Source organism: Ranitomeya imitator, chromosome 7, assembly GCF_032444005.1.
Source record: "Ranitomeya imitator isolate aRanImi1 chromosome 7, aRanImi1.pri, whole genome shotgun sequence".
Classification (NCBI taxonomy): domain Eukaryota; kingdom Metazoa; phylum Chordata; class Amphibia; order Anura; family Dendrobatidae; genus Ranitomeya; species Ranitomeya imitator.
This window is the reverse complement of record NC_091288.1, coordinates 24,907,489-25,051,667: the sequence shown is the minus strand read 5'-3', so window position 1 is coordinate 25,051,667 and position 144,179 is coordinate 24,907,489.

Sequence of the window (144,179 nt, the reverse complement as noted above, 5' to 3'; positions counted from 1 at the left end):
ATTGGCTCCAGTTTGAATCTTTTCTTTGGTCACTGGATGCCCTCCTGCCTTCCGACAGAGTATCCGTCACCCAGTGGCTGCCTAACAGTGAACATAAGCTGTCATTTAGGTCTTTTTAAAACTTTATCCAGTGCTGCCCATCTTCTGCTGCCACTGATCGTTCCCTGGAAGCTGCAGTAACCACACAGACTCACCTATGTAAGGAGACTTATTTTTTAGACAATGCTTCATGGAAAAAAATGCAAATGAGCTTGTACCAGCCAAACCAGACACTCACCTGTAGACAACACAGTTTCAGGGTTTTTGCTACTCATCAGTACAGATTAAAATTCTGGTTGGCTGAGTAAGTTGCCTCAATTTAGCCAGGGAGGATACCCGCTCTTTGAAGATGCCTAACTATGTATGGAGATAATAAGAGATAGTAACCCCTGAAAGGCAACTACACATCCCATTCAGCCATGCAGTACCCACCTCTGTGCTAATGAATGGCACAAATCTTCAAACAATACTGTTTACTGATGGGACTCTGTTTTGGCTAGTAGGGGGTTACTTTGCAGGTTTCTTTTTCTTATAGAGCATTGCCTATAAAATAAAAAACTTTGTAATATAAATTATCAGACAATTCAGCTTCTTTCTCCTCCTCACTACATCAAAGGGGGAGAAGCAGTTGCGTAACAAGAGTTTGATGGGCCTCGGTGCAAGATTTGGACCGGCATCCCTCATCCTGATGTATATGTCCCACATCCTGATATACATGTCCCACATCCTGGTCCCATCAAGGTATATATCTCCCATCCTGGTATATATGTCCCTTATCCTGGGACCCATCCAGGTATATATATCCCCCATCCTGGTGTATATGTCCATTATTCTGGGCCCCATTCTGATATATGTACCATCCTGGGCCCTATTCTGATATATCCCCATCCTGGTATATATCCCCTGTTCTGCCTCTGTTCTTTATTGTATAAAGAAAAAATATACAATTACACTCACTTCCCATCCGCTCCTTCACCTCGCGGCGCCCCCTTCTGAAGCTGGTAGATGACAGGAGAGCATGACATTACTGCCATGCGCCCCCAGTCACGTGCATGCCAACGTCAGCTGCTGGCCTCTGATTGTCAGGCACCGTGTATTGTCACGCATGGACCTGATGGGCCGTAATACACTTCAGCTGAATTTGTGTCCGAGGATTTGAACCCAGGACCCCAGCACTGTGAAGCAACAGTGATATAACCACTGAGCCACCGTGCTGTCTATATTCTCCTGTGTACTATTGTGTTATGAAATAAAAGCTAAAATGACTCTTACTCTTTTACCTATAGATGAGTAAATCAATCTGTGGAGGATTGAATTTGAGCCAATTTACTCTTAAATGTGTAGTTTTGCACCAATTTAAACACTTCGACATTTGATTTGCAGTTAGCAAACAAAAATGTGCACAGTTTGTACTGCAGAGTTGTGTTCCATCTCCAGTATCACAGGCAAGTCTCTCTTTCTCCTGTAGAGTGTAAGCTCTTATGATCAGTGGTGTCCCCTTTTTCTCCTGTAGAGTGTAATATGGTCAGCGCAGGGTCCTCTCTCTCCTCTGTAGAGTGTAAGCTCTTATGGTCAGTGGGATCGTCTCTCTCTTCTGTAGAGTGTAACCTCTTATGGTCAGCAAGATCGTCGCTCTCTCTCTACTGCAGACTGTAAGCTCTTACAGACAGTGAGGTCCCCTCTTACTTTCTCTCTCCTGTAGAGTGTAAGCTCTTATGGTCAGGGGTGTCCTCTCTCTCCTCTGTATAGTGTAAGCTCTTATGGTCAGCATAGTTCTGTCTCTCCCTCCTGTGGAGTGTTCTTATGATCAGCGAGATCCTCTCTCTCTACTGTAGTTTGTAATTTCTTATGCTCAGCGGCATTCTCTCTCTGTCCGGTAGAGTGTAAGCTCTTATGGTCAGTAAGATCGTCTCTCTCTCTCTCTACTGCAGACTGTAAGGTCTTACAGACAGTGAGGTCCCCTCTTACTTTCTCTCTCCTGTAGAGTGTAAGCTCTTTTGGTCAGTGGGGTCCTCTCTCTCCTGTAGATTGTAAGCTCGTATGGTCAGCAGGGTCCTCTCTCTATCCTGTAGAGTGTAAGTTCTTATGGTCAGTGGGGTCCTCCCTCTCCTGTAGAGTGTAAGCTCTTATGGTCAGTGGGGTCCTCTCTCTCTCCTGTAGAGTGTAAGCTCTTATGGTCAGTGGGGTCCTCTCTCTCTCCTGTAGAGTGTAAGCTCTAATGGTCAGCAGGGTCCTCTCTCTCCTGTAGAGTGTAAGCTCTTATGGTCAGTGGGGTCCTCTCTCTCTCCTGTAGAGTGTAAGCTCTTATGGTCAGTGGGGTCCTCTCTCTCTCCTGTAGAGTGTAAGTTCTTATGGTCAGTGGGGTCCTCCCTCTCCTGTAGAGTGTAAGCTCTTATGGTCAGTGGGGTCCTCTCTCTCTCCTGTAGAGTGTAAGCTCTTATGGTCAGTGGGGTCCTCTTTCTCTCCTGTAGAGTGTAAGCTCTTATGGTCAGTGGGGTCCTCTCTCTCTCCTGTAGAGTGTAAGCTCTTATGGTCAGTGGGGTCCTCTCTCTCCTGTAGAGTGTAAGCTCTTATGGTCAGTGGGGTCCTCTCTCTCCTGTAGAGTGTAAGCTCTTATGGTCAGTGGGGTCCTCCCTCTCCTGTAGAGTGTAAGCTCTTATGGTCAGTGGGATCCTCTCTCTCCTGTAGAGTGTAAGCTCTTATGGTCAGTGGGGTCCTCCCTCTCCTGTAGAGTGTAAGCTCTTATGGTCAGTGGGATCCTCTCTCTCCTGTAGAGTGTAAGCTCTTATGGTCAGTGGGGTCCTCCCTCTCCTGTAGAGTGTAAGCTCTTATGGTCAGTGGGGTCCTCTCTCTCTCCTGTAGAGTGTTAGTTCTTATGGTCAGTGGGGTCCTCTCTCTCTCTCCTGTAGAGTGTAAGCTCTTATGGTCAGTGGGGTCCTCTCTCTCTCCTGTAGAGTGTAAGCTCTTATGATCAGTTGGGTCCTCTCTCTCTCCTGTAGAGTGTAAGCGCTTACGGGCAGGGGTGTCCTCTCTCTCTTCAATAGAGTGTAATCTCTTATGGTTGTCAGGATCTTCTCTCTGTCCTGTAGAGTGTAAGCTCTTACGGACAGTGGGGTCACCTCTCACTCGCTTTCTACTGTAGAGTGTAAGCTCTTATGGTCAGGGGTGTCCTCTCTCTCTCCTGTAGAGTGTAAGTTCTTATGGTCAGTGGGGTCCTCCCTCTCCTGTAGAGTGTAAGCTCTTATGGTCAGTGGGGTCCTCTCTCTCTCTCCTGTAGAGTTTAAGCTCTTATGGTCAGTGGGGTCCTCTCTCTCTCCTGTAGAGTGTAAGCTCTTATGGTCAGTGGGGTCCTCTCTCTCCTGTAGAGTGTAAGCTCTTATGGTCAGTGGGGTCCTCTCTCTCTCCTGTAGAGTGTAAGCTCTTATGGTCAGTGGGGTCCTCTCTCTCTCCTGTAGAGTGTAAGCTCTTATGGTCAGTGGGGTCCTCTCTCTCCTGTAGAGTGTAAGCTCTTATGGTCAGTGGGGTCCTCTCTCTCTCCTGTAGAGTGTAAGCTCTTACGGGCAGGGGTGTCCTCTCTCTCTTCAATAGAGTGTAATCTCTTATGGTTGTCAGGATCTTCTCTCTGTCCTGTAGAGTGTAAGCTCTTACGGACAGTGGGGTCACCTCTCACTCGCTTTCTACTGTAGAGTGCAAGCTCTTATGGTCAGGGGTGTCCTCTCTCTCTTTTATAGAGTGTAAGCACTTATGGTTATCAGGATCTGCGGGCAAAGCCGAAAAGCATTAGTATATATGCACTGGTAAACTATGTCCCGGAACACAGCGAAAGACTTCAGGGACATAGTACTTCCGGAGCATGCGCACTAATGCTTTTCGGCTTTGCCCGCAGTTGGGCAAAGCATACTGCGCAGGAGGCAATTTGAAGGCGCACGCGCGGGACCTGTACGCGAACAACGCTATTCACAGAACTGAATGCGTACAGCATGCCGATTTGGGGTGCGGAGAGGGGCCAGAACCAACACCCATCGGACCGGACCGAGGATATTTCTATACAGCGCAGGAGCAATATAAAAAGGTTCTTATGGGGGATTCATGGGGAGTCGGAGGGTTTCACAAGTAGTTGGGGAATGTACAGTATAGCTCACACTCTATTAGATGATATTTTTAGTTGATAGGCAAAAAAACTGGTGACAGGTTCCCTTTCACCAGCTACACCTCAGCTTGGTACTCACCCTATAAACATATATCTATCTATTGGTGACAACATTGTTTACTCCCCTTTTGAAATGGCATTTTTAATCCTAACCAGTCATTAGACAAATCTATTAAACTATTGGATTTTTAGTAAAATGGTCTCTACATGTTGTACCTCAATCTCAAACTTGCAGTAATTCCAATGTTCCAGTCCCCCCCCAAAAAAGAGACCGAGATCTAAGCTAAAAGAAAATCCATATTGATAAAAACCAAAAATATACAAAAAGCGTAAGTCTCGTTACACAGTGTGATACAATGTCGAGATCGATTAGGGAAAATACCGAGGCAGCGTGTTCAAAGGGAACGTTTGGTAGACATTTGTCACTCATGCATAAATCTTGCTGACATTTGCCGTCACTATAATAGCTGCCCATTTTATAAATCTCTATGAAGTTGCACAGTGGCAAAAAAAATAAAATAAAATAAATAAAAGTGTGTATTTCTCCGCTCTCATTTACATACCTTAGCGGAAGCCAATGAGGCACGAGCAGTCGCAATGGTGATCATAATAAGTGTTTGAAGAAAGGCAGAGAGATCACTAATGGCTTGCCTTTAGGGATTTCTGTACTCCATAGGGGACGAAAATGAGAAATATTTTTCAAACAGCAGGGGTAAAGGTTTTAAAACTAGAAACACATGGAGTGATGAAGATGTTGGTGCCACAGGGCAGAGAGAGAGAAACATTTACAATGTAAAAACTGTAATTTCAGCATTAAGAAATAATAATCGTGTTTCATCATCGTTATTAAAGCATGACCCTTAAAGTCACATAAATTAGATATAAGTTTCTAGCGAAGTTTATTAATCTTAAGGGGTAATGTGAGGAAAGTTTATTATCCTACAAAATCAAGGGTCCCCTCTCCCCCCACCGTCATCTAATTAAGTTTCCTTTACACAAAAAAAAGGACTTTGCTCTCTCAAGCCAATAATATCTATAAAAGGACGGGATAATAGCGACTTCTATTGTACAAACTGGAGAGGGATCCATTATTTAGAAGACGTGGAGAGCCTTGAATTCAATTACTGGGACCCTTGGAGAAGTGAAGCAATTAGGGGGAATTTTACTATGGCTGACTGAGAAAGACCACGTCTTCGAATTATGTATGTAGTGACTTTGGTTGTCTTATAATGCTGTTTCTGAGCTGTTCACTTGCTGCTAGGCACGGTTTATGCAGGGCTGATACACAACAGACACTTTCTTGAGTGATGTATACCAATCTGATGCTTCCCCTCTGCAGCTTCATCTCCCCTTTTCTCCTCATACAGTTTTGATGGAGCACTAAATCTGAATCTGCAGCTGCATCCCCCTTTTACCTCTACTCCATGTCAACAATTAAAGCGGTTGTCCACTCCTTTAAGATTGATGACCTATCCTTATGACTGGTGGCAGAGACAGAATCAGGAAAGTGGCATAAACACCGATCAGCCACAGCATTAAAAGGAATGTGTTACCAGGAATTTACAAACCTATCTGAGATCACCACGATGCAGAAACCTTGATTCCAGTGATGTGTCACTTACTGGGTTGCTTGATGCAGTGCTCTCAAAGTTGAGCTCTGTATAACCCCGCCCACACCACTGATTGGCTGCTTTTTTGCCTATACATAGAAAGCTGCCAATCAGTGGTGGGGGCGTGGCTGGATTGCTAAAATTGCCAAAATAAATGGGACCCAGCAAGCTAAGCACTATGCATGTCGGCTATAATGGATAAAGCCTTGTATTGGATATTGCCCCTTTAAAGTACAAAGTGAAACTTATGTTTAATCAAATACTCTAATTAAGATGCTTGGTGCATACTGGGTGTGGCCAAGAGACTCAGTGTACCAATCCGCCCAGTGTTTTTGCATGTCCTCACCTCACTCACTGGTGATTGCCAGGAGTGAGCATTGTGTGCAGAGAAAGCTCAGGCAAGTCAGCGCAATCCATCATCAGTGAGGGTGGCATGGCAATAACTGCAGTTAAGTGTGACCTTCATAGATCATAGACTGATTGCATGTAATGTCAGAAGATCCACAAACATGGCAGTGTGTATGTGGCCCAAAAATGGGGGACATCTCACTATTCATTGTTATCCATGATCGTCACTTTTAGACAACAGGAAGGAATGAGCTTACGTATGAAGGGGTGTAGCCGAATCTGGGTGAACTGTGGTTCTATCAGGAGGTAAACTGCATGCTATGGAGGGTAATCTTACCTGACAGTATGCGACAGTTGGATTATTGGGGTCTCCACTATTTTGCACCGCCACCACATGTAACCGGTGCTAAAGTCTTGATTGGAGCATTATCAGCACCTGTATAAAGGCAGCAGCGATGGTAGTAATTGGTTATTGTACTACAATGTTTATATTGCAAGGTTACGTGTCAGATGTGTGGTAATAATACTGTACTGGAACCTTTTTTCTTTGTTTTTGGTCACGTGTCCCATAACATCAGCTGTGCCCTGACCAACGCTGTGACCGGGAAGGTCCACTTAACCACGGACATCTGGGCAAGTGCTTGTGGCCAGGGATGCCACATTTCCCTGATGGCATACTGGTTGAACAGTGTGGAAGCTGTAACTCAGTCAGACCCAGGGATGGAACATGTGCTACCGACATTGAGGATTGTGGGCCCTGGATCAATCATGGTTGTGCCCACCTTCTACAGCAGTTACTGCCCCTCCACCTCACCCTCCATCTCACAAATGTCAACATCAGTCGTGTCGCACGCTTGAAGCACTGCAGCACTGCCTCGGCCAAGCGGCAAAAAGTTCTGTTGAAGCTAATCTGCTTAGGTGACAAACTGCACACCGCTGAGGAGTTGTTGAAAGGTCTAAGAGACCAGACTGATCTATGTCTCTCATCCCTGAACCTACAACTAGGCATGGCCATTTTTTGACGACGGCCATAACCTGGTGGCAGCTCTGAAGCTTGGCAACCTCGCACACGTACCATGCATGGCCCACGTGCTCAACTTAGTGTTTCAGCGGTTTCTCAAAACCTATCCAAATATGCCTGAGCTACTTGTGAAAGTATGCCGTGTGTGTGACCATTTCCACAAGTCAGCTACATCTGCCACCGCCCTGGCAGTGCTGCAGCAGCGTTTGCAACTTCCAGATTATCGACTGGTGTGCGATGCCACCGTGTGTTGCAACTCAACGTTACATATGTTGTCAGGGTTTGGTGAGCATCAGAGGGCAGTAGTTGAATACCAGTGACACCATGCACGTCGTTATACCGGTCAGTCTCCGGGCATAAGAGCTGATAAGTGGGCAAGGAAGTCTGTCATTTGTGTGGTTCTCCAAAACTTTAAGGACTTGACCAAGATGGTAAGCGGCGATGACGCCATAATCAGAGTCACCTTCCCACTTCTCAGTCTACTGAAACTCTTGGGGGTCACAATTAAAGAGGAGGCATTGCAGGCGGATCAAGTTGAGATGGAGAAAGAAACTATGCAGGGTGATGGTACACAGCCCAGCCTCATCTCATCTTCTCAATGCAGATTGGGTAATAATGAGGAGGAGGAACAGGGACTGGTTGCCTGCACTACAGACGGTAGTACCCACACCACCTTCATCCCATCTGTTCAGTGTGGATGGTCTGCAGACAAGGAGGAGAAGGAAGATGAGGAGGAGGCTGAGGATGAGGAGGACGCTACAGCATTGGCAGGCAATCCCCGCATGTTTTGTGGCTGAAAGTCAGGCGTGAAACGTGAGGTGGTGAATCGAACATGGCACCCAAGTACCTGGATATATGATTGAATATTGAGCGTCTTGAGTACCGAGCAGTGCTGAGCATGATCGCCCATCGCTAATAACGTCCCTAGCAGAGGTTACAGAACATGCCCACAACACCGTCTTAGAGAAGTCAATGACATCTCTGGACCATTGTTTCCAATCTCCATGAAGCTGCTATAAAGCATATCTTTAAATGCGCAGACACTCAGGCCAAAAGGCTGCCCCTGTAATCATGTGCGGAAAATAAAATGAAATGTATTTTTTTAATTTTACGGTATTATTATTATTGTTATTATTATTTTTGTTATTGTTATACTTTTTTTTTTACTATTGTTAATATTATTTTTATTTTTCATTTTATTGTATTATAATAAATAAAATAAGTCTTTGAAAAATCAGAAACATCAAACACAATTCAGATTATAATAAATGAGAAAACATTTCAGAATTCTGTTGGTGAATTTCCTGTATGGGATAAGAACGTCTCTCCCTGGAGGATAGCGGAATCCCACCTTGTCATCAGTGCAGACTGTCTGCAAAAGGACAAAGCCCGAGTGACCTCAGACCAACAGATAAATCCCCCGTGAAAAGCGCAGAAAGCAACAGGGTCTAGTGAAATACTCGTTACATGACAGGATGTGTGCCCATGAGCTTGTCACTCACTTCTAGATTACCTCTAATGTCCTTCTGCAGGACAGCTCCATGCATGAGGGAAATCTAGGGACATGATGGAAGTGTAGTGTTTGCTAGAATTAAGTAGCTCAGTTTTTTTTCATACTTTTACCTTTGTATCATAATTTTTTTGTGACCAAATTAATTATCAGTCTCTCTACAGGGTGGGCCATATATATGGATACACCTAAATAAAATGGGAATGGTTGGTGACATCAACTTCCTGTTTGTGGCACATTAGTATATGGTTGGGTGACCATGGCGGCCATTTTGAAGTCAGCCATTTTGGATCCAATTTTATTTTTTTAATGGGAAGAGGGTCATGTTTCACATCAAACTTATTGAGAATTTCACAAGAAAAATAATGGTGTGCTCGGTTTTAACGTAACTTGATTCTTTCATGAGTTATTTACAAGTTTATTACCATTTATAAAATGTGTTCAAAGTGCTGCCCATTGTGTTGAATTATCAATGCAACCCTCTTCTCCCACTCTTGACACACTGATAGCAACACCACAGAAGAAATGCTAGCAGTATCCGTTGTTTCAGATGCTGCACATCTCGTATCATGAGGCAATTGTCTATGCTGTGAAGAAACGAGATGTGCAGCACCAGAAAAAATGGATACTGGAAGCCTGTGCTAGCATTTCTTCTGCAGTGTTGCTATTAGTGTGTCAAGAGTGGGAGAAGTGGGTTGCATTGACAATTCAACACAAGGGGCAGCACTTTGAACACATTTTATAAATGGTCATAAACTTGTAAACAAATTATGAAAGAATAAAGTTACGTTAAAACCAAGCACACCATTGTTTTTCTTGTGAAATTCTCAATAAGTTTGATGTGTTACATGACCCTTTTCCCATTGAAAAAATTAAGTTGGATCCAAAATGGCCGACTTCAAAATGGCCGCCATGGTCACCACCCATCCATATACTAATGTGCCACAAACAGGAAGTTGATATCACCAACCATTCCCATTTTATTTAGGTGTATCTATATAAATGGCCCACCCTGTATATTAAAACAAATTAAGAGAAGAGCAACATACAACAAAAAACAAAAAACTTGAAATTTTTACCCATCCTGTTAGATAAAGAAGATTTTTCAGCATTTTCATTACTATTACAGACATGATTACAAAGAAAGGTCAAATGCATCTATACACAGCTGATAACACAGGATCCACCATTCACAATAGGTGATGTCACAGCTCACCTCCTCCTCCTGTACAATGACTGATAACATCTCTATATACAGTAGATAACACAGGATCCACCATTCACAATAGGAGATATCACAGCTCACCTCCTCCGGTACAATGACTGATAACACCTCTATGTACAGTAGATGACACAGGATCCACCATTCACAATAGGAGATATCACAGCTCACCCCCTCCTGTACAATGACTGATAACACCTCTATATACATTAGGTAACTCAGGATCCACCATTCACAATAGGAGATATCACAGCTCACCTCCTCCTCCTCCTCATGTACAATGACTGATAACACCTCTATATACCGTACATAACACAGGATCCACCATTCACAATAGGTGATGTCACAGCTCACCTCCTCCTCCTGTACAATGACTGATAACACCTCTATATACAGTACATAACACAGGATACACCATTCACAATAGGTGATGTCACAGCTCATCTCCCCCTCCTGTACAATGACTGATAACACCTCTATATACAGTACATAACACAGGATCCACCATTCATAATAGGTGATGTCACAGCTCACCTCCTCCTCCTGTACAATGACTGATAACACCTCTATATACAGTAGATAACACAGGATCCACCATTCACAATAGGTGATGTCACAGCTCACCTCCTCCTCCTGTACAATGACTGATAACACCTCTATATACAGTACATAACACAGGATCCACCATTCACAATAGGTGATGTCACAGCTCACCTCCTCCTCCTGTACAATGACTGATAACACCTCTATATACAGTACATAACACAGGATCCACCATTCACAATAGGTGATGTCACAGCTCACCTCCCCCTCCTCCTGTATAATGACTGATAACACCTCTATATACAGTAGATAACACAGGATCCACCATTCACAATAGGTGATATCACAGCTCACCTCCTCCTGTACAATGACTGATAACACCTCTATATACAGTAGATAACACAGGATCCACCATTCACAATAGGTGATGTCACAGCTCACCTCCTCCTCCTGTATAATGACTGATAACACCTCTATATACAGTAGATAACACAGGATCCACCATTCACAATAGGTGATATCACAGCTCACCTCCTCCTGTACAATGACTGATAACACCTCTATATACAGTACATAACACAGGATCCACCATTCACAATAGGTGATGTCACAGCTCACCTCCTCCTCCTGTACAATGACTGATAACACCTCTATATACAGTAGATAACACAGGATCCACCATTCACAATAGGTGATGTCACAGCTCACCTCCTCCTCCTGTATAATGACTGATAACACCTCTATATACAGTAGATAACACAGGATCCACCATTCACAATAGGTGATATCACAGCTCACCTCCTCCTGTACAATGACTGATAACACCTCTATATACAGCAGATAACACAGGATCCACCATTCACAATAGGTGATATCACAGCTCACCTCCTCCTCCTCCTGTAGAATGACTGATAACACCTCTATATACAGTAGATAACACAGGATCCACCATTCACAATAGGTGATGTCACAGCTCACCTCCTCCTCCTGTACAATGACTGATAACACCTCTATATACAGTAATATCCCAGCATCCACCATATACAGAACATGCAGACTCCTTGCAGATGTTTTCCTTGATAAGATTTGAACCCATGATCCCTCTACTTCAAAGCAGCAGTGTAACAACCAGAATCCCTGCCGCTCAGCTTCTTCTGGTGCCGGTGGTGGCCGAATGTGACCAGTTGCGGACCGCTGCAGCACATACAGCTTTGTGAACTGTACAGCGCCACAGCCGGCCACGGCAGATCTGACCCGATTTCAATGAATAGTGCGCAGCCGATGGTACAGGACTTCTCTTTCAATAGATCCCACAGCAGCCCAATGGTCTGCCACCATGGTGGATACATTCGCATACAGGCTCCATTATAACCGCAGAATTTGGGGCACTGATAATACAGGAGTACACATTGACATCGCATTATTCGTCTAATCACCATCCGTGTTCCAGCGCTGTACATCGCGGCTTCAATTTCAAAGCAAATATTTCCTTCCATTCTCAACATAAATGCGGCTTATTTATTTTTAACCAAGAACAAATGTATCTACATCAGTAATTTACAGAGGTTTTCGGGTAAATATAATAAATTATGCTGTCTCCACCACAATGTTTCTCCACGGGATTCTATTAATTGCTCTTTTTCTAATTTTCCCTGAAATGACTTATAATTATTTTATGTCTGTTTTATTGTTGCCAAATAGAATAAACCTGGAAGGCTAATTATAATTTTTTTGCTTTTAAAATAACAAATGGATAGATAATTGACATATTGTCGAGTTTTATGCAGGGATTCAATACTATATAGAGGCAGATCAAGAAGTGATCGGGAAATGTCAAAAAGATGTAGAAAACAGACATGAGCTTCGTTAACTTTCCTCTGTGCTCGAGATGCGGCTTATGGACAAACATATTGGTCCCCACATCTTAGTCACTGATCGCAGAAGTTTTATACATTCCCATTGCCCAGGTGTATTACATATGGCCCCTCATCCCCCAGTGTCTAACATCAGGCCCCATTGATCAGCGGTGTATAAAATCCTGCCCCTCTCCCCGGACGGAGTATGACATCAGCCCCCTCGCCCCAATATATAATATCCGGTCTCTCACCCCCGGTGTATAACATCTGACACTTCACCTTCCAGTGTATAACATTCATCCGATCGCCCCCCAGTGTATAAAATCCTGCCCCTCACCCCGGAGTATGACATCTGTCCCCTCTCCCCAATATAGACTATCCGGTGACTCGCCCCTGGTGTATAACATCTGCCACCTCGCCCACTGGTGTATAATTTCTATCTGCTCGCCCCCCCAGTGTATAACATCTGGCCCCTTGCTCCCAGAGTATACCAACCGGTCCCTTACCCCCCAGTGTATAACATCTGGTCCCTCGTCCCCAGTGTGTAGAACTGGTATCCTCACCCCCGATGTATAACATCCGGCCCCTCGACCCCAGTTATAACATCCAACCCTCCGCCCCTGGTGTATAACATTCAGCCCCTTGCCCCTGGTGTATAACATCCGGCCCCTCACCCCTGGTGTATAAGATCCACCCCCTTATCCCCTGTGTATAATATCCGACCCTTCACCCCGGAGTATAACATCCAACAGTTCACTCCAGTGTATAAAATCCAGCCCTTCGCCCACCGGTGTATAACATCTGGCCTCTCGCTCCCAGTGTATAACAACCGGTCCCTCACCCCCCAGTGTGTAGCATCGGTCCCCTCAACCCCAATGTATAACATCCGGCCCCTCACCCCCAGTTATGACATCCAACCCTTCGCCCCTGGTGTATAACATCCGGCCCCTCACCCCTGGTGTATAAGATCCACCCCCTTATCCCCTGTGTATAATATCCGACCCTTCACCCCGGAGTATAACATCCAACAGTTCACTCCAGTGTATAAAATCCAGCCCTTCGCCCACCGGTGTATAACATCTGGCCTCTCGCTCCCAGTGTATAACAACCGGTCCCTCACCCCCCAGTGTGTAGCATCGGTCCCCTCAACCCCAATGTATAACATCCGGCCCCTCACCCCCAGTTATGACATCCAACCCTTTGCCCCTGGTGTATAACATCCGGCCCCTCACCCCTGGTGTATAAGATCCACCCCCTTATCCCCTGTGTATAATATCCGGCCCTTCACTCCGGTGTATAACATCCAACACTTCACTCCAGTGTATAAAATCCAGCCCTTCGCCCTCCGGTGTATAACATCTGGCCTCTCGCTCCCAGTGTATAACAACCAGTCCCTCACCCCCCCAGTGTGTAGCATCGGTCCCCTCAACCCCAATGTATAACATCCAGCCCCTGGCCCCCAGTGAATAACATTCAGCCCTTTGCCCCCTAGTGTATAACATCCACTCCATCATCACCTGTGTATAATATCCAACCCTTCACTCTGGTGTATAAAATCCAGCCCCTCGCCACTGGTGTACAACATCCAGCCCTTCATCCCTTGTGTATAATATCCGGCCCTTCACCCCGGATGGAGCTCACTGATACCAGCACAATCCTGTAATAGGAGCCCCTGGGGTAACAAGTCCGTTCATTCTTCCTCCTGAATCTTCCCCTATCACCTGTGAGTGATATTATTGGGAAATGGAAGGATCCACAACAACTCAGCCACAAAGTGGAGACCCCTGTAGTAATACAGAGCAGGGGGCCGAGTGCTGAGGAGCAGAGGGCAGAAAAGTCACCACCGCTCTGCTGACTCCATAACGGTGTGATGCTAAAGAACAAAGTAAATGCCGAAAAATACTAAACCCAACTCAATCCAATTACAATCGACATTGTATATATAGAAAGATGTGTTCTCTTCAAGGAATCATTAGCCGACATCCTGAGATAGGAAATAACAACGCATTTACCTTTCAGTTTGAATCGTTTCTTGAAAATGTTCATATATTTACCATAATAAGATCATAATAATAAGATAATATCTAAACTAATACATTCCATGTGATTTCCGTAATATTCAATTTAATCCAGGTCGAGGCAGAATTGGAAATCTCATCGAGAACCAACTGATACATTGTATTTACTGTACTATGGCAGGACATGGATGAAGCACAAGAGCTTACAGTCTAAGGACTCCCTCACACATCAGTTTTTTTGTGTTCATATGTGGTCCGTTTTCTAAGAGCTGGAAATACGGACACACGCACAACCACTGTATTCAATGGTGGTGTGCACGTCAGGTTTTTCACACGGACTATGTCAGGTTTTTTTGCACAGCGCAGACAAAAGGCATGCACACGTGCACACTGATGACATCTGTATGTTATCAGTGTGACCATGTACCGGCACCTGGGAGGAAGCTGTACAGTTTGCGCTGTTCCCAGGTGCCGTCAGCTCTCATCATTGTCTCCTGCATTGATTAGCACTTTACAGAGAAGATCATCACCACTGCCCCCATTGAGACTCACAATCTAAATTCCCTATTAGTATGTCTTTGTAGTGTGGGAGGAAACCGGAGAACCCGGAGCAAACATGAGGAGAACTTATAGACTCCTTATAGATGTTGTACTTGGTGGGACTTGAACCCAGGACCCCAACGCTGCAGTGCTAACCACTGAGCCACCGTGCTGCCCATGTGCCACCAGCCCACCCCTTGCTATGCCCCTGCATCTACTCATTGTTTTTTTCTGGGTGACTTGATTTTGACCAGGAACTCTTTAGTTCTCATTGCCAAGGATGAACATGTGGAGGCCATCATTATCTGCTGACCCCAAGAGTATACTTGGCTCCAGCAATCACTACACCTTGCAAGATGCTGATGACAACTCTTCTGAAATATCCAATAAACTTCTGAAGAAAGAGAAGACCTCCCAAACTCCAGCGAGGGTGCGTTGCATCTGCATTAAAATGTGTTTACTTCTCACTGTCCTGCAATCCTCTTCATTTCTAACTATTGTCTACATTTCCAATGTTTCCCCGTGACAGGTCTCGATAGGTCAGTAGTGACCAATCATTACTCCTTTAAGTCTGGCATACCTGCTTGGAGTTACGGTGGAAAAGTTACCAAGATGAGTGGTCTTTATTTCTGCACAAGCGTAAATAATGTGTGACTGCTAGGGTACTTAGAAGTCATTAAAGGGGTTGTCTGGTCTTCACCTACAAGACTCTATGTGACTGCAGACTTGTGAATTCTCACATCGCGCACACTGCATGCTGTGAGGATTCTGCCGTGCTGGCCCTGGGAACTGGTATCTTATATGCATACTCCTGGCCATATTCCGACTAGACTGTTTCTGGCCTCGCTCAACACACTTGCATTGTGTGATGCTGCGTCCATCTAGTCGGAATCGGAAAGTATGAATATAACATACCGCCCAGTCATCTTATACGGCGTGTGGTTCCCAGGGTCTGGAGGAGAGGAGACTCTCCTTCAGGCCCTGGGATCCATATTCATGTAAAAAATAAAGAATAAAAATAAAAAATATGGATATACTCACCCCTCCGACGGACCCTGGCTCTCAGCGGTGCAAACATCTGCCTCCGTTCCTAAGAATGCAGTGAGTGAAGGACCTTCGATGACGTCGCGGTCACGCGACCGCTCACGTGACCACGACGTCATCGAAGGTCCTTCACTCACTGCATTCTTAGGAACGGAGGCAGATGTTTGCACCGCTGAGAGCCAGGGTCCGTCGGAGGGGTGAGTATATCCATATTTTTTATTTTTATTCTTTATTTTTTACATGAGTATGGATCCCAGGGCCTGAAGGAGAGTCTCCTCTCCTTCAGACCCTGGGAACCATCCAGGATCGCTCCGTGCACCCGTACCCGGCATATAAGACGACCCCCATCTTTTGGGACAATTTTTAGGGGTTAAAAAGTCGTCTTATACGTCGGAAAATACGGTACTTACAGTTACATGACTACTCGCTCTTCCAGCAGTGGCACAGGAGAATCGTCACAGTGTGCAGTGTGCGTGATGTGAGGATTCACAAGCCTGCAGTCACGTAGAGTGAAGGCAGACTTGTAGGTTAAGACCAGACAAGTAAGGGCATATAAATTGGGGGCTCTAATCATTTGTCTGGCATCTTTATTGATACAAGAGGTGACTGGTAGAGTAATGTTGAAATTTTTTTACAAGATTATATTCGAAAATTTAGTTCTAACTTTCTAATTAGTAGTAAAAACTTTTCCCTTTAAATCTCCTTGAAGAAGACCTCAGAAATCAAGAGAAGTGAGTATCATCATGTCTAAAGCGTGGTATGAAGGTCAATATTTATTTAGGAGTCTGATCTGGAGTGTATATTTATCTGGTCACATGTCTTTATTTATGGGGTCGGGGATCTGTAGAACTTCAAAGGTCTATTATCTGTGCTCACGCTCTACATAAACGGGCGGGAATATTTTTTTAGAATCTCACCGATGGCTCTTTTGAAAAATTGGCAAGTGGTATACACAATTTCTGCGCAATCCATATGCATGTTTCTGGCAGCCAATTTTTCGTTGGGTTGACTGTCCTTTTTAAGAACCCTTGTTCTATCGCTTTATTACGTGTTTAGCAAACATGAGCCGCGCTGTTTTCTAGACTACTTTACTGTTTAGTCTGAGTCTAAAGCAAACAGTTGTGAAACGCCGAACATTATGAAAAATGTAGGAATGTTTATGGTAACAGTTTATTTGGCAAACAACCAACAATCCCCTTGTTTTTAGCGCTTCATCATTCCAGTGTTTTGTTGTTTTCTATGACGGGATTTATAAATGTTTGGGCTTTTCAACGTATTATTTAGATAAGGAGCAAGGAAAAGTAAAATACAAGGAAGCAAGATTTATGGATCGGGAGACTTTGCGTTGCAGTGCTGGATGATGATGTCAGACATTTCCTATTAAAGATCATTTCTCTCAACGCAAAAATTAATAATAATAAATATATGTAATAAGTGAATAATCTAATACTTGGAAATATAAATCTCTGAGTCGTCCTCTTATATGATTTAAGGGAAACTTCATAGGTCTCCCAATTTATCTGTTGTGTGATACTGACATTTTTAGATGTTTAGATGCATTGTGCCATTCCTCTTTTGTGCCTCCCAGAAATATATGAATTAATTAACAACTGGCCGATACGATTTCCCTGGACAATATGGTGTGTCGCCATACAATCTCATATTGTCAGCATCACATGAAAAGTGTCAGAGTGTTTAGAGACCGGCCTCATTGTAAAGGGGAATGGTAAACGAATTAAGTCATACTTTACAATGAGTAATAACAGATGGACGGAACACAGCAGAATGATCCAGAATTCTATTGAATGCTAACATTTCCTAAACAGACTCCTCAAGAGAGTTGATAGGTCCTCTTTGCTGCACCAAGAGTTTGGATTTCCAAAGATGACAACCATTAATGGTGCAAGCTAAAAAAACCCCAGAGGTGTGAAGAAACCAGATTGTATCTTAATTTCCCAGACAACCATGTTTTTGCAAACCAAAAGAACTGGCTTTTTATCTGTATATTGGCTTGTGAATTTAAGTGTTTATGTCTGGTGGGTCAAGAAGACAGACTTGCCAACTGACATACTATCTAACATACTGGGTAAAGGTACCGTCACACTTAGCGACGCTGCAGCGATACCGACAACGATCCGGATCGCTGCAGCGTCGCTGTTTGGTCGCTGGAGAGCTGTCACACAGACAGCTCTCCAGCGACCAACGATACCGGTAACCAGGGTAAACATCGGGTAACTAAGCGCAGGGCCGCGCTTAGTAACCCGATGTTTACCCTGGTTACCATCCTAAAAGTAAAAAAAAACAAACACTACATACTTACCTACCGCTGTCTGTCCTCCAGCGCTGTGCTCTGCACTCCTCCTGTACTGGCTGTGAGCACAGCGGCCGGAAAGCAGAGCAGTGACGTCACCGCTCTGCTTTCCGGCTGACCGACGCTCACAGCCAGTACAGGAGGAGCGCAGATTACAGCGCTGGAGGACAGACAGCGGTAGGTAAGTATGTAGTGTTTGTTTTTCTTTACTTTTAGGATGGTAACCAGGGTAAACATCGGGTTACTAAGCGTGGCCCTGCGCTTAGTTACCCGATGTTTACCCTGGTTACCAGTGAAGACATCGCTGAATCGGTGTCACACACGCCGATTCAGCGATGTCTGCGGGGAGTCCAGCGACCAAATAAAGTTCTGGACTTTCTTCCCCGACCAGCGACAGCACAGCAGGGGCCTGATCGCTGCTGCCTGTCACACTGGACGATATCGCTAGCGAGGACGCTGCAACGTCACGGATCGCTAGCGATATCGTCTAGTGTGACGGTACCTTAAGTCTGTAATAGTGACTGTACATAGGGTGTGTTAAGCTTTGTTTATTGATGTGTGCTGATATGCTAATAGTGCTACTTGATCTCATCACCATTGTTTACTTTATCTAGATGCTGGACTGAAGGACCATGGGTAATTCTAAAAATAGCTTACATGCCTTGGGTATAAAAAGACTCAGAGATCACATCATGGGAGACTCAAGTAAAGGTACCGTCACATTTAGCGACGCTGCAGCGATCTAGACAACGATCCTGATCGCTGCAGCGTCGCTGTGTGGTCGCTGGAGAGCTGTCACACAGACCGCTCTCCAGCGACCAACTATGCGAAGTCCCCTGGTAACCAGGGTAAACATCGGGTTACTAAGCGCAGGGCCGGCAGGGTGAGGCCCTGTAATGTGCACCATCTTGGGGTAATTGCTGAGATTGTTCTGTTTGCTATTGTGTTGTGGTTCAATAAAGTATTGCCGCACTGTTTTACCTTAACCCTGTGTTGTCTGTGTAGTGTATTGCTCACCGAGAGATAGAGCGGGCGTTCAGTGGTATGAGCCCTGGTCCATGCAGTCTTGCTAAAGACAGCCGGGCCAGCGGACGAGAGCACCCACTGACCCCTTTTCTCCACACGAGGGATAACCTTCTTCTTGCCAGTCTAGCACATGTGTAGTAAATAAGAACTAAGGTGAAGATGGCATTCAGTTTAACTGCAGGATTTGACAACACAGAGTTTTATTGTAGTCTGTTACCTTGGAGACACATAGTAACACACATATCTATAAGAACTTTAGAAACAAAATAGAAGCAAATTTTGAATTAAGCGCATTTGCAAAGTTGCTTAATTTTTCACTTTAGATGCACTTTACTATTAAAAAAACAAAAAAATATTAGAAATGTGAGCCTTTCCTGGGGTTTATCTAGGAGTATAACTATACAGGATGCAGCAGTAGCAGACAAACCTGGGCTATATTGTCACAGGGAGTAAAAAACCCCTAAGAAGACACCAATATAAATTACATTAATTGGGGGACTTTATTATAGGTTTTACATTTGGGATCCAAGCTACTTTGCTGGTTTATTTCATGATTCCAAACTGGGTCTCAATTGCCAAATAGACTTAAAGGGAATCTAGGCTTTTGCTATCCCATCTAAGAGCAGCATGATGTCAGGGCAGAGACCCTGATTCCAGTGATGTGTCACTTACTAGGCTATTTGTTGCAGTTTTGATATAATCATTGTTTCTCTGCTGCAGACCTACCAGTTCTGTGAATTCTGAGCTCCGTATAACCCCGCCCACACCACTGATTGGGAGTTTTCTGTGTGTATAAGCAGGAAGCTGCCAATCAGAAGAGGGGGCGGGGTTACACAGAGCAGGATGCCTACATGGCAGGAGAAATCTCCTCCTCTAGCAATAATCTCCCGCTGATCAAACAGTGACTTTAACAAAATGACAGCAAACAGCCCTGTAAGTGACACATCACTGGAATTAGGGTCGCTATCTCTACATTATGCTGCTCTCAGATTGGGTGGCAAAAAACAGATGACAGATTCCCTTTAAGAAGCTCATGAGGAAGGGAAATCCAAAAATAATGCCTTCAGTGATGCCACCCCCAGTTTTCTAGCTATTAAGGCACTTTTTGATGTATATTATCATTACACTTTGCTTTTGTTTGTAGTTTATGTTGCATTTATGAAAATTTTGTCCTAAAAACAAAATTTAAATTTACAACATATCTCTCACCCGTATCTCAGCTGAATACCTGGTGACAGGGTGTTTTCTCCAATTACTGGGTTTGTTAGGAAGAACGCTCTGCCAGCCCGGAATGATTAACCTGAATACGTTAAACACTTAAAATAGATGTTTAGACCATAATCCGATGTTATAAGTCAATAACATGTTCTTATTTGTAGCGTGGCTGCCTGGTGCCACGATATCTGCTCATGTGAGAAGTGCTAATTTGATGCAATTTACAGATTAGTTACAGTTCAAATTAGAATAGAGTAAAGCACAGTAATAGAGGAGAATTAGCCGGAGCTGAATGTGGCGCTCGTTTAATCAAACATTTTAAGTAATACTCTCGATTTACCTTTCAACAAAAAAAAAGCAAAAACAAAAACGAATGTATATTGCAAAATGCACCTGCACAGATGGCACAAATGGCACAAACTGTGCTGAGTCTCCGTATGTGTGCCAGACAAGTTTCTCTTCTTTTTGCCATCTCATGACGTGGGTACATGATACATAAAAAGGATATGATGTTACTATAGCGGGGAGGCTGGAATGAAGAAGACAAAGGGGTTGTTAGGTAGTTTTATGTATTTATGTTACTCGTGTGATAAAAAGTAATGTTGTACTTTATCCCTCCAGCCGGTGTTGTGTGTTCGGTTCTCCTACAGGCTATACCTAAGGAAGTCCCTGGGAATGCGGGAGGTCTGTCCACTAGTGGAACCATACTGTAGATAAGGATAGAGTTTGCACAACACCAGGGATTAGATAGTTAATAATGTTGGGATTAGCCCACAGTCTGGGAGAGGTTAGATTAGGTTTTATAGAAAATGTTTTCCAGTTTGCAGGCAGTCTAGTCAGAGTTAGTTAGAGCCCAGGATTCAGTCAAGGTCTGTTCACTAGTGGAACCATACGGTAGATAAGGATATAGTTTGCACAACACCAGGGATTAGATAGTTAATAATGTTGGGATTAGCCCACAGTCTGGGAGGGGTTAGATTAGGTTTTATAGAAAATGTTTTCCAGTTTGCAGGCAGTCTAGTCAGAGCTAGTTAGAGTCCAGGATTCAGTCAAGTTCAAGTGCAAGTTCTGGGTGGAGTGGAGAGCAAGACTAAACGTAGTAGAGTTAGCAGGTTCTATGCAGTGAAGGTGCAGCAGATAAGAACGAGTTCAGTCAGTACCAGTCTCTTAGAAGAATGCGGGCACATCTTCGGCCACATCTGGATGCTGTGACAGTCTTGCACTTAAAGGGACTCTGTCACCTGAATTTGAAGGGAACAATCTTCAGCCATGGAGGCGGGGTTTTCAGGTGTTTGATTCACCCTTTCCTTACCCGCTGGCTGCATGCTGGCTGCAATATTGGATTGAAGTTCATTCTCTGTCCTCCATAGGACACGCCTGCGCTGTGCAAGATTGCCTTGTGCAGGCATGTACTACGGAGAACAGAGAATGAACTTCAATCCAATATTGCAGCCAGCATGCAGCCAGCGGGTAAGGAAAGGGTGAATCAAACACCCGAAAACCCCGCCTCCATGGCTGAAAATTGTTCCCTCCAAATTCAGGTGACAGGGTCCCTTTAAGGTCCAGAAGAGTTATAGAGAGTCTTGCCTCGATCTCCCTGATAAGGAAGATGTCAGGCGGGTCATGGAGTGGGGTGAAGATGGTGGGTCTGAGGATATGACGGGGACAAAGACTAGTGGAGCACAAAACCAAGGGAACATCACTAAGCAGAGACTCAGTCTTAATCTGTATTCTGCAGCCATGTGTGAATGAATTGCACAGTAAAGTCAGACCTGTTAACCCGAACCAAAGGTCTTCTGTCTTGTTAGTAGCCAGATCCGGTCCCATGGGAGGTAACGACGAGGGCTCCAGAAGCAAAAGTGAGTAAGGAACATACTCCACCACACCACACACTCCACCTAGATTTGTGTTTAGAAGATGGGCTGCAGGGGAACCAGAATTCAGTTCTGGCCCACAACAAACCGGATCTGGGCCCTGCTTCATTACGGCGATCAGACATGACACTGAGACCACTTGCTTTACATTGTTGTTCCACCAAAACAGCTCTGACCCTCCGAGGCATAGACTCTACAAGGTGTCCTGTGTTATCTGGAACCAAAAGATTAGTTTTCTATGTATCATATTTTTTATTTTTATTTCAAGATGATCCATAGGATTAAGATCTGGGTAATTTGGAAATAAGTCATTCAGTTAAATTATTTGCTCCTAAAGCTATTCCTGATCAGTTCACCACCGCCGACCTCCCTGCCTCTGGACCCACAGTGCTTTTAGGGATCACACTCCCTGTCCGTGCCATTCCGGATCCTCGCATTTTCTTCTTTTCTCCAGTGGAGCCGCTGTGTCTGTCCTGGACTTTGTTCTCCTCTTCTTCCATTGCTCTCTACTTGAAAGTGAGGTTTGATAAAGGCCCATCAAGGGGATGAAACGTTACCTCAACAATTGATTAATCACTGTGGTGTTCCCTATTAAAAATTCACATTTATGACACAAATTCATATTCTGAGTGCGGTTGTTTTCTAAGAATTTGAGTTGTCTGGATCCAATCCAGGTTCAGCCTGCCCCAGCTCCACACTCCCAGAGTGCACGCCTTTCCTCTTAGAACTATGATAGGTGCACCATGCTGCTGAAAGCGATGATGCAATTAGAGAATACCACTGCCATGAAGGTGGGTACTTGATTGGTACAACGTTTCGGTACGTGGCATGTGTCATAGCCATATGAATGCCAGGACCTGACGTTTTGCAGCAGAACATTGCACTATGTCTTCTGGCTTAATTTTCTACCTTAGTGCATGCTGCTGCCATCTCTTCCCCAGGTAAGTGGTGTACATGCACTCAACCGTCGACATGGTGAAAAAATAAGTTTGATTCATAAGACCACGTCACCTTCTTTGATTGCTCCATGGTCCCATTGTATTCTTACTGTGGTAGACAAGGGCCAGCAGAGGCATTTTGACTGTTTTCTGGCTTTGGTGTCTCATACCTTGCTTTTCGCTATACTCTATGTGATCTGACTCCTTTCTGTCACAGTGAGGGCTCTTTCAGATGTCCATGATAATCGGTTCAACATCTGAAAGAGCCCTTAGTATGAACTTTTTCAGCAGTTTGCGACATATTATTACTTCTGTGGGATTGATCAGGGTCTTGCCTTTACTTCCTGTTTGCATCAATGAACCTTAAGCTGTATTTACACTGCAAGATAATCGTGAATGAACACTGTTAAAAATGCTTGTTTCCTGATTGTGTTGCAGTATAAACAGGCTGCCGATCGCCGGATGAATGAAAGAAACACTATTTCATCTTGTGAAATGATTTTTGCTCAGCAAAAAAAAAAACATTGCTCTTGGAGGTGCATTGTCCTGTGTAAACAAAACTCGTGCTGATGACTTTGCGCTTTATTCCAAATTGTTAAAAAAAAATCACAAAAGTGAGGAGACAAAATAAGGCCCCACAAAGTGAGGAGACAAAATAAGGCATCACAAAAGTGAGGAGACAAAATAAGGGATCACAAAAGTGAGGAGACAAAATAAAGCATCACAAAAGTGAGGGGCAAAATAAGGCCCCACAAAAGTGAGAAGATAAAATAAGGCCCCACAAAAGTGAGAATATAAAATAAGGCATTACAAAAGTGAGGAGACAAAATAAGGCATCACAAAAGTGAGGAGACAAAATAAGGGATCACAAAAGTGAGGAGACAAAATAAAGCATCACAAAAGTGAGGAGACAAAATAAGGCCCCACAAAAGTGAGTAGATAAAATAGGGCCCCACAAAGTGAGGAGACAAAATAAGGCATCACAAAAGTGAGGAGATAAAATAAGAGATCACAAAAGTGAGGAGACAAAATAAAGCATCACAAAAGTGAGAAGACAAAATAAGGCCCCACAAAAGTGAGAAGATAAAATAAGGCCCCACAAAGTGAGGAGACAAAATAAGGCATCACAAAAGTGAGGAGACAAAATAAGGGATCACAAAAGTGAGGAGACAAAATAAAGCATCACAAAAGTGAGGAGACAAAATAAGGGATCACAAAAGTGAGGAGACAAAATAAAGCATCACAAAAGTGAGGAGACAAAATAAGGCCCCACAAAAGTGAGAAGGTAAAATAAGGCCCCACAAAGTGAGGAGACAAAATAAGGCATCACAAAAGTGAGGAGACAAAATAAAGCATCACAAAAGTGAGGAGACAAAATAAGGCCCCACAAAAGTGAGAAGGTAAAATAAGGCCCCACAAAGTGAGGAGACAAAATAAGGGATCACAAAAGTGAGGAGACAAAATAAGGCATCACAAAAGTGAGGAGACAAAATAAGGGATCACAAAAGTGAGGAGACAAAATAAGGCATCACAAAAGTGAGGAGACAAAATAAGGCCCCACAAAAGTGAGAAGGTAAAATAAGGCCCCACAAAGTGAGGAGACAAAATAAGGCATCACAAAAGTGAGGAGACAAAATAAGGGATCACAAAAGTGAGGAGACAAAATAAGGGATCACAAAAGTGAGGAGACAAAATAAAGCATCACAAAAGCGAGGAGACAAAATAAGGCAACTTTCGGCCATGTGGCCTTTCTCAAGCCTAAAAAAGTACCGTAGTCATTTTTGGGGGAGGCTGTAATCCATTTGTGTAGTCATCACACTTTGACCCTTGTCAAAGTTGAACAAATCTTAATATTTGCCCATTTTTCCTGCTTCCAACAGGATACTTTACTTGTTGACTATTATATTTCACCTCTTGACGCAAGATAATCCATGGTATTGACTTTATCTGCCAGTGTTTTTAATGTTATGATTGATTGCCTTATTATTTTACTCTTCTTTGATCCTTTTTGCATGTTCAACTAATAAAAAATCTCAGTAAGTGCAAACTTTTCGAAAAAAAAAAAAAAAAATTTCTCCCTTGGATGAAGTATATGAAGAAGTATCAAAACGGATTCTAAATATTCAATTGAACTTTGTATTTTGGGACTTTGCAAAATGTTAGGAAAGATATGTAAAGTTTTTAAGTATTTCCAAATTGGTGATTTGAATTATTTTTTAATTTGTACTCATTTGTTTTAAAAACATTCATCAGTTTTTGGAATACAAAGCTTATACCATAACTGAATTTTTAAAGTTTTCACAGTAAACCAAGATTGCCCCCTCCTCTTAACCCCAAATCTCACATCGTTTTACAATTATAAACTGTTCCAATGATCTTTTTTAGATAACTATTTAGCTTTTAGCCACGGTGACAACTATTTTTGTTTTTATAGCATTTTCTCGACTATTCATTTTATTTCCATGTTCAAATTGCTCCGACACTCTCGTCCTCCAGGGACATTATAACAATGTCAAAATAAAATTTCCCACAGCCGCCTGGGAACTAAAAATACATACTTTTAACTGAAGTTATCTAACTTTTTTTTTTTTTTCCCTTTTGTGTTACAGGAAATAAAAAAAACAAACTATTTGGCTCATTTTATTTCTGAAAAGATGTCTGAAAACGATTGGGCGTCACGTCTCACAGCAGGTCGCATTTAGCTTTCTTTCCTTGTCATCTATTATCATAACCTCTGGAGGAGTTTGAGGAGAAAAAGTAAAAAGATTTTTTTGAAAAAACATTTTTATTATGTTTAAACTCTTAAAAAAAAAAAAAGCGCCCTGGCTTCCCACATGACTACAAAGGAGAAGATGCGTATTAGCGGCAACCTAGTCGTGTTTTAAATTTCGGACCTTTGAACGATCGCCTGGGAATGAAAGAAAATGTTGCATTATTCCTCCGGCAAAACACAGAAAGAACATTTTGTAATTTTTATTTTATTTATATATATTCTATTATTGTTTTTTTTTGTTTTTTTTTAAGCAGGTGCTATGTTCTACCAAAGTCTAAATAATGACAAGGAAAACGTTATTATCTTCTGCTGTCTCCTATAACACAACATTCCTTGATTTAAGATGAAGGTAAGACCGTCGGGAAGATCAGTTGGCGAATCTCAAGCGCGATAAGGCTGATTTAAAGGCAGACGGAGTGATACCGATACATATATCTCTCCGACGATACACAGAAAAAAAAAACCATGTCATTAAGTGTAGGAAAATGCTAACAGTAAAGGAGCCGTAAAAAAATAAAAATAAAAAATAAACAAGCTTAAAGTATTCTGCCTGCACGCGGCGCGCAGAAGAGTTACTTTACTATTTATTTCATAATTGACCATAAATGGAGTCAAAGTGCACAGGGGAGAAAAAAAAACGCAAAAAGCCGCTCACTCAGGCCTTTTTTGAAAGATTGATAAATAATGTGGAATCTCAATTAGGCTTTAGAAGGAATGCAGATATTAAAAATTTGGTCAAGAATCTAATTAGCTGGAGGTAATTAAACAGTCTCACACGGGGTCATTAATCTTTTCCACAGACCTTTGATGTTTAGCGCACTGTCTCTTAGTCATTAATAAAATTCATAACACCCGTCTTTGTGGTGGTTTATCATCGTGTTTTTCGCTGTAAGAGCGCAGAGACGGTGTCATTGTATCACGATGGTTTTACTTTAATTTCTTTTTTTTTTTAATCTTTTTTTTTTTTAACCTTTTTTTTACATTTCTTTTTATTTCTCTCATATTGAGGTTAACCCATCATTGCTCTCATTATATATATTATTACCTTTCCCGGAAAAAAATGAATGGGAAATGGTTAGCTTAGCGGATTGTATAAAGCTGAGGATATATTGTGCTAACGGCATTTTACAGCTTGTTACTGTTTCATGGTGTAATGTAGAACACGAGCAATCAATGGAGTATTCATAGATATAAATGAGAAATGAGAGTATTTACTGTATATTCTTTTCTAGTTGCCAGGCTGTGGGGTATGGATGTATGTGTAGAAGTCTTTTTTTGGCTGGGTGCACATGTTGCATATTTGGTGCAGATTTTTTTTTCTAAACAGAAATCTGCAACATTTGTGCATTTAAAAAACTGTGCATATTTTCTGCAATTTTTTTATGTATTTTTTATTACATTACAGAAACATGATATCAGAGAAAATGTAAAATCCATAAAAACATCTCCAGAGAACGGAGAAGAGCTGACACTTCAACCTCGATTGGAGCAGGACTCCACTTTGAACATATGGGATTCATTATAGCTGGGGAACCTAGAAACTAATTTTAACCGTGGAAGTGAAAGAAAGCGGACATTTCAACCTCCATTGAAGTAGGGACCTCGTAATTACAGCAGAGAAATGCTCTGGGAAAAAGATGTAAAGTCTGAGATCCGTATGTTCGAGAGGCAGAGTAGTGAAAAATCTAACCCCTTAAGAGATCACCCTTGTTCTCTTCAAAGAAAAACTGGACAATAGAAGTTAGACATTCTGTCTATGGTGTCTAGTTATGAATATTGGGGTTTGCGTCGATCTGATATTTATAGGAGATGTAGAGAAAGGATGAACAGAACGCATTCACTAATATCGCCATCAGGTCAGCAGAATCCCTCTTACTAAATATTGGCTCAATGGATGGTGCTATCTATGTCATGTTTCATCTCTATAAAAAGATGAAATCGCAATAGGAAACATGACGACAATATCTACCACCTGGGACCTCCAGGGGCGATGATGTAAGTTGGGTATCTCATAAAATTTTGAAGGACCTAGCACAACCCCCAACCAGCCCCCACATGAGATAATCAAGGGAAGGTATGTGGGCGTAACCATGGTCTAATAAAAAGCAGAATTTAGGTTTAGCTTGCTGTGGGCTCTGTCTGATTTCGTATTGTTTTGTTCCCACTTTGTATTATCTTTGCATATCTTTATAAACACTGTCTACCTTTCTTTATTAAATATATGAAATTTAATGTAGACAAATAGAAAGATGGATCTAAGGCTACTTTCACACTAGCGTTTTTTGACGTACGTCGCAATGCGTCGTTTTGGAGTAAAAACGCATCCTGCAAAGTTCCCGCAGGATGCCTTTTTTCTCCAATAGACCTTCATTAGCGACGCATTGTGACGTATCGCCACACGTCGCATCCGTCGTGCGACGGATGCGTCGTGTTTTGGCAGACCGTCGGCACAAAAAAACGTTCCATGTAACTTTTTTTGGTGCGTCGAGCCCGCCATTTCCGACCACGCATGCGCAGCAGGAACTCCGCCCCCTCCTCCCCGGACCTTACAATGGGGCAGCAGATGCGTTGTAAAACTGCATCAGCTGCCCATGTTGTTCTTTTTTTTCACAGTTTGCGTCGGTACGTCGGGCCGACGCATGGCGACGGCCCCGTACCGACGCTAGTGGGAAAGTAGCCTGAATTCGCAATATCAAAACTCCCACCAGATGATGAAGGAACAGTGAAGAGTAATTGGAAGCGCTTATTTCAAAGCGCACAACACTTCTTCATCAGTGGTTTGTCCTGATGAAGTGTTGCATGCTTTGAAACACGTTGACAAATGTAAACTTTTGATCAGGGTGATTTGTATGTTTTGGGTTGTCATTATGATTTAAAAAGAGAAACCACAGTAGTTTGACAATAAATGACTTCACCCAACCACTAACCATGAGGGGTGAAAAAGTTTTGGTGTTATCATTCATATTCTCTGAAAAAAGGCCAAGAAAGCAAAAATTCTGCCGGGGTATGTAAACTTTAGAGCATAACTGTACATCCTTGAACTGTGTTTGCCTTTTTGCTGCTGCTGTGATCTATTAGTATACTCAAGTCTTTTTCACACTTGCTGTTGCTTAGTTCTAGTCCTCCCAGTCTATAGATGTAATTTTTGTTTTACTTGCCCAGATGTAGTGAGTCGCCCGCCAGGGCCGTGGGGTACTCGGTACTGGGTCCGGTACTTAAAGGGATGGGTCACGGTGGAGGTGACCCGGTCCATGGCCCTGGGTGCCCGTGTTAAAGAGACGGTCTTTAAAGGGGTTTTTGAAGTAAAGGAATGTTCATGATGCCACCTGTGGTATTCGGTCAGGGGTGACCGACGCTGTTTAAAGGGGTCCTCTGGGGTGATATGGCAGCCAGATGGTATAACTTCTCACAGGTGAAGTAGGTCCTCAGGGCTCCCATGTGTAGATGGAGATGGTGTAATAAGAAACAGAGGACACAAGGCTGCAGTCTCTTTATCTTATCTCTGAAGCAATTCAGGCAGCCACAGTCCAAGGTACTGGATCACAGGTGCTGGTGATGGTCCGGCCGGCTGGGAAGCATGTTGGGATTTTCACCTTATAAGGTCTGATTAGAAGCCTTCCCTTTAGCGCTGTGGTGTAGTTCCTTGCTGCCTATAGCTGTCCAACAAGGTCCTCATGAGTTTTCTGTCCTTTGTGCAAGTGGGACACTAACCTGTATGACAGGTGGCTCGATCCTTTTTACAGGGGCTCTATCATCACCCAGGCTCTATACGCCACTGTATCTTCAGGTGTTAGGGCGGGCAAGTGACCTGTAGTACAGTTGTCCTGCCAGTTTCTGCTGTGAGTCCTAGAGCCCCTCACAACCTCGGTTTTCCGGCAACACCTGTGTCTGCGCTCTGTCAAGAGGTAGCTAAATTGCAGCTATTCTCCTCTGGTCTTAACTTCGCCTCTTTTCCTTTTCAGTCTCTTTATCAGTTGCTCTGTCCTGTTTTTCCTTCCCAGGAGCTGCAGAATCACTCGTCTGCACAGCTCCAACTTTTCTATCCTCACACGTCGCTCTCCTCTCACTAACTACTAACTTTTCCTAACTGCCTAGCAACGGCCTAGCAACAGACTCCTCCGACTGACCAGAGTGAGCAGCTCCCCTGAAGTCGGGTGTAGAGCTCCCCCTTCTGGCCTGAAGTCAGAATGGTGTTGTATGTGCTGATTACCTGATAAATGGATCCTTCCCTGCTTCCAAGCGTGACATCACTCTCCCCGTGAGGAAAGCAATGCCACTGTCACAACCGGTTACCTGGGGTGTTACGGTAGAATCTTGCATTTCGCCCTGTTAAACATCATTTAAGAGTGATCGTATCGGGTATAGATATATATTCCATGACCTGGAATTGGAGGTGTATATACCATACAATCACTGTGAGTTCCCCAATAACGGGCCTAGTAGTGGAAGCAGCCGCAGCCATTTCCATCATTCATCTGTTAATTATTTAATTATCCTGACAATTGGACAAACTGGTGGAATAGTTACAACTAGCACACTCCAATGTGATGCAAAAAAGGGGGTATTTAATGTACATACAGTAACCACAAACGTTTCGGTCTGCAATGGACCTTCATCAGTGTGCTAAATGTAGCATGAATGGTATATATAGTGGAAGCCCGATAAGAATTGACTGATTTGCATCAAAATGTAAGTTTTACTGGAAAAATTGCACTGAAAACAATTTTGAATGGAAGGTCAGTCCGCCTAGCGGGAGAGGAAGAGACACAAGAGCCACGCGGAATATCTATGCACCTCCCCTTTTAGGCTGTGCTGAACATTTTCTATATCATTGACTCATCTCTTCCGACAAGCCTACAGCCTGCAGTGATCCTCAACCTACTGAACAGCCGCACAGCCAGCTCTTCCCTCACCTAGTGTATCCTCACCCACCCCCTGCAGACTGTGAGCCCTCGCGGGCAGGGTCCTCCCTCCTTATGTACTCGTGTGCCTTGTTATCTGCTCATGTTTAATGTAATTGTCTATATTTGCCCCGTATTCACATGTAAAGCGCCATGGAATAAATGGCGCTATAAAAATGTATAATAATAATAAATAATAATAATAATAATAATCATTGGACAAACTGGTGACAGCAGTGGGATCTGTATGATCTTTCCGGTGTCATCCTTGACATATTGGTGACAGCGGTGAGGGTAACGTGATTTCACCAGTGTTACCAGTGACACGTGCCAAAAAACATACCAAAACAATGCCAGGCTGGTGGTTTAACCTGCAGATTTGGAGCCCCCAAAAAGGTACATTTATGCAAAAAAAATTTCTGTAGACTAAAAAAAAAAAAAAATGCAACAAAATCTGATTTTCAAGCAGACTTTGCACACAAAACCTTGAAAAAACAGCAGCATGTGGATGAGATTAAGTCTAAACTCATCTAATTTGCTGGCACTGCAAAATCCACACTAAATACACCCAGTCGTGCCGGCAGAGATTGATGTTTTAGGATTTTAAACCTTTTGGAAAAAAATGGATTTACAAAATAATACATTAGATAAAAAAAAAAATTGTATTACGAATTTGTACAATTTGTCCTTAATTTGGTATGTGCTGAAGTTTGATGAGCCGTATTGTACCTCCATATACCAGTGATTATATATTTAGGTTAATAAAGTTTCTTTGACTTAATGAAAACTGTACAGTGCTGAAATGTAGATGGGATTGTTACATCCAACCTGATGGATTCTTTAAGTCCTCAGTCTAGATGAGCAGTTGTTGAGCAGCACATACAGATGAAGCTGGTGGAGAGAGATGGACAAGCTGCAGCAATGGAGGCTGTAATGACTGGACGACAGAGGAGTAGAGTATTACATGATAATAAAGGCCAAGGCAGACTGACGAAGTGGAGTCAGGATACCTGCACAGCAAAAAAGATTTGTGAATATAGCAGAGACCAGTGATGTAACAGAACTCAGAAGTTAGAAAGGTCAGGAGAGTCTCTGGTGAAAATAGGTAAGTTGAATAGGTCTGGCGACTCGCTGTAACAATATAGCAGAGCCCTGCAATGTAGCAGAGTTCAGTATTTTAGATTACTCACAATAGAAGAAAACATTCTAGTGATGCCAAAGAGTAGAATCTTAGATTTAGCAGAGCCCAGCAATATAACAGAGCTTGGTATGTCTGGAGGATTTCTGTAGGAAAAACCAAGAGTGGAACATAGAATAATAGTTGTAGGCAGAGTCTAGCATGCAAACTACCTGAATACTCAGGCGGCGTGCCACTGCCAGAGCCGACCTACTAAAGCTGGAGAGCATGACCTCAGAGGTGTGCTGGATTACGACTGGTAGCTTCATACACAGAACAGAAGGAGGCAGCCAGAAGCCAGCAACTGGGGGTATATTACATAAGTTTCATCATCAATCACAGGTTTTAAGAAGGGATAATTCTGGTAAAAGAAAATAAGTTGCCCCTAACAAATCACTGGTATTCGAGTCCCAAATCCTTCTTTTCTCTGCCACCAGTATGACCACGGTGAGGAGGGCATTGTATGGAGCAGAAGTAAAGCATGCATGCTTCCACTCAATACAACCCATAGGTGTTATGGAAGTCATCCACCTAAAATGAAGCTCCTGGGCTCAAGTACAAAATCTGTGATGGGTCCCACATTCTGGTATGAAAGGTTTATAATATTGGCATCTTTTATGTAGCAAAGATGCATTTATATTCCCTCATACACAATGGCCTTGGTATGATTGTGAAACTCTGGAGAGCACAAGGGTCCTTAAATAAGTCCGAGTGGGAAAAAGTGTGAAGTAAAGCTTTCTGCACCTTCTCTTTATTAGATCTGAATACAAAAAGTGTCAGAACCAGACCTACAGTAGATGACAAGAACAATATAATAAGTATATCTAAAACTTTTATTTTCACATACTGCATATTTTATTTTATAGACATGGTGTTTGTGCTTAGAAAAAGCTAAAAACAACATAAAAACAGTGGCCCATATGCATTGACTCCATGTCACTGTTATTTTCTGCAGCTTTTTTGAAGGCCCAGTCACAGATTTTCACACATGTGTTCTGTCTGATTTTCAGAGATCTGACAATTACCCATTTTTGTCTATGGCCATGTTTGTTCTTAATCAGACTTACGGATCAAAATTGCCCATTCAAGTGAAAAAAAAGAAATAAATCGGAAAGCGCTCCGACATCATCCACGTGTTAGCCGAGTGTTATTTATTTTTTTCTGTCTAATATATGATAAAAACAGATGCCACATGGATGGTAAAAATGGACACATGGATGAAAGATAAATGGAGATTGGATCCAGTTCACTGAGAAAGATGGACCATGTTTTTCTTCTGGGCAAAAAAAATAATAAAACAGACGTCTAAATGAATTCATTACTTGCAGTTTACCATATTTTGTGACAAATACGTCTAACATCGTATAACTTGTGTTAAAGGGAACCTGTCACCCCCAAAATCGAGGGTGAGTTAAGCCCACCGGCATCAGGGGCTTATCTACAGCATTCTGTAATGCTGTAGATAAGCCCCCGATGTATCCTAAAAGATGAGAAAAAGAGGTTATATTATACTCACCTGAGCGGGCGGTCCGATCCGGTGGGCGTCGCGGTCCGGTCTGAGGCCTCCCATATTCATAGGATGACGTCCTCTTCTGGTCTTCACGCTGAGGCTCCGGCACAGGCGTACTTTGTCTCCCTGTTGAGGGCAGAGCAAAGTACTGCAGTGCGCAGGCGCCGTGAAAGGTCAGAGAGGCCCGGCGCCTGCGCACTGCAGTACTTTGCTCTGCCCCCAACAGGGCAGACAAAGTACGCCTGCGCCAGAGCCGCAGCATGAAGACCAGAAGAGGATGTCATCTGATGAAGATGGGAGGCCACGGACCGGACCGCGACACCCATCGGACCAGAACCGGGACCGCCCTGGGTGAGTATAAATCTAACCTCTTTTTCTTATCTTTCAGGATACATCGGGGGCTTATCTACAGCATTACAGAATGTTGTAGATAAGCCCCTGATGCTGGTGGGCTTAGCTCACCCTCGATTTTAGGGGTGACAGGTGCCCTTTAAAAGGTATTTGGGTTAGAACAAATGATCACTTGTCCACTGAATATATGATAAGTATTAGATCGCCGGGGGTCTGACCATTGGGACCCCGTCTGATTGACAGAACTGCCATACAGCCATGGCCAGGAAAAACTGGACAGAACTCATGAGCCACGCCACTTGTAAGTCTACGGCACTGCCCAATGCAGCTGTCTTCATCAATGTCAAAGTCTTTGAACGGATGAACCTGCATTCACTTCAACTCTTCCACTAGGTTGGCATGAATCTCAGAGGGGTATAAAGTTGCAGTAACCAAACACTTGAGTCGTTAAATTAAAGACTATTTAATCATGCCTGGTTATGCCACCAACTCCGCTGTGGAGCAGCCCACCCAACCTAAACCTTGCTGAATAACCTGCTTCTAAGTGGGGTCTATATAATCTCTGCCCATTTCAACTCAGAATTTCCCAGGAATGTATCCAAAACATTTGGATTATTTGGCAAATTTTGGACTCTCGGCTACAAAAAAAATCCTCTTCGGAGCAAATACTCCACTGAAAAGGTGGCACCTGGAACATTGTACATTTTGGCACATTTTTAGGTACCTGATTTTTAATGTCCAATCTCTATTAGGCCTGCACCTAGTGTTACATGAAGGTGATGGTCATGCAAATGATGATAAACCAGGGCGATCACTGCTAGATAACTTCAATATTTTCCTGGGGATAAGATGGTGGCACTCCCCTCAAAATATCCGACTGGGTCAAACTTTCCATGATCACCCACAATATTTTCCCCAGGGAACAATTTGAGCTTGGGGTTGATGTGACCTTCAAAGTTTGCAGCAACTAAGTGACTTTGTGTAACCACAGAGGCTCCGAATGCCGCAATCCCTCTGCACCCCTTATAACTAAACAACCTACCTCTGTATAAGTCAAGCGTAGAAAGTCAACCCTGGAAGATGTTAAAGGCGTTGTACTGTAAAAAAGATTCATCCCGAAAATGTGAGTCCTGAAATCCTCTGTGTGAATGGAGCAGTAGTGAGCATGTGCAACCACCACCCCTATGCAGCAGAGCAATAGTCGCACACGCTCAATACATTTACAATCGCACAGAGGACTTTGGTGGTCCCACAGATTAGACCCCAGTTGATAATACATTTACAGTATCAGCTATCCAGTGGATATGTGACACATGATCACCAGACAACTCCTTTAATCTATTTTAAGGACATATTTGGTTAAAACTTTTCTTTTAACAATTGATCTCCTATTTGCTATAAATGGTAAAAACAACAATCCCACCCAAATTTTGTTCATCAGTATAAAATATGTAGATTTTGTGCGGCCTCCTTATCCCTTGCAGTAGATGAAGCATTGAGATGTGAACGTGAAGATTTTTTTTTTTACCACGGTCATTAATGTTTTAGCTTTGGAAAGTTCTCAAAATCCATCTTTTTAGAGTGATTTATCTTGGCTCATCTTCACGTTATCTTATCAGACGTTTGCATTCCCTTCCAATATTATCAGACTCCTACAACTCACTGGGGAACATTAATGTGGATGTCCCAGCCACGCTGCCAAATGTACGGAGATTCAAAGCCAGAAACAGGACCTGGATCTACAGCTCTGCAGATCACTGTCAGCAGCCTCTGATGGACAACCCAAAACCAAAAATGTATTTCTATATGACCTATAAAGTATCAGAACATTCAATAATAAAATCCGTACTTGGCATCGGTCAATATGTCCTCTTGTCCAAGAAGGTAACATATACAAAGAAATGGTGAATGAACCGGATTGTGATTGCAAAACACTAATATGTCAGCGATGAAAAAGCCAAAGAAACCAAGATCAAAGAGGACACATGAAGGAAGTACGCTGGCACATTACCTTTAAGTGGTGGCAACATCCCGACGCGCGTTTTGCGTTTAGCTTTTTCTCAGGGAAAACATGACGTGGGTTGTGAGCTTCCATATTTTGGCCATAATATCAACTAATGCCTCACAGATATTGATATGTGTTTTTTGCACTTTATTTATCTTTCAGTGTGCAGATGGCTGTGCAAACTCTGGCCTCTGTTCACACAGTATGCTCTTGGTTAGCACTGAGCAGCCCGATGATCTAAGAGTATGGGCGTCACTATAGGCTGTAAGCCAGATGCTCTGCATCACCTGATGCGAACAACACCGCATACAGATTATTATGATTTTTTTGTGCACTAATATACCAAACAGGCACACACTAGATTGAAAGTGGTTGTTTCATCAGTATTGCTGCACCTGTGTTACTGCCATCTTGAATTGGGTCCACTGCACCCTGATAGTGCATTTGTTTGGAGGCCTGTGCAGGTAAGCATCTCGGCCTTTTCACTGGTGTTTTTTTGCAGCACATCGTACTATACACCTGTATTGCTGCAGAACATCATACTATACACCTGTGCTGCTGCAGAACATCATACTATACACCTGTGCTGCTGGAGAACATCATACGTACTACATACCTGTACTGCTGCAGAGCATCATACTAATCACCTGTATTACTGCAGAACATCATACTATACACCCGTGCTGCTGCAGAGCATCATACTATACACCTGTGCAGCAGCAGATAATACTAAACACCTGGATTGCTGCAGAACATCATAATATACAAATGTGCTGCTGCAGAACATCATACTATAAACCTGTGCTGCTGCAGAACATAATACTATTGACCTGTATTGCTGCAGAGCATCATAATATACACCTGTGCTGCTGCAGAACATCATACTATACACCTGCATTGCTGCAGAACATCATACTAAACACATGTGCTGCTGCAGTGCGTAATACCATAGACCTGTGCAGCTGCAGAACATCATATAATACACCTGTACTGCTGCAGAACATCACACTAAACACCTATGCTGCTGCAGAGCATCATACTATACACCAGTGTTGCTGGACAACATCATACTATAGTTAAGTAAATAAGGCAGCACACTGCAGCGCTAGAACAAGCAAACTTGAAACACGAAATTTGAACTGCATTACTGCACTAGAAATATGAAAAATGAGAGCATTTAGCGCATAAAAATGGCCAATTTTATGTGTACCTGGTAGCCCCTTTACGGCATCTCTCTAATACCAGGTCCTACGCTTGCCTTACCTCGCTGAGAATAAACGTCTCCATCTGAATGGGTGCATGTGAAACCTCTTCCTAGACTAAAATTCTCTCTCTATGTGGAGGGGTATTGGACCTGCTGTAATTAAAACACCTGAAGCTAGGAGGCGGAGTGCACGATCAGAAGGCTAAAGAATACATTTCAAAAACCTGACCTGCACATCCAAACATAGACTCAGTGTGAACAGGTGCTGAATCTAGAGTCGCCAACTCGTATATAGTTAAATAAATAGGGCAGCACACTGCAGCGCTAGAACATACAAACTTGAAAACACGAAATTTGAACTGCATTACTGCACTAGAAATATGAAAAATGAGAGCTTTTAGCGCATAAAAATGGCCAATTTTATGTGTACCTGGTAGCCCGTTTATTCTCAGCGAGGTAAGGCAAGTTTAGGACCTGGTATAAGAGAGATGCCATAATGGGGCTACCAGGTACACATAAAATTGGCCATTTTTATGCGCTAAATGCTCTCATTTTTCATATTTCTAGTGCAGTAATGCAGTTCAAATTTCGTGTTTCAAGTTTGTATGTTTTAGCGCTGCAGTGTGCTGCCCTATTTACTTAACTATATACGATTTGGCGACTCTAGGTTCAGCACCTGTTCACACTTAGTCTGTGTTTGGATGTGCCGGTCAGGTTTTTGAAACATCATACTATACACCTGTGCTGCAGAGCATCATACTATACACTTGTGCTGCTGCAGAACATCATACTATACACCTGTGCTGCAGAGCATCATACTATACACCAGTGTTGCTGGAGAACACCATACTATAGACCTGTGCTGCTGCAGAGCATCATACTATACAACTTTACTGCTGCAGCATATCAAGTATACACCTGTGCTGCTGCAGCACATCATACTATACACCTGTGCTGCTGCAGCACATCATACTATACACCTGTGCTGCTGCAGCACATCATACTATACACCTGTGCTGCTGCAGAGCATCATACAATACACCTGTATTACTGCAGAACATTATATCATACACCTGTATTACTGCAGAACATCATATCATACACCTGCGCTGCTGCAGAGCATCATATTATACACCTGTGCTGCTGCAGAGCATCATACCGTACACCTGTGCTTCTGCAGAGCATAATACCCTACACCTGTATTGCTGCAGAACATCATAATATACACCTGTGCTGCTGCAGAGCATCATACCACACACCTTGGCTGCTGCAGAGCATCATACTAAACAACTGTACTGCTGAAGAGCGTCATGCCATACACCTGTGCTGCTGATGCTGCAAAGCGTCATACAATACACCTGTGCTGCTGCAGAGCATCATACTATTCACCTGTGCTGCTGGAGAACATCATACTATAAACCTGGATTGCTGCAGAGCATCATACTATACACCTGTGCTGCTGCAGAGCATCATACCATACACCTGTGTTACTGCAGAACATCATACTATACACCTGTGCTGCTACAGCACATCATATTATACACCTGTGCTGCTGCAGAGCATCATACTATACACCTGTATTACTGCAGAGCATCATACTATACACCTGTGCTGCTGCAGAGCATAATACCATACACATACCATACACTTAATCTGGTAGACTGGGACAATATCCTCAGAAATAAGAATACAGATAATAATTGGGAAATGTTTAAGAACATCCTAAATAGGCAGTGTAAGCGGTTTATACCTTGTGGGAATAAAAGGACTAGAAATAGGAAAAACCCAATGTGGCTAAACAAAGAAGTAAGACAGGCAATTAACAGTAAAAAGAAAGCATTTGCACTACTAAAGCAGGATGGCACCATTGAAGCTCTAAAAAACTATAGGGAGAAAAATACTTTATCTAAAAAACTAATTAAAGCTGCCAAAAAGGAAACAGAGAAGCACATTGCTAAGGAGAGTAAAACTAATCCCAAACTGTTCTTCAACTATATCAATAGTAAAAGAATAAAAACTGAAAATGTAGGCCCCTTAAAAAATAGTGAGGAAAGAATGGTTGTAGATGACGAGGAAAAAGCTAACATATTAAACACCTTCTTCTCCACGGTATTCACGGTGGAAAATGAAATGCTAGGTGAAATCCCAAGAAACAATGAAAACCCTATATTAAGGGTCACCAATCTAACCCAAGAAGAGGTGCGAAACCGGCTAAATAAGATTAAAATAGATAAATCTCCGGGTCCGGATGGCATACACCCACGAGTACTAAGAGAACTAAGTAATGTAATAGATAAACCATTATTTCTTATTTTTAGGGACTCTATAGCGACAGGGTCTGTTCCGCAGGACTGGCGCATAGCAAATGTGGTGCCAATATTCAAAAAGGGCTCTAAAAGTGAACCTGGAAATTATAGGCCAGTAAGTCTAACCTCTATTGTTGGTAAAATATTTGAAGGGTTTCTGAGGGATGTTATTCTGGATTATCTCAATGAGAATAACTGTTTAACTCCATATCAGCATGGGTTTATGAGAAATCGCTCCTGTCAAACCAATCTAATCAGTTTTTATGATGAGGTAAGCTATAGGCTGGACCACGGTGAGTCATTGGACGTGGTATATCTCGATTTTTCCAAAGCGTTTGATACCGTGCCGCACAAGAGGTTGGTACACAAAATGAGAATGCTTGGTCTGGGGGAAAATGTGTGTAAATGGGTTAGTAACTGGCTTAGTGATAGAAAGCAGAGGGTGGTTATAAATGGTATAGTCTCTAACTGGGTCGCTGTGACCAGTGGGGTACCGCAGGGGTCAGTATTGGGACCTGTTCTCTTCAACATATTCATTAATGATCTGGTAGAAGGTTTACACAGTAAAATATCGATATTTGCAGATGATACAAAACTATGTAAAGCAGTTAATACAAGAGAAGATAGTATTCTGCTACAGATGGATCTGGATAAGTTGGAAACTTGGGCTGAAAGGTGGCAGATGAGGTTTAACAATGATAAATGTAAGGTTATACACATGGGAAGAAGGAATCAATATCACCATTACACACTGAACGGGAAACCACTGGGTAAATCTGACAGGGAGAAGGACTTGGGGATCCTAGTTAATGATAAACTTACCTGGAGCAGCCAGTGCCAGGCAGCAGCTGCCAAGGCAAACAGGATCATGGGGTGCATTAAAAGAGGTCTGGATACACATGATGAGAGCATTATACTGCCTCTGTACAAATCCCTAGTTAGACCGCACATGGAGTACTGTGTCCAGTTTTGGGCACCGGTGCTCAGGAAGGATATAATGGAACTAGAGAGAGTACAAAGGAGGGCAACAAAATTAATAAAGGGGATGGGAGAACTACAATACCCAGATAGATTAGCGAAATTAGGATTATTTAGTCTAGAAAAAAGACGACTGAGGGGCGATCTAATAACCATGTATAAGTATATAAGGGGACAATACAAATATCTCGCTGAGGATCTGTTTATACCAAGGAAGGTGACGGGCACAAGGGGGCATTCTTTGCGTCTGGAGGAGAGAAGGTTTTTCCACCAACATAGAAGAGGATTCTTTACTGTTAGGGCAGTGAGAATCTGGAATTGCTTGCCTGAGGAGGTGGTGATGGCGAACTCAGTCGAGGGGTTCAAGAGAGGCCTGGATGTCTTCCTGGAGCAGAACAATATTGTATCATACAATTATTAGGTTCTGTAGAAGGACGTAGATCTGGGGATTTATTATGATGGAATGTAGGCTGAACTGGATGGACAAATGTCTTTTTTCGGCCTTACTATGTTACTATGTTACATGTGCTGTTGCAGAACATCATACTATACACCTGTATTACTGCAGATCATCATACCATACACCTGTGCTGCTGCAGAGCATAACACTATACACCTGTATTACTGCAGAGCATCATACTATACACCTGTGCTGCTGCAGAGCATCATACTATACACCTGTATTACTGCAGAGCATCATACTATACACCTGTATTACTGCAGAGCATCATACCATACACCTGTGTTGCTGCAGAGCATCATACTATACACCTGTGCTGCTGCAGAGCATAATACCATACACATGTGCTGTTGCAGAACATCATACTATACACCTGTATTACTGCAGAGCATCATACTATACACCTGTGCTGCTGCAGTGCATAACACTATACACCTGTGTTACTGCAGAGCATCATACTATACACCTGTGCTGCTGCAGAGCAGCATACTATACACCTGTATTGCTGCATAGCATCACACCACACACCTTTGCTGCTGCAGAGCCTTTTAATAAACACCTGTGCTGCTGCAGAGCTCATACCATACACGTGTGCTGCTGCAGCACATCATACTACACAAGTGTATTGCTGCAGAACATTATACTATACACCTGTGATTCTGCAGAATATCATAATATACTCCTGTGCTGCTGCAGAGCATCATGCCGTACACCTGTGCTCCTGCAGAACATTATACTATACACCTGTGATTCTGCAGAATATCATAATATACTCCTGTGCTGCTGCAGAGCATCATGCCGTACACCTGTGCTCCTGCAGAACATTATACTATACACCTGTGCTGCTGCAAAGCATCGTACCATACACCTGTACTGCTGCAGAGCATCATATTATACACGTGTGCTGCTTCAGAACATCATACTCTACACATGTGCTGCTGCAGAGCATCATACTATACACCTGTGCTGCTGCAGAACATCATACTATATACCTGTGCTGCTGCAGCATATCCTACTATACACTTGTATTGCTGCAGCACATCATACTATACACCTGTGCTGCTGCAGAGAATTATACCATACACCTATGTTGCTACAGAACATCATACTATACACTTATGTTGCTGCAGAGCGTCATACTATACACCTGTGCTGCTGCAGAACATCATAGCATACCCCTGTGCTGCTGCAGAGCATCATACCATACACCTATGTTGCTGCAGAGCATCATACCATACACCTGTGCTGCTGCAGAACATCATACCATACACCTGTATTGCTGCAGAACATCATACCATACACCTGTATTGCTGCAGAGCATCATACCATACACCTGTGCTGCTGCAGAACATCATACCATACACCTGTATTGCTGCAGAACATCATACCATACACCTGTGCTGCTGCAGAACATCATACCATACACCTGTATTGCTACAGAACATCATACCTTACACCTGTATTGCTGCAGAGCATCATACCATACACCTGTATTGCTGCAGAGCATCATACCATACACCTGTGCTGCTGCAGAACATCATACCATACACCTGTATTGCTGCAGAACATCATACCATACACCTGTATTGCTGCAGAACATCATACCATACACCTGTATTGCTGCAGAGCATCATAACATACACCTGTGCTGCTGCAGAACATCATACCATACACCTGTATTGCTACAGAACATCATACCATACACCTGTATTGCTGCAGAGCATCATACCATACACCTGTGCTGCTGCAGAACATCATACCATACACCTGTGCTGCTGCAGAACATCATACCATACACCTGTGCTGCTGCAGAACATCATACCATACACCTGTGCTGCTGCAGAACATCATACCATACACCTGTATTGCTGCAGAACATCATACCATACACCTGTATTGCTGCAGAGCATCATACCATACACCTGTGCTGCTGCAGAACATCATACCATACACTTGTATTGCTGCAGAGCATCATACCATACACCTGTGCTGCTGCAGAACATCATACCATACACCTGTGCTGCTGCAGAACATCATACCATACACCTGTGCTGCTGCAGAACATCATACCATACACCTGTGCTGCTGCAGAACATCATACCATACACCTGTGCTGCTGCAGAACATCATACCATACACCTGTATTGCTACAGAACATCATACCTTTCACCTGTGCTGCTGCAGAACATCATACCTTACACCTGTGCTGCTATGGAGCATCACAATAAACACCTTAGATGCACATTATGATATACCCCCCAGTTTTTGCAGAACACCACAACATCTCATTTTGTGCAAAACGTCATAATGCAAACCTCAGCTGCTGCAGAACATCACAACGTTGCTGTATAACATCATATACAAATATTACTGAGCAGCTGCAGAATGTCGCAGCGTGCCCCTGATATAGATAACAGATCATTTTCATCAATCAATATTGAACAGGAATGTTACTCTTCAAAAAGAGGTTCTGCAGGAGCTGATCAGTCATTCATAATAATATAAATAAATCCCTTATTATAGATAATAGGTATATTGGAATTGATCTCCAAGAGTTTTTCTATGACTTTAAAGATAGTAATATTGTGGGGGGATGGATGCAGTATGTCTGATTCCATATATTCATATATATTTTTTATTTATGTCTATATTTGTATTATTATTATTAATAATTATAATAATAACTATATATATATATATATATATATAAAATATAAAATGTTTATTATTATAATAACACACAATTATTGACTTTACCATTCTATAACTGTTACATTGAATAATTTAAAATAATAAAACAAAATGGAGCTTTATTGTAATTTTTTTTTAAATCTACAATTAATAGAGTTAATCTCAATCTCTCTAAATCTCATTTTTCCAGATCTCTTGGTGAGAATCCGACTCTGTGTTTGCTATGTAGCACACCGGGCGTGCGGCAGCGGGCTGCTCGCTAGTAATAATAAGCTGCGTATCCACTTACATGTGGCTTTAATCTGATCCAGGTGTCCGTGAGCGATCCTTCATACTATGTATAATATGCTCACATATATATATATATATACCGGGATCATTTAACCCCTTGCTGCATATTTGCAGTCCTGGGCTGTATTAGCAGCTTAGGTCTGAACACACAGTTGGGTCACCCAGTGCCACCCCTCAGTTCCCGGCTAGCCCTCGGGGTCAGCAGCTGGTGCTTCGGGGAAATGTCCTATTCTGGAATCATTAGATCATTTCCTGTGCTGTTTCCTTTCAAATCTTTCTGCCAGAAATTGCTATTAATGGTGTATTTCCACTGGGCTGGAGGAGTGGAAGTCTCTTTTTTTTTTTATGTGCTGTTAATGTATTTTGCAAATGCAGTTGTTGAAAGTGAACTAAAGATGGCAGGAGACACTGCAGAAAGAGACGCGGACCCCTCGGCTCCGTGCAGGGACCTGCAGTCCCCCGCCTAGAGGACACTCTGGGGTTTTTTTTTTTATGTGACACTTTTATGGAAAGACTCATCTAAAATGTCTTTAAAGTTGAAGCATTATTTTACAAATGGATCGTAATCATTAAATAGATACAACTTTTTTTTTTTATCCTGCCCTTAATGTTATAACCGCTTTACGCCATTCCCACCAGCACTCAAAGTCCATTGTGGAATATTAGTGCAGAGTATATACATGTCTATAGTTCATACATCAATAATAGGGGGGCTCATCAAGACATTTTACTACAAGGTATTTACACAACTTATTCTGGTAATCCGGCGGTGCCCATAGCAGTCTATAGGCTCGTGCCGTACCCCTTTGGGTCTGTAATTTCATACTTGGGCATACAGGATATATGGGGTACTCGATATATTTTTTCGGGCTCTCTTTTGTAGAGTTTTAGGCTGAGGCTACAAAGTGACTTCGGTGGCAACACAAATCTTGTGGCCAAAGGTCACTGCAGGCAACAATGCAGCATAATACAACGATCGTGACCTGCGAAGTGCCATGAATGAAGCAGAAAATCTGGATTTTTTGCACCTGTTTGTTGCGATTGCGGTAGCTCAAAAGTTGCAATCTTGTCACATTCAGTCGCATTTTTCCGTGATGTAGCAGTGGCACACAGCAAACTTTTTGGGTCGTGGCCAAAGTCACCACATGGCCACAGCCGTAGGATTAGTGCTCTGTGCAAACCTCATTTTGCTATATAATCGTAAAAACTTCCAGAGTTGGTTCCCTTTTGCGCTGCCTTGCTTCTAGTCTTGATAACTAGCACTTCTATGATGTATTTCTTTAAAGGCAATATCCATCCGTTCAAAATATTATATGGAGATATTTAATATACATGATATCGAGCCCCAAATTTAATGCATAGACATACAGAGGTTTCTCACTAAATTAGAATATCATCAAAAAGTTAATTTTATTTCAGTTCTTCAATACAAAAAGTGAAACTCATATATTATATGGAGTCATTACAAGCAGAGTGATCGATTTCAAGTGTTTTATTTCTGTTAATGTTGATGATTATGGCTTACAGCCAATGAAAACCCAAACGTCACTATCTCAGTAAATTAGAATACTTTATAACATCAGCTTGAAAAATTATAATAATTTAAAAAAAAAATGCACTCAATACTTGGTCAGGGCTCCTTTTGCATCAATTACTGCATCAATGCGGCGTGTGGAGGCAATCAGCCTGTGGCGCTGCTGAGGGGTTATGGAAGCCCAGGTTGCTTTGATAGCAGCCTTCAGCTCATCTGCATTGATGGGTCTGGTGTCTCTCATCTTCCTCTTGACAATATCCTATAGATTCTCTATGGGGTTAAGGTCAGGCGACTTTGCTGCCAATTGAACCCAGTGATACTGTTGTTTTTACACCAGGTATTGGTAAGTGTGGACGGGGCCAAGTCCTGCTGGAGAATTAAATTTCCATCTCGAAAAGCTCGTCAGCAGAGGGAAGCATGAAGTGCTCTAAAATTTCCTGGTAGACGACTGCGCTGACTTTGATCTAGGTAAACACAGTGGTCCTACATCGGCAGATGACATGGCTCCCCAAACCATCACTGATTGTGGAGACTTCACACTAGACATCCAGCAGCTTGGATTGTGGCCTCTCCACTCTTCCTCCAGACTCTTGGACCTTGATTTCAAAATGAAATGCAAAATTTACTTTCATTTAAAAAAAACACCTTGGACCACTGACAACAGTCCAGTTCTTTTTCTCCTTGGCCCAGGTAAGACGCTTCTGGTGTTGTCTATTGGTCATGAGTGGCTGACACAAGGAATGTGACACTTGTAGCCCATGTCCTGGATACATCTGTGTGGTGGCTCTTGAAGCAATGACTCCAGCAGCAGTCCACTCCTTGTGAATCTCCCCTAAATGTTTAAATGGCCTTTTCTTAACAATCCTTTCAAGGCTGCGGTTATCCCAGTTGCTTGTGCACCTTTTTCTACCACACTTTTTCCTTCCACTCAACTTTCCATTAATATGCTTGTATACAGCACTCTGTGAACAGCCGGCTTCTCTACCAATGACCTTTTGTGGCTTCCCCTCCTTGTGGAGTGTGTCAGTGACTGCCTTCTGGACATCTGCCAAGTCAGCAGTGTTCCCCATGATTGTGGAGCGACTGAAGCAGACCTTTTTAAACACTTATGAAGGCTTTGCAGGTGTTTGTTTTGTTAATTATTCTAATTTACTGAGATAATGACTGTTGGGTTTTCATTGGCTGTAAGCCATAATCATCAACATTAACAAAAATAAACACTTGAAATAGATCACTCTGTCTGTAATGACTCTATATAATATATCAGTTTCACTTTTTTGTATTGAAAAATGAAATAAATTAGCTTTTTGATGATATTCTAATTTTGTGAGAAGCATCTGTAAATTATAGCATTCTGAATTCAAGCAGCCACCACTAGGGGCAGCTTATTCTTGTTCGCTTTGACCTTGACCAATTCATGGCCATTCAAATTTGAATGTCTTTTGGCTGGTCTCTATTTCCTGCTCCCTTTCGATACACAGAGTGTTTAAACTCTTCTGACTCACTACCTGTGAGTGCTGGTTGTAGAAACTTTAATATATCCTATGAAATATAGCCTTTTTCTACTTCCTGATGGTAAAAACTGACAGGGCTAAACCTATCACAAGCAGGAGGCAGCGCAGATAAGCTGAAAATGCATTCCATATGAGTTTGCAGTATAAAAATACATTAACGTTGCCAAAAATATGTGTGCCCTGTGTTCCATGCATAAGAATTGTCAATGTGAATAACAAATTAATGAAATTAGAAAACATAGATGCTATATACCAGAAATAAGTCTTTGGGCTTATGTGGTTTTTCAGTTCAGCCCTATGTAGCTGCAATACCAAATATTACCCAATGGACAATGTCAGCTCTGTTCCTGAAAGGCAGCAGCCATATTTTCAGATCTTATACTGACCTGAGTTTGTATGTTCTCCCCGTGTTTGCGTGGGTTTCCTCCAGGTTCTCTGGTTTCCTCCCACATTCCAAAAACACACTGATTCTAGATTGTGAGCCCCATCGGGGACAGCGATGATAATGTGTGCAAAACTGTAAAGTGCTGCGGAATATGTTAGCGCTATATAAAAATAAAGATTATTATTAAAATGAAACAATGCATACATCTACTATATAATTGTCTAAGGGTCACTTCCGTCTGTCTGTCTGTCTGTCCTTCTGTCACAGTTATTCATTCGATGATTGGTCGCGCCAGCTGCCTGTCATGGCTTCCGCGACCAATCAGCGATGGGCACAGTCCGGAAGAAAATGGTCGCTCCGTTCTCCCCACAGTCAGTGCCTGTCGCCCGCATACTCCCCTCCGGTCACCGCTAACACAGGGTTAATGCCGGCAGTAACAGACCGCGTTATGCCACGGGTAACGCACTCCGTTACCACCGCTATTAACCCTGTGTGTCCCCAACTTTTTACTATTGACGCTGCCTATGCGGCATCAATAGTAAAAAATGTAATGTTAAAAATAATAATAAAAAACAAAACAAAAAACCTGCTATACTCACCCTCTGTTGCAGCTCGCGCCGGCCGCCATCTTTCGTTGCAGTTTCCGGTGGCAGAAGGACCTGCCATGACGTCACAGTCATGTGACCGCGACATCATCACAGGCCCTGCGCTACTACCAACCCTGGGACCGGAACCTGCCGTGGACTACAAGGGGCCCTCGGAAAGGTGAGTATATGTTTATTTTTTATTTTTTCACCTGTGACAAACCTGGCTGGGCAATATACTACGTAGCTGGGAAATATACTACGTGGTTGGGCAATATACTACGTCACTAGGCAATATACTACGTAACTGGGCAATATACTACGTCACTAGGCAATATACTACGTAACTGGGCAATATACTACGTAACTGGGCAACATACTACGTAACTGGGCAATATACTACGTGGCTGTGCAATATACTACATAACTGGGCAATATACTACGTGGCTGGCCAATATACTACGTGGCTGTGCAATATACTAGGTGGCTGGGCAATATACTACGTGGTTGGGCAACATACTACGTGGCTGTGCAATATACTACGTGACTGGGCAATATACTACGTGGTTAGGCAATATTCTACGTGGCTGGGCAATATACTACGTGGCTGTGCAATATACTACGTGGTTGGGCAATATACTATGTGGCTGTGCAATATACTACGTGGTTGGGCAATATACTACGTGGCTGTGCAATATACTACGTGGCTGGGCAATATACTACGTGGCTGTGCAATATACTACGTGGTTGGGCAATATACTACATGGTTGGGCAATATACTACGTGGCTGGCCAATATACTAGGTGGCTGTGCAATATACTACGTGGTTGGGCAATATACTACGTAGTTGGGCAATATACTACGTGGTTGGGCAATATACTACGTGGCTGGCCAATATACTACGTGACTGTGCAATATACTACGTGGTTGGGCAATATACTACGTGGCTGGGCAATATACTACGTGACTGGGCAATATACTACGTGACTGTGCAATATACTACGTGGCTGGGCAATATACTATGTCACTGGGCAATATACTATGTCACTGGGCAATATACTACGTGGCTGGGCAATTTAGTACGTGGCTGGGCAATATACTACGTGGACAAGCATATTCTAGAATACCCGATGCGTTAGAATCGGGCCACCATCTAGTATTATATAAAAAGCATAAAACACTCAAGCTTCACTTTAATGAAACAGTTCCTCCTTTCGCTTACACAAACTAATAAAAAAATAACCCCCGAGAGCTGAAGTCACCTCCAATATGATAAAGTATTGTTGTCAATGAGAGTTAAGTACTACGGTGAAGAGTTTACAGATTTTCTGAAGTGATAAACCTTCGGAATAAACAATCATAGAAAGTTTCAGAGCTGTAAATATAAATAATAAATATAAATAAACATAAATAATAATAAACTATGGAGTGGCCCAATTATTTGGAAAAGTTTAGATGTTTCTCTTTACTGCCATCTAGTGGTCAGAAATGTCAAATAAACTGAGTTTAAATATTTCAGAAAAAAACTTTCTCTGCAGGCTGCATATATTGTGCAAACCTATTGCCTGTAATGTATTTCTCATGCCTCATTATATTTCTATCACTAGCGGCATTTATTTTCATCAGTCGTCTCTTTTATGTCGGCTTTGTCCACATCATGTAGGTTGAGAATTGCCTGACATATATTGTATCCATGGATAGGCATTCAGTGGCATACGTCTCTGCTTGACTCCTATTGAAAAATATACTCTATGGTTTATTTATTTGCTGTATATTTGGATTGGTAAATATGATTTTACACTATTCTGAGCCTGTTTTGAACAATTTTAAGTGACCAGGAACCGCTTCTAAAAAATATTTACTGACATATTGCAGTGAAATGGACTCCAAAAGTGCACTCTTTACACCTCCCGTGGGTTCATGGAGCTCTCTGGATGCAATTAACATATAAAAACATCAAATGCAATGTGAACAGACGCCTATCTGCTGTCCATGGATCTGTGCGGTGTGTGGTTTGCAGAAACTGCATTAGCTACGGTCTATTGGAGCCTTTTAGTGGTTGCTAAAAGAAAGGGCGCACTATAGTACCACTTACATTTTTTGTAAACTGCAATGGGTGTTTTCTTTAATGGGGCAGATTTGCAATTCTTTGCACAAACCAATCCACAGAAAAAGGGCAAAGATGGATGGAGTCCCTAAGTCTTCTGATCAGTTGACTTCTCTGCGATCTGTTCCTTTCGACTAGAAAATAAAGGCATACCCTAACAATATATCATCCGTGAATAATAACCTGCTACTATAAAGGAAGACATACGGGGATACCACAGGAAGGGAGAGGTGAGCATTTTTTTCAAATAAATGAGTATATTGTAGGGACCATTATACTATTGGGAGGGCTACGTGGGGGCCGTTATACAAATTGTAGGGATATGTTGGGGTCATTATACTATTTGCAGGACTTTGTTGGGGGTCATTATACTATTTGGAGGGCTATGTGGGGGCCATTTTACAAATTGGAGGGCTATGTGAGGGAGCTTCCTACAGTGTAGTGGCCATTATATTGTTTGGAAAACTGTATAGGGGTTATATGCTGTTTAGAGGGCTAGTGGGGTCATATGCTGTTTTGAGGGCTGTTTGGGGGCCAATTATACTGTTTGGAGGAGTATGTGAAGCCAATTATAAAGTTTGGAGGGCTAATAGGGACCATTGCACTGTTTGGAAGGCTATGTGGGGCCATTATACTGTTTGGAGGCAGTGTGAGGGCCAATAAACTGTATGGAGGGCTATGTGAGGGCCATTATATTGTATGGAGGGTTATGTGGGACTATTATATTGTTTGGAGGGCTGTGTGGGGCAATTACACTGTTTAGAGGGCAGTGTGGGCCAATTATCCTGTATATGGGCCAGTATACAGTATGGAGGGTTGTGTGTTGTACGCTCCTGCACAAAGAGATACAGCAGGGATGCATATGGAGATACAATGTGCACTTTATTACGGATCCATACATTTCCCTATTACTTCTCTCTCATTAGTTTTTTGCTCCTGGTTCTGATGCTGGATCATCAGATTTTCTAGATTATCAGATGCAGGGCCAGACTGGGACTAAAATTCAGCCCTGGCATTTGAAGTTACACAGGCCCACTTGTCACATGGTGACTGTATAATATCTTTGTACACTTGTAGGCAGGGCCGGTTTTAGGCAAAGTGGGGCCCGCGGCAAAGTTTAAAATGGGGCCCAAAATGCTAACATATTGCACATCACACAAAAGCATTTCGGTTGTATTTACAAGCGCTGAGTTCAGGCCGCTAAATGAGTTTGATCGACAATACTGAAGTTGTTCAACGCTTGTTTCCCGGCCTCTTTCCACCAGCTGAAGAATAATGACGGGACAGAACGATCACTAATAGATCACTAACAGATCACCATACAGGATCATGTTATCAGCAGCACATCTACAGTTTACACCGGCGATGTGCTGCTGAGAACAAGGATTTTTGTTCCAGCAAAAACAATCTGAATATGCAGCATTTTACTTTTTTAGTAAAATACACCCCATAGTCCTCCATATATTATAATGTGCACCACAGTCCTCCATATAGTATAATACACTCCCTATAGTCCTCCATATATTAAAATACACTGCTCAGTCCTCCATATAGTATAATACACTCCTCATAGTCCTCCATATAGCATAATACACTCCTCATAGTGCTCCATATAGTATAATGCACCCCCATAGTCATCCATGTAGTTCAATTCACTTCCCATAGTATAATGCACCCCATAGTCCTTCATATAGTATAACGTATTCCCCATAATCCTCAATACAGTATAATGCAGCCCACATATAGTATAATGCAGCCACCACCCTACAGAATATAATTCAGCCACCCCAGAGTATAATGCAGCCAATCCAGAGTATAATGCAGCCACCTCATAGAATATAATGCAGCCCCCCTCATAGTTTAATGCAGCACCCTTATAGAGTATGATGCAATCACCCCTCAAAGAATATAAATATAATACAGCCCCCATAGAATATAATGTAGCCCCGAATAGAATATAATACAGCCCACCTCCCCACAGAGTATAATGCAGCCCCATCAAAGAGTATGATGCAATCATCCCTCATAAAATCTAATACAGCCCCCATAGAATATAATACATCCCACCTCCCCATCATATATAATGTAGGCCCCATAGAATATAATGCAGCCCCCCATAGTATATAACACAGCCTCCCCCATAGAATATAATATGCCCCCACAATAGTATATAACACAGCCACATCTACTATATAATTGTCTAAGGGTCACTTCCATCTGACTGTCTGTCTTTCTGTTTGTCTGTCTGTCATGGATATTCATTGGTTGTGGCCTCTGTCTGTCATGGAAATCCAAGTCGCTGTTTGGTCGCGGCAAAACAGCCACGACCAATCAGCGACGGGCACAGTTCGGCGGCAAAATGGCCGCTCCTTCCTCCCCGCAGTCAGTGCCCGCTCCATAATCCCCTCCAGTTAGCGCTCACACAGGGTTAATGGCAGCGCTAACAGACCGCGTTATGCCGTGATGTTACGCACTCCATTAATGCTGCTATTTACCCGTATGACCAACATTTTACTATTGATGCTGCCTATGCAGCATCAATAGTAAAAAGATCTAATGTTAAAAATAATTAAAAAAAATAAAAATCATTATATACTCACCGTCTGTCGGCCCCTCGGATCCAGAACAGGCCTTTCCCGCTCCTCACGACATTCCGGTGACCGCTCCATGCATTGCGATCTCGCGAGATGATGACGTAGCGGTCTCGCACTCTTGAGACCGGAGCGCGCGAGGAGCGTCGGTAACTGCTTCGCCATGATTCGGGGGCCAACGGAAGGTGAGTATATAACTATTTTTTATTTTAATTATTTTTTTTAACAGGGATATGATGCCCACATTGCTATATATTGCGTGGGCTGTGCAATAAACTATGTGGGCTGTGCAATATACTACGTGGGCTGGGCAATATACTACATGGGCTGTGCAATATACTACGTGGGCTGTGCAATATACTGCCTGGGCTGTGCAATATACTGCGTGGGCTGTGCAATATACTACATGGGCTGTGTAATATACTACATGGGCTGTGCAATAAACTACGTGGGCTGTGCAATACACTACGTGGGCTGTGCAATAGGCTGTGCAATATACTGCATGGGCTGTGCAATATACTACGTGGCCTGTGCAATATACTACGTGGGCTGTGCAATATACTACGTGGGCTGTGCAATATATTACGTAGGCTGTGCAATATACTACGTGAGCTGTGCAATATACTACGTGGACTGTGCAATATACTATGTGGCCTGTGCAATATACTACGTGGGCTGTGCAATATACTACGTGGGCTGTGTAATATACTACGTGGCTGTGCAATATATTATGTGGACTGTTATATAATACGTGGCTGTGCTATATACTACGTATCCGGCTGCTAACAATCAGCGACAGGTGCAGTCCGGCCACGAATTGGTGCGGGATTTGAACCACGCTTCGCTAATTGGTCGCGGCTGGCCGAATCCTGTGTATTCAATGTATTATTCTAAAATTTTCATAAATAAACTACATACATATTCTAGAATACCCGATGCGTTAGAATTTGGCTACCATCTAGTAGTATATAACACGGCCTTCCCCATAGAATACAATACACCCCTCGTAGTATATAGCAAAGCCCGCATAGTATATAGCACAACCCGCATAGTATATAGCAAAGCCCGCATAGTATATAGCACAACCCGCATAGTATATAGCAAAGCCCGCATAGTATATAGCACAACCCGCATAGTATATAGCACAACCCGCATAGCATATAGCACAACCTGCATAGAAGATAACACAGCCCACGTAGTAGTATACAGCACAGCCCACACAGTAGTATACAGCACAGCCCACACAGTAGTATACAGCACAGCCTACACAGTAGTATACAGCACAGCCCACACAGTAGTATACAGCACAGCCTACGTAGCAGTATACAGCACAGCCCACGTAGCAGTATACAGTACAGCCCACATAGCAGTACACAGCACAGCCCACGTAGCAGTACAAAGCACAGCCCACATAGTAGTATACAGCACAGCCCACGTAGTAGTATACAGCACAGCCCACACAGTAGTATATAGCACAGCCCACGTAGTAGTATACAGCAAAGCCCACATAGTAGTATATAGCACAGCCCACATAGTAGTATACAGCACAGCCCACACAGTAGTATACAGCACTGCCCACACAGTAGTATACAGCACAGCTCACACAGTAGTATAAAGCACAGCCCACACAGTAGTATATAGCACAGACAACATAGTAGTATACAGCACAGCCCACATAGTAGTATACAGCACAGCCCACATAGTAGTATATAGCACAGCCCACACAGTAGTATATAGCACAGCCCACATAGTAGTATACAGCACAGTCCGCATCTCTCCTCCCCCTGAGAATGGCCCCACAGTCCAGTAAAAAAAAACAAAAACACACTCTTCACCTCTCCATGCGCCCATGTTGCTCCCTGCTCCTGTCTCGGTGGCTGCCGCTGCACTGCCTGGACACAGTGAGTGCACGTGCACTCGCAGTGTCAGAGGCAGAGCAAGGAATGATGGAAGTGGGAGCGTCAGCAGACGCTCTCTCCTCCATCATTGCATTCAACTGTATCGGCGTCATAGATGCCGGTATAGTTGAATGCGGCGGCAGTGCTTAGGGGGGGTGAGTCGGCGCGCAGCGGCCCACTACTGGCACCGGCCCTTCTGGCATTTGCCAGAACGGCCCGATGGCCAGTACAGCCCTGATCAGATGCCAGATGCATACAGTACGTAAGCAGAATTGCCCCATTTTAATGGAGCAAGCATTTACACTGAATAAAAATATGAACACAAAACTTTTGTTTTTGCTCCCAGTTTTCATGAGCTGAGCTCAAAGATCATTGACTTTTTCTATGTCCACAAAATGTATTTTTCTCTCAAATATTGTTCACAAATTTGTCTAAATCTGTGTTAGTGAGCTCTTCTCCTAATCTGTGTTAGTGATCTTTTCTCCTAAGGTGTGTTAGAGAGCTCTTCTCCTAATCTGTGTTAGTGAGCTCTTTTCCTAATCTGTGTTAGTGAGTTCTTCTCCTAATCTGTGTTAGTGAGCTCTTCTCCTAATCTGTGTTAGTGAGCTCTTCTCCTAATCTGTGTTAGTGAGTTCTTCTAATCTGTGTTAGTGAGCAGTTCTCCTAATCTGTGTTAGTGAGCTCTTCTCCTAATCTGTGTTAGTGAGCTCTTCTCCTAATCTGTGTTAGTGAGTTCTTCTCCTAATCTGTGTTAGTGAGCTCTTATCCTAATCTTTGTTAGTGAGCTCTTCTCCTAATCTGTGTTAGTGAGCTCTTCTCCTAATCTGTGTTAGTGAGCTCTTCTCCTAATCTGTGTTAGTGAGTTCTTCTAATCTGTGTTAGTGAGCAGTTCTCCTAATCTGTGTTAGTGAGCTCTTTTCCTAATCTGTGTTAGTGAGCTCTTCTCCTAATCTTTGTTAGTGAGCTCTTCTCCTAATCTGTGTTAGTGAGCTCTTCTCCTAATCTGTGTTAGTGAGCTCTTCTCCTAATCTGTGTTATTGAGTTCTTCTAATCTGTGTTAGTGAGTTCTTCTAATCTGTGTTAGTGAGCAGTTCTCCTAATCTGTGTTAGTGAGCTCTTCTCCTAATCTGTGTTAGTGAGCTCTTCTCCTAATCTGTGTTAGAGAGCTCTTCTCCTAAACTGTGTTAGTGAGCTCTTCTCCTTATCTGTGTTAGTGAGCTCTTCTCCTAATCTGTGTTATTGAGCTCTTCTCTTAAACTGTGTTAGTGAGCTCTTCTCCTTATCTGTGTTAGTGAGCTCTTCTCCTAATCTGTGTTAGTGAGCTCTTCTCCTAATCTGTGTTATTGAGCTCTTCTCCTAATCTGTGTTAGTGAGCTCTTCTCCTAATCTGTGCTATTGAGCTCTTCTCCTAATCTGTGTTAGTGAGCTCTTCTCCTAATCTGTGTTAGTGAGCTCTTCTCCTAATCTGTGTTAGTGAGCTCTTATCCTAATCTGTGTTAGTGAGCTCTTCTCCTAATCTGTGTTAGTGAGTTCTTCTAATCTGTGTTAGTGAGCAGTTCTCCTAATCTGTGTTAGTGAGCTCTTTTCCTAATCTGTGTTAGTGAGCTCTTCTCCTAATCTTTGTTAGTGAGCTCTTCTCCTAATCTGTGTTAGTGAGCTCTTCTCCTAATCTGTGTTAGTGAGCTCTTCTCCTAATCTGTGTTATTGAGTTCTTCTAATCTGTGTTAGTGAGTTCTTCTAATCTGTGTTAGTGAGCAGTTCTCCTAATCTGTGTTAGTGAGCTCTTCTCCTAATCTGTTAGTGAGCTCTTCTCCTAATCTGTGTTAGTGAGCTCTTCTCCTAAACTGTGTTAGTGAGCTCTTCTCCTTATCTGTGTTAGTGAGCTCTTCTCCTAATCTGTGTTATTGAGCTCTTCTCTTAAACTGTGTTAGTGAGCTCTTCTCCTTATCTGTGCTAGTGAGCTCTTCTCCTAATCTGTGTTAGTGAGCTCTTCTCCTAATCTGTGTTATTGAGCTCTTCTCCTAATCTGTGTTAGTGAGCTCTTCTCCTAATCTGTGCTATTGAGCTCTTCTCCTAATATGTGTTAGTGAGCTCTTATCCTAATCTTTGTTAGTGAGCTCTTCTCCTAATCTGCGTTATTGAGCTCTTCTCCTAATCTGTGTTAGTGAGCTCTTCTCCTAATCTGTTAGTGAGCTCTTCACCTAATCTGTGTTAGTGAGCTCTTCGACTAATCTGTGTTATTGAGCTCTTCTCCTAATCTGTGTTAGTGAGCTCTTCTCCTAATCTGTGTTAGTGAGCTCTTCTCCTAATCTGTGTTAGTGAGCTCTTATCCTAATCTGTGTTAGTGAGCTCTTCTCCTAATCTGTGTTAGTGAGCTCTTCTCCTAATCTGTGTTAGTGAGCTCTTATCCTAATCTGTGTTAGTGAGCTCTTATCCTAATCTGTGTTTAGTGAGCTCTTCTCCTAATCTATGTCATTGAGCTCTTCTCCTAATCTGTGTTAGTGAGCTCTTCTCCTAATCTGTGTTAGTGAGCTCTTATCCTAATCTGTGTTAGTGAGCTCTTATCCTAATCTGTGTTTAGTGAGCTCTTCTCCTAATCTGTGTCATTGAGCTCTTCTCCTAATCTGTGTTAGTGAGCTCTTATCCTAATCTGTGTCAGTGAGCTCTTATCCCAATCTGTGTTAGGGTACCGTCACACAGTCCCATTTCGATCGCTACGACTGTACGATTCATGACGTTCCAGCGATATCCATACGATATCGCTGTGTCTGACACGCAGCAGCGATCAGGGATCCTGCTGAGAATCGTACGTCGTAGCAGATCGTATGGAACATTCTTTCGTCGCTGGATCTCCCGCTGTCATCGCTAGATCGGTGTGTGTGACACCGATCTAGCGATGCGTTCGCTTGTAACCAGAGTAAACATCGGGTTACTAAGCGCAGGACCGCGCTTAGTAACCCGATGTTTACCCTGGTTACAAGCGTAAATGTAAAAAAAAACAAACAGCACATACTTACATTCTGGTGTCCGTCAGGTCCCTTGCCGTCTGCTTCCCTCTGCTTCCCGCACTCACTGACTGCCGACCGTAAAGTGAAAGCAGAGCACAGCGGTGACGTGTGCTGTGCTTTCACTTTCACTTTACAGCCGGCAGTGAGTGCGGGAAGCAGAGAGAAGCAGACGGCAAGGGACCTGACGGACACCAGAATGTAAGTATGTGCTGTTTTTTTTTTTTTTACGCTGGTAACCAGGGTAAACATCGGGTTACTAAGCGCGGTCCTGCGCTTAGTAACCCGATGTTTACCCTGGTTACCCGGGTACCTCGGCATCGTTGGTCGCTGGAGAGCGGTCTGTGTGACAGCTCTCCAGCGACCACACTACGATTTACCTACGATCACGGCCAGGTCATATCGCTGGTCGTGATCGTAGGTAAATCGTATAGTGTGACAGTACCCTTAGTGAGCTCTTCTCCTAATCTGTGTTAGTGAGCTCTTATCCTAATCTTTGTTCGTGAGCTCTTGTCCTTTGCCAACATAATCCATCCACCCTACAGGTGTTGTATATACAGATGCTGACTAAACAACATGATTATTGCAAAGGTGTGTTTAGGGTGGTCATAATAAAATGCCATTCTAAAATGTGCATTTTACAGTAATGGAGAAAGGGGGATCCGAAAACCAGTTAGTATCTTTTGTGACAACCATTTGGTTCTTTGGATGCATCTTTAGGGTTAATGACCGATCTGTAGATATAAACCTTTGCCAGATCATGAATGTTGCATGAAGGCCTGATTTTCTTTAGAAATATCTGTTTTTATGTAATTGTTTCTTTAAATAGAACATAAGAAACATCGGCACCGGAGGGATCATTAGGCGCGTTGCTGCATGCAGCTTCCATTATGGTGCATGTAAAGAGAAGGTAAGAACGTGTTAATATTGTTTACAAATATAGATGTGGTGAATAAGTGAAGTGATAGCACTTCTGGTTTAATCAGCGTCTTCATGTCACAACAAGAGGCGCTCAGTGAGAGGGAACAGGTGTGTCAGGAATCACATCTGTCCCATCTGTCTGCTCCTTGCTGAGCGCATCACACGTTTATCTGCAAGAAATGTTTTACTTCTCTGTAATGCTCTTCACTCGGGAAGATCTGTGCAAATGGGTCCATTTCATTTTTATATACACATTGGTATATACTGTTAAACCTTTTCCATTTAAATTTGATAAATAATAATGTTGGTGGGGCAAAAGTGGAAGCCCCACTCTTTCCCGAAATGTAGGGGATGCAGAGATCTGTAGAAAACTCAAATCCTAGTAGAAATGCCATTGTACGAGGGTGATGCATCCGCTGGAATGATGCAAAAACTTTTTTTGTATCCGTAAAAAGCAGTACTTTTTCTTATGCAGAGGCACAACACGCTTAATGGTTATAGTCTCTTTAGGAGGCACGTAATGCTTGGTTGTTACACTCCCACTTGATGGAAAACTTGTACTTGTGTTACACCTGTTCTGGGAATCATGAATTCCTTTGGGTTCACTGCCTTCTGTTGTGCTCCGTGAAGGTTGCCCAGAGTGGATCAATAACATCATCTCCCTATTTAAGGCCCATTTAAACAAGGTCCTGTGTGTTGGGATTGAGATTCTAATCTTTGGTGTTCTCCGCCGTCTGTGCTTTATCCTGAGATTTCAGAGTGTGCCGAGTCCTCACTGTCCACGTGCCTTCTTGCTTGCTGCATATATGCCCGAGGTTCATGTGCCCACCCGGACCAGAGGCTTAGATGATCCACCTCACTTGGTGAGCCTAATAGATCTATGCCCAAGGTTCATGTGCCCACCCAGACCAGAGGCTTAGATGATCCACCTCACTTGGTGAGCCTAATAGATCTATTCCCAAAGTTCATGTGCCCACCCAGACCAGAGGCTTAGATGATCCACCTCACTTGGTGAGCCTAATAGATCTATTCCCAAAGTTCATGTGCCCACCCAGACCAGAGGCTTAGATGATCCACCTCACTTGGTAAGCCTAATAGATCTATTCCAAAGGTTCATGTGCCCACCCAGACCAGAGGCTTAGATGATTCACCTCACTTGGTAAGCCTAATAGATCTATGCCCAAGGTTCATGTGCCCACCCAGACTAGAGGCTTAGATGATCCACCTCACTTGGTGAACCAACAGTGAAGGAAATAATTATTTGATCCCTTGCTGATTTTGTAAGTTTGCTCACTGACAAAGACATGACCAGTCTATAATTCTAAGGGTAGGTTAATTGTAACATTGAGAGATAAAATACCAAAAATAAAATCCAAAAAATCACATTCTGGAGCCATAATCCAATTTACTGCCCTAGATCACAAGAGATGTTAGCGTTAGCCCATTTACTACCCTAAAGCTCCATTTATGATTACTCCTTAACTTCTCTATACCACCAGGGATTAACAATATACCCCTTTAACTGCTCTATACTATAAGGCACGCAATGACCAGCCATATGATGAGCAGATATATTTATTATTTTTAAAGTTGTTGTCCAGGGTTAGAAAAACATGGCTGCCTTCTTCCATAGACAGCGCCAGACCGGTATGCAGGTTATGTCTGGTATTTCAGATTGGCTCTTTTGAACAGAACGCGGCACCGCGCTGCAATACCAGACATAGCCTGTGGGCTAGGGTGATGCTGTTTTTGGAAGAAGGCAGCCATGGATTTTAAATCTGAAAAAGTTAATAGACAGAGGACCTCAGTCGTCAGTATTCGCTCACATTCTTCAGTATACCATAGGATTGTACTTTTGCCTCCTTTCCAGCTGTTCGTCGCCACCAATGATTATATTTAGTCAGTTTATCTATTTGTCGACTCAGTTTATGGAATCCACACTCGCTGCCTAATTTTAAACGCACAATTTTTCCACGTTGAAAAGCCGTCTCCCACCCCCACCTTGGGGTTTGCTTAGACTACACAGATCACAATGGCCAAAGAAAGACGTATTGATTTGGAGAAATGAATGAGTACAAGCGTTGTTTCTGCCAGAATGTCGGGTCAGAGGGTAATGGAAAACTGTGTTCATTTGAAAAAAAAAAAAAATCCAGGATTGCAGGACATAAAAATATCACAAATCGCTCCACATTCCCCACTGCTTAACAAATTCACAGGACAAAGGCGCACAGAGGCCATGTCTGTATGGATATTGTTCTTAAATGATGACAGTTGTAGTGGAGCGGTCAGAGGAGTTGGCGTCAGTATTGTTCTCAGAAAACTTTCTAGTGACTTTTTCACCCTGGCAGAAGCATTAACAAGTGTATTTCTAAGAAGTATTGTTCAGTCCCTGGAGCCTCCTCCAACTTACATGGTATATATGTGACCAAAGATGTATCAGGTCCTATACATTGTATCACTGGTAGGCTATAATAAGGAATAATGTTATCTCTCTATTATCTATCTATCTATCTATCTATCTATCTATCTATCTATCTATCTGTCTGTCTGTCTGTCTATCTATCTATCTATCTATCTGTCTGTCTATCTATCTATCTATCTATCTATCTATCTATCTGTCTATCTATTATCTATGTGTCTATTATCTATCTATCTATCTATTATCTATCTATCTATCTACAGTATCTATCTATCTATCTCTCTATTATCTATATATCTATCATATATCTATTATCTATGTGTCTATTATCTATCTATTATCTGTCTATTATCTATCTATCTATCTATCTATCTATCTATCTATCTATTATCTATGTGTCTATTATCTATCTATCTATCTATCTATCTATCTATTTATATATCTATTATCTACCTGTCTATTATCTATCTAGCTATTATCTATCTATCATCTATCTATCTATTATCTATATGTCTATCATCTATCTATTATCTATAATCTATCTATTATCTATCTATCTATCTATCTATTATCTCTCTATTATCTATCTATCTATCTATCTATCTATTATCCATCTATCTATCTATTATCTCCCTATTATCTATCTATCTATCTATCTATCTATCTATCTATCTATCTATCTATCTATCTATCTATCTATCTATCTATTATCTCCCTATTATCTATCTATCTATCTATCTATCTATCTATCTATCTATCTATCTATCTATCTATCTATCTATTATCTCTCTATTATCTATCTATCTATCTATCTATCTATCTATCTATCTATCTATTATCTCCCTATTATCTATCTACCGTATATACTCGAGTATAAGCCGAGATTTTCAGCCCATTTTTTTGGGCTGAAAGTCCCCCTCTCGGCTTATACTCGAGTCATATACCCGGGTGTCAGCAGGGGAGGGGGAGCGGGGGCTGTGTAGTCATACTTACCTGCTCCTGGCGCGGTCCCTGCAGTCCCTGGCTTCTCCGGCGCTGCAGATTCTTCCTGCACTGAGCGGTCACATGGCACCGCTCATTACAGAAATGAATAGGCAGCTCCACCCCCATAGGGGAGGAGCCGCATATTCATTTCTGTAACGATCGGTGCCATGTGACCGCTCAATTACAGGAAGAAGCTGCAGCGCCGGAGAAGCCAGGGACTGCAGGGACCGCGCCGCAGCAGGTAAGGGGAGCGCAGCGCTATAATTACCTGCTCCTCGCTCCGGCTCCGTCTGCAGCGTCCTCTAGCAGTGACGCTCAGGTTAGAGGGCGCTGTGACGTAGTCAGTGCGCGCCCTCTGCTGAGCGTCAGTGCTGGAGACGGAGCCGCAGAGGAGCAGGTAATTATTGAAAGCGCCGGCGTCCTGAGAAGAGAGGTGAGTATGTGATTTTTTTTTTTTTTTTATGGCAGCACCAGCAGCATTCTAAGGAGCACCTATGGGGCCATAAAGGTGCAGAGCATATAAGGGGCACAGCATTATAAGGAGCACCTATGGGGCCATAAAGGTGCAGAGCATATATGGGGCACAGCATTATAAGGAGCACCTATGGGGCCATAAAGGTGCAGAGCATATATGGGGCACAGCATTATAAGGAGCACCTATGGGGCCATAATCAAAGGTGCAGAGCATATATGGGGCACAGCATTATAAGGAGCACCTATGGGGCCATAATCAAAGGTGCAGAGCATATATGGGGCACAGCATTATAAGGAGCACCTATGGGGCCATAAAGGTGCAGAGCATATATGGGGCACAGCATTATAAGGAGCACCTATGGGGCCATAAAGGTGCAGAGCATATATGGGGCACAGCATTATAAGGAGCACCTATGGGGCCATAATCAAAGGTGCAGAGCATATATGGCACAACATTATAAGGAGCATCTATGGGGCCATAATCAAAGGTGCAGAGCATATATGGGGCACAGCATTATAAGGAGCATCTATGGGGCCATAATCAAAGGTGCAGAGCATATATAGCACAGCATTATAAGGAGCATCTATGGGGCCATAATCAAAGGTGCAGAGCATATATGGCACAACATTATAAGGAGCATCTATGGGGCCATAATCAAAGGTGCAGAGCATATATGGGGCACAGCATTATAAGGAGCACCTATGGGGCCATAAAGGTGCAGAGCATATAAGGGGCACAGCATTCTAAGGAGCACCTATGGGGCCATAAAGGTGCAGAGCATATATGGCACAGCATTATAAGGAGCACCTATGGGGCCATAATCAAAGGTGCAGAGCATATATGGCACAGCATTATAAGGAGCACCTATGGGGCCATAATCAACGGTGCAGAGCATATATGGCACAGCATTATAAGGAGCATCTATGGGGCCATAATCAAAGGGGCAGAGCATATATGGCACAGCATTATAAGGAGCATCTATGGGGCCATAATCAACGGTGCAGAGCATATATGGCACAGCATTATAAGGAGCATCTATGGGGCCATAATCAACGGTGCAGAGCATTCTATATAGCACAGTTGTATATGGAGCATCTATGGGGCAATAATGAACGGTATGGAGCATCTATTTTTATTTTTGAAATTCACCGGTAAATGCTGCATTTTCTACCCTAGGCTTATACTCGAGTCAATAAGTTTTCCCAGTTTTTTGTGGCAAAATTAGGGGGGTCGGCTTATACTCGGGTCGGCTTATACTCGAGTATATACGGTATCTATTATCCATTTATCTATCTACTATCTATCTATCTATCTATCTATCTTTCTATCTTTCTATCTATCTATTATCTTAAGATGGTATGGAAAGCACTCAGACCCCTTTAAAATTTCCACACTTTGTTTCATTGCAGCCATTTGGTAAATTCAAAAAAGTTCACTTTTTCCTCATTAATGTACACTCTGCACCCCATCTTGACTGAACCCCCCCCCCAGAAAAGTAGAAATGTTTGCAAATTTATTAAAAAAGAAAAACTTAAATATCACATGGTCATGAGTATTCAGACCCTTTGCTCAGACACTCATATTTAAGTCACTTGATGTCCATTTCCTTGTGATCCTCCTTGAGATCGTTCTACTCCTTCATTGGAGGCCGGCTGTGTTTAATTAAACTGATAGGACTTGATTTGGAAAGGCGCACACCTGTCTATATATGACCTCACAGCTCACAGCGCATGTCAGACCAAATGAGAATCATGAGGTCAAAGGAACTGGCCAAGGAGCTCAGAGACAGAATTGTGGCAAGGAATAGATCTGGCCAAGGTTACAACAGAATTTTTGCAGTACTCAAGGTTCCTAAGAGCACAGTGGCCTCCATAATCCTTAAATGGAAGAAGTTTGGGACCACCAGAAGTCTTCCTAGACCTGGCCGTCCAGCCAAACTGAGCAATCGTGGGAGAAGAGCCTTGTGAGGGAGGTAAAGAAGAACCCCAAGATCACTGTGGCTGAGCTCCAGAGATGCAGTAGGGAGATGGGAGAAAGTTCCATAAAGTCAACTATCACTGCAGCCCTCCACCAGTGGGGCCTTTATGGCAAAGTGGCCCAACGGAAGGCTCTCCTCAGTGTAAGACATATGAAAGCCCGCATAGAGTTTGCTAAAAAACACATGAAGGACTCCCAGACTATGAGAAATAATATTCTCTGGTCTGATGAGATGAAGATAGACCTTTTTGGTGATAATTCTAAGCGGTATTTGTGGAGAAAAACAGGCACTGCTCATCATCTGCCCAATACAATCCCAATAGTGAAACATGGTGGTGGCAGCATCACGCTATGGGGGCGTTTTTCAGCTATAGGGACTGGATGACTGGTTGGCATTGAAGGAAACATGAATGCGGCCAAGTACAGAAATATCCTGGATGAAAACCTCTTCCAGAGTGCTCTGGACCTCAGACTTGGCCGAAGGTTCACCTTCCAACAAGACAATGACCCTAAGCACACAGCTAAAATAACAAAGGAGCAGCTTCAGGACAACTCTGTGACCATTCTTGACCGGCCCAGCCAGAGCCCTGACCTAAACCCAATGGAGCATCTCTGGAGAGACCTGAAAATGGCGTCCACCAACGTTCACCATCCAACCTGATGGAACTGGAGAGGATCTGCAAGGAAGAATGGCCGAGGATCCCCAAATCCAGGGGTCAAAAACTTGTTGCATCATTCCAAGAAGATTCATGGCTGTACTAGCTCAAAAGGGGCTTCTACCCATTACTGAGCAAAGGGTCTGAATACTTATGACCATGTGATAGTTCAGTTTTTCTTTTTTAATAAATTTGCAAAAAATTCTACATTTCTGTTTTTTTCAGTGAAGATGGGGTGCAGAGTGTACATTAATGAGAAAAAAATGAACTTTTTTGAAATTGCCAAATGGCCGCAATGAAACAAAGTGTGAAAAATGTAAAGGGGTCTGAATACTTTCCGCACCCACTGTATCTATCTTTGCATCACACGCAGCAGATGATATACGTGATATATGGGTGGCATCAAAATATAACAGCAGTGAGCAGAGCTATCTCTGATTGCTGCCGTTTAACCAGTTAGATGCCGCTATCAATTGCATCTATACAGAGCAGCTAAATTGCCATTTTTTTTAGACACTTCACTTCCTCCAAAATAACATAGAATAAAAATGATCAAAAAGTAATATGTACCCTAAAAGTGATATTAATAAAAACTACAGCTCAGCATGCAAAAAAGCGAGCCCTCGCCCATCTCCATCGATGGCAAAATATTTACAGGTCACAGAAACAGACAACACAAACAATTTTTTTTTTTACAAGGTTCTAAACATTTTTTTTAGCCACATAGATACATACAGTATATGTTTGGTATCTCTGTAATCATTCTCACCTGGAAAATCTTGTTTCCAGGTTATTTTTATTGCACAATAAATGCTGTAAAAATAATAATCCCCCCCAAAAATAGAGGTGGAAATTTGGGTAATTTTCACTGTTTCAACCCACGTAGAATTTTTTTCCCTGTTTTTCAGCACATTATATGATAACGATGCCATTCAAACCTTGTCCTGCATAAAACAAGCCCTCACGCGGCTATATAACTGGAAAAACATAAAAGTTATAGCTCTTAAAAGATGCAGAGGAAAAGATGAAAGGGTATAAATGAAAATTCGGCAGGTCTTGAAAAGGTTAATACTGTATGTTGGCCAATGATTTGTCGGGGGGGCTATCTATGGGTGGTAGCCTATAGAGACTACTTTTATTCCTTACAAAATTTTTGACTATACTTTCTGCATCATTTTTTAAAGATCTCTGCTTGGTGTCATTGAGTAAAAACTACATAGTTTCCTTCTGTAGGATACAAATCTGCACTGATCATAAATCAATGGAGTTACAAGGTATCAGTGTCTTGTAATGAGAGGTGACAATCTGGGAGTAATTATTACCGCCACTATGTTGGAAAACTGTATATTATATTTACCAAAACGCTAATGTCCCTTTAATTATGAGATTTAAAGAATAGTTTTAGGTGAGGTTTCTCTACTTCGCTGTAACATTGAAATATTCATAGACAATGGATAGTGATGACATGTTTTTAGTATACCCCATAAATGTAGCATTTCTCCCTTATGAACACTCGTTTTCCTCAATGATAAGATAACCCTGATTGTGTCCCATGTCTGCATCCTCCAGAGATAGTGATCACACAGTCTAATGTGTCCATAAAATGTTCCCCTGCATCCACAGTAAATAAAATGAAGCTTAATTATCACAATTTCCGTTTCTATCATTTTATGCCATTTATTACTCCTCTGATCAATCCACATTTTTGTTATTGTCATTTGCTAGGAACGGATTTTTACAGAGTAATTGTCTGTACTGAGCCTCCTGTCAGCGTCTGAGAAAGCAAGTCCTGATATACAGGGCAATAACCTACTCCGCTGTCATTATTCCAGAAATTACTAGATAGCAAGACGTCAGCATGGATATACAGCATCATTTATTTTATCTATCTATCTATCTATCTATCTATCTATCTATCTATCTATCTATCTATCTACCTATTAACTATCTATATATCTAAATATTATCCATCTATTTATTATCTATCTATCTATTATCTATCTATCTATCTATCTATATATCTATCTATCTACCTATTAACTATCTATATATCTAAATATTATCCATCTATTTATTATCTATCTATTATCTATCTATTATCTATCTATCTATCTATCTATCTATCTATAAATCTATCCATCTATTAACTATCTATGTATCTAAATATTATCTATCTATCTATCTATCTATCATTATCTATCTATCTATCATTATCTATCTATCTATCTATCTATCTATCATTATCTATCATTATCTATCTATCTATCTATCTATCATTATCTATCTATCTATCTATCTATCATTATCTATCTATCATTATCTATCTATCTATCTATCTATCTATCATTATCTATCTATTATCTATCTATCTATCTATCATTATCTATCTATCTATCTATCTATCTATCTATCTATCTATCTATCTATCTATCTATCATTATCTATCTATCTATCTATCTATCTATCTATCTATCTATCTATCTATCTATCTATTATCTATCTATCTATCTATTATCTATCTATCTATCTATCTATCTATCTATCTATCTATTTTCTATCTATCTATCTATCTATCTATCTATCTATCTTTTATCTATCTATCTATCTATCTATCTATCTATCTATCTATTATCTAATATCTATTATCTATCTATCTATTATCTATCAATCTATTATCTATTATCTATCTATCTGTCTATTATCTATCTATAATCTATCTATCTATCTATCTATCTATCTATCTATTATCTATCTATCTATTATCTATCTACCAGTATATATTATCTATCTATCTATCTATCTACTAGTGATGAGCGAATATACTCGTTACTCGAGATTTCCCGAGCATGCTCAGGAGACCTCCGAGTATTTTTTAATGCTCGGAGATTTAGTTTTCCTCACCTTAGCTGAATGATTTACATCTGTTAGCCAGCTTGATTACATGTGGGGATTCCCTAGCAACCAGGCAACCCCCACATGAACTTATGCTGGCTAACAGATGTAAATCATTCAGCTAAGGTGAGGAAAACTAAATTTCCAAGCACTAAAAAATACTCGGAGGACCCCCGAGCGTGCTTTAGAAATCTCGAGTAAAGTATATATTCGTTCATCACTAGTATCTATTATTTATCATCTATCTATCTATTATCTTTCTATCTATCTATCTATCTATCTATCTATCTATCTATCTATCTATCTATCTATCTATTATCTATCTATCTATTATCTATCTATCATCTATCTATCTATCTATTTATCTATCTATTATCTATCTATCTATCTATCTATCTATCTATCTATCTATCAATCATCTATCTATCTATCTATCTATCTATCTATCTATCTATCTATTATCTATCTATCATCTATCTATCTATTTATCTATCTATTATCTATCTATCTATCTATCTATCTATCATCTATCTCTCTATCTATCTATCTATCTATCTATCTATCTATCTATCTATCATCTATCTATCTATCTATCTATCTATATCTATCATCTATCTATCTATTTATCTATCTATTATCTATCTATCTATCTATCTATCTATCTATCTATCTATCTATCTATCTATCATCTATCTATCCATCCATATGGAAAGTATTGTTGGTATCCTTTTAGTAAAGTAAGAAAATCCCACAATTGTCACTGATATAACTTGAAACTGACAAAAGTAATCCTCATAGAATCATAGAATGTTGAAGTTGGAAGGGACCTCCAGGGTTGTCGTGTCCAACCCCCCACTCAATGTGGGATTCACTGAACCATCTCAGACAGATGTCTGTCCAGCCTCAGAATATAAACTAATGTAAATCAGACATAGTTTTTTAATTGTATTTCAACAGAAAAATAATTAAAATGGCCTGGAAAAAACTAATAGCAGCCCTAGAAAAGATTAAAACTAATTTGACAATGGGGACATATAAAACTAAGGTGCATCCTGTAGTTAGCATCACAGGTGTCTACAAACTTGTAACTAGTGAGTCTGCGTATTTATAGGGTGAAAAGTAGTCATTGTGCTGTTTGGTATCATGATGGTTACCAGTACCACACTGAATATGGAGACAACCTTAGAGTTGTCCCATGAGATTAGAAAGAAAATGATAGACAAGTATGTTAACAGTAAAGGCTATAAGACATCTCAAAATAGCATGATGGTCATGTTACTTACTACAGCTGCTCATATTTTTCAGAAGTTTAAGTTTTTTAAGGTTTTATAATAATGCAGCTGACCTCAATGGAAGAACTAGAAGCAGAAATATCTACAGGTAACTTTGACATAGTGGGAATAACCGAGACATGGTTAGATGAAAGCTATGACTGGGCAGTTAACTTACAGGGTTACAGTCTGTTTAGAAAGGATCGTAAAAATCGGAGAGGAGGAGGGGTTTGTCTCTATGTAAAGTCTTGTCTAAAGTCCACTTTAAGGGAGGATATTAGCGAAGGGAATGAGGATGTCGAGTCCATATGGGTTGAAATTCATGGAGGGAAAAATGGTAACAAAATTCTCATTGGGGTCTGTTACAAACCCCCAAATATAACAGAAAGCATGGAAAGTCTACTTCTAAAGCAGATAGATGAAGCTGCAACCCATAATGAGGTCCTGGTTATGGGGGACTTTAACTACCCGGATATTAACTGGGAAACAGAAACCTGTGAAACCCATAAAGGCAACAGGTTTCTGCTAATAACCAAGAAAAATTATCTTTCACAATTGGTGCAGAATCCAACCAGAGGAGCAGCACTTTTAGACCTAATACTATCTAATAGACCTGACAGAATAACAAATCTGCAGGTGGTTGGGCATTTAGGAAATAGCGACCACAATATTGTGCAGTTTCACCTGTCTTTCACTAGGGGGACTTGTCAGGGAGTCACAAAAACATTGAACTTTAGGAAGGCAAAGTTTGAACAGCTTAGAGATGCCCTTAATCTGGTAGACTGGGACAATATCCTCAGAAATGAGAATACAGATAATAAATGGGAAATGTTTAAGAACATCCTAAATAGGCAGTGTAAGCGGTTTATACCTTGTGGGAATAAAAGGACTAGAAATAGGAAAAACCCAATGTGGCTAAACAAAGAAGTAAGACAGGCAATTAACAGTAAAAAGAAAGCATTTGCACTACTAAAGCAGGATGGCACCATTGAAGCTCTAAAAAACTATAGGGAGAAAAATACTTTATCTAAAAAACTAATTAAAGCTGCCAAAAAGGAAACAGAGAAGCACATTGCTAAGGAGAGTAAAACTAATCCCAAACTGTTCTTCAACTATATCAATAGTAAAAGAATAAAAACTGAAAATGTAGGCCCCTTAAAAAATAGTGAGGAAAGAATGGTTGTAGATGACGAGGAAAAAGCTAACATATTAAACACCTTCTTCTCCACGGTATTCACGGTGGAAAATGAAATGCTAGGTGAAATCCCAAGAAACAATGAAAACCCTATACTAAGGGTCACCAATCTAACCCAAGAAGAGGTGCGAAACCGGCTAAATAAGATTAAAATAGATAAATCTCCGGGTCCGGATGGCATACACCCACGAGTACTAAGAGAACTAAGTAATGTAATAGATAAACCATTATTTCTTATTTTTAGTGACTCTATAGCGACAGGGTCTGTTCCGCAGGACTGGCGCATAGCAAATGTGGTGCCAATATTCAAAAAGGGCTCTAAAAGTGAACCTGGAAATTATAGGCCAGTAAGTCTAACCTCTATTGTTGGTAAAATATTTGAAGGGTTTCTGAGGGATGTTATTCTGGATTATCTCAATGAGAATAACTGTTTAACTCCATATCAGCATGGGTTTATGAGAAATCGCTCCTGTCAAACCAATCTAATCAGTTTTTATGAAGAGGTAAGCTATAGGCTGGACCACGGTGAGTCATTGGACGTGGTATATCTCGATTTTTCCAAAGCGTTTGATACCGTGCCGCACAAGAGGTTGGTACACAAAATGAGAATGCTTGGTCTGGGGGAAAATGTGTGTAAATGGGTTAGTAACTGGCTTAGTGATAGAAAGCAGAGGGTGGTTATAAATGGTATAGTCTCTAACTGGGCCGCTGTGACCAGTGGGGTACCGCAGGGGTCAGTATTGGGACCTGTTCTCTTCAACATATTCATTAATGATCTGGTAGAAGGTTTACACAGTAAAATATCGATATTTGCAGATGATACAAAACTATGTAAAGCAGTTAATACAAGAGAAGATAGTATTCTGCTACAGATGGATCTGGATAAGTTGGAAACTTGGGCTGAAAGGTGGCAGATGAGGTTTAACAATGATAAATGTAAGGTTATACACATGGGAAGAGGGAATCAATATCACCATTACACACTGAACGGGAAACCACTGGGTAAATCTGACAGGGAGAAGGACTTGGGGATCCTAGTTAATGATAAACTTACCTGGAGCAGCCAGTGCCAGGCAGCAGCTGCCAAGGCAAACAGGATCATGGGGTGCATTAAAAGAGGTCTGGATACACATGATGAGAGCATTATACTGCCTCTGTACAAATCCCTAGTTAGACCGCACATGGAGTACTGTGTCCAGTTTTGGGCACCGGTGCTCAGGAAGGATATAATGGAACTAGAGAGAGTACAAAGGAGGGCAACAAAATTAATAAAGGGGATGGGAGAACTACAATACCCAGATAGATTAGCGAAATTAGGATTATTTAGTCTAGAAAAAAGACGACTGAGGGGCGATCTAATAACCATGTATAAGTATATAAGGGGACAATACAAATATCTCGCTGAGGATCTGTTTATACCAAGGAAGGTGACGGGCACAAGGGGGCATTCTTTGCGTCTGGAGAAGAGAAGGTTTTTCCACCAACATAGAAGAGGATTCTTTACTGTTAGGGCAGTGAGAATCTGGAATTGCTTGCCTGAGGAGGTGGTGATGGCGAACTCAGTCGAGGGGTTCAAGAGAGGCCTGGATGTCTTCCTGGAGCAGAACAATATTGTATCATACAATTATTAGGTTCTGTAGAAGGACGTAGATCTGGGTATTTATTATGATGGAATATAGGCTGAACTGGATGGACAAATGTCTTTTTTCGGCCTTACTAACTATGTTACTATGTTACTATGTAATGTATAAGAGGAAAATTACTGACAAATTGAAAAGACTGATATCACAAATGGTAACCAAAGAGCCCAGAACAACTTACAGGTGTACTTAAGGAGAAAGTCCATCAGTGTCAGATCGCACCAGCTGACACTGTTTTGGCCAAAGTGGATGTTATGGAAGACGACTAAAGAGGAAAGCATTGTGGAAAGCAAATCATAGAAAAGCGAAACTGGAATTTGCCAAAATGCGTAATGATGACAAACAACAAAGCTTTTGGGAGAATGTCATTTGGACAAATGAGAAAAAAATCGAGCTTTTCAGTGTCACATCAGGCATAAAAATGAAGTATTAAGAAAACATTGTGCCTACTGTGAAACATGGAGGAGACTCAGTTATGTTTTGGGACTGCTTTACTGCATCTAGCTCAATGAGTCTTGAATCTGTGCAAGGTGCAATGAAATATCAAGACTATCAAGGCTTTCTGGAGCTAAATGTGCCGCCCAGTGTCAGAAAGCTCGGTCTGTGTCACAGGTCATGGTTCCTCCAACAGGATAATTACCCCAAACACAGCTAAAAGCATCCAAAAATGCCTGAGAGCAAAGCAACGGACTAATTTGAAGTGGCTTCTATGAGCCCTGACCTAAATGCTATTGATCATCAGTGGAAGGAGCTGAGACCTGTAGTCTGGAGAAGGCGCCTCCACACCTTAGACACTGGGAGCAGTTTGCTCATGAGGAAAGGCCAAAATAACTGTGGATGGCTGCAGAAGTATAATTGAGAGTTATAGAAATTGAAAAAGCAACAACAGATTTTAATTAGTGAATATTCAGTACATTTAAATCGATAATTACTTTTGTCAGTTTCGAGTTATTTCAGTGACTATTGTGTTTTTATTACTTTTCCATGTATACTTGTCTACCTATATTGGTCTTTTTCATGTAAATTTCTCATTTTTATACATAGGTATTCTTATTTCTTATGTGAAAGCAGAATGATATTTACTTTAATGGGAAAATGTGGAACAATATTTTGGATCATATTTCAGTTAAGGGCAGAAATTGTCCACACACCTTCAATAACTCTCATCTGACAGCTGTTCTTTCAGACTCCCTCAAACACATGTGCACCAGACTCGATGTGCTCAATGTGAACAAAGAAACAAAGGTGACCATGCACTGAAGAGCAAAGTCCTAATATCCTATATGTATGTGTTTCAACGCTCTTCACCCCCACAGCAGCTGTTGGCTGAAAAAAGAATCAGGCATGTTGGATTTCAGTATGCTTGGCCAATTGAGGCCAACTTTGACACAAGGTAAGGTTTTTAATATTAGACAGTGTAGAACCTCCCGATCGGAGTCACCTTGTTGCAGTGGGATGGCTTTTATACTATTTTTGATCAAAAACAGTATTACTAAGACCTCTGAGTTATTTAAATGCACTTTTGCTTTTTAATTAGTTACAGCAGGGTTTTTGCTCATTTTGTTTCTTGTAGGTTTTGTATGTTTTATGGCCAATGTGACCATCACCTGCAATGAAGAAGATAGAAGCAGAAACAGAAGAGGCAGCTACCAACATGGATGTTACATATATAAAACATTTTGGTATCATACTTTTGATTAGTTTGCTCATAGGACTAAACACATGTTTTGAAACATCCAAAAATGAAATCAATGCCAGGAGGCTGCACTTCAGTAGACAGCATACTCAGTTCCAATAGTCTCCCTTGAGATCTATCTTACGTATTGTCATATTTCTAGTCATCTGACTGAATCATTTTTTTTATTACCCTTATATCAGAGATGATTATTAATTAAATACTTGACGGTCCTTACAAGTGGCTCCCTGACGAAATGGCCTTTTGACTCTAATTCAGTCCATTCATACTGACAGGGTAACATCTCTCTCAATATTACTTAGCTAATGAAGGGATAGATCTGCTGAGAAGTTCCTAGGAGGCTCATTTTCCTGAATACAGTAGTAAAAGTTAGCTGATGAATGACCCAAACTGCTTAATATGGTTCTACTTATGACTTGCGAGCAGCTAGGCGTATCTGGAAGACTACGGGAGGAAATATCCTCGGGAGACCTTCATGTCCTTGTAGGTTGTCAGAGTCAATGAGCCAGGTTTGTTTTAAATGGCTCCTTAAATGAACATTTATTTTGTGCCAGTAACACGTTTTTGATTAACAGCTCCTTTTGACTAATTTGCTTCCCAAAACAGGCCAATAAAGGACTCGTTTAAAATATAATTAAAAGCATCGTATTGCTAGTAGTTAATACTGATTAAAACAGGCATTAAGACAATTATAGTTGGAAGGAATGTTAGCTCCCTGTAGTTAGTAAAGAATACACTTATTGGTGAATTAGACAAAATCGTTGAGATTTTTTCATTAGGTAAAGACTGGCTAAGACTGACAAAAAAAAAAAAACAATCCCTGCACCTGTTCTCTTGATTTTGAGACTTAGACTTGGATTTCCAATCCAAGTCAAAATAAAAATCGCCAGAAGTTCTTCCTCTGAGACCACCATGACCATCTCTAATGTAACTAGAGATGAGCGAAACGATCCATGAACTGCCCAAACAATGAATGGACATGTTGGGTCTTCCAGATTGGAAGGTGCGTCTCTCTTCTCCAGCTAAAAGTTATGCCTCCTAAGTAGAGAATTCTTAACTCCAAATTCTCTAATAGGGTATCTACTAATTGGGTTCCTGTTATGACCTGGTGGTCAGGACAATAATGGACCTGGTGGTTAAGAGCGCACGGAATGACCTGATAGTTACTGATAATAAGGACAAGCTCTGGGACGTGGGAACTCTGCTGACCGCAATCCCTAAACCTATCAAACACACTAGAAATAGCCGTGGATTGCGCCTAACGCTCCCTATGCAACTCGGCACAGCCTAAGAAACTAGCTAGCCCTGAAGATAGAAAAATAAAGCCTACCTTGCCTCAGAGAAATTCCCCAAAGGAAAAGGCAGCCCCCCACATATAATGACTGTGAGTAAAGATGAAAATACAAACACAGAGATGAAATAGATTTAGCAAAGTGAGGCCCGACTTACTGAACAGACCGAGGATAGGAAAGGTTACTTTGCGGTCAGCACAAAAACCTACAAAAAGACCACGCAGAGGGCGCAAAAAGACCCTCCGCACCGACTCACGGTGCGGAGGCGCTCCCTCTGCGTCCCAGAGCTTCCAGCAAGCAAGACAACAAATTAAATAGCAAGCTGGACAGAAAAATAGCAAACCAAAGAAATACAAGCTGGAACTTAGCTTCTGATTGGAAGACAGGTCACAAGAACGATCCAGGAGTGAACTAGACCAATACTGGAACATTGACAGGTGGCATGGAGCAAAGATCTAAGTGGAGTTAAATAGAGCAGCAGCTAACGAATTAACCTCGTCACCTGCGAAACTCAGAAACACCCACCAGAGGAAGTCCATGGACAGAACCAGCCGAAGTACCATTCATGACCACAGGAGGGAGCCCGACAACCGAATTCACAACAGTACCCCCCCCTTGAGGAGGGTTCACCGAACCCTCACCAGAGCCCCCAGGCCGACCAGGATGAGCCATATGAAAGGCATGAACCAGATCGGCAGCATGAACATCAGAGGCAAAAACCCAGGAATTATCTTCCTGACCATAACCCTTCCACTTGACCAGGTACTGGAGTTTCCGTCTCGAAACACGAGAATCCAAAATCTTCTCCACCACATAGTCCAACTCCCCCTCAACTAACACCGGGGCAGGAGGATCAACGGATGGAACCACAGGCGCCACGTATCGCCGCAATAACAACCTATGGAACACATTATGGATGGCAAAATAAGCAGGAAGGGCCAAACGAAATGACACAGGATTGATAACCTCAGAAATCTTATACGGACCAATGAAACGAGGCTTAAACTTAGGAGAGGAAACCTTCATAGGAACATAATGAGACGACAACCAAACCAAATCCCCAACACGAAGTCGGGGACCCACACAGCGCCGGCGGTTAGCGAAACGTTGAGCCTTCTCCTGGGACAATGTCAAATTGTCCACCACATGAGTCCAAATCTGCTGCAACCTATCCACCACAGTATCTACACCAGGACAGTCTGAAGACTCAACCTGCCCTGAAGAGAAACGAGGATGGAAACCAGAATTGCAGAAAAACGGCGAAACCAAAGTTGCTGAGCTGGCCCGATTATTAAGGGCGAACTCAGCCAACGGCAAAAAGGACACCCAATCATCCTGATCAGCAGAAACAAAGCATCTCAGATATGTTTCCAAAGTTTGATTAGTTCGTTCGGTTTGGCCATTTGTCTGAGGATGGAAAGCCGAGGAAAAAGACAAATCAATGCCCATCCTAGCACAAAAGGATCGCCAAAACCTTGAAACAAACTGGGAACCTCTGTCAGAAACTATGTTCTCCGGGATACCATGTAAACGAACCACATGCTGGAAAAATAATGGCACCAAATCAGAGGAGGAAGGCAATTTAGACAAAGGTACCAAATGGACCATCTTAGAAAAGCGATCACAAACCACCCAAATGACCGACATCTTTTGAGAGACGGGGAGATCCGAAATAAAATCCATAGAAATATGCGTCCAGGGCCTATTCGGGACCGGCAAGGGCAAAAGCAACCCACTGGCACGAGAACAGCAGGGCTTAGCCCGAGCACAAGTCCTACAGGACTGCACAAAAGAACGCACATCCCGCGACAAAGACGGCCACCTGTTGTGAATTCTGTGGCTGAATTCACTCCTGTGGTCACAAGTGGTACTGCAGCTTCTGAGCTTCCTCCCTCAGGTGTTCTGGTGAGCTCGTTAACTGCTTCATTACTTAACTCCGCCTGATGCTGCTATCCTTGCTCCTTGTCAATGTTTCAGTGTTGGATCTGAGCTTCTCCTGATTGTTCCTGTGACCTGCTGCTCTGTATAGCTAAGTGCTTTTTGCTTTTTTGTTGCTTTTTTTCTGTCCAGCTTGTCTTTTGTTTTGCTGGAAGCTCTGAGACGCAAAGGGTGTACCGCCGTGCCGTTAGTTCGGCACGGTGGGTTTTTTTTGCCCCCTTTGCGTGGTTTTGCTTTAGGGTTTTTTGTAGACTGCAAAGTTCGCTTTACTGTCCTCGCTCTGTCCTAGAATATCGGGCCCCACTTTGCTGAATATTTCATCCCTACGTTTTGTCTTTTCATCTTACTCACAGTCATTATATGTGGGGGGCTGCCTTTTCCTTTGGGGAATTTCTCTGGGGCAAGTCAGGCCTATTTTTCTATCTTCAGGCTAGCTAGTTTCTTAGGCTGTGCCGAGTTGCCTAGGTAGTTGTTAGGCGCAATCCACAGCCGCTTTTAGTTGTGTTTAGAATAGGATCAGGTGTGCAGTCTACAGAGTTTCCACGTCTCAGAGCTCGTTCTTGTATTTTTGGGTATTTGTCAGATCACTGTGTGCGCTCTGATCGCTAAGCACACTGTGTTTCTGGATTGCCTTCATAACACCTGTCATTAGCAAACATAACAGTACAAGGAGCCAACTAATGATTCTCAATAGAGGGAAAGAAAAAGTTCTGACATCATTTTTTTTTTTTTTTCTGCTCTGTGTTCACTTTTTTTTTTTCCCCTAGACATTTGGGTGATTCTGGACACAGGTGTGGACATGGATATTCAGGGTCTGTGCTCTTCAATGGATAATCTCGTTATAAATGTACAAAAAATTCAAGATACTATTGATCAGAAATCTATGTTAGAGCCAAGAATTCCTATTCCTGATTTGTTTTTTGGAGATAGAACTAAGTTTCTAAGTTTCAAAAATAATTGTAAGCTATTTCTGGCCTTGAAACCTCATTCTTCTGGTAATCCTATTCAACAGGTTTTGATTATTATTTCTTTTTTGCGCGGTGACCCTCAAGACTGGGCATTTTCTCTTGCGCCAGGAGACCCTGCATTGAGTAGTGTCGATGCGTTTTTCCTGGCGCTCGGATTGCTGTACGATGAGCCAGCGGGTATTGGTCTGTGTTTCTACTGTGGTGATTCCACTCATGCTATTACTGATTGTCCTAAGCGCACTAAGCGGTCCGCTAGGTCTGCCGTCATTGGTACTGTACAGTCCAAATTCCTTCTGTCCATTACCTTGATATGCTCTTTGTCGTCGTTTTCTGTCATGGCGTTTGTGGATTCGGGCGCTGCCCTGAATCTGATGGATTTGGATTATGCTAAACGTTGTGGGTTTTTCTTGGAGCCTTTGCGGTGTCCTAGTCCATTGAGAGGAATTGATGCTACACCTTTGGCCAAGAATAAACCTCAATACTGGGCCCAGCTGACCATGTGCATGGCTCCTGCACATCAGGAAGTTATTCGCTTTCTGGTGTTGCATAATCTGCATGATGTGGTCGTGTTGGGGTTGCCATGGCTACAAACCCATAATCCAGTATTGGATTGGAATTATATGTCGGTATCCAGCTGGGGTTGTCAGGGGGTACATGGTGATGTTCCATTTTTGTTGATTTCGTCATCCACCCCTTCTGAGGTCCCAGAGTTCTTGTCTGATTATCAGGATGTATTTGAAGAGCCCAAGTCCGATGCTCTACCTCCGCATAGGGATTGTGATTGTGCTATCAATTTGATTCCTGGTAGTAAATTCCCTAAAGGTCGATTATTTAATTTATCCGTGCCCGAACACGCCGCTATGCGCAGTTATGTGAAGGAATCCCTGGAGAAGGGACATATTCGCCCATCGTCATCACCACTGGGAGCAGGGTTCTTCTTTGTAGCCAAGAAGGATGGTTCGCTGAGACCGTGTATTGATTACCGCCTTCTTAATAAGATCACTGTTAAATTTCAGTATCCCTTGCCATTGTTATCTGACTTGTTTGCTCGGATTAAGGGGGCTAGTTGGTTCACTAAGATAGATCTTCGTGGTGCGTATAATCTGGTGAGAATCAGGCAAGGAGATGAATGGAAAACTGCATTCAATATGCCCGAGGGTCATTTTGAGTATCTAGTGATGCCGTTCGGACTTGCCAATGCTCCATCTGTGTTTCAGTCTTTTATGCATGACATCTTCCGTGAGTATCTGGATAAATTCCTGATTGTTTACTTGGATGACATTTTGATCTTCTCAGATGATTGGGAGTCTCATGTGAAGCAGGTCAGAATGGTTTTTCAGGTCCTGCGTGCTAACTCTTTGTTTGTGAAGGGATCAAAGTGTCTCTTCGGTGTGCAGAAAGTTTCATTTTTGGGGTTCATCTTTACCCCTTCTACTATCGAGATGGATCCAGTTAAGGTCCAAGCCATCCAGGATTGGATTCAGCCGACATCTCTGAAAAGTCTGCAAAAGTTCCTGGGCTTTGCTAATTTTTATCGTCGCTTCATCTGTAATTTTTCTAGCATTGCCAAACCATTGACCGATTTGACCAAGAAGGGTGCTGATTTGGTTAATTGGTCTTCTGCTGCTGTGGAAGCTTTTCAGGAGTTGAAGCGTCGTTTTTGTTCTGCCCCTGTGTTGTGTCAGCCAGATGTTTCTCTTCCGTTCCAGGTCGAGGTTGATGCTTCTGAGATTGGAGCAGGGGTGGTTTTGTCACAGAGAGGTTCTGATTGCTCAGTGATGAAACCATGTGCTTTCTTTTCCAGGAAGTTTTCGCCCGCTGAGCGTAATTATGATGTGGGCAATCGAGAGTTGCTGGCCATGAAGTGGGCATTCGAGGAGTGGCGTCATTGGCTTGAAGGAGCTAAGCATCGCGTGGTGGTATTGACTGATCATAAGAACTTGACTTATCTCGAGTCTGCCAAGCGCTTGAATCCTAGACAGGCCCGTTGGTCGTTATTTTTTGCCCGCTTCGACTTTGTGATTTCGTACCTTCCGGGCTCTAAAAATGTGAAGGCGGATGCTCTGTCTAGGAGTTTTGTGCCCGACTCTCCGGGTTTATCTGAGCCAGCGGGTATCCTCAAGGAAGGAGTCATTGTGTCTGCCATCTCCCCTGATTTGCGGCGGGTGCTGCAAAAATTTCAGGCGAATAAACCTGATCGTTGTCCAGCAGAGAAACTGTTCGTCCCTGATAGGTGGACTAATAAACTTATCTCTGAACTTCATTGTTCGGTGTTGGCTGGTCATCCTGGAATCTTTGGTACCAGAGAGTTAGTGGCTAGATCCTTCTGGTGGCCATCTCTGTCACGGGATGTACGTACTTTTGTGCAGTCCTGTGGGATTTGTGCTAGGGCTAAGCCCTGCTGTTCTCGTGCCAGTGGGTTGCTTTTGCCCTTGCCGGTCCCAAAGAGGCCTTGGACACATATTTCGATGGATTTCATTTCTGACCTTCCCGTTTCTCAAAAGATGTCAGTCATTTGGGTGGTCTGTGATCGCTTTTCTAAAATGGTCCATCTGGTGCCCTTGGCTAAATTGCCTTCCTCCTCTGATTTGGTACCTTTGTTCTTTCAGCATGTGGTTCGGTTGCATGGCATTCCTGAGAATATTGTTTCTGACAGAGGTTCCCAGTTTGTTTCAAGGTTTTGGCGAGCCTTTTGTGGTAGGATGGGCATTGACCTATCCTTTTCCTCGGCTTTCCATCCTCAGACTAATGGCCAGACCGAACGAACCAATCAGACCTTGGAAACATATCTGAGATGTTTTGTTTCTGCAGACCAGGATGATTGGGTGTCCTTTTTGCCGTTGGCTGAGTTCGCCCTTAATAATCGGGCCAGCTCGGCTACCTTGGTTTCTCCATTTTTTTGCAATTCTGGGTTCCATCCTCGTTTCTCTTCAGGACAGGTTGAGTCTTCGGACTGTCCTGGTGTGGATTCTTTGGTGGATAGGTTGCAGCAGATCTGGACTCAGGTAGTGGACAATTTGATCTTGTCCCAGGAGAAAGCTCAACTTTTCGCTAATCGCAGACGCCGTGTGGGTCCCCGACTTTGTGTTGGGGATCTGGTTTGGTTATCTTCTCGTCATATTCCTATGAAGGTTTCCTCTCCTAAATTTAAACCTCGTTTTATTGGTCCATATAGGATTTCTGAGGTTCTCAATCCTGTGTCTTTTCGTTTGACCCTCCCAGACTCCTTTTCCATACATAATGTATTCCATAGGTCGTTGTTGCGGAGATACGTGGCACCTATGGTTCCATCTGTTGAGCCTCCTGCCCCGGTTTTGGTGGAGGGGGAATTGGAGTATATTGTGGAGAAGATTTTGGATTCTCGTGTTTCTAGACGGAAACTCCAGTATCTGGTTAAATGGAAGGGTTATGCTCAGGAAGATAATTCCTGGGTTTTTGCCTCTGATGTTCATGCTTCCGATCTTGTTCGTGCCTTTCATGCGGCTCATCCTGGTCGGCCTGGGGGCTCTGGTGAGGGTTCGGTGACCCCTCCTCAAGGGGGGGATTACTGTTGTGAATTCTGTGGCTGAATTCACTCCTGTGGTCACAAGTGGTACTGCAGCTTCTGAGCTTCCTCCCTCAGGTGTTCTGGTGAGCTCGTTAACTGCTTCATTACTTAACTCCGCCTGATGCTGCTATCCTTGCTCCTTGTCAATGTTTCAGTGTTGGATCTGAGCTTCTCCTGATTGTTCCTGTGACCTGCTGCTCTGTATAGCTAAGTGCTTTTTGCTTTTTTGTTGCTTTTTTTCTGTCCAGCTTGTCTTTTGTTTTGCTGGAAGCTCTGAGACGCAAAGGGTGTACCGCCGTGCCGTTAGTTCGGCACGGTGGGTTTTTTTTGCCCCCTTTGCGTGGTTTTGCTTTAGGGTTTTTTGTAGACTGCAAAGTTCGCTCTACTGTCCTCGCTCTGTCCTAGAATATCGGGCCCCACTTTGCTGAATCTATTTCATCCCTACGTTTTGTCTTTTCATCTTACTCACAGTCATTATATGTGGGGGGCTGCCTTTTCCTTTGGGGAATTTCTCTGGGGCAAGTCAGGCCTATTTTTCTATCTTCAGGCTAGCTAGTTTCTTAGGCTGTGCCGAGTTGCCTAGGTAGTTGTTAGGCGCAATCCACAGCCGCTTTTAGTTGTGTTTAGGATAGGATCAGGTGTGCAGTCTACAGAGTTTCCACGTCTCAGAGCTCGTTCTTGTATTTTTGGGTATTTGTCAGATCACTGTGTGCGCTCTGATCGCTAAGCACACTGTGTTTCTGGATTGCCTTCATAACACCTGTCATTAGCAAACATAACAGCCACCAGAAGGATCTAGCCACCAAATCTCTGGTACCAAAGATTCCAGGATGCCCAGCCAACACTGAACAATGAATCTCAGAGATAACTCTACTAGTCCATCTATCAGGGACAAACAGTTTTTCCGCTGGGCAACGGTCAGGTCTATCAGCCTGAAATTTTTGCAGCACCCGCCGCAAATCAGGGGAGATGGCAGACAAAATTACCCCCTCTTTGAGAATACCCGCCGGCTCAGGAACACCCGGAGAGCCAGGCACAAAACTCCTTGACAGGGCATCAGCCTTCACATTCTTAGAGCCCGGAAGGTACGAAACCACAAGATTAAAACGGGAGAAAAATAACGACCATCGAGCCTGTCTCGGATTCAACCATTTGGCAGACTCAAGATAAGTAAAATTCTTGTGATCTGTCAAGACCACCACGCGATGCTTGGCTCCTTCCAGCCAATGACGCCACTCCTCGAATGCCCACTTCATGGCCAACAATTCACGATTACCAACATCATAGTTACACTCAGCAGGCGAAAACTTTCTAGAAAAGAAAGCACATGGCTTCATCACCGAGCCATCAGAACTTCTCTGCGACAAAACAGCCCCTGCTCCAATCTCAGAAGCATCAACCTCAGCCTGAAACGGAAGCGAAACATCTGGCTGGCACAACACAGGGGCAGAAGAAAAACGACGCTTCAATTCCTGAAAAGCCTCTACAGCCGCAGAAGACCAATTGACCACATCAGCACCCTTCTTGGTCAAATCAGTCAACGGTTTAGCAACAGTAGAAAAATTAGCGATGAAGCGCCGATAAAAAATTAGCAAAGCCCAGGAACTTTTGCAGGCTCTTCACAGATGTCGGATGAGTCCAATCGTAAATGGCCTGGACTTTAACAGGGTCCATCTCGATAGTAGAAGGGGAAAAAATGAACCCCAAAAATGAAACCTTCTGAACTCCAAAGAGACACTTTGACGCCTTCACAAACAAGGAATTCGCACGAAGGACCTGGAACACCATTCTGACCTGCTTCACATGAGACTCCCAATCATCCGAAAAGACCAAAATATCATCCAAATACACAATCAGGAATTTATCCAGGTACTCTCGGAAGATGTCATGCATAAAGGACTGAAATACAGATGGAGCATTGGAAAGCCCGAATGGCATAACCAGGTACTCAAAATGGCCCTCGGGCGTATTAAATGCTGTTTTCCATTCATCGCCTTGTTTAATACGCACAAGATTATATGCCCCTCGAAGATCTATCTTGGTGAACCAACTAGCCCCTTTAATACGAGCAAACAAATCAGACAGCAACGGCAAAAGATACTGAAATTTGACAGTAATTTTATTTAGAAGGCGGTAATCAATACAAGGTCTCAAAGAACCATCCTTCTTGGCCACAAATAAGAACCCTGCTCCTAACGGTGATGACGACGGGCGAATATGGCCTTTCTCTAAGGATTCCTTTATATAACTCCGCATAGCGGCGTGTTCTGGCACAGATAAATTGAACAATCGGCCCTTAGGAAACTTACTACCAGGAATCAAATTAATTGCACAATCGCAATCCCTATGAGGAGGTAGGGCACTGGCTTTGGGCTCATCAAATACATCCCGATAATCCGACAAAAACTCTGGAACTTCAGAAGGAGTGGAAGACGAAATAGACAAAAATGGAACATCACCATGTACCCCCTGGCAACCCCAGCTGGACACAGACATAGATTTCCAGTCCAATACTGGATTATGAACCTGTAGCCATGGCAACCCCAAAACGACCACATCATGCAGATTATGCAACACCAGAAAGCGGATATCCTCCTGATGTGCAGGAGCCATGCACATGGTCAATTGGGTCCAATACTGAGGCTTATTCTTGGCCAAAGGCGTAGCATCAATTCCTCTCAATGGAATAGGATACTGCAAGGGCTCCAAGAAAAAACCACAGCGCCTAGCATACTCCAAGTCCATCAAATTCAGGGCAGAGCCTGAATCCACAAATGCCATAACAGAATAGGATGACAAAGAGCAAATCAGAGTAACAGACAATAGAAATTTAGACTGTACCGTACCAATGGTGGCAGACCTAGCGAACCGCTTAGTGCGCTTAGGACAATCGGAGATAGCATGAGTGGAATCACCACAGTAAAAACATAGCCCATTCCGACGTCTATGTTCTTGCCGTTCAGCTCTGGTCAAAGTCCTATCACATTGCATAGGTTCAGGCCCATGCTCAGATAGTACCGCCAAATGGTGCACAGCTTTACGCTCACGCAAGCGTCGATCGATCTGAATGGCCAAGGACATAGACTCATTCAGACCAGCAGGCATGGGAAACCCCACCATGACATCCTTAAGGGCTTCAGAGAGATCCTTTCTGAAGATTGCTGCCAGGGCACATTCATTCCACTGAGTGAGCACAGACCACTTTCTAAACTTCTGACAATATATCTCTGCTTCATCCTGACCCTGACACAGAGCCAGCAAGATTTTCTCTGCCTGATCCACTGAATTAGGTTCGTCATAAAGCAATCCAAGCGCCAGGAAAAACGCATCAACGTCACGCAATGCCGGATCTCCTGGCGCAAGGGAAAATGCCCAGTCTTGAGGGTCACCACGTAACAAAGAAATAATGATCTTTACTTGTTGAACAGGGTCACCTGAGGAGCGAGGTTTCAAGGCAAGAAACAATTTACAATTATTTTTGAAATTCAAGAACTTAGATCTATCACCAAAAAACAAATCAGGAATTGGAATCCTAAGCTCTGACATCGGATTCTGAACCACAAAATCTTGAATGTTTTGTATCCTTGTAGTGAGATTATCCATCCAAGAGGACAGACCTTGAATGTCCATGTTTACACCAGTGTCCTGAACCACCCAGAGGTAAAGGGTAAAATAGAGACAAAACACACTGCAAAGAAAAAAAAATGGTCTCAGAACTTCTCTTATCCCTCTATTGAGATGCATTAGTACTTTGGGCCACCTGTACTGTTATGACCTGGTGGTCAGGACAATAATGGACCTGGTGGTTAAGAGCACACGGAATGACCTGATAGTTACTGATAATAAGGACGAGCTCTGGGACGTGGGAACTCTGCTGACCGCAATCCCTAAACCTATCAAACACACTAGAAATAGCCGTGGATTGCGCCTAACGCTCCCTATGCAACTCGGCACAGCCTAAGAAACTAGCTAGCCCTGAAGATAGAAAAATAAAGCCTACCTTGCCTCAGAGAAATTCCCCAAAGGAAAAGGCAGCCCCCCTCATATAATGACTGTGAGTAAAGATGAAAATACAAACACAGAGATGAAATAGATTTAGCAAAGTGAGGCCCGACTTACTGAACAGACCGAGGATAGGAAAGGTTACTTTGCGGTCAGCACAAAAACCTACAAAAAGACCACGCAGAGGGCGCAAAAAGACCCTCCGCACCGACTCACGGTGCGGAGGCGCTCCCTCTGCGTCCCAGAGCTTCCAGCAAGCCACACAACAAATTAAATAGCAAGCTGGACAGAAAAATAGCAAACCAAAGAAATACAAGCTGGAACTTAGCTTCTGATGGGAAGACAGGTCACAAGAACGATCCAGGAGTGAACTAGACCAATACTGGAACATTGACAGGTGGCATGGAGCAAAGATCTAAGTGGAGTTAAATAGAGCAGCAGCTAACAAATTAACCTCGTCACCTGTGAAACTCAGAAACACCCACCAGAGGAAGTCCATGGACAGAACAAGCCGAAGTACCATTCATGACCACAGGAGGGAGCCCGACAACCGAATTCACAACAGGTTCCTGAACAAGCAACTCATTACACTTTCTAAGATTTCCATACTCCTTTGAGTCATACTTTAATGAAAGCAAAGCGATTCACGTAGAACTTGGGATTGAATCATGTTTTTTCGTTTCTACAGTTGTGGAGAGTGGTCAGTAGCAGTCTTTTTTATTTGCTCAGAAGATGTTTAAGATTCTTAGTGGTTACTACTCATTACGAGGTGCAACGCTTGGGGGTCCTTCTCTGGAGAAGGTTTGGTCCTTTCACAAACAAACGCGATGCAGGGATCATTTTTGTAGAAATTACACTACCTAATTAAAGTAAATTTGGTCTCTCGTCAATATCTCATTCTGTCGCTTCCTCAGACCACTTATTAACAACTTTTCAACTTTTTGCCCTTCATATCCTGCTTCTCTCTCTGGTTAGGTTAACCTTCTGTTTTGCGTGGAGGCTTTTTACAGGACACAAAGGTGAATGCTATTTGGGCACACACCTTACCTTTTTTGGAGACAATCACTCCCATAAATATAGTCTTTGTCACTTCCCCCAAAAAATATTGAGACCATACGACTGAGCAGCCTCACACTGTATAGGATCTCTTGGCAACAGTTCCTGTTGAAATAAAAACACGCCAAAGTTTAGCCAACACTACAACGTTCGTCACTAGGTGCATGCCCCTTATAGACCAATGTACCTCTGGTGTCATACATTATGATGGTGTCATACATTATGAATCCAAAAAGATACAGAAAATACACAAATAATCAGCTTTACATTTTGGGAATTTTGGTATAATCACCAGCAGAAATAATCAGAATCTTTTCTATGCCCTTCTTCAGGCTCTTGTGGATGACTATAAATAGAAGTACAGCATAGAGTGACTCTTCTATATCTCCACAGCCACAACCTGTATGTATCTCATAGGATAAATAGAAATGAAAAATAAACCAAAAAATCTTAAAATGTAAAAATTGATGAATTAAACTTCATTATTTAACAAGTTTGAAGAACATTTAATTGACCAAGTTTTGAACACCAAGTACTTTGGTGTAAATTTTCTTTTTGGGATAAGTTATTCGTAGACAGAAATTGATACATGTTTTTTTTAAGTGTCCCACTTTTTCGTGATTTTGCCTGTTTATCATAGCTAATTTGAAGGGATGATTCTATGTTGGATGGCTTTGTTAATTTCAGTTCTGTTTTAAATCAGACCTTGTTGACTGTCGACATATAATGCCAAATTGAACATTCTCATCATCTAAGGGGTGAGTGGGCTGAATTTCTTTTACAACCTTGACATCAATTTTAATTATCTTAAAAAAGAAAAGTGGAATTTTGCCATTATGATCCTAGGGGAATTGATACAGTTAGAAATATCTCAGTTGTACTTTGTAAATCTCTCATTGTACGTTGTAAGCAGTGGAGATCACTTCCAAACGTGAATTTTTTTTTTAAAAGCTTATGCCATGATGTGTCATATTTCTAGAAAGCTTGTAGATTTTCTTGTGTGAAGATGATGGCACCTCAGCGGTTCTAAAGACTTTTAATATTTTGACATTTTTGAAAAATCAGAGCTTATCTTTTTTCAAAAAAAGTTTTAGGTACTAAAACCACTAATTACCAAATTGCATTCTTCTCGTTCTTAGCGCACACTGTTTTAATCATGACTTCGTGCACGATGCTGTTTTTAAGTCTTTTCTGTATTAATAAAACCATGGATTTTGTGAAATGTCAGTATTGTTTCTCTTTTGTGGGTGTCGGGGTATTTAGTCGGTCAGGTCTCCGGTTTGTATAACTTGGCATTTTTGAAGGTTTGCTTTGTCTTTATTTTTGCTATTTGCCTTACTGGCCAAGTTATTGAAGGGATCTCCCAAATATCCAAACCTAGACTAACAGCGTTCTATAGTTCTTTGCAATTTACAAGTATTCGGCACTAGTTTAAGATTTGAAGAACTTTTGGGACTCACTATTATTCCAGAGCATCTTATTGGTTCTTGCCACCTCAGGTTGCTTGCACCTAGAGATAAGCGGATCAGCCAAAATTCGAATTCATCTGTTCTCGGGGATTTTCTCAGGATTTGCAGTTCTTTAAGTTATTTTCTGCAAATCTAATATCCATTACTATACTCTAGGGTTTTTGTAGACCCCAGAGCATAATAAACATACTTATGGTATGTAAAAAAAGATAAAAAGCCTTATACTAACCTCACCGCTCACCTCTCTGGCCCCTCAAATCCTTACCATCACCCATTTGATCCTCATCGCTCTAAAGTTCCTAGGCTTCTAACACTGGCCAGGACTTCCGGCTTCGATGGTCCCCGGGAGTGGTCTGCTCATGCACATGCATATTTTTTAACATTTTAATGGTCTTTTATGGTTCAGCAGCCACCATTATCCTAAGTCCGCCTAGGCGCAAAGTTACAAAAAAATCCACATTTCAGTGAATGTGAATTTTTGGTGTATAATTCGAATAGAATTCACTTCCTCTTACACTTATCTTACTCCCTTATCTTAAACAACCAAAATGCAACTACGCTTTCCTTACCCAACCAGTGCCGTACTGGTGAAGTTATGGAAGGCATCCCCAAATATCCGTGCCTAACAGCATTCTATACAGGTCCTTCTCAAAAAATTAGCATATAGTGTTAAATTTCATTATTTACCATAATGTAATGATTACAATTAAACTTTCATACATTATAGATTCATTATCCACCAACTGAAATTTGTCAGGTCTTTTATTGTTTTAATACTGATGATTTTGGCATACAACTCCTGATAACCCAAAAAACCTGTCTCAATAAATTAGCATATTTCACCCATCCAATCAAATAAAAGTGTTTTTTAATAACAAACAAAAAAACCATCAAATAATAATGTTCAGTTATGCACTCAATACTTGGTCGGGATTCCTTTGGCAGAAATGACTGCTTCAATGCGGCGTGGCATGGAGGCAATCAGCCTGTGACACTGCTGAGATGTTATGGAGGCCCAGGATGCTTCAATAGCGGCCTCAAGCTCATCCAGAGTGTTGGGTCTTGCGTCTCTCAACTTTCTCTTCACAATATCCCACAGATTCTCTATGGGGTTCAGGTCAGGAGAGTTGGCAGGCCAATTGAGCACAGTAATACCATGGTCAGTAAACCATTTACCAGTGGTTTTGGCACTGTGAGCAGGTGCCAGGTCGTGCTGAAAAATGAACCTGTAGTTCGTTGCAATTTATTAAGCACACCTCTATCAAATTTGGACTCCTGCCATTGATTTTTCATCTGTTCTTGACTTTGATTATTGTCCTCCTCCTGCCCTGATCTCTTACTTGTTTCACACAACAAAATGAACTCTGCCTGCCCTGAAAACAAACTGTTCTTTACACAATACTGATTATCATTTTGCTACCCGGCTCAAAATCCGGTACAGTCAGAAGTTGCCTACAGAGAATACATTGTGGCCATCTTTGCATTGCCAGATCAGACAGAAGAAACTCAATGGTCAACTACTTTCTGGTCACTTATATTTGGAGTATCCTCTCGTGAGACTGTCCATGCTGATGTGATGTTTGAGTGTTCACATACTTTGAGTTGATTAATCTTCATGTCTCAAGTCAGCGCAAATCTTCTGTCCCCTCGTGATGCAAGATATTGGCTCCATCTTTCATTTTGGCACCTCGTCTTGAGGAAACATTCTATTTGCCACTATGGACACTGCTTCGTTCCCAGCATTTGGGAAGTTTAATGCAGATTCTCATGCTCTTTCTGTCACAGTAGAAGCCAAAACAATCTATCTCATCTTTTGGTACTTTGGCTTCTACAACTAACAAGCTGTTGGAAGTGTGCGAAAGTTGATAAACTTTCATAGTTTTGTTTTCCTTATCCTTTAGGATTTTGCTTATTCGTCAGCTCTCCGGGAAATGGAAAACGTTGAAAAAACGTAAGTATAAAGTAACATTGATGATAATAGTCACTATTTGTCTATCATAATGACAAATGTTACCCTGGGCAATGGTGGCATTTGCCACTAACCCAATCAATCAATACCCATGACACACAGCCTGTTCTGAGTTACTGCAGTGAAACAATCCTAGTATGGAATTACAGTATGTAATATGTACAGCATCATTATTTATATCATGGCAATACTTTTTTATGCAGTGTATGGCATTATTATTTATAGCATGGCATTACTTTGTTATGCAGTATATGGCATCATTATTTATAGCATGGCATTACTTTATTATGCGGTGTATGGCATCATTATTTATAGCATGGCATTACTTTATTATGCAGGGTATGACATTATTATATATAAAAAGTTTACCTCTGGTCAATTGCGTCGGCTGAAGGGACTACTATTTCCAACAGCCGACGCCTGCTGCCACTAACAACAGCGAGAGCAGGTGGCGACTGATGGGAATATTCATCAACCGGCGCCTGCGCTCTAAATAAATAGTAAAACAAAAAAACATAGAGAGTTCCTCTGTATTTTTGATAACCAGCCAGGCAAAACTGATAGCTGTGAGCTGCAACCCTCAGCTGTTAGATTTAGCTTGGCTGTTATCAAGAATAGAGGGGTCCCCAAGCCGTTTTTTTAAATTATTCTAAAAAATTATTAAAAAAGCAGCTAGGGGTTCACCCATCATTTTTGACAACCAGCCAAGCTAAAGCGGACAGCTAAGGGCTGGTATTCTCAGGCTGATAAGGGGCAATGAATATTGGCCCCAGCCTAAAAATAGCATAGCAATATTGTCCGGTGGCCTCAAGGCCATGGCTTAGTAATGGAGAGGTGTCTATAAGATGCCTCTCCATTACTAATCCTATAGTTGTATTGCAAATATTGTAAATAAACCCACACATAGAATATAGTCATCTATTTGAAATAAATAAGCACACTTTTAGTTTTTATTTTAAAATAACAAACACGGTTATACTCACCTAGCGCCCATTCCACTCAAGCCATGGTCTCCTGTAAAAAAAAATAAGTAAAAAATAACCATATCATTCACCTGTCCATCATTCTGTCGTAATCCATGTCTGGTGGTTGATGTCATTGAGGTTACTGCAGGTTACTGAGGCAGTGTTCCCAGCCGGGCCCTTGAATTTCGGTGACCTCGGTGAGATCATCGCTAGCCCAGTGATAAAAAGTCTCATGGTGCAGTGGTGAGTTCACAAGGAGAAATTTCTCACCATGCTAGCAGTGATCTCACCGAGGTCACCTTAGTTCAGGGGCCCAGCTGGGAACACTGCCTCAGTAACTTGTGGTAACCTCAATGATGTCACTGCTAGTCACTGAGGCTTAGCTTGCAGCAGCTCATTCTCCAATGTTTCTCAGACTGGGCGGTCGCATCTTGGCACTGTCCAGGTTGAAAACTATTTATCCCAGACATTGATTATGGCGTGTGACAAAACAATGGACAGGTAAGGGATATGTTTGCTTTTATTTATTTTTTTTACAGGAGACCATGGCTTCAGTGGAATGGGCGTTAGGTGAGTATAAGTGTGTTTTGTTTCATTTCAGATAAAATACTTTTTTTGGCTGGTTTATTTACAATACAACTATCGGATTAGTAATGGATGAGTGCCTTATAGATTCCTTTCCATTACTAAGCTGTGGCCTTGATGTCGCTGGACAATACAAAGGTGACATCAACCCCCAAATATGAACTCCACTTGACACCGCCACAGGGCAAGTGGAAAGAGCCGGGCAAAGCGCCAGAATTGGTGCATTGTAATAGATCTATTTTTAGGCTGGGGGGCCAATATTCATGGCCCCTTACCTGCCTGAGAATATCAGCCCCTACCTTTCTGCTTTAGCAAGGCTGGTTGTCAAAAATGGGGGGACTCATTTTAGAAAAATTAATTATTTAAATAATTTTTTCTAAAAATGGCATGGAGACCCCTCTATTCTTGATAACCAGCCTTGCTAAAGCTGATAGCTGCGGTTTTAGCCCGCAAGTGCCAGTTTTACCTGGCTGATTATCAAAAATACTGTTTTTTTAATTATTTATTTATCGCGCAGGCATAGGCTGATGGGAGTAATAGTACCGGGGATAAACTTTTTACCTCTGATCACAGCTGCGGGCTCACGCTGTCATTTGAAAGCATGGGAACCGCCGCTCTCTGGTCGGCAGTAATGATACTACCACCGATCAGAGGCAGTGTTTGCCGTGCTGTCCTGCACATAACAGTGCGAGAAACACCCAGTGTTTGCAGTGCGGAACCCGAACAGTAACACAGACTTCATGGTGAAGTTCGTGTTTGGGGTCCATGCCCCAACAGTAGGTGTTCGACACGGACCCCGAACTTTACTGTTTGGGTTCGCCCATCTCTATTAGTCACCGTATCACACTATTATTTATGCACTATATAACACTATTATTATGGCATTGTTTGGCATTACTTTATTCTGGGTTGTATGGGAGCATTATTAAGGCACTGCACAGCATTACTACAGGTCCTTCTCAAAAAATTAGCATATAGTGTTAAATTTCATTATTTACCATAATGTAATGATTACAATTAAACTTTCATATATTATAGATTCATTATCCACCAACTGAAATTTGTCAGGTCTTTTATTGTTTTAATACTGATGATTTTGGCATACAACTCCTGATAACCAAAAAACCTGTCTCAATAAATTAGCATATCAAGAAAAGGTTCTCTAAACGACCTATTACCCTAATCTTCTGAATCAACTAATTAACTCTAAACACATGCAAAAGATACCTGAGGCTTTTATAAACTCCCTGCCTGGTTCATTACTCAAAACCCCCATCATGGGTAAGACTAGCGACCTGACAGATGTCAAGAAGGCCATCATTGACACCCTCAAGCAAGAGGGTAAGACCCAGAAAGAAATTTCTCAACAAATAGGCTGTTCCCAGAGTGCTGTATCAAGGCACCTCAATGGTAAGTCTGTTGGAAGGAAACAATGTGGCAGAAAACGCTGTACAACGAGAAGAGGAGACCGGACCCTGAGGAAGATTGTGGAGAAGGACCGATTCCAGACCTTGGGGAACCTGAGGAAGCAGTGGACTGAGTCTGGTGTGGAAACATCCAGAGCCACCGTGCACAGGCGTGTGCAGGAAATGGGCTACAGGTGCCGCATTCCCCAGGTAAAGCCACTTTTGAGCTACAGAGAAGCAGCACTGGACTGTTGCTAAGTGGTCCCAAGTACTTTTTTCTGATGAAAGCAAATTTTGCATGTCATTCGGAAATCAAGGTGCCAGAGTCTGGAGGAAGACTGGGGAGAAGGAAATGCCAAAATGCCTGAAGTCCAGTGTCAAGTACCAACAGTCAGTGATGGTGTGGGGTGCCATGTCAGCTGCTGGTGTTGGTCCACTGTGTTTCATCAAGGGCAGGGTCAATGCAGCTAGCTATCAGGAGATTTTGGAGCACTTCATGCTTCCATCGGCTGAAATGCTTTATGGAGATGAAGATTTCATTTTTCAGCACGACCTGGCACCTGCTCACAGTGCCAAAACCACTGGTAAATGGTTTACTGACCATGGTATTACTGTGCTCAATTGGCCTGCCAACTCTCCTGACCTGAACCCCATAGAGAATCTGTGGGATATTGTGAAGAGAAAGTTGAGAGACGCAAGACCCAACACTCTGGATGAGCTTAAGGCCGCTATTGAAGCATCCTGGGCCTCCATAACATCTCAGCAGTGTCACAGGCTGATTGCCTCCATGCCACGCCGCATTGAAGCAGTCATTTCTGCCAAAGGATTCCCGACCAAGTATTGAGTGCATAACTGAACATTATTATTTGTTGGTTTTTTTGTTTGTTATTAAAAAACACTTTTATTTGATTGGATGGGTGAAATATGCTAATTTATTGAGACAGGTTTTTTGGGTTATCAGGAGTTGTATGCCAAAATCATCAGTATTAAAACAATAAAAGACCTGACAAATTTCAGTTGGTGGATAATGAATCTATAATATATGAAAGTTTAATTGTAATCATTACAATATGGTAAATAATGAAATTTAACACTATATGCTAATTTTTTGAGAAGGACCTGTACAGTTTACAGCATTATGCATTTTGTGTCAGTATTATTTCAGCACTGCAGGGCATTACTATATTTTACCATGTACAGCAGTATTATTTCGTCACTGTACGGCACTATTATTTTGGTAATATTATGTCAATATTAGTTTTAATTTTTCTTTTCAATGGAAAAAATGCTAACAAGTTGGGTTTCCACACATTTATGGCCAGCGCCCTCCAAGTAGCTGAGACCAGCCTGGATTTCACGTGATTTATATTTTTATTTTCTTTTTTTTGCCTGTTTAAGTCTTAGCGGCGGTAGGTAAACAGATCATTTTCTTTACCGCCACGATGCAGCCACATATTTACATCCAGCATTCTCAGAAACAAAGCTCATGACTCGCTGTCTCCTTTCTTATGAACAATAATTAAGTCGTGAAAGGAGTTAGCCCTCCATATATTGAAACAATTAAACCGGCAGGCTACAGCAATAATGTTGAAAGATGGCAATAAAGGGTAGTCAAGTCTGAGGAGTGTACAGAGTAGTTTGAGCTCAATTTATTCTCAAGGTCCTCCCTAATGTCACATTTACATTATAATTAATCCGACAAGTATAGAACATCACAGCCAGGGAGACTTGGTAAATTTGCTTACATACGTAATCCGAAAATTACTAAGGAAACATTTATATTTTTCACTATTTATGTGTCTGTCATCAGATTCATTTAAAAAAATGCAAACCAGCAAAGTAAATGCCAATTCTGCCGACATATTCAGATATCAAAGGCAATGTCAGTCACATTGATATTAAAATCAATGACACCAGTAAACATTATAATGTGATGAAAAATGAGATTGCACTAAGTTGTATTTTTTGTTCTCTTTTTTTTTTTTTACAATCACTCCCATCATGCTTCAGGATTCACGATGATTGCAGGATTTTTCTAAAATGCTCATTGTTGCCCCCTGCTGAGTATTGGGTAAAATGTCATTGTAGTGGCTGGCAATCATGATATTTACACTTCTGGAATTTTTTTTTTAGTCATATGCATACATTTTAGGCTAAAAAAAATGCCTTGGCAAATGGGTTTCATTAAACATTTCTCATAGTTTGGCTTATGCGGAATCTTTTGCTTTCTCCGCACATGGATAGATGCAGAATGAGCTACAGGTGCTTCTCACAAAATTAGAATATCATCAAAAAGTTAATTTATTTCAGTTCTCCAATACAAAAAGTGAAACTCGTATATATGTTATAGAGTCGTTACAAACAGAGTGATCGATTTCAAGTTTATTTCTGTTAATGTTGATGATTATGGCTTTGTTGTGAATTCTGCTTTTGGGCTCCCTCCGGTGGTTGTAGGTGGTAATGCAGTTGTCCCTGGCTTGCAGTCCTGGACAGGTGTATCTGCTGATTACAACTCTGACTGGGGTATTTAGGTTTGCAGGACTCATTAGTCCTTGCCAGTAGTGTTGAGCGATACCGTCCGATATTTGAAAGTATCGGTATCGGATGGTATCGGCCGATATTCGAAAAATATCGGATATCGCCGATACCGATATCCGATACCAATACAAGTCAATGGGACACAAATATCGGAAGGTATCCCGTAATGGTTCCCAGGGTCTGAAGGAGAGGAAACTCTCCTTCAGGCCCTGGGATCCATATTAATGTGTAAAATAAAGAATACAAATAAAAATATTGATATACTTACCCTCGGACGGGCCGTGGTTGTCACCGCTGCAATCGCCATGCTTTTCTTCCTAAGAATGAGCGCTTTAATGACCTTCGATGACGTCGCGGCTTGTGATTGGTCGCTGAGCGGTCATGTGACCGCTCACGCGACCAATCACAAGCCGCGACATCATCGAAGGTCCTTAACGCGCTCATTCTTAGGAATGAGCGCGTTAATAATCTTCGATGATGTCGCGGCTTGTGATTGGTCGCGTGAGCGGTCACATGACTGCTCAGCGACCAATCACAAGCCGCGACGTCATCGAAGGTACTTAACAAGCTCATTCATAGGAAGGAAAACATGGCAATTGCAGCAGTGACAACCAGGGCCCGTCCGAGGGTAAGTATATCAATATTTTTTATTTTTATTCTTTATTTTACACATTAATCTAAATCCCGATACCGATTCCCGATATCACAAAAATATCGGAACTCGGTATCGGAATTCCGATACCGCAAATATCGGCCGATACCCGATACTTGCGGTATCGGAATGCTCAACACTACTTGCCAGTTGTCAATATTTCTTGGGAAGTGTTGGATCTATGTCTATCTTCTCCTGCTTAGCTGCCAATTCAGCAAAGATAAGTGTCTGTTTCTTTTTCTATGGCACACAAACTGTGTGCTTGTTTTTTGATTGTATTCCTGCTCTGAGTGTAGGAGTCTCTGGAGTTGCAGATATACGTTCCACGTCTTTAGTTAGATGGAGGAATTTTTTGTATAATCTGCTGTGGATATTTTTGGAAGGGTTTTAATACTGACCCCATAGAACTCTGTCCTATCCTTTCCTATTTTAGCTAGAGCGGCCTCTTGTGCTAAATCCTGTTTTCTACCTGTGTTAGTCTTTCCTCTCCTACTCCCAGCCAATATTTGTGGGGGGCTGCCTATCCTTTGGGGTTCTGCTCTGAGGCAAGGTAGTATTCCTATTTCCATCTATAGGAGTATCTAGTCCTCCGGCTGTGACGAGGTGTCTAGGGTTTGTTAGGTACACCCCCACGGCTACTTCTAGTTTCGGTGTTAAGATCAGGATTTGCGGTCAGTATAGTTACCACCTACTCTTACAGCCAATGGGAACCCAAAAGTTATTAACTCGGTAAATTAGAATAATTAAGAAAAGGCTTCCTAAGCGTTTAAAAAGGTCCCTGAGTCTATTTCAGTAGCTCCACAATCATGGGGAAGACTGCTGACTTGACAGATGTCCAGAAGGCAGTCATTGACACACTCCACAAGGAGGCTAGTCCACAAAAGGTCATTGCTAATGAAGCCGGCTGTTCACAGTGTGCTGTATCCAAGCATATTAATGGAAAGTTGAGTGGAAGGAAAAAGTGTAGTAGAAAAAGGTGCACAAGCAACTGGGATAACCGCAGCCTGGAAAGGATTGTTAAGAAAAGGCAGTTCATAAATTAGGTGAGATTCACAAGGAGTGGACTGCTGCTGGAGTCATTGCTTCAAGAGCCACCACACACACACACAGATGTATCCAGAACATGGGCTACAAGTGTCGCATTCCTTGTGTCAAGCCACTCATGACCAATAGACAACGCCAGAAGTGTCTTACCTGGACCAAGAAGAAAAAGAACTGGATTGTTGTCAGTGGTCCAAAGTGTTGTGTTTAGATGAAAGTACATTTTGCATTTCATTTGGAAATCAAGGTCCCAGAGTCTGGAGGAAGAGTGGAGAGGCCACAATCCAAGCTGCTGGAGGTCTAGTGTGAAGTCTCCACAACCAGTGATGGTTTGGGAGCGATGTCATCTGCTGGTGTAGGTCCACTGTGTTTTATCAAGACCAAAGTCAGTGCAGCCGTCTACCAGGACATTTTAGAGCACTTCATGCTTCCCTCTGCCGACAAGCTTTTTGGAGATGGAAATGTCATTTTCCAGCAGGACTTGGCACCTGTCCACACTGCCAAAAGTACCAATACCTGGTTTATAAACCCCATAGAGAATCTAAGGGGTATTGACAAGAGGAAGATGAGAGACACCAGACCCAACAATGGAGACGAGATGAAGGCTGTTATCAAAGCAACCTGGGCTTCCATAACCCCTCAGCATTGCCACAGGCTGATCGCCTCCATGCCATGCCGCATTGATGCAGTAATTGATGCAAAAGGAGCCCAACCAAGTATTGAGTGGATTTACTGAACATACATTTCAGTAGGCCAACATTTCGGATTTTTAAATCATTTTTCAAGCTGGTGTTATAAAGTATTCTAATTTACTGAGATTAGCAGGGAGGAGGGACATTGAGGAGCTGTCAATCAGCCAAATGTCAGGATATTCTGAAGCAGCATATAGGATGAACACTATGGTGAAGTGTTGTCAATTACGCTAAGAAGGAGGATATTTTGCAGCAGGGAGGGGGGACAATGAGGATCTGTCAATCAGGTTATGTGCAAAGATTTTTCGCAGCAGTAGAGAGTAAGAATGCTGAGAAGCTGTCAATCATGCTATGTGGGAGGATATTTTTCAGCAGTATGGAGGAGGAACACAAGGGAGCTGTTAGTCAGGTTTTGTGGGTGAGGATCAGCAGCAACAAGGAACTAAGCTTGAAGATGTCTAACCTCAGCTGGGAGGAAGAACACTGAGCAGTTATCAATCAAGCAACATGGGAGGATAATTTTCAGCAGCAGGGAGGAATGACACTGAGGAGCTGTTAATCAGGCTACGTTTAAGTATATTCTGCAACAGCAAAGAGGAGGAACACTGAGGATCTGTCAATCAAGCTATGTGGGAGTTTATTTGCAGCATGGAGGAGGAACACTAAGGAGCGGCCAAAAAAAGCTATTTGGGCAGAGATGCCGCAGCAGCAGCAGGAAGGAATGACATTGATGAGCTGTCAATCAGGGAAAGTGGGTCAAAAATGAGGAATGCATAGTCATTGTGACATGGATTTTTTTCTCAGTTAGTATACCAGCCTCATCAGTTTTAAAGTATCTATTTAATAAGATATACAGTTTGAATTGTGAAATCTGATGATAAATCCATTTTACATTAGGCTCTAATAGAAATGTTACACTATGGTCATTATGGTCAATTGCAACTTTCTCATTTTCACAGCCACATTTGTGTGGCCTCAATAGTACTTTGCAATTTCCACATAACACGGCAAGTACTTTATTAAAATTTTCTCTAAAGAAGCAGAAAATCTGCAGAACATGATCATATATTGTATATACAGCGCTCGGACGTGATTGAGACATCAAAGCATGAACAGAATATACTCCATTACGAGACCGTTCTTTCCCGTACTAGATAAATAAACCTCCTGCGAATGAAATGTATTTAACGTGCAAGTGTAGGAACATACAATGATCCCGCGCGGATATAGACTCATATCCTCTTCTCTTACCATCGACTGCTGGAAAGACAAAAAAAAAATCCTTATTATTGATTCTGGGAACAGCATGTGCCATCAATAACCTGTAGTAATTTATGACATTATAACGATACACATTGTAAGTGGTTTTACCTCGCGCAAATTCACATGCGAAATGAGATTTTGGGTGTTCGTAACTTTCTTAAGAAATAAATTAAAGCGCCGTAACTGAGTTACTCGTAAGGTTGGAACACAATTTTATTTGCAGATTTCGTAGTCACCCGGCAGATCATTATCCGCAGACGACGCCTCAATAAGCGCACTCTACTTATCTCTGTCATCCCGATATTGAAATATAGGCTGAAAATGACGGTGAGGTTCAGGCGGCACAATCAGTTGTGTCAGTTATTTGTGATTGTAGCATCGGGAAGGATCATTCCACGGAAGAGCTTTGCTTTATAGAAAAAAAAAACGAGTGCATTATTACATTTTAACCCTTTATAATGGTTGTCGGAGGGTTGCAGACAGGCTGATTAATGGATAAATACTTTCCAATAACACCGAAGTCATAAAGCTTATTTCTAATGCTCAGCGGAAATGTAACAATGTAACAAGCCAGTAATAAAGGGATGCAAACGATACGACCCCCTCCCCCAACAACGAGGTCCAAAATGATTCCAAAGCATGAAGAGGTAGTAAGGGTTGATAAAGAAGGTAAATGCTGAAGGTGGCTGCCATGGGAGTCCTTGGAAAGTAGGGGGGTCCAGCATTGGTTAATTGCTTTTTAATGGAGAGATCATTTAAGAATTCCACTTTACAGGAAAAGTGCTCTGCCAGAGACAAAAAGGGTGGAAAACGGGCCAAAAGGTTGATGGAAATGATATGTGGGTAGAAACATTTTTTAGGCTCTTCTGGTATCAACGATTAGCATCATAATGCATTGGCTAAGGATGAGCGAATCAATTTTATGCAAATGGAATTCGAGACAAATTTTTAGGAATTTGCTCAATTTGGCAAATTCAAACAATTTTCAATGTACTTCAAATGGCTGCAGAACATTGCACATTATATTGCAGAAGATTGCATCAGCCAGAGAAGGATTGCATACCCTGATGCATGGCTTCGACATAATGACATGAAGCTATAATATTGCATACTATAGCACAGCCAACTTGAGGAGGTAGCAGAGCCTGTATAAAAGCAAAGAAAGGGAATGCAGCTGCCATATGGCAGTGAATGTAGATATTGAGAGGAAGTTAGTGCTTAGCAATAAAAATAGGGATAGAAGCTAAAAAAAACCTGAATAAACATTACTGATAGTGTGTGACAGCATGGCAGTAAAGAACAGTAGCCATCTGTTGGCCTCAGGAGCTTATTTTAAGGGCTCATGCTCACGTTTTGACAAATAGCACTTGTTACCATGTTATTCTATGGCGCTATGTTCAATTTTATTCCTCGGACCGAGATAGTCCGATAAAAGAATCACAGTATGCACGATTTGCCTCTAGGAATCGGATGGCACTGGCCCATTCAAGTCTATGGGGTTGTTAAAAAAAATCAAACTGTACTGATGACATCCGATTTTCATGGATGTACAATGTAGAGAAGATGGGGAAGCTGTTTTCTTTTTCTCCACCTCTGAGAAAATCGAATAATGCTATGATCAAACTCTGATCGATTAGTATAATCTGACCGATTTTCTCGTGTGAGCCTAGCCTAATTGAAACAGGGCATTACCCGTGTGAGTCATGTAGATCAGGAGAGCAGACTATCGGTCATTACATGTCTCACACTGGTAATGTCCTCTTTCATTTAAAATAAGTCCTGGAGGCAGTTTCTCGGGAAGATCTCTGTCCGGCCCATAGATCTTAACAGTTCATTTGCATATTAAGAAAAATGGGGATTTCTTTGGAATAAGACATCGAATCGCAGATATCAAGGTGTCATTTTATTCAGCTTTCTATGACTTGCGAGCCCATATAGACAGCTTAGCAAGATTGATCCTACTTTCAGATTCTCTTTAAAGTTAAGCCTATTATTCCAGGAATATGTAATCTATTACTGAAATATAAATGTAAGCACAATTTGAGGGGTGTCGGGTCCTACCGACAGATCACCTCTAAAACATCGGAGGTGAGTTTCCTTCTTGCAATTCCAGCTCTTTACATTCATGTCTCATTTCCAACACGTAGATACATGATGTGTTAAAAACAGATTTAATTAAAGAAAGTTTCACAATTAACGATTCCCTCTCCTGCTCCTCTAATGTACAATTTATCACATTATTTATGGACGCCGCACTTTTTCTCCCCAAGATGGAATCTCATAAAATCGAATTCACTCGTATATTCTTTTCTTTTTTCTTTTTTTTTCCTTTCTCAACAACTTCCATATTTTTTTAAGGTTTCGCAATCAAATTACTGACAACCTTGGTATTACAGATCCAACCTTGGTGTTAACATTAGTTTTCTTCTTTTCTTGCCTGTAGTCATTTATTTGAAACTTCAAGACCACAAAATTCCCTTCTTCAGCTCTGACCTTCTTCAAGCATTATCTGAATGCCGTCCAAGTCATTTAAATGATACAAATAAAAAGCAGAGAAAATCATATGAATTTTCTTGCAAGACATGATGGAGACATAGCTAATTTCCTGCTGAATCTATCAGTGTAATGGATACCTCCAAGAAGCAATATTACATTAAATGGTAATAAACACTTGAATAAACTTCAAGGAAGTAGTTACTCATGAAAGAAGGATAATATTTTGCTCCACTAAATGATATGATAATTGGTATTTCCTCTTTAGTAACAGTACATAACAAGCTTAATAACATGTAGCCCCAAGGAACATTGTCTCACATATTACATCTTTCCAAAAATAATAATTACGATGCATTAAATCTGTCAAGGTTGAACGAGCTGCATAACAAAAAACAAAACAAAAATGGAATAGAAAAAATGGATACAAACAGGTCAGTTTGGATCACGGATCGCAATGAGATGCGCATTTATGTTTTTAATGTTTGGTGACTGCCATAAACCATCCCTTTTTATTAGGAGGGTACGTTGGTAAAATAAAGGGCAGCACCATCATTAGGATCCATAACTAAGGCAGAGTAGAAAAGCTCCACAATATGCTGTGGAGGTAGATGGTAAAGGACCTTCTGTATGACGATCAGATTGGCCAGGGTAATCTAAGGGAATGGAAGCTAGCGGAGCACTTGCCTTCTTCCTTTCAAAGGTTGTCGCACCTGGTTCATCCACAAAATATGCGCTAAATGTCTGATAGATGCAGGTTCTATCACTAGACCCATATCGGCTTTCACAACGGTCACCTGAAACGCGTCAGTCTATTTTACAATGTGAACCCATCTGTATTCACAAATATTTTTTGGTTGATCTGTATTAATAAAGATGAATACCGTATATACATTTTTTAAATTTAATTTGGAAGTCCCGTTTCAACTTTTTCCTATAGACTTACGTCTATCGCTAGAATGTGGTTCTGTCGGTAAAGACGTGACCACATTTGTGCGATTCTCTCCATTTGTTTGTTTCCCAGTTTCTGAAAATTGCTGAACACGCTTGCTGTTTCAGTACACCCATACAAATGAATTAAGAGTGGCGCTCATGTGGACCACTTCTTCAATTCTAGATAGGCCGCGATGGGGCCCAGTTTTAGCTCTAAAGATGTGTGTAACAGCAATGGGACCTGCATCTATCATACGTTTGTAGCATATCCTTTGTACAAGATGGCACAGACGTACAAACGAGACACTATCTTATCTTAATTCTTGGTTCTTCATCCCAAGACAGGGGATGTAAGAGGACCAGGTTTGCAGAAAATGTGATTTTGTGATATTCTGTCAGGAAATGTTTATAGCTCCTAGCGAATATGACGCAAATTCCACCATGTAGAAGATTTTGCTAATATGCTGCAGCAATGTATTGAATTTGGAGTCCTTAAAGGGTTGTTCCACTACAATAATATTGATGACTTACCCTCTATTCTCAGGACATGTCATCAACATAACATTAATGTGGTTCGGACTCATGACACACCCATGGATCAGTTGTTCTCAGCTCCAGTGGTGGCCGAATGTAGGCAGACATGGAGCTGAACAGCATAGATGTGTCAACGGTTTAGTGGCCTGAGACAGGTGCTTCAGATCTGCTCCGATGCATATAGGTGTGGAACTGATGATCCACGGGGGTGATATGTGTCGGATTCACACCAATCTATTATTGATAGCCCATTCCAAGGATGGGTTATCGATATCATTGTAGTGGGACAACTCTACAACAAGACTCATGAAAAAAGGTACAGGTGGATATAACTGTAGGCTCCTTGCTGCAGGGACTCCTTACTTCGAAGTCCAAAGTGTCGGATCAGAGGCAATAGTATTACAGCCATGAGCAAGAGGAGATGAAATGAAAAAGTCAAAACAAGGGTCAGACAGGAGCATTACCAGAGATAAGATCACAGATCTTGCAGAAAGGTAGGGATCAGCTGAAATATTATCTACAGAGGAAAACACAAAAAACAGGACCATGAACAACCAGCAATATCAATAATCAGGGTTAGAGGCAGACAAGAGGCAAAGGAGAAGGATTGACATCCCTTGCTTTAGGTTGCAATATAAATGCAAGTTAGGTGGTCGAGATTTGCTTTAGCTGAGCAAGGTGCATAACCTTCATCCTGGAAAACCCAGAGTATCTGTGAAGGCTCACCAGGTCAGATGCATTCTCCAAGCCCCAGGTCCAGTAGGCACACTGACCCCAGGCATTGATGCAGCAAGCTCGAAGGCACGTGGACAACGACAATTTGGCACACTCTGAAATCTCTAGAGAAGCAGGGCAGATGAAAAGAAACCCAGCAGGGATGGAAGCAAGTAAACAAAGCACGGGAAGAAAGTGGAGCTCACCAAACATAGTGGTCAAGAAACTCAATCCCAAGACACAATATGTGTGTTAATAGACCTTAAATAGGGAGATTATATCATTGATCCAAGCTGGGCAACCCGCAAAACCTGATGTGGAGCACAACAGGGGGCAGCCAAGCCATAAGAAGGGAGCGAAGCCTGGGATACCTGGGATGGTTGCTTAGCAGTATCAATTAGAATCTTTTGTGGATCCATTGGATTTGTTGGGATGACATTTGCGCTTTCATACTATCAGGCAATTTTTTGGGGGATCATTATTCCTCAGAACTGATAATTTAACTCTAAGGAAAATCATTACAAAATCATTAAAATTCGAGAAATGGCATGAAAACATTAACATCAGCGTTTCAGACATGACACTGTCCTTTTTCATGGTACAGAACTTTACTCATCACACTTAGTCCTGGTATGGCATCATGATTAAGGACAGTGTTATGTCTGAAATGTGTAGGTTGATGTCTTAATACCTTATTTCAGCGTACCTGGAATTTTAAGCTGTTGAAATAAATATGTTGAACAAATTTTAATCAAAATCAGCTGGAGATCTTCATTTGGAATTGTTGGGGTTCCGAGAGTTTTCCATATTTTCCGAGTCTGAAATTGAACTGTATTTTACAGATATTTATGGGGGATCAGAATTGATTCCTAGTGCACTTGCCATAGTGGCTAGCCATACATGTATTATAGGGCTTGGGTGGAGAAGATTGCAAACACTAGTTCACCCCTTTTTCTCTGCTGTTGGTAGGGTTATTGAAATTATTGGCAAATCTCAGAATAATCACAACAATTTAATTTCTTACACTCACCGGCATCTTCTGCTACTCATGGTGGAGTGACGCCCCAATCCCACGGTTTGTTTTGGGGTCCAATGGTTACTTCTCAGCCATCCTTCCTTTATAGCTGCAGATGGTACATGGTATTATCCTCTGTCGTATTGTATTGTAGAAATGTATTTATCATCCAGCGCCTCAATTGAGATTGACACCCATTAAATCCATATCTTTCCGACACAGCAGAAAAATGGAGCCTAATGGTCTTCCTCCATGTATCTCATGTATGTCTACTCTACACTAACACAATTTGGCATCATTAAGTGCATTAAAGCTTCGCAGATCTATAGACTCTTATGTCAAGTATTTACATACTCTGCACTTGACGCTTGAGAGAAGATGTGATTTGTTGCCAGAAAGCATCAGGAATCAAATCCGATTGTTAGTGTTGAAAAGATTTTCCTGTTTATTTCTGTAAATGTTAGAAATAAACAATGTCAGTTCAAAGTAAACTGCGCGGTCTACGTTCTCCTCCGAGACCATCGCGCTTGCAAAGTTTCAGCATTTCATCCAAATCTTTATGGGGACGAGGAGCATGTGTAGAACATCAAACAACGGCCCTGATCACTAAGATCCACACTAATGTCACATTTACATCATAATCCCACAGACCTGGGAAATAGGAAATAATACTTCATAGAGTGAAAACACCGGTGCTGAGTAGGTCATCCATGATTCCACTGATGCTTGCTGCAGTCACAGAGTATGGCCATTGTGGGGTCTCCGACATATTGGCTGTACTGACAGATTACCAGTCATGTTTAATGTAAGGCACTCACATGCTACCATACACGGACACGCATGCACGCTCCTAGGGAAGTCGTCAGCATGCGCCAAAGGCGGGAAAAATTCCAGGGGCTCTTGCACACAAGTGGGCCCACTGCCTGCCCTGTTATATAGCCACTGAACTGCATGAATGTTGGGTGGGTTCCTCTCTACCTACTGCTAGTGTTGGTCCACTGTTTCCCCATTTCCATACACATCGGAGGAGTTCTGCCCCATATCATGCCCTGATAAACCGACTCCAGATCTGTGGTCTGCTCCCAGCCCTAGCCACTGTTACCTGCTTTTGGCAGCAAGAGGGTTGACGAGCTCAGAGAGAGCTTAGAACTAACAAATAGATAAATTTGGACAGCTGTTGTCCACGTATACATGTGCGAAACATACTTATGCTAGATCTGGCACCAAGTTTTACAATACAAATTATATACACTACTAAGTAGATTTCATAGACCAGTTGAGGCTGGTGTATTTAGTTTCAAAATCCATGTCAGAATGTCTGTAGGGCAGCACGGTGGCTCAGTAGTTTGCACTGCAGTCTTGCAGCGCTGGAGTCCTGGGTTCAAACCCCACCAAGGACAATATCTGCAAAGATTTTGTATGTTCTCCCCGTGTTTGTGTGGGTTTCCTCCGGGCACTCCAGTTTCCTCTCACATTGTAATGACATACTGATAGGGAATTTAGATTGTGAGCCCCATCGGGGACAGCGATGATAATGTGTGCAAAACTGTAAAGCGCAGCGGAATATGTTAGCGTTATATAAAACAAAGATTATTATTATTATAATCCTGATGTTAAGATGAACATTTTATGGGTTCAGCTATAAAATGTAATATTTATGTATTCTGTCTCTGACCACCCAGCCTGACTGACAGCTGCAGCTTATACTGAGCAGTGTGAGATGTCAGCAGGGGAGGAGGGACACTGAGGAGCTGGCAATCAGACACAGTGGACAGAGATTGAGTTCAATTTCCAAAAGGATTAACGAGCCATTCTTGCAAGGGTTTTCAAAATTATGTACACTCTCCTCCTCATCTTTATTTATTGACTTACTTATGTAGCTCCATCATATTCCGCTGCGCTTTACAGACATCATCATCGCATTCCCGTAAAGGAGAAGCACTCCATCCCCCTCTACTGATGAACTGCCATGAATGTTTAATCTCTAAAAAAAAATTTTAAAGGGACTCTGGCCGCACAGAATGACTGTTCAAACCAAGCACAGGCGCTTGGTGCTTTATGGCAAGGCCAATAACTTAAATACACCTTCCCACCCGCTTGTTTTCCATCTACTGTATCTCCACCTTTCTCTGACCGCATGAAGCCAGAGCTGTCAATCAAAGAAGAGGGGGCAGAGATAGAGGGAAAACAAGTTGGTTGGAGGGTGTATTTAAGTGATTGGTCCCACCATGGTGCACCGAGCGACGGGACCTTGTTTGAACAGTCATTCTGTCAGAGTCCTTTTAAGGTGATTGCAAACTAAAGCAAAACTAATTTTAAAAAATTACATCTCATAATAAACATCAACATTCCCTATAAGTGGAATGTAGAAATTCAGTGTTTTATGGCTTTTTCTTTTTCTTTTTTTATTGTTGAGCTGTAACGTCTTCCCACCATCCAGATTCATTACAAAATAGCCACTGCATTCCCTACCTGGGCTTTTACACAGGTTCTGATAGTTCCTCCTGATTGGCTGTGCTATACCTTGTGATCTGCTTTACTAAGTAATGTGGTAGCTGATATAAATTATAGAGAAGTCCGCGTGGCCGATCCTGAGGTCATAAGAGCCTTCTCTGCCAGATGCAAGCTTTGTGCAAAACGGTAGGCAGCAAGTCGAATCGCAAATTTCCTAAAATTCATAAAATTCAACACAAATTCCATTCACATTAGATCAATTCGCTCATCTCTGTTAGAATATATATGTTTCAGTTCCTATAATATTCTGTAATTTTTTTTAATATTGGATTTCAGATGAAGCAAAAATAAATGCTAAATACCGGCTTCATACCCCCACCCCGCAAAGTCTTTGATATATGGAATAAAAGTGTTTGTTATTGAAAGAGTCTAGTAAATAAGATAAGGAGACGTCGGCATTGTCGTTCTGTCAAATGTTATTTTATATTTATTTTTCGTCGGCATGATGCTATCACGGAGACACATCAGAATGAAATAACGTGACCTCGCAGACCGGAGCTTTACAGATGTCTTAGCAAGACAGAAAAATGTTGATTCAAAAAAGGTGGCTTTGTTGAGCGTTCCCCGAGGCCGTTTTATTGACAAGAATGACAATGGTCTCAAGATGCACCATTATCTATGTCCAGCTTGCAGACTTCAAATAGCCGCGTTCAGTCCCTGTCAGAATAAGAAAATGTTTCTGCAAACATACAAGGCTTGTTACATTTTGTTCTACTAGAGTTTTGTGTTTTGTTTTTTTTTTCAAGCCGGGGTCAGTTTATGTATTTCATGCCCTGAGGGGAAGATGTTAAAAGGAGAAATGTACATAAAGCTTCAATATATCTGCAAGAAAAGAGACTTGAAGTCTGTATTAATGGGCAAAATAAGTGGGAAACAAAAAAAAATGCGCACGGAAACTCAAAGACCTGGAAAATAAAAGCAGAGCCGGGTTTGTTAAACTTTTCGATTTAATCTGTTTGTTGCTTTTAATATGTTTGCATATTATTAGATTCTAATTCATACAGCATTGGCCATAAAGCCTCAATATATTATAGCTGCTTTATGGATTAATAGATTTGTAACATAGTTTCAATAATTCAGCAAACGTGGAGGTATAATAGAAATATGACTTAAGGCTTATTCCCATCGTAAAAGATGGATATTGTCAGATAGTGCTTGTAAAAAAAAAGCACATTGTTATTTACTGTCTATTAAAATTTGCAGTCGTTTCTGAGATATTAACACTTTTCTTTTGTTTACTGCATGTTACCTAGGAGACCGACCACCACTGCTGTTTATGTCGCAAGAATTTAGAAGTTACAGCTCAATGTTAGCTCCAGAACGGTGCATACAAGTTCAATAGAAAAGAGCTTGCAAACACTGTGCACGTTCTGCTGTCCAGCAGTGGTGGTCGGTCTCTAAGGCAATGACCTGTAAACAAAAGAAAAGTGTTTGTATTTCAAGAACAGCTGGAAATGTCAAAATTGCTTGTATTTACAAGCACTATCCGACAAAACCCATTCATAAAGATGAAAATAAAGCTTTAAACTCCCTCCCCCTGACAATGGGGAAATAACTGCGGTCCGCATGTGGGAACAGCCAACAGATATATCTAATAAAACCGGCACCTATTTTACAGCACAACACCCTCCATTGCTGTTTATTCCTCAGGAGTATCTGTTTCAAATAACGTTCACATGACATCAGGCGTGGTCGGTCGGTTTAACTATCATCACATGGTATAGCCCAACCAATCAGGTGAAACTATCATAGCCTGTATAAAAGCCTAAGCAGGGAATGTAGCTGTGAACACATTAACAAAGAGGAATATCACTACAACTCCTGATTTGTCCCTTTCTGTAGCTTCTGTCTAGTTTGAACCTAACAATAAACAACTCATAGAGAATATTTTTTGGCTGATGTCTTTACAGCCCCGGCAGATCTCCCAAAACTGACTGTTCCCTGTATATCCTGCTTTGGTGACAACCCCCAAAAAACATATAAGCTTGAAACATGCCTCAGATTTAGTTTGGTGTAAATATAATGTAGTCCTAACAAAATATGTCCTGAAAAGACATTTATTATTGTCTGGGGTCTCTCCCGAACTCAAAGAAAGAATAATAAACAAAGGTCCAGCAAAAAAAGTTAGAAATGTCAATGTTTTTACTCTCCTATCCTAAGCCTCATGACGAGTCCTACTGCCGCAGCTCCCGATCGGGTCATCCACTTGCTTCGGAATAGTTTTCAGATTCTTTTTCAATGTTTGGTCCAAATGTTTTGGCGCTGACTTGGCCCCATGTGACCACAGTGAGGTCTAACCAGTTCTGGAAGATAAGGACCAAAAACCAACCAAAGGATTGACCCAAAGCAAGTGGAGGACCAGGCGGGGTGTTGCGGAGGCAGGACAGATAACGGGCAGCCCTAGGATAGGTGAAACTAATATTACATTATTTTTTCAGCTTTTCCCAGCCCAATAAAGAATCCAGAAATACATAAGCTGGCTGTCTACCATGTTGTTGGATTTGCACAAATCACATCCCTAAAAAATATCAATTCTGATGAATCTGAAATTTCCAGGGAATTCGTAATGAATTTGATTATTTATGCTAATATCAACTTATACAACCCTTCCTGTATACAATATACCAATACTGAGAATCACATTTCCCATGGATAGGTATATTTAAACATTCCCCTATCAGTTTTATAATATCTAGTGTCGAAATAATCCAAATTCCAAATTATAGTGTCAAGTCAATGGATATTTCGATAAGTTAAACTTTTAATGTAAGTGATGTAGTTGTCACTTGCCTTTCCTGTAGGGGGCGACCGTGAGAAGAGCAGAAATTATGCGAGATTGCTTATTTTGTTAGCGTTTGACAATAACATCTAGCATATTAAACAATTATATATGGCACCCGACATCAGAATATAGACTGATCGATGTAAGAACTTAGCCCGTTCAAATCTAAAATAATGGTCTGGGGCGATCGTCATATCATCTTATCCAATCGAGGAAAATGGCCTCTCAGACCACTAATCTAATTTGCAAACAGATTTTTAATTAGACATTTTTTATTAGCCATAACTGCCCAGAGATGAATTGTAGTGACGGCTCCATACGTTAGAGGAGCGCTCCCCATCACACAGACATATGAATGGCCCTTGTTCGATAATCATTAGAAAATTTATGGCGGCCAGCAGTCCGGCCAATCAATATTGAATGCTAATTAATGTATTAATGTAATTACTTAGAGTATGACTTACATGTGCAGGAAAACATGTGTCATTTGCTTTCATTAACATGAAGGATGTCAGAAAAAGTGTCACTTGCATGGTTTCGCTTTCTATCGGACTGATTTATCATCTTTCAGTTAAATCTAAAATTATTTAATTTGGCAAAGTCCTTTTTACATTCCTCCAAAACATAAAGAGCAGCATTATATGGAAGGGGTAAATTCCCTGGGGCGCCAAGCATGTTACATAGTTATTAAGGTTGAAGGAAGACTTTAAGTCCATCTAGTTCAACCCATAGCCTAACCTAACATGCCCTAACATGTTGATCCAGAGGAAGGCAAAAAAAACCCATGTGGCAAAGAGTAAGCTCCACCTTGGGGAAAAAATTCCTTCCCAACTCCACATACGGCAATCAGACTAGTTCCCTGGATGTAAAGGTCTCCAGTAACCTGCTCACGAATTTTGGAGCCATTATGTACTTGTCCATTGGCTTGAAGATAGAAATGTGAATGTTCTAGCCAAATCTCCAATAATTAAATAACTATTAGGAAGAAACTTTGATTTACAAAAATAGTTTGACTTAGTCGATTGCGTTCTAACTTCTTTGGTCAACTTAAAACTGTACTCCTTCACCTTGACTGTGGTCTATCAACCCTCTCCGGGTCCAGTGTGGAGACTTCATCCCTGCTTTGGTTTCTATTATTGCCTGTAGGGCTGATGTCTCCTTGACAGCACTGCAGCTAATCAGTGAGCTCAGCAACTTTGAGCAGCTTGTGCCGTCAACTCAAGCCGAGCTGCTGCGCTCATTGATTGGCAGCAGCGCTGTCAACCTGACTTTAGCACACAATAATAGACACCAGGAGCAATGGTGGAAACCCAAAAAGGGGGGAAAATTCCTGAGGGACAGGAATTTTCAAAAAGAAAAACATCCTTTAAGACTACATTAGGTGAACTTTCATTTAACTAATGACCATACTTTATTGTACCTCCGACAAAAGTATCTCCCTTTTATGCAGCTGACGAATTTGAGACAATTTAATAAAATAATTATTTACTGTGATGATGAGCTCCTTACCCCTTGACTTTAAAGGGTACGTGTCATGTTGCAAATAGAAATGGGCGGACCCCTGGATGTTGGAGACCAGCGGGTTCGGCCGAACAGTTAAAAAAAGCTTGGTTTCGGGTATAAGAACAGTACCTGGATCCAAATCTGAACCTGGACCAAGTGAATGGGGGGCCCGAACATACAATGTTTGTCACTCTGTCATGTGCATGACAGTGCAGCTTCTGATCGGCGGTAATATCATCACCACACATCACATGTCAGACAATTACGGTTCCCACGCTATCAAAAGACAGCGTGAGCGAGCAGCTGTGATCGGAGGTGTAAAGTTTACTTCTGGTCATTGGTGCCAGCTGATGGGACTACTGTTCCCATCAGCTGCCGCTAATAGTGAGAGCAGGAGTGGTTGATGGGAGTATTCATTGCTCGGCTCCTGCATTTTAAATAAATAATATTAAAAAAAGAAACGGTGTGAGTTCCCCTGTATTTTTGATAACCAGTCAGTTAAAACTCACAGCTGGAGGCTGCAACCCTCAGCTGTCAGCTTCAGCAAGGCTGGTTAATAAAAATGGAGGGGTCACTACTCCAGTTTTTTTAAATTATTTAAATAAATGTTAAAAAAAATGGCATGGGATCCCCCCTATTTTTGACAACCAGCCTTGCTAAAGCAGACAGCTGGGGCTGGTATTCTCAGGCTGGTAAGGGGCCATGGATATTGACTCCCTCCAGTCTAAAAATAGCAGCCCACAGCTGCCCAGAAACGGCACATGTATTAGATGCTCCAATTCTGGTGCTTTGCCCGGTTCTTCCCACTTGCCCTGTAGCTGTGGCAAGTGGGGTTCATATTTGTTTGGTTGATGTAACTTTTGTATTGTCATGTTTTACTGTTCGGGTTCACCCATCGCTAGTTGTAAATGTAGTCTTATCTCTGGGCAGCATGGTACACAGCAAGAGAAACTGAGCAGCTTAATATAGAGTTTTGTTGGAAAAGATTCAGTATGAGCTATATTTATACATTAAAATTCTACCAAGTCCACCTACTGGACTCCTAAGCTCCTCTTGCGCTATATTCTGCCAACAGATTAGACATTGTGTAGATTCTAAGTCCTTTACTACCCTCTAAATCTTCACTATCCATAAACACAAAGTCCTCTAACTACACATATGTTTCTCTACTAATTTCTTAAAAAAAATGCAAACCACTAAAATAATAAATGGTCATGTCTGAAAACACTGCCAGATTCTGATTGTCACAGACCTGGTGTTATCCGTGAACCTAGCAAAATTTTCTTTTTACATATTAGTAAGAATGGGCAGAAGAGCCAGTTGCGACAATCTCTCCTTCTTTAATTGTACGAGGGTTAATTAAAAAGTAAGCTCCTATTTCTAGTGATTATTAGGTTTTGTGAACCAGCACATACTCCGTTATTTGGCAATGGCATTTCTAATTGGCCGACTGATTCTTGAATTAATTGGACTACTCCTTCATCTGACTGTGATACAATTTAATTAGTCGCTCACCCTTGTCATTAACGCTGAAAGGGTTAGTTGCTTAGGGGCCCGGCCATCCTTAACGATGAAATAGCGCTTAAAGGGTTAATTAATAGTCAATTAAATCAGCGGGCAATTCATCTATTGGTATTTAAACCTGAAGATGCAAAAATAATGACGCCTGTTTTACTTTTACCTTGGTTCAATTTTAATCTTTTTTTTTTTCTTCTTGGTACAAAACCTCAGTAGAGAAGCAGAAACTCTAAATAATTTGCCTTATGAATAAGAAATGTCGTACGATACAGGTTCGCATGAACGAAGAACTCTACATAAGCATGAATTACAAGACATTTGTAATCTACATTCCTACAAGTGGTAAATTATACATAGTACGTTCCATTTGTCTGAAAAATGCATGATTTCTTCTTTCTACTTTGATGAGGAGGTCGGAGCTCTCCAATGTGCTTGTCATTGGCAGGTCACCTTCTGCTTTGTTGTCCCAATTTTCACTGAACATCTTAACCTGAGCGGAGATGAGAGTTTTGTACAGAAAATAACAGCACTTTATAAATTATTTATTTATAGACACTGAGAAACACTGAGTGCCTTGTCTCAAAGAGACTTCCAGGGGATGTCTAGTTTAGAAAACCTATTACCAGATGTCCTAATTCTGTGTTATTAGAGAGTGTTCCCTTAAAGTTCCTGTACACGCCTGGCCAACCTGCCGATATAGAGAGCTCATCTGATAGCCTATAGTTTGTAAGCTTGCGAGCAGGGCCCTCACTCCTCCTGGTATCTGTTTTGAACTGTATTTCTGTTATGATGTAATGTCTATTGTCTGTACAAGTCCCCTCTATAATTTGTAAAGCGCTGCGGAATATGTTGGCGCTATATAAATAAAATTATTATTATTATTATTATAGCCTAACGTGTTAGGGGGCTTCCAAATTTTCCTCCGATAGTTGATATTAGAGAACATAAGGATCCATCCGACCTGTCCAATTTTGGACTGCCAATACTTATATTCTTGGTGAGATTGGCAATGGCCAAAGACGTCTAGCAGCGTGTCTCTTGTAGAGAGCACAGGAGCGCTCAGTATGGAAGAGTCTGACAGCATCTCGCTCATAGACAATGAATGAGTACTCAGCTTTGAAGGAGTCTAGCAGCAGCACTCTGGTAGAGAACACAGGAGAGCTCAGTATGTAGGAGTCTGGCAGCAGAACTCTTGCAGAGAACACAAGAGTGCTCAGCATGATGGAGTCTGGCAGCAGCACTTTCGTAGAGAACACAGGAGTGCTCAGCATGGCGAAGACTGTCAGCAGATCTCTCATAGAGAACACAGAAGTGCTCAGTATGTCAAAGACTGTCAGCAGCTCTCTCGTAAAGAACATAGGAGTGCTTGGTATGAAAGAGTCTGGCAGCAGCTCTCTCATAGAGAACACAGGAGTGATCGGTATGGAGGAGTCTGGCAGCAGCTCTCTCGTAGAGAATGCAGGAGTGCTCGGTATGATAGAGTCGGCAGTAGCTATCTCGTAGAGAACACAGGACTGCTCGGTATGAAGGAGTCAGGCAGCAGCTCTCTCGTAGAGAACACAGGAGTACTCGGTATGAAGGAGTCAGGCGGCAGCTCTCTCGTAGAGAACACAGGAGTACTTGGTATGAAGGAGTCTGGCAGCAGCTCTCTGGTAGAGAACACAGGAGTGATCGGTATGAAGGAGTCAGGCAGCAGCTCTCTCTTAGAGAACACAGGACTGCTCAGTATGAAGGAGTCAGGCAGCAGCTCTCTCGTAGAGAACACAGGAGTACTCGGTATGAAGGAGTCAGGCAGCAGCTCTCTCTTAGAGAACACAGGAGTACTCGGTATTAGGGTTGAGCGACCTTCACTTTTATAGGATCGGGTTGGGTTTCACGAAACCCGACTTTTGGAAAAGTCGGGTCGAGTGAAATCGGCCGATCCTATAAAAAAGTCGGGGTCGGGGTCGGCCGAAACTCGAAACCCAATGCAGTGCATTGGGTTTCCATGGTTCCCAGGGTCTGAAGGAGCGGAAACTCTCCTTCAGGCCCTGGGATCCATATTTAAGTGTAAAATATAGAATTAAAATAAAAAATATCCTTATACTTACCCTCTGACGCGCCCTGGTACTAACCGGGAACCTTCCTTCCTTAGAATCAGCCTTCCAGGACCTTCGGTGACGTCGCGGGTGACGTCGCGGCTTGTGATTGGCCGCGCGGCCGCCCATGTGACCGCTCGCGCGGCCAATCACAAGCAGCGACGTCACCCGCGACGTCACCGAAGGTCCTGGAAGGGCTGATTCTTAGGAAGGAAGGCTGTCGGAAGGAAGCAGGGCGCTTCCGAGGGTGAGTATATTCCTATTAGGTATATACTCACCCTCGGAAGCGCCCTGCTTCCTTCCGACAGCCTTCCTTCCTAAGAATCAGCCCTTCCAGGACCTTCGGTGACGTCGCGGGTGACGTCGCGGCTTGTGATTGGCCGCGCGAGCGGTCACATGGGCGGCCGCGCAGCCAATCACAAGCCGCGACGTCACCGCGACGTCACGGCAAGGTCCTAGAAGCGCGGATTCGAAGGAGGAAGGCTGCCGGTTAGTACCAGGGCGCGTCAGAGGGTAAGTATTGCAATATTTTTTATTTTAATTCTATATTTTACACTTTAATCTGAATTCCGATACCAATTCCCGATATCTTAAACATATCGGGAATCGGGATCGGAATTCCGATTCCAGATTCAAAAGATCGCCGACTTCATGGCCGACCCCCCACTGGGGTCGGGTCGGGTTTCATGAAACCCGACCTTGCCAAAAGTCGGCGACTTTTGAACAATTTCGACCCGTTTCGCTCAACCCTACTCGGTATGAAGGAGTCAGGCAGCAGCTCTCGTAGAGAACACAGGAGTACTCGGTATGAAGGAGTCTGGCAGCAGCTCTTTCATAGAGAACACAGGAGTACTTGGTATGAAGGAGTCTGGCAGCAGCTCTCTCATAGACAACACAGGCGTGCTCGGTATGAAGGAGTCAGGCAGCAGCTCTCTCGTAGAGAACACAGGAGTACTCGGTATGAAGGAGTCAGGCAGCAGCTCTCTCGTAGAGAACACAGGAGTGCTCGGTATGAAGGAGTCTGGCAGCAGCTCTTTTGTAGAGAATACAGGAGTACTCGGTATGGAGGAGTCTGGCAGCAGCTCTCTCGTAGAGAATGCAGGAGTGCTCGGTATGATACAGTCAGGCAGCAGCTCTCTCGTAGAGAACACAGGAGTGATCGGTATGGAGGAGTCTGGCAGCAGCTCTCTCGTAGAGAACACAGGAGTGATCGGTATGGAGGAGTCTGGCAGCAGCTCTCTCGTAGAGAATGCAGGAGTGCTCGGTATGATAGAGTCGGCAGTAGCTCTCTCTTAGAGAACACAGGACTGCTCGGTATGAAGGAGTCAGGCAGCAGCTCTCTCGTAGAGAACACAGGAGTACTCGGTATGAAGGAGTCAGGCAGCAGCTCTCTCGTAGAGAAAAAGGGGTGATCGATATGAAGGAGTCAGACAGCAGCTCTCTCTTAGAGAATACAGGACTGCTCGGTATGAAGGAGTCAGGCCGCAGCTCTCTCGTAGAGAACACAGGAGTACTCGGTATGAAGGAGTCAGGCAGCAGCTCTCTCGTAGAGAACACAGGAGTGCTCGGTATGAAGGAGTCAGGCAGCAGCTCTCTCTTAGAGAACACAGGATTGCTCGGTATGAAGGAGTCTGGCAGCAGCTCTCTTGTAGAGAATACAGGAGTGCTCAGTATGGGGGAGTCTGGCAGCAGCTCTCTCGTAGAGAATGCAGGAGTGCTCGGTATGATAGAGTCTGGCAGCAGCTCTCTCGTAGAGAACACAGGACTCCTCGGTATGAAGGAGTCAGGCAGCAGCTCTTTCATATAGAACACAGGAGTGCTCGGTATGAAGGAGTCAGGCAGCAGCTCTCTCGTAGAGAACACAGGAGTGATCGGTATAAAGGAGTCAGGCAGCAGCTCTCTCTTAGAGAACACAGGACTGCTCGGTATGAAGGAGTCAGGCAGCAGCTCTCTCTTAGAGAACACAGGACTGCTCGGTATGAAGGAGTCAGGCAGCAGCCCTCTCATAGAGAACACAGGAGTACTCGGTATGAAGGAGTCAGGCAGCAGCTCTCTCGTAGAAAACACAGGGGTGCTCGGTATGAAGGAATCAGGCAGCAGCTCTTTCATAGAGAACACAGGAGTGCTCGGTATGAAGGAGTCAGGCAGCAGCTCTCTTGTAGAGAATACAGGAGTGCTCAGTATGGAGGAGTCTGGCAGCAGCTCTCTCGTAGAGAATGCAGGAGTGCTCGGTATGATAGAGTCAGGCAGCAGCTCTCTCGTAGAGAACACAGGAGTGCTCGGTATGAAGGAGTCAGGCAGCAGCTCTCTCGTAGAGAACACAGGAGTACTCGGTATGAAGGAGTCAGGCAGCAGCTCTCGTAGAGAACACAGGAGTACTCGGTATGAAGGAGTCAGGCAGAAGCTCTCTCGTAGAGAACACAGGAGTGCTCGGTATGAAGAAGTCAGGCAGCAGCTCTCTTGTAGAGAACACAGGAGTGCTCGGTATGAAGGAGTCAGGCAGCAGCTCTTTCATAGAGAACACAGGAGTACTCGGTATGAAGGAGTCTGGCAGCAGCTCTCTCATAGACAACACAGGCGTGCTCGGTATGAAGGAGTCAGGCAGCAGCTCTCTCTTAGAGAACACAGGACTGCTCAGTATGAAGGAGTCAGGCAGCAGCTCTCTCGTAGAGAACACAGGAGTACTCGGTATGAAGGAGTCAGGCAGCAGCTCTCTTGTAGAGAACACAGGACTGCTCAGTATGAAGGAGTCAGGCAGCAGCTCTCTCGTAGAGAACACAGGAGTACTCGTTATGAAGGAGTCAGGCAGCAGCTCTCTCGTAGAGAACACAGGAGTACTCGGTATGAAGGAGTCAGGCAGCAGCTCTCTCGTAGAGAACACAGGAGTGCTCGGTATGAAGGAGTCTGGCAGCAGCTCTTTTGTAGAGAATACAGGAGTACTCGGTATGGAGGAGTCTGGCAGCAGCTCTCTCGTAGAGAATGCAGGAGTGCTCGGTATGATACAGTCAGGCAGCAGCTCTCTCGTAGAGAACACAGGAGTGATCGGTATGGAGGAGTCTGGCAGCAGCTCTCTCGTAGAGAACACAGGAGTGATCGGTATGGAGGAGTCTGGCAGCAGCTCTCTCGTAGAGAATGCAGGAGTGCTCGGTATGATAGAGTCGGCAGTAGCTCTCTCTTAGAGAACACAGGACTGCTCGGTATGAAGGAGTCAGGCAGCAGCTCTCTCGTAGAGAACACAGGAGTACTCGGTATGAAGGAGTCAGGCAGCAGCTCTCTCGTAGAGAAAAAGGGGTGATCGATATGAAGGAGTCAGACAGCAGCTCTCTCTTAGAGAATACAGGACTGCTCGGTATGAAGGAGTCAGGCCGCAGCTCTCTCGTAGAGAACACAGGAGTACTCGGTATGAAGGAGTCAGGCAGCAGCTCTCTCGTAGAGAACACAGGAGTGCTCGGTATGAAGGAGTCAGGCAGCAGCTCTCTCTTAGAGAACACAGGATTGCTCGGTATGAAGGAGTCTGGCAGCAGCTCTCTTGTAGAGAATACAGGAGTGCTCAGTATGGGGGAGTCTGGCAGCAGCTCTCTCGTAGAGAATGCAGGAGTGCTCGGTATGATAGAGTCTGGCAGCAGCTCTCTCGTAGAGAACACAGGACTCCTCGGTATGAAGGAGTCAGGCAGCAGCTCTTTCATATAGAACACAGGAGTGCTCGGTATGAAGGAGTCAGGCAGCAGCTCTCTCGTAGAGAACACAGGAGTGATCGGTATAAAGGAGTCAGGCAGCAGCTCTCTCTTAGAGAACACAGGACTGCTCGGTATGAAGGAGTCAGGCAGCAGCTCTCTCTTAGAGAACACAGGACTGCTCGGTATGAAGGAGTCAGGCAGCAGCCCTCTCATAGAGAACACAGGAGTACTCGGTATGAAGGAGTCAGGCAGCAGCTCTCTCGTAGAAAACACAGGGGTGCTCGGTATGAAGGAATCAGGCAGCAGCTCTTTCATAGAGAACACAGGAGTGCTCGGTATGAAGGAGTCAGGCAGCAGCTCTCTTGTAGAGAATACAGGAGTGCTCAGTATGGAGGAGTCTGGCAGCAGCTCTCTCGTAGAGAATGCAGGAGTGCTCGGTATGATAGAGTCAGGCAGCAGCTCTCTCGTAGAGAACACAGGAGTGCTCGGTATGAAGGAGTCAGGCAGCAGCTCTCTCGTAGAGAACACAGGAGTACTCGGTATGAAGGAGTCAGGCAGCAGCTCTCGTAGAGAACACAGGAGTACTCGGTATGAAGGAGTCAGGCAGAAGCTCTCTCGTAGAGAACACAGGAGTGCTCGGTATGAAGAAGTCAGGCAGCAGCTCTCTTGTAGAGAACACAGGAGTGCTCGGTATGAAGGAGTCAGGCAGCAGCTCTTTCATAGAGAACACAGGAGTACTCGGTATGAAGGAGTCTGGCAGCAGCTCTCTCATAGACAACACAGGCGTGCTCGGTATGAAGGAGTCAGGCAGCAGCTCTCTCTTAGAGAACACAGGACTGCTCAGTATGAAGGAGTCAGGCAGCAGCTCTCTCGTAGAGAACACAGGAGTACTCGGTATGAAGGAGTCAGGCAGCAGCTCTCTTGTAGAGAACACAGGACTGCTCAGTATGAAGGAGTCAGGCAGCAGCTCTCTCGTAGAGAACACAGGAGTACTCGTTATGAAGGAGTCAGGCAGCAGCTCTTTCATGGAGAACACAGGGGTGCTCGGTATGAAGGAGTCTGGCAGCAGCTCTCTCGTAGAGAATACAGGAGTGCTCAGTATGAAGGAGTCAGGCAGCAGCTCCCTCATAGAGAACACAGGAGTGGCCAGTATGGCGAAGACTGTCAGCAGCTCTCTCGTAGAGAATACAGGAGTGCTCAGTATGAAGGAGTCTGGCAGTAGTTCTCTCATTGAGAACACAGGAATGCACAGTATGGCGAAGACTGTCAGCAGCTCTCCCATAGAGAACACAGGAGTGCCCAGTATGGCGAAGACTGTCAGCAGCTCTCTCGTAGCGAACACAGGAGTGCCCAGTATGGCGAAGACTGTCAGAAACTCTCTCGTAGCGAACACAGGAGTGCCCAGTATGGCGAAGACTGTCAGAAACTCTCTCGTAGAGAACACAGGAGTGCCCAGTATGGCGAAGACTGTCAGCAGTTCTCTCGTAGAGAACACAGATGCGCTCAGCAGAACATGCACTCCTGTTTATGGAGGATTTGGGAGATATTCAGTAGCTTCCAGCTAAACGATCTCCTGAATCATCATTCTGCCAACAGCTATCTATTGTGTATTGGACCACCTTAGTTCCAGACAATTTCTTTAAGCTATAGAACAGAACAGCTACAAAGAGCTTCTATTTTTCTGTAAGATCTACCAGGCTCATATAATAGCACAGTAACGCTCTTGGAAAGCGCATTAATTTGTGAAAACGCTGCATTACTTTATCTGCCCATACGTGGCAGTGCAGAGAAATGTTGCCCTTTCTTCCAGATTCCCTCATAGATTACAGTTGATTACTGTGGATCTCTGAATGGAGGGTGTTTTTTTGTATAGGTGGGATTTAGATTGCAGAATGGTGGGGTTTAATAGTTGCAGAATACTTTCTGCTGCAGCAGACTGCCTCCTAGGCAAAATACAGCTGCATAAGTCCTTTCTGTATGGAGGTGCTCTTATGGGCAATGTCACTGGATGATCCCTTCCTACATAATGTACACTTAAATGGCAAACCGTCAGTGATGTACATGGTGGACTATGCCTTGTTATGTATTGAGGTGTTATAGATGTGGATGGTAACCAGAAAAATGCCCAAAGGAAAAATGCCCACAGAAAAAAGCCCACAGCCATGAATGCCCACAGGAATATTGCCCACAAGGAAAGTTGCCTACACAGAAAATTCCCCACATGAACAAAACAATTATCACCTCGCCCCTGACCTGTAATGTGTTATATTGCTCCAGAACCTGTGTACAGGCTTTATTCTAGGTGGTGTTGGTTCTGCACTCCTCTTCTTAAAGTAGCCAGAGAGTGATAGAGGGCAGAGTGATGCACATGGGGCTCCTGTCCTGTTCGGAAATAGGAGCAGTGAGGAGGATCTGTGGTTGTTGTTGGGTCTTCTGAGAGAAACATTAGCCTCAAAATTTAACAGGATAGATATGGACCTCTGCCTATGCAATTGACCACTTCTGGATGCTGCTACTATGGGGCCTGCTGAATTGTATCATAGGCAGGTAGAAGCCAAGATGCCCTGGTCACCTGTGAGGGTAAACAAGCAAATTTGCAAAGCCATGTCTGTTGTGAGTTATATTGTTGAAAGACTGCTTCTGCTTGTAACCAAAAAGTTCTATGCCTCAACTCTGATGTGTGATCATCAAGCTCAGTGCATTAATTCTGATGTATAATCATCAAGTACTATGCCTCAAATATGTGCAACCGCCAAGCTCAGTGCCTCCACTCTAATATGTAACCACCAAGCTCTGTGCCTCAACTGTAATATGCAACTACTAGTCTAATTGCCTCAACTTTGATGTGTAACCACTAAGCTTTGTGCCTCAAGTCTGATGTGAAGCCATCAAGTTCTGTGCCTCAACTCTGATGTGCAATCAGTTATGCTTCAACTGATATGTAACCATCAAGTTTTGTGCATTGATGTGTAACCATCAAGCTCAGTGTTTCCACTCTAATATGTAACCATCAAGCTAAGGGCCTCAATCGTAATATGTAACCACCAGTCTAAGTGCCTCAATTCTGATGTGTAACCACTAAGCTTTGTGCCTCAATTCTGATGTGTAACCACTAAGCTTTGTGCCTCAAGTCTGATGCGAAACCATCAAGTTCTGTGTCTCAACTCTGATGTACAATCAGCAACATTTGTGCTTCAACTGGTATGTAACCATCAAGCTTTGTGCCTTGATATGTAACCGTCAAGCTCTGTGCCTTCACGCTAATATGCAACCACAAAATTAAGTGCCTTAACTGTAATATGTAACCACCAGTTTAAGTGCCTCAACTCTGATCTGTAACCATCAAGCTCAGTGCCTCAACTCTGATATGTAACTATCAAGCTCAGTGCCTCCAATCTAATATATAACCACCAAGCTAAGTGCCTCAACTTTTATATGTAACCACCTGTCTAAGTGCCTCAAACCCGATGTGTAACCACCAAGCTTTGTGCCTCAAGTCTGATGTGTAACCATCAAGTTCTTTGCTTCAACTCTGATGTGCAACCGGCAACCTTTGTGCTTCAACTGGTATGTAACCATCAAGCTTTGTGCCTTAAAATTAAAATGTAACCATCAAGCTCTGTGCAACAACTCTGATGTTTCATCACCAAACTCTGTGCCTTAATAGTTTGCTCAACTGCCAGGATTGTGCCTATGTAGACTTGACACATCAGAACTCAGATTGACTGGTTTTATTGAGTGTAAAATTCTATTTCTATTGGACTTTGCCAAGTCCTTGTAAGTCACTGTGTTATTCTCAAGTGGGTAATGGAGATAGGAGCCATACACTACACATGTAAAACAAGTCCTCTTATATACCTCTTCCCCCAAATTTATCAGTATTTTCTATACATTAAGAACATGGGTATTCAGCTGATGCAAATCTACAACTACCAGCATGCTAAAAGTTGTAGACTTTCAATAATTGAAAAGCCACAAGTTAGAGACTAATCCATTAAATGCTCTGTCGATAGAAGACAAAATAAATATACAGTATATCTATAGGTATTTAATGCACTATTGGACTGAACAGGTCACCATAGAGGAAACCATCATGTTAAAAGTTGCTATTATGTTTTTGTTTTTTTTCCCGCTTTTTTTTTAGTTTCTTTTTAAGTATATTAAGACTTAATCTTAGTGTATAAGAGAAGAGCAAAACTAGTTTGATTTACGGCTTACAGCGGAAGCCAATCACCAAATCAGCAAGTCCCCACTGTAATAGATAATCAAATGCCCATGGGACATGACAGCAGGGTACTCATGGAATGTTCTCCTCAGACAATTAAGGAACATATGCCGAAACCATGGGGATTATTATTCAGATACTCGATTGTAACTCAATCCTCAGCAAACAGCTATAATTTTACACATCTGACACCAAATAAGATCTATTTATTCAAATTTTCTTTCTTTTTGCAAATTTATCATTTGACTCAATCTCAGGGCTTTGTAGTTAGTACGAGGCTGCTGTAGACTGTCATATAATATGATCCCATAGAGAAAAAGAAGAATGATGTGATCTGACAGAAGAGGGGTTTAGCCTACGTTTATGGAAAAACATGAAATATATAGACACACACACCATTAATAAAAAAAAATGTATTTATTCCACCTATTAAAGGTGTTGTCTCCTCTTAAATGGGCAAAATTGTAAAGTCCTTGAAAAAACAAGCAACTTTGCAATTTTTTTTTAACGGCCTTGTGCTCGATTTCGAGCCACGGTGACATAATGGATGAACGATCTGTGGGAAGATCGATCTTGTGCAAGCCTAGATATGTCCAACAGGGTCTTTTCCTTGTTTATTTTCACAGTATCAAGCCATCGGGGTTGCTGGTCTTCCTCTTGGCTGCATTACTGGATCCGGCCAACAGCGTCGCTAGGCCTCTTCGATGCTAGAAAGACAAAGGTGCCTCTGCTTGCAGCATTTGAGAGCTCACAGTTTGATGATCTTAAATGGGTTGTCCACTACTGGAATAACCCTTTCTTGATCAAAATGTTTGCCCCCATATAGACCATCCTGCAAACCGTTAAGCTTGGTGGTGAATCAATCATGCTTTGGGGTTGTGTAGCAGCCATTGGCATGGGGAACGTTTCACAGGTAGATGGGAAGAATGGATTAAATGAAATTTCAGCAAATTCTTGATGCAAACATAACACTATTTGTAAAAAAGCTGAAGGTGAAAAGAGGATGGCTTCTACAAATGGATCGACCTCAAAGGGCACAAGCTGAAGGTTTCACAACGGCCCTCACAGTCCCCTGATCTGAACATCATTGAAAATCTGCGGCTAGACCTCAAAATAGCAGAGGATGCAAGACTACCCAGGAATCTCACGGAACTGAAAGAATTTTCCTAGGAATAATGGATGAAAATCCCTCAAACAAGAATTGAAAGACTCTTGTCTAGCTACAAAAAGCGTTTACAATTTGTGAAAAGGGAGTGCTACTAGGTACTAACCATGCAAGGTGGCCAAACTTTTGCATCGGCTCATTTCCCTTTTTTTAATTTTTTAATTTTGAAAGATAACAATATAGAGATCATTGCATCTTCATCTTGCTTTAGGCTGTATTCTCATGTTACGTTTTTTGCTGCTTTTTTTTCTACAGGCAAAACTTTCTCTCTTGATTAGCTGGCTTGGCATGACATCACATGTGCATTACATCACAACCAGGCTGACTAATCTAAAAAGTAGCTGGGGATGCTGGAAGAAGGAGGTAGCTTTCAGAGCTCCCGTCATTACTGACATGTCCAATTGACCAGGTCCTGCAAATTGATTGCATCAACTCTAGTGGAGGGCCTTGTGGTTGAACCTGTTTAGACAGTTTCATGCCATATCCGAGAGCTGTGCCATGTTTCTCTGATGAAAATACAGCTTTAATGTTGTAGAAGGCCGTTTTGCACCCAACAAACAGATTTTAAGCATGGGTGGGAAAAGAGGACCCAATGGAGAATGAGGTGGGTAGGGCTTTTGCTTTTTGGCTTCTTGATTGGCTGTTCACAGGCATACTTAATAAATGCAATGACTCCTTCTGGTCCTAATCTTTAATCTAAAGGACAACATCCTGACACGAGATATAGAAATATTAACTTACACAATTTTTTTTATATATATTATGGAAATCCATGATACAACGCTAACGACCAAACAAAGCATATTGAGAAAACCCCCTAAACATTTATATTTTGCCAATTTATACTCCAATTCTTTCACATCATGTTATCAGTTTTCAACATTGAATTTTATCTCCTTTGATTAGAAGTATGAAGAAATTTCCTACAATTCCACCCCACATCCACGACTGCCGGTAACCTTGAGTCAAGCGCGTTTGCCTTTGAGTCATGTTATGTTCTTTGAAAGAAAACAGCCAGAGATATGGGAAGAAAATACTCAGGGATCACAAAGGGATGGGTTTTAGCTCAGTAAGAATCTGCCTTATCTGATGATTGTTTCTCGCCATTTAAGCCCCCGTCTTGCATCGTGGCTTCCGGACACGTAAGATGTAGGACAAGGCTGGATATTACAAACCATTTAGGATGCGATCTGCATAAACAGGCAAGGTGTGCGGAAAAAAACATATTTTAAAAGAATGTGACCGGACTGTTTAAATATGAATTAATAGGACCCTTTGAGGGAGACTCTTTTGGCAATTAGTACAACCTGCTGACCTGCAAATAGCCTCAGTGCATAGATGTCCATAGTGGCTCCATTTCCCATTATCAGAATATTTTTGAAGCAAATATTTTTTTGCTGATACATCTGTTGTTTTACTCCAGGCACCTTGCAGACATCGGCTGTCATCTTACAACTTTTCAACTAAAAAAAAAAAATGGCAACTTTTCCTGCATATTAAGAAGAAGAAGAACATGGACAAATAATGACTCGGGAGAGGAAAGCTGAATTTGTTGTTTACATGTAGAAGATAAAGCAAAGCTGCATATGTTGGCTGTATATGAGTGTTATGGATCCATAGGAGCTGCAGTAGAGTCCATAAGAAAAAAAATAATTTGTGTGGCCATGTCCTGTATCCTTCCATAAAAAATTGGAGGGAGATAACGTTATAGTCCATCAAACATAAAGTCGTAACACAACTATGTGCAGGAGGTTTATAGGGAACATGTCCGGTCCTTTCAAGCCCGCCAAACCAGCTCCAATCTAATGGTAAATTGCCGTTTCCTTGAATTACAGTACATTGCTTGATGCTCCATGTAAAGGTTTCCATATCATAAATATCAATATTTTAGGAACAATTTATTACATGCAAAGGCTCATTCATACGTACAATTTTTCCACGTACGAGAAAACGGACAGACTTCGATCAGTGCGTGGTCCAAGTGTCATCTGTTTTTCTCATATTTGGGGAAATAAAAAAAACGAAAGTTTATCAACCTTCTCCAATCTGACAGTCTATGAAAATTGGACCATACTTGGATGTCATCTGCGTGCGGTTGGATTTTTTTCACAGACCCATTTATTTGGATTGCTAATTTTGACCCTACCCTCAGAACAAAATTGGACATGTGTCCATGATTTTCTGCAGACCAATCAATCCAAGGAAAAAAACGGACATATGAATGGCTCTAAAGACTATAGACTAGGTACGAGAGCTATCTGTGAGAAACACGTATAGCATTAGTACGTGAAAATAGGATGACTAAATGAGCCAGGACTAGTCCACTATGGCACAGCTTTCCTCAGACTAGTCCTAACTCAGATCCTGAATTCACGCCCAAGGGTCTCTTTTTCTTCCCATTGTTTTCTTCTTCCTTTTTCCCCTTCTATAACCACTCCACACATTGCAGTTTCTATTCAATTTTCATATTGTTCCTTGGAAATATTTTAGTTCCATCATTAATCTTTTGTTCCTTACCCCTAGTTCATTGTTATTACTATTTACTCATGTTCCTATGACCACTTTGGTCTGATGACCGAAGCATTGGCCCGAGTTCTGTACAGACACCTTTGCCAGATTAAAAATATGTTTTTTCACTTGCACAAAATCGTCTTTGTCGCGCTACTTCTTATTATATCAAGGGCCATGATTCACATACAATACAAAAAATTAAATAAATTCTGTAAAAAGCAAATCAAGGCAGCAAAGATTGAGACAGAGAGACTCATTGCCAGAGAGAGTAAAAATAATCTCAAAATATTCTTTAACTACGTAAATAGTAAGAAACTAAAAAATGATAGTGTTGGCCCCCTTAAAAATAGTCTGGGTGAGATGGTGGATGAGGATGAGGAAAAAGCCAATATGCTAAATGACTTTTTTTCATCAGTATTTACACAAGAAAATCCCATGGCAGACAAAATGACTAGTGATAAAAATTCCCAATTAAATGTCACCTGCTTAACCCAGCAGGAAGTACAGCGGCGTCTAAAAATCACTAAAATTGACAAATCTCCGGGCCCGGATGGGATACACCCTCGAGTACTGCAGGAATTAAGTACAGTCATTGATAGACCATTATTTTTAATCTTTAAAGACTCCATAATAACAAGGTCTGTACCACAGGACTGGCGTATAGCAAATGTGGTGCCAATATTCAAAAAGGGGACAAAAACTGAACTCGGTAATTATAGGCCAGTAAGCTTAACCTCTACTGTGGGTAAAATCCTGGAGGGCATTCTAAGGGATGCTATGCTGGAGTATCTGAGGAGGAATAACCTCATGACCCAGGATCAGCACGGGTTTACTAGGGACCGTTCATGTCAGACTAATTTGATCAGTTTCTATGAAGAGGTAAGTTCCGGACTGGACCAAAGGAACCCAGTAGATGTAGTGTATATGGACTTTTCAAAAGCTTTTGATACGGTGCCACACAAAAGGTTGATACATAAAATGAGAATAATGGGGCTAGGGGAAAATATGTGTAAGTGGGTTAAGAGCTGGCTCAGGGATAGGAAACAAAGGGTGGTTATTAATGGAGCACACTCGGACTGGGTAGCGGTTAGCAGTGGGGTACCACAGGGGTAAGTATTGGGCCCTCTTCTTTTTAACATATTTATTAATGACCTTGTAGGGGGCATTCAGAGCAGAATTTCAATATTTGCAGATGACACTAAACTCTGCAGGTTAATCAATACAGGGGAGGACAATTTTATATTACAGGATGATTTATGTAAACTAGAAGCTTGGGCTGATAAATGGCAAATGAGCTTTAATGGGGATAAATGTAAGGTCATGCACTTGGGTAGAAGTAATAAGATGTATAACTATGTGCTTAATTCTAAAACTCTGGGCAAAACCGTCAATGAAAAAGACCTGGGTGTATGGGTGGATGACAAACTCATATTCAGTGGCCAGTGTCAGGCAGCTGCTACAAAGGCAAATAAAATAATGGGATGCATTAAAAGAGGCATAGATGCTCATGAGGAGAACATAATTTTACCTCTATGCAAGTCACTTGTGCGACCACACTTAGAATACTGTGCAGAGTTCTGGTCTCCGGTGTATAAGAAAGACATAGCTGAACTGGAGCGGGTGCAGAAAAGAGCGACCAAGGTAATTAGAGGACTGGGGGGTCTGCAATACCAAGATAGGTTATTACACTTGGGGCTATTTAGTTTGGAAAAATGAAGACTAAGGGGTGATCTTATTTTAATGTATAAATATATGAGGGGACAGTACAAAGACCTTTCTGATTATCTTTTTAATCATAGACCTGAGACAGGGACAAGGGGACATCCTCTACGTATGGAGGAAAGAAGGTTTAAGCATAATAACAGACGCGGATTCTTTACTGTAAGAGCAGTGAGACTGTGGAACTCTGTGCCATATGATGTTGTAATGAGTGATTCATTACTTAAATTTAAGAGGGGACTGAATGCCTTTCTTGAAAAGTATAATGTTGCAGGGAATATATACTAGATTCCTTGATAGGGCGTTGATCCAGGGAACTAGTCTGATTACAGTATGTGGAGTCGGGAAGAATTTTTTTCCCCAAAGTGGAGCCTACTATTTGCCACATGGGGTTTTTTGCCTTCCTCTGGATCAACATGTTAGGGCATGTTAGGTTAGGCTATGGGTTGAACTAGATGGACTTAAAGTCTTACTTCATCCCTAATAACTATGTTACTATGTTGCATTCTCTATTCAGTACATGGCGTTGGCATCTTTGATCTATCTACCAGACTGAGAATGCCCAATGAAGCTGGTGTTCTCTCCCCAGCTTCATTCATACCCGGGAAGGCAAAGTGATGCCAAGTTAGACTACTTTAGGGAAATTCAGGTTCAGGCTGGTGGTTTATTCTCATGGCTTATTTATTAAATGGGGCAACTGTTCTGGGGCCTCCTCCATCGTAGCCCCTTAGAGAACCTCACACTTGCTCTTCCCCTCTTTCTCTGTTAGGAAATAGATGCCACAAAGATATGCACAACCTTAGGTCACATTCATTTTTGCAGGGTCATTGTGCATGATATGAGAAATAAAATGTAAGAATAGACCACCAATATCATGACACAAATAATCATTGTTATTGAAGTTGAGCAAAAAGATTTGCAGGACCATGGCCCATAGTCAGGTCAGTTGTCCATGGCCACATGAGCAAAGCCATGCGACCCTCAACTTGACGGCATCCCCATGCACACTGCAAGGATAACGTCAGACTAACTAATCAAAAGAGACACTGAAGAAGCCAGAATGCAGGAGATGGTTTGGTGGCCTCGGACTACCGATGTGGCCACTCAATCAGGTTATCACAATTCTTTTAGCTCAATTCTAATCATTATTATTCCAAAAACCTTGTGATATCAATATCTTTTTATTCCACCACCAGTACTATGACCTGGGTAATCATAGACAATGTAAATCGGCAATAACATCCTATGTTTGTTTTCTTTCCAAAAGCATGGAGCACTGAAGAACTTGTAATTTCGAGTCTACCTACAAGTCATAATAACATCTTCAATTAACATTAACAGCCTTAAGAAAGATTTACATTAAGATTCAGCATGTGACATATCACATCAATACTTTTACTTTACGACATTTTTTTTCTGCTAGATTTTTTTTTTTTTTGCCAAACATGGAAAGCTAATAGCTGTCAAAATAACCATTAAAGGCTAGTGTATAATTTGTAGAAGTCAAGTTCTACATTTTCCAGGTATAATGGATGCTTTGCAGAGCAATTATTTTAGAAAGACAACTTCATCTTCGCTGACTTGTGCCAGGAGAACTGTTTAAAAGCCGGCGAATGCATAATTCAGCTCGGAGAAGATGTCACATCAGAGGATACCGCTTTAAATTATAAAAACGTAACATCACTCGTTTCCTATAATTATAATGGAAATGTAGTTCCCTGTCATGCTATTATAGCAAGTCCATCTCATGGGGAGCAATTTTGCGTTTTACAATATTTTGACAGGTACTTTATATTACTTGCAGATATAATATTTTATACCTGCATATTTTTTACATACAAAATCATCGGAAGAGACTCGGCGCCATTGGCGAGCGCCGACATAAAACTACGACATGTTATTGGAAACAGTTAATGTGCTCCATAAAAGTATTCTGTATTGTAATTTAAGATCCAAATAGGACTTATAATAGAGATAGACAGGAAATAGGCGGTAATGTATTCTGCAGATTAGCACTCCACACGCCGCACTGGATCCTCTGTACTTTTACATTTTACATCTCTTGGTATTTGCCGTCCGTTCTCTTCTATTAGAATGCACAACCTTGCTATTTTGTAACAAGTCATAATTATGGCAATCTGTAAGGAATTGGGTTAAGGTACATTGCAGAGCTACAAGTCAGAATACATGATGAACACCGAGCGATAAAACACAGGACCACGAGGTATTGTCCTGAAAAATCTGAAGAAATGCTTTTTTTTCTGTTGCTGAAATGTAATAAACACGGCAAAGTAAATGGCTTTGGTGTTAATATTCTGCTCTGGGTTATTTTTACTTTCTTAAAACAGTGCCACATTTGTTTATAGCCAACCCCTGGTATTGCAGCTTGGTCTATATGCTCGATAATGAAGCAACTTTTTGATTCAAAATATTTTCCCCACACAGCCTAGCTCCCAACCGTCCTAGATTCAGCGGAAATGTCTCGGGTGAAGGGAGCTGGCAGGGCTTTGTCCCAACTTCCACCACTCACACCACTTACCTTGATACTGGGCCAGATTTCCGTGAATTGATTCACTCATCTCTAGTCCTAACTGTCCCAGATTGAGCAGGACTGTCTTGGTTTGAGGGGGCTGTCCTGCTGTCCCGGCAGCTCAGAGCTTTGTCCTAACTTCCACCACTCACACCACTTACCTTGATAGTGGACCAGATTCCCATGAATAGATCCACTCATCTATAGTCCCAACTGTCCCATACACAGCGGGACTCAATTGGTTTGAGGGGGCTGTCCTGCTATCCCGGCAGGTCAGGGCTTTGTCCTAACTTCCATCACTCAGACCACTTACCTTGATAGTGGACCAGATTCCCGTGATTAGATCCACTCATCTAAAGTCCCAACTGTCCCATATACAGCGGGACTGTCTTGGTTTGAGGGAGCTGTCCTGCTGTCCCGGGAGGTCAGGGCTTTGTCCTAACTTCCACAACTCATGTCACTTACCTTGATACTGGTCTAGATTCCCATGAATCGATCCACTCATCTCTAGTCCTAAATGTCCATGATGCAGCGGACAGTCCCAGACTTAGGTCTATGTCTTAAAGTCTGTTGAACATGCCTCACTGCCACCGTCCCTCTCTGAAAGAAATGGTAAATGGGTGCGGCTTTGTGTGTGACTTGGGCATGGTCAAAATTTTCTGTAGAGCGTATATCGTGCCGAATAGTCTGTCACTCTTTCTGTTCTTCAAAAGTTGGGTGGTATGCCTACAGTGCCAATGCAGAATAATGTGTTCCCATGGTTACAGACTACAAACAATCCCAACATGTAGTCTGATCCTGCATCCCTAGGTTATTCCATTCCCTATGCTCCTCTGTAGCTCCAATTAGGATAAGAATACCCTCAAATTGAAGCTGAGAGTCGGCACTTTTTATCTCCAGATCGATTATATAGCTGTATATTGAATATGTTTTGGTAATCAGCTAAAATTCCAAAACTTGTGTCACTGTCCAAATACAGTATTTCTGGACCTAACTGTACTTGCTGAGCCCTCCAGGGTAAGAGATGCTCTCTTTAGCCGCCACTGTTTGCTCTGGCTAATAGTTGAGGATCCTGAAGATTTTAAGCAACCCTTGTAAGAATTTGTAATCTGTGGAAATTGAAATATTCTAAAAATGTATAACATACTGGGCAGTAGAGCAGGTTGCCAAAAATTATACTATATTACATTAATGCAAAGCTCACAGCTGTACATGGAAAATTCTCCTGATGAACAGATATTATAAAAGCTGAATAAAGGCCAACTACGGGATCGTCTGAAATTGGAGAATTTTTATTTTTTTTAACAAAGATGTCGTGTAATCATTTAGTATCTAGGAAACAGGGTTTTTGTTTCTGATGATATTACATTAATTAGCAAAAAATTAGTAATCTCATCTTTCTTGATTGTGCGGATTAGTGCCAATCACAGAGTAAAATCGGAGGATATTAAGATTGTATTTATTTGCTAAAGTGCCTCTTGTGACGAGTAATTCTGAAGATCATAGGATTGAAATCTAAAACAAATATGTCCTCTTCTAATAAGATTAACATGAAAGTGACTGTCTGATTGCAGATTATTCCTCAGTAACTCAGTTGTCCTGAGTGCTGCGCTTGTGTCTACAAATCTGGTCATAAATGTAATGCTACAGCTTAGGAATTGCAGCAGAAATCTGCGCTAGAGCCTTTTTGTTGATGGGTTAGGCCTCTTTCACACTTCAGTTGTTTGGTGTCAGTCTAAAACCGCCATTTTCCTCAAATAACATTTTTTTTTACGGATCCGCTATTTTCCCATAGACTTGCATTAGCGACGGATTGTGACGGATGGTCGTCCGTTCCATCCGCCATGCGACGGATCCGTTGAAATTTGGCGGACGTCATCTAGACATAGACGGACATTATAACGTTTTTTGTCAACGCCAAAATGGCGGATCGCGACGGATCCATTGCGTCTGCCATTCCATAGAATGGCCGCCTATGGGCGACGAATCCGTAGCGACCATCATTTCGGCGGATCCGTCGCCCCAATCCGCTTTTTCAATTGCGCATGCTCCAAAAAGTAGATACTTTTCCCAGACAACCCCCAAGTAACGGATCCGTCAAAAAAACGGATCCGTTAGAACCATTTTCTCAACAATTGTGACGGATCCGTCGATCCGTCACTATGTCGGAAGTGACTGACGCCAAACAACTGAAGTGTGAAAGAATCCTTAGATGTGAGACCTGCCATGATTGGCCTCAATGTAGTTAAAGGTGTCATGTTATGAAGACTTACCCCTTCCAGATGTAAAATTAGGGCATGTGGATATCATACAGAGACCTGTGTTTATGAGCCCGTCCAGAAAGAAGTAGGGACGGCTCCAGTTTTGGTGGACTTCGACCCTTCCTTGCATTACATTGGTGACCAATATTCTCACTGGAGTTGAATTCGCTACGACAAACATGGTCACTGTAGGAACATTTACAGTGATGGACTTTTCCTTGCTCTCATGCTACTACAAATTCACTGATATGCAGGAGAGGAACAATGGGATGTAGAAGTAGAAGCCACACCAATAGTCCTCATGGTCCAAATGCCCCGTTAATGCCTAAAAAATGCACCAGCATTATAAATAGCACATGGCCTATGAGATGTCCTCCTTTAATAGATTTTTTTTAAATTGGGCACCCAAAACCTCAAGTTGTGTTTCTGATGGTTCCAAGTCCTTAGATGGTCATTAATGAAAGCTTTCACTATGTACCGGTGAGATCACAAAATCAAGGAACAAGTGATCCAATTGTGGAAGCTTGAACACTCTGGATGTGCTGTAGACTAATCCCAGAGTAGTACATTTGAGCTGAAAGAGGAAAGGATAGAAGGAAGATGAAAGGAAGATAAGTGATAGGAAGAAAGAGATGGAAATGTGGTATAAGAATATAGGGAAGAAATGGAGGAATGAAAAGAAAAAAGGATTGAAAAGAAAAAAACGGAAAAAAGGAAAGTTGGAGAAAGTGAAGGAAAGAAAGATGGAACATAAAGGGCAGAAAGGAAAGGATGTGAAATGGATAATGTAAAGATGGCAAAAGGAACGCATGGAAAGGAAAAAGGTAAAATGAAAAAAAGGACAGGAATTGATAGAAAGGAACAGAAGGGAATGAAAAGAATAGGAAAGGACGGGATAATAATGAAGAAAGGCAGCAGTAAAAAATAGATGGAAAGCAATTAGAAGCCCAAAGAGAAGATTGAAAGGAAGCTAAGAGCAGAAAGAAAAGCAGAAAAAAAAGATACAATAAAATTGAAAAGAAAGAAAGTAAAGAGAAAGCAAAGATTTACAAATGGGGTGGAAATGCAAAAGTGGGAAAAAAGAAGGGAAGTTAGATAAAGCAGAGAAGGAAGCAATGAAGGAAAAGGAACAGATGAAAAAGCAGAGGGAGGGATGAAAAAAAATATGAATAAAAAAGAGAAAAAGCAAAGGAAAGGAAAAACAAATGTATAAAAAGAAACTGAAGGGATGAAGGTTTGGAGGAAATGGGAAGAAAGTAAAGAACAATTACAATAATTGATGTAAAATAAAAGATAGAAAGCAAAAGAAAGGTAAAGAAAAATATTAAAGGGAAGAGAGTGGCACAGAACAGAAAGGAAGTGAAAGAGAAGGAAAACAATTTAAAAGAGAATGAAAGGATAAAAATATGGAAAGATGGAATTAAGGCGATAAAAAGAAAGGAGAAATGGAAGGAATGCAGGAAGGAAGGTTAGGAATGGAGCAGAAAGAAAAGTGGGAAAAGAATTGTTTAAAAAAGGGAGGGGGAAATAAAGATGAAACAAAACGAAGGGTGGAAATGCAAAGGAAAGGGAAAGGAAAGCAAGGGGAAGGGATGAAGGGAAATCAAGGCTCAAAAAGATGAAGAAAGGCAAAGAAGGAAGAAAGGAAGAAGAAAAGGAAGATGATGGAGGGAAGAAATGGAAAAGAAGACATGAACAGGAAAAGAGAGGTCAAAGGAAAGGGAAACAAATATAGGAAAAGGAAATAAAATGAAATGGGAACTGGGAAGTTATCAACTGCTAAAAGAAAAAGCTAATCAGTCAAGCAATATTGTAAATCCAAGGTACAAATTAAAACCAACTTTTATTCCAATGACTCTAGATCTAAACGAGGCCACAGATACAACACTGTAATGTGGATAAGGTACAGAACACAATACGTTTCGTCTCGAGTATAACGAAGAACCTTACAAGAATACTAGAAGATATTCTCCAGTTTATATTGAGACAATAAAACCTCTTATTCAGGCGGCAGTTTATCTTCAGTGTGTGTGGTTTTTTTTTTTACTCCGTATATAAGGAACTGAAAGAGACCTCAGTTAATTGTGTCTGCAAAGCTCGGGTGTAAAAAAAGTCAATTAACTTCTGCAGAATTTCAGTTAAGCCAATAAACAATTAAACAATAAACTGTATTGCTTTTTGCAGCACAGACAATGTTAAAGATATGACATCAATTGTACGTCTGATATAATTTTGTACATTTGCATACAGCCAATTGTTTTCTGCAAAATCATTTCTCATCCACTTGCCCCTGGTGCACGGCGGCAATGCAATTAAATGCTTGGAAAACAGTCCATCATACAAATACATTTGCTTGCTTGACTTCCTTACATATAGCAGGCTGCATTTATGACCTCATATGTCTCTATATTGCAGAGTTATATGTCAGCACAAAATAATTCTCTATAAGCATCTATGTGAGATAGGATCTCTTGCTTTAATTGTAGCAGCTTCAGCTCTATATCTGCGGAGCGTAATGGTCGTAACAATGCGTTTTTGCGAGTATCTAATTTACTGTTCTCAGGAAGAAGAAAGTTATGGTTTATTCCAGAAAATTAGACCTACGAGAGGAGGTGTGGGCAAAGTGATTCGTTATGGTAAAAAAAAAAATTTCAACCAAATTCCTTAGGATGCTTTGTAATGTGCCGCAAATTTGGAATTCGGCCTTTAGGGTTCACAAATGCTGAATATAACCTTATGTCAATAGAACAGGTATTTAATAAGTGAGTGGAACATGGAATAAAAGATCATAAGGAATTGTAATATGAAGGATTTTGTTCTTAGATGTAGTAAGAATGTGTTTTATAGGTTGTAGTAGTTCCTTAAAAGGGGTTGTCCACTTTATCACGATTTTAACAAATGTGTTGGAAACATAATTTTGTTCAACTTACTAATATATAAGTATTACGGTTTCTCCTCCTGGTTGGTACTGTAGCCCTCCTCACAGACTTCACAGTTCTCCTGCTGTCAAAATGGCTGCTGATGGAGGAGCATGTGACCAGCCTCCTCCTATCGAAAAACAGCGCAGTGTTTTTCTATTGGAGGAAACTGATAGACTGGTCACATGATCCTTCATCAGTAGCCATTGTGAGAACAGGAAAGCTGTGTAGTCTTTGATGAAGGAGGAGAACCTGAATTACTTATATATTAGTAGGTGTCACAAGATCATGTCCCCAAGATGTGTGTTGAATTAAAACTAAACAACCCCTTTAAAATAGAACTACCAAACATGTATATTAAAGCTCCATTAGGGTATTTAAGGGTATTATGAGCCACATTTGGGGTATAGAAAAGAAAAATAGGGGTAGAGATAAGCAAATTTATTCTAGCAGAATTGAATTCTTGTCTATATTTTCAAAAATATATATTCTCTAGAATATGGATTTTTTGTAATTTGTGAATTCAGCAATACGGCGGCCTTCAATAGCTACCATTTGTCAATCCTTAGACAATACTTACCTCAACACTCACCTGACCTGCCACCCATGCAGTGCACCGGTCAGTACGCTACACCTCTTTCTTTACTTTCCGTGGGTGCATCTTCTTCTCCCTTCTTCATTCTAGGCTTGAAATTCTGGCACAACCGATGATGCTTTCATGACACATGACAACACCCACGTGTGTTTCCAGAGGAACTGATAAGGCCTTGGGCGTCTCATGTGTCATAACATTGTGACTAGTGATGGGCGGACCTGTGGATGTTCAGGTTCTTTGGGTTTTGCCAAACATAAAAAAAAAGTTTGGTTCAGGTAACAAAGCATATTCGAACTCAAATCTGAACCCAGTCCCCATTCAAATGAATGGGGGAGCCTGAATATTCGGAGTTTCCCACACTGTCTTCTGTATGACAGCGTGAGAAACACTGGCTGTGATCAGCGGTAAATAAGATAGCTGGGGCCTCGTATTTTCAGAATCTTTTATTTGCAATAAAAAACTCCCAGACCCTCTTTTACTCATTTATTCACCAAAAATGAAAAAAAAAAGCAATGTTATGCTTATCTTTCTGCCGATAATACATTAATGGTGATGTTCCTTGATGATCTGAATGGTTTGGATGTGACTGCTCTCCACGCCAGACAGAACACACTGAGCAGAGCGTGAGAAGCTTTGCCCGTGACCGGCGGTAACCATAATGATGTCACTGTCGGTCACAGGCAGAGCTTCTCACGCTCTGGCAGTGTGGGCCAATTGGCGTGGAGAGCGGTTGCATCACCGATGTGACTGATCTACAAACCATTCGGATTGTCTAAGGGCATGGCCATCAATGGATTACCGGCAGAAAGGTGAGTATAACTTTGCTTTTTTTATTTTGTCAGGCTGACGATTATGAACAGTAATACAGACTTCCTGGAGAAGTCCATGTTCTGGGTCCTTGCTACATGTTCGGTACAGACCCCGAACTTTTCCCTTCAGGTTCTCCCATCCGTAAATGGGACATCATGATGTGAGCTGTAATGGCATCCTGTGCAGTGACATCAGAGACCTAGAGTGAAGAAGGCTGAAGAAGATATGCATGACGAAAGAAGGTGCAAAGACGAGGTGCAGAGGCTGAGGGGCGACATGGGAGTAGAGACAGATGGGTAGTGAGGTATTATTTTTTTTACATCCTACATTTATTATGCTCTGCGTCTAATTACAGTAGGGCAGGATTGATTAACCTATGATTTCCAATTGTTGCAAGTCTACAATTCCTAGCATTTGTGTCAGTTCCAGAACGATGAGTGTTGTACTTTATCAGCAGCTGGAGAGCCACAAGGTGGAGATCACTGTCCTAGGGAATAAGCACGGACAGTGCATAAGTCAGTATAAAGTTTTTTAATTTACAGACATCCTGTGAAAACAGATTTTTGTCATGTGTCCTTATTATAACACTTCATCCTCTGGACTCCACAGTCTTAATTTAACTGCTGACAAGTCAACCAGGGAATCGGAATTACTTACTTCACTTAAAAAAATCCCCTTAAACTGGACTTATCGACTATGGGATAAACATACAAAGTGACAGTAAAAACAATTATAAGTTTTTTTTTTCAAAACTGTCATTAGCAAATCAGGTGATTTCCATCAGGATTTAAGGGACACAGGTTTTACTTTTACTCTACCAGAGTGAGTGCGAAAGATTTTCTTCTCTGATAGATGCAAGCTATGAAAGAAACCGGGGTATGTGGGTTGATTCAATACAACAACTAAACGGCAAAATAAAGCCTTGTCCTCAGATCTGGCAGTATTTGACTTGTTTTTCTGTTTTGATGACTCGCTGATCCAAAGAATACAATGGGAGGAATAAATTTACCTACATTCTCACAAATTAACCCACCCAAAAAAAATCACAAACATGGTGTATTAATTTACCAATACATCCAAATAAGCAAGAATGTCTCTCTGCAGTCCAGGAGCCTGAACTTTACTACAGACAAAATATTTTAATTTATCAGTCTTGCAAAATTATGTCCATGTCTGTGATGTTGCTCAGAAAAAAAGAGGGAGCCAATGCTGGTTCTAACGGGTGGGTCTTTCAGAAGAAGACATAACTGCTTCTAAAGGGTTAATCTACAAGAAGATATATCGCTGCTTATAAACAATTAGTTTGCAAATGTAGCTTTCATTTGCCTGAACATGGTTAGTCTGAGTCTCTAACTACATACTGTACACAAGCAGATAATTAAGGGAAGCTGTGAAAGGAGTTGTCTCCTCCTTCAGCCCCAGAATTCACTGGAATCCATTTTACATTACCTCTTTATAATAAAATTCTGCATAAAGTAAAAGACAGCAGTAACACAGGAGCACATATCTCTCTTGTGTCATGCTGCACACTCACAGTCCTTTACACTGTGGTATCTTTTAGCTATCTTTCAAACATATTTTTTTCAACTTTTCCAAATAACATATATTTGAGAAAAGTTTCATAGTTTGGCCTCCTTTTACTTCACGAAGTTTTTTAGGAGTTGGTAGGTCCTCTTTAAAGGGGTATTTTCAACATACCTTAAGTGAAGCCACAACATCCTCCTCGCCTACGGTCTCCCCACTTTCACCAACGTGATGTTCTGCACTCACTGGGGCCACACAAGGTCAGCTTGGTACAGTTTTACACACACTCCCTCTCCACATGGGCCCAGGGAGGCTTGGTTAGTGAGAGGATGTGGCACACGAAGTCACTGACGTGGCACCACACTCGCCCACAACCCTGAAAGCCTGAGAGGTCCCTTTCACTAGCACTAGTGAAAGAGTGCATGGTCAGCCTGTTAGGACTGTCACCAGTTTCTCGTTAGATATAAACCCAGTCTGTTAACTTGATCAGACCAGAAACCAGCCCCGGGAGCTTGGAAAGTTAAGCCGAGAAATGGACGTGTGGATTCGAGGATCGAGATAATTGGAGGAAGTCGGCTGTCAATTAGCATGACACCAGTAGTCCCGACTTGTCAAAAGGAAGAGAAACTGCTGCTCTGTTTACTGGGAGCAGCTGAATCTCTGGCAGGAGCGGTCAATGACCGGAGCTGGGTCTAAGAGACAGGTAGTTGCCTCTGTTACTAATTACTTGCCTTTTGTTAAAGTCCCAGAAATCCCCTTTAATTTGTACCGATGTTACTGTTCAATTTATTTATTTAATCGTATGAACATATATTTTAACATTATATAAGAATGAATAACGAACAATAAACAGTGATTGAAAGGGGACAAAGGAACAGAAATAAGAGTTGAAATGATGTAAAACATATTGACCAAGAGATCTAGATGTAATTTGATTGTTTGGTCGTCAAGATTGTTAGTCCTTTAGCTTTATCCAGGGTGCACCACGTAGAGGCGGACTAACGTTGCACCCCTACTGTTCAATTTGTAACATAAATAAGAATCTTACTCCTTTTTAATCTGTTTTGTCTCACCTTTTCCTCATATTTTTCCCTTCCCTCCCCTCTTCCCAAGCAAGTTTGCTATTCTGTTTTCCCTTTCGACCGCCAGGCTATATCACAACAAAATTATCATTAAGATTAAAGTTATAATGACTGATTCGTGGCTTATAAATAGTTAAATCCTTTTAATAAAAATATTTGAACAGCAGAAGAAGCAGGCACACCCGGACCTTGAGGAACATGGCACATGGTAATTGTGAAGGTAGATTTTACATCCTGGTCCAGGAGATTCAAGCTGCACTATAACATGCTAATAATAAATAAATAATTGTAAAAAACAATATTGAATTCTTCTTTTTAGTGTCTTTATACCGTATACATTCCGTATGAAACATCAACTGAACGTCCAACACATATTTGTCATGATTTCCAAGTCCAAAGCAGTAACAGGATTATCATAGCATTAGGTAAATTCTCAGGATTTTCTGTTTGAAGTATAACATTGTGGATGCGGTTTGTTAAGTCACTTACCTATTAAAAATAGGTTGGGAATATTTCAGATATTTCTCTTCAACCTTTAAAGTGTTTGTCAAATAACAATTTCTGACTTGAAGATAATGTATTCATTTTCACCAAAACGATAACTGGATATGACTTTGTATCATGGCATATGCCATTCAGGTGTGACATCAACTCATTTCAAGTTGTAAATATACGGAATATTTTTTTAAAATAAAAAATGTTTACTCTTTTTTTAAAGTATAAATAGATATTTACTGTAGTTTAGGGCTACACTCAAAAATGTTGTTGCCTCTCTATAAACATATGCAGATTTCTACAGATTTTTTGTGATGGCGATAAGATCAAAAGTAAACTTTAGTTGTGATAGGGAAAGATTAATGTTGTTTTACCTACTTAATAAAAAAGTTTCCTGACCCCATAGCTAAGAGGTTCAAAGGATAAATAATATATTTTGCAAAGTTATCATGCTGGTTACAAAAACGATAAAGAGATATTCATCTTCCCAACTCCTGTTTCTACACTTACTCAAGTTCCGGTTGATGTTTACTTTCCAGTCCTGTCTTAACACATCAGAAAAAGCAACAGATGTCCTCTCTGACAATCACTGATTGCAGCTGTGACTTGCCACAGTTGAGGGAAAATTTTCTTGCATGTCTTAGGCTACTTTCACACTAGAGTTTTCTGCAATCCGTCACAATGCGTCGTTTTGCAGAAAAAACGCATCCTGCAAAAGTACTTGCAGGACGCGTTTTTTTCCCCACAGACTTGTATTGACGACGCATTTGCGACGGATTGCCACACGTCGCATCCGTCGAGCGACGGATGCGTCGTGCTTTTGCGGACCGTCGGGAGCAAAAAACGCTACATGTAACGTTTTTTGCTCCTGACGGACCGCTTTTTCCGACCGCGCATGCGCGGGCGCAACTCCTCCCCCACCTCCCCGCACCTTACAATGGGGCAGCGGATGTGCCGGAGAAATGCATCCGCTGCCTCCATTGTGCAATGCGTTAAACGCTAGCGTTGGAATCTCTCCCCAACGCATTGCGACGGGGAGATTCCGACGCTAGTGTGAAAGTAGCCTAAGGGGGAACGTTTCTCCTTGGACCCTCTCAATCATAGACCACTCAAATCAGATCTCCTGCTTTGCCCTGATGTTAGGCAAACACCCCCAAACACTTTTGCAGATGGAGTTTATGGTTTGGCTTCTTATCCTAAGACATGTGGCAAGGTTCATTAAATAGTTGATCATGACTTTTAGAATTGGCAAATCTAAAAATTGGTGCCAGAGATCAAGTCGTCTTCCTTCTGAAGAAGTTATTTTCATGCTGGCTTTTTTAGTGTAGCAAGACAGACGGGGCAAGACAGACGGGGACTGAATAAGAGTCGAAACAGGAGCTATAGGATATCGAAGAGGAAGAATATTATTTTATTTTTAAACAGTCTAACTCCTTTAACCCCTTAATCCCATTGGACGTACTATCCCGTCAAGGTGACCTGGGACTTAATTCCCAGGGACGAGATAGTACGTCATAGCGATCGGCCGCGATCACGGGGGGAGCGCGGCTGAACGCGGCCGGGTGTCAGCTGACATCACGGACTGCCCCGGCACATTAACCCCCGGCACACTGCGATCAAACATGATCACAGCGTTTCGGGGGCATAGGGAAGCCTTGCACAGGGAGGGGGCTCCCTGCGGGCTTCCCTGTGTACCTCGGTACAAGGCGATGTGCTCACCTTGTACCGAGTGTCTCCTCCCTGCAGGCCCCGGATCCAAAATGGCTGTGGGGCTACATCCGGGTCCTGCAGGGAGGTGGCTTACCAGCACCTGCTCAGAGCAAGCGCTGGTAAGCCTGCAGCCCTGCATGTCAGATCGCTGATCTGACACAGTGCTCTGCAAAGTGTCAGATCAGCGATCTGACCTTATAACATGATGCCCCCCTGGGGCAATGTTATAAAGTACACAAAAAAATATTCACAAGAGTAAAAAAAAAAAAATTCCTAAATAAAGAAAAAATATATATATATTGTTCCCTTGGGGCTAAGATTAGGGTTAGGGTTGGGGCTAGGGTTAGGATTGGGGCTAGGGTTAGGGTTTGGATTACATTTACGGTTGGGATTAAGGTTAGGGGTGTGTCAGGGTTAGGGGTGTGGTTAGGGTTTTGGTTGGGATTAGGGTTAGGGGTGTGTTGGAGTTAGGGGTGTGGTTAGGATTGGGGTTAGGGGTATGGTTGGGATTAGAGGTGTGTTTGGGTTAGGGTTTTAGTTAGAATTGGGGGATTCCACTGTTTAGGCACATCAGGGCTCTCCAAACGCGACATGGCGTCCGATCTCTATTCCAGCCAATTCTGCATTGAAAAAGTAAAACAGTGCTCCTTCCCTTCCGAGCTCTCCCGTGCGCCCAAACAGGGGCTTACCCCAGCATATGTTGTATCAGCGTATTCAGGAGCTCTGCCATGCGCCCAAACGGTGGTTAGCCCCCACATATGGGGTATCAGCGTACTCAGGACAAATTGGACAACAACTTTTGGGGACCAATTTCTCCTGTTACCCTTGGGAAAATACAAAACTGGGTGTTAAAGATAATTTTTGTGGAAAAAAATGATTTTTTATTTTCACGGCTCTGCGTTATTAACTGTAGTGAAACACTTGGGGGTTCAAAATTCTCACAACACACTTAGATAAGTTCCTTGGGGGGTCTAGTTTCCAATATGGGGTTACTTGTGGGGGGTTTCTACTGTTTAGGTACATTAGGGGTTCTGCAAATGCAATGTGATGCCTGCAGACCATTCCATCTAAGTCTGCATTCCAAATGGCACTCCTTCCCTTCCGAGCTCTGCCATGCGCCCAAACAGTGGTTACCCCCCACATATGGGGTATCAGCGTACTCAGGACAAATTGCACAACAACTTTTGTGGTCCAATTTCTCCTGTTAACCTTGGGAAAATACAAAACTGGGGGCTAAAAAATAATTTTTGTGGAAAAAAAAAAGAATTTTTATTTTCATTGCTCTGCGTTATAAACTGTAGTGAAACACTTGGGGGGTTCAAAGCTCTCACAACACATCTAGATAAGATCCTTAGGGGGTCTACTTTCCAAAATGGTGTCACTTGTGGGGGGTTTCAATGTTTAGGCACATCAGGGGCTCTCCAAACGCAACATGGCGTCCCATCTCAATTCCAGCCAATTTTGCATTGAAAAGTCAAACGGCGCTCCTTCCCTTCCAAGCTCTGCCATGCACCCAAACAGTGGTTTACCCCCACATATGGGGTATCAGCGTACTCAGGACAAATTGCACAACACCTTTTGGGGTACAATTTCTTCTGGTACTCTTGGGAAAATAAAAAATTGGGGGCGAAATTTCATTTTTGTGAAAAAATATTATTTTTTATTTTTACGGCTCTACATTATAAACTTCTGTGAAGCACATGGTGGGTCAAAGTGCTCACTACACATCTAGATAAGTTCCTTAGGGGGTCTACTTTCCAAAATGGTGTCACTTGTGGGGGTTTCAATGCTTAGGCACATCAGGGGCTCTCCAAATGTAACATGGCATCCCATC